The 101,704-nt window shown below is 49.7% G+C and overlaps 1 protein-coding gene across 1 annotated transcript; it reads right to left on the reverse strand.

The window, feature by feature from the left end:
• Positions 1 to 833: 833 nt before the first annotated feature.
• Positions 834 to 66,063, reverse strand: LOC8030312 (tyrosine-protein phosphatase Lar). Its single transcript, XM_042289500.1, has 8 exons — positions 65,988 to 66,063; positions 34,556 to 34,613; positions 26,746 to 27,012; positions 19,635 to 19,919; positions 8,302 to 8,484; positions 5,357 to 5,467; positions 3,289 to 3,561; positions 834 to 1,043 (listed from the first exon to the last, which is right to left on the reverse strand). The coding sequence occupies exons 2-8, from the start codon at positions 34,608 to 34,610 to the stop codon at positions 1,027 to 1,029; spliced, it is 1,191 nt and encodes a 396-aa protein (XP_042145434.1). The 5' UTR covers positions 34,611 to 34,613; positions 65,988 to 66,063; the 3' UTR covers positions 834 to 1,026.
• Between the last annotated feature and the right edge of the window lie 35,641 nt (positions 66,064 to 101,704).

Below are 101,704 nucleotides of genomic sequence, written 5' to 3' on the forward strand. Positions count from 1 at the left end.
TAAAGGCCCGTTCACACATGCAGCGGAGCGCTACAAGCATAGCGCTAACCTCGCGCTAAGCGCGTGCTGAGGGCAGCGTTCACCATCTTTGTATCGCACCGTCAAAACTGTTGCTCATGGCAGAGGATAAGTAGCCGACGACACGTGAGGAGCGCTACATGAGCGCTTCGCTGCATGTGAGAACCGGCCTTTAGTCACAGTGGTCTCGACAATCCAGGGCGAAGATTTGGGGTCTTCTTCTGACGAAAGTCACGCGGAGGGGGACTTGAGTGCTCCAGGGTGTGCGACGCGTCGAAGATGTCGGACACGGTGTATGGATTTTCTCGCGAATCTAGTGTCACACCCACGCCAAAACCAGAATGAATATGACTTGCTTCTGTTCGAACATAAATATCTCTTTCTCAAGGTTTAGTCCTTCTCAACCTGTTTTTCAAGAACTGTTTTGTTATTGCGTTACCCTTTTTTAATCCTCATCATGCTCTTATCAATTACTTTAGCTATCCTCATTTGCAGAGGCCTAACCTAAGCATCAAAACAAGCCGAAGTCATTGATATGGCCCGTAAAAACGACATTGACATCCTTCTTCTACAAGAAGCATTTGTTCGCAAACTGCGGGAGATCAGGCTCTTTGGTGCTAATCATGGTGCCAAATCTTACTGGAGCTACGGCCGAACAGGATCCTGCGGTGTGGCAGTGGTAATTGCCTCTCTTCCAGGACTCTGTTCACCGCTACTCTAGCCACAATGGTGGCCGCCTGCTCGTTGTGGATCTAGACGTTGGCATTAAAATCATATATGTGTACGCGCCAAACAGGGATCGTGATCAGAACGAGTTTTCTGAGGATCTAGAACATCATTTTATTGAGGCCTCTAATATTTTTATTGGCGGGAACTTTAACTGTGGGCTTGATCCACTTGACCGACGTCCACAGCAGGCAGGGGGGGTACCAAGGTCCTGGTGCAGTTGCTCTGAGACAGGTAGTGGGCGGCATGGGACTGATCGATGCCTGGCTAGCACACCGTCTTTTACAGCTGGGCATGACCTGAGCGGGACAGGTATCGCAAAGCAGGATAGATAGCTTTTATGTGTCTACGGCTGTCTCGGGGCAGCTTCACTCTACTCGGACTATAGACCGCGCACGAAGTGACCACAAGATGTTGGTGCTACGTGCGGTTGACACCGGATGGGTACCTAAGGGGAAGGGTGTATGACGCTTAAAACCACGGTTCCTTAGCGATGCGAGGGTTGTAAAAGATGTGCAAAAAATGATGAAACCACTCATTTCTCCCTTCATACGGCTAAGCGATTTGGATATCCTTAAGGGATCCTTGCGCAGCTTCCTGATGGACTGGGGAAAGAGGAAGGCAAAGGAGGACTGTGAACGAATTATAACGTTTTAGGGGCAATTATCCTTCTTGCAAAACGGAGGTCAACTGGTCCGGGCATTGCACCAGTCTTGACAGCGCTTCGGAGGGAGTTGAGGCGGGCACTGAAAGTTCGGTGGGACAACCTTAGGGCACAGGCAGGGGCAGAACAATAGAAAAGGGGGACCTGGTTTTCAAAACATTTGCTCCGACGCCATCTTGACGTCGGGGCCAATGTGTAGCGTAGGGCCCCAGGAGTTTTCTCCAGAAGAAATTGCTGAACAAGTGTAGCACGATGAAACTGACGGAAGTCGCTAACATGATACTTCTCGGATATCCCAATTCCAGAATGCCGTATCCGACACGTGCGCAGCAGTTGCAGCTGGTATTATGGCGGCAAATAAGCAATGTGCCTAACTGCAGAGTAGTGGTGTTCTACATAGTAAAATTTTGGGTGAATGAGAGAGTTAAGCCAGCTGAAACAAGATTGAAAGCAGAGTATGGGGAACAAACGACGTTTCTGACAAGCGTGTACGAATGGTTTTTCGACGGTTTGGTGAAGGACAATGGCCAAACGTTTGTCCAACTGCACTCGCACGGTCCAGCTCCTGACAAAAGAATGCAGCGGTATGTGGAGGCCCATGACTAATGCTTTGAAAAGCGGATAGTTGGATTTTTTTCAGATTATACATTTTTTCTTTTGCAATAAAAGTCTCGGCCAACCTTGAACGACCCTTGTATGTGCCTCTTCCACCATAAAGTTACGTGGTTGCTAAACATGCCGTATTTGAAACTGTGTGGGTGATTCTAAACGAAGCCCTCAATGATCTGTGAATGTGTTTGTGGCCGTCAGAGTGTGTACAAAAGCCGAAGAAAACAGGGACGACATTTGCCCCATCTTTCAGCTTGCAAGGATGTTCTAGTTGCTGTCAGGTGAAAGAAGACCAGATACTGTCACTTGTCTCGTTTTCTCAATTTTCGTGACGCATCTTGAAAACTCTTCATGTGGTAGAAGCCTAAAAGAAACAATTCCAAAAAACTTTCAGCCTTCCCCCTCTGGTGAAGCAGGAAGACCAGCGAAGCTGCACTATGATGGGATGACCTCAAGCACGACTTCTTGGACGACCTCAAGGACGACCTCCGGGACAACGTCTAGGACGACCACAAGACGACGCCTAGGGCGACCTCAGGGACGAAGTCTACGACGACCTCGAGGACGATTCAGGACGACCACGAGGACAGCGTTTACGACGGCCTCAAGGACGGCCTCAAGGATGACTTCTAGGACAACCTCAGGGACAACGTCTAGGACGACCTCGATGACGACTTCTACGACGACCTCGAGGACGACATCTAGGACGACGTCTAGAGAAATTCAGCCATTCCACTCTGGTTTCCACCAGAGCGGAAGGGCTGGAAAGGTTGCCGCCATCTATGAGCGAGCCGGTTGTCTTGTTGCCGCCGTCGCTCATAGATGGTGGTAGCTGTCCAGAGTTTCGTGTCGACATTTCTTCGCGGGGAACACGATCCTCGGGAAACCAGCCCTTAAAAACTCCGCTATAAAAGATCAAGATAACTGTGTTATGCCAGTCTACATTTAGCAACGAGACTCAACCAAGCTACTCAGCAAGGCTGACGACGAGAATGAGTTTTTGAAGATTCGTATTTTGTGAGTCACAACTCGGAACGCGTTGCCAAAATCACACGACGGGGTAGTTAACAAAACATTCCCAAACGTAAATAGCGCAAAATTTCCGTGTTTTCGGTTATTTTTACATTGTAAAGCGGCAGGGGGGGGGGGGGGGGGGGGGGGGGCTGCCCCAAACATAAACGCCGCAAAATACGCGTGTTTTGTAAAGCAGCAAAGCAGCCTTTCGTTTCGCCACCGCGACGGCGGCACGAAACGGCCAGCTCGGGACGCACCTTGCACGAGCACTTGAGAGACGTGCTCGATGCTCCCGAGAGAGGAGAACGCCACGCAGGTGTAGTTTGCCGACTCCTTGATGTTCTCCAGCACGAGGTTGTTGCGTCCCACGGGCACGTCGCTTTCCGGTATAAGGTCCACATGACCCCGGCGCCACTTGACGTACGGCATCGGGGAACCCACCGCCACGCAGGTCAGGTTAAGGTTTGCCCCGGGGGTGACCTCGTACGAAAACTCGGGGGGCACAGTGAAGTATGGCGAAACACGGCGCACTGGACACCCGAGATAAGAGGGGAAAGACCCTTGGTTACATCGTAAAAAGAGTGCTGGTTGGCTGGTTATGCAAGACATCTTAGAGTAGTGCTTCCGAAAGTATCGTACCCTGCAATGCATCAAAATATGAAATATGCCACGACGAACTCCCCGTCTCCTCCCTCCCCGACGGCTTTAAAGGGATACTTCAACGAAATTTGAAATATTCCCGTCGTGTTCAAAAATAGGTTGAATACGATCCACAATATCCGTAAATGACAATCGCAAGTTTGTATTTTGAGCCTGGTGGTTGTATTTTTCGTTATAAACGGCCCACTCTGGCAAGCGCTCGGAAAAGGCCCACCGGAGACCATGTGACACCGAACTCAATCGTGACGTAGGCCGTCTTGGGACGAGCAAAGCTATGGCGAGGCTGACGTCGAAAGGATGGCCTAGTCGTTCCAGCCACCGAAGCGGCTGCTTTTGTACGAACTTTGAGTGACGGATTAATCTTCTATAATCTTCTAGGGGAACAATAGCGACTTCTGCGACACACAAAAGGCATTCTCGGGAAGAGGAGAGTTCCTCCTGCCCCTCTTCTCTCGTCGTGGCCGGAGGCAAGACAACCTCCGTCACTAGCTGCCAAGGTTCCTAGACGGGCATTACAAGCGAGGCGTTAGCGACATCCACCAGGTGCTCTTTGCTAATCGTTTAATTCGTTTTAAAATTCCTTTTCGTGACTTTTTTAACAAGATATTGGTATGTTCGATGTGATACTGCTCCTTTGAACACATATAGACCGAAATTTCGTTGTAGTATCCCTTTAAACGATGCCCGAGCTTTTCTATTTCACCTACGAATAGTAATGCCAAAAAGTGAAGCGGAAATTTTCTTTGAGAGCTAAAATAGTCCAAGGTGCGTCAGCTGGGCTAGAAGCCCTCACAAAAGTGAAAAATACCAAGCGCCAAGAGGAGTAACCCGTTCTAATGACAAAAGAGGACTTATTTGTTAGAACACAGTTTCTCCAAACGAGGGCCGAGTTTGGACGACACCAGAACTTTCATTTCTGGCTCGATGTTGAGCTGCGACCTGTACTTTGTCTTCGTCTACGCCAGTAGGATAAACCAGTAGGATAAATAGTATTTTGGCATTTCGATGTAAATTACACGTTACATAAAGCTACGCCATTTTTCTTTAGAAACAAGAAAAACATCATATCCATTCCAGAAGGTTATAGAATGCTTCGTGCAATCGCCTGGAAAGCGCAATATAGACCTTTTATTCATAAAAGCGTCGAAAGGAGGCGTTGTTGCATTTTACAACCCCACTAACTTTCCGTCAAATGAAGGACAAGCAATCCTCGCCATAGCACGGCTTCTTGAAACGCTCATGAATTAATTGATGTCCAGTTTTCTAGGTGGCTAGCCAATGGACCGGTTAGCAAGAAATTGGCCGGAGATTTTTCAATACTCCCGTAACACTACCGATTCAATCCTTTACGTCGAATAGCGCGGCAGAGAGACTTCGCTAAATCCAAAACCTCTTGGTTTCTGTAGGGCTTCGTCATCCCAGGAATGTTAACATCAACGGGCTCGAAAGATACGCTGAAACGGAGCGAACGGAAGTCTTTTGGGAGGCAAGAGATGGCCTGTGTTTGTAAACATAAAAACGGTATATTGAAATCAATGCTACAAGCACTGGTTGTATTTACGACGTAAGATGACAAGAAGCGCCTGAAATAAAGCAGTGCCCTTGCTCACTTTCTGAGAATCCTTAGCTTGTTTGAAATAAGTGGATGTCAGTTCGTCTCCTTACCGCGGACATAGAGTCTCGCTATGGGCGAGATGGCAGTGCCCACGCTGTTTTCGGCGATGCACTCGTAGTTCCCTTGGTCTTCCTCCTGTGCATCGGAGATCTGCAGGGAACCTGGGGAGAGGAAAACAGAACGGAACAATTTGTTAACTTAAGACAACGCCTCGGTAACGTTGTGGCACTCTGAGCACGTCTCCGACCAAGCGTTTGGCATCCTACAGCGCCCGTGCTCCTGGATCGGTACCAGAGTGGCAACGAAGTATGTCGCAGAAGCAGAAGGTCCATCCCTTGGGGTATTGCCACCCTGACGGTTGGTTGTACACGTCCCGACGAAGAAGGCAAGCGGGAGCAACCTCCGCTGTTGTGCCATTGCTAGAATCGAGGCCAGCAACAGCACGAGGCACTGACGAAGAAACGGGTCAGAAATCGAGGGACCAAAAATAAAACTCTGTAAACGTGGTAGTTAGAGATGCGTTCTAGGCACCGCAACGAAGGCCTGTTTATAGACTTGCCACTTCTTAAGACCGAGTGCCTTGGAACTTGCTAAAATTTCTTAGAACGAGAGGACACGCTAGCGCCATCTATTGGGTAACACTGGAAACTTGGCGGTCCCGCATGTTTTCTATTTCTCTCGCGTATCATAGTTTCTTTCTTGGCTCAAAAAACTTCTGTCGACGTTATGAACGAAACAAAAACTAAGGCACCCAGTCAAAAATCGTTTACTGATCTTTATTGTACAACACCCCCCCGCGACTAGGAAAGGAGTGGTGAGGGGCTTTCCGTGATCCCTTTGCAATATGAAGCGGCAGTTCTCGAGTAATTGGAGCTCTTGACCCGCAATGGATCTCTTGGCTCGTGTTTGCCGAGTGAAAAGATCCAACGCGTCAGAAGATCCATTACTGGACCTTCTGACTCGTTGAACCTCTTGACGCGCCATGGATCTTTTGACTCGTTGGATCTCTTGACTCGTTGGACCTCTTGAGTGTCTTGACTCACATTGGATCTTTTGGCTCGTGTCTGGCGAGTCAAAAGATCAATTATTGAACCTCTTGACTCGTTGGATCATTTGACTCGTTGGATCTCTTGACCAGAAGCGGGCGTTAAGGGGGAGCGGAAAATTCCCGCTCCTTACGTGTTCTACGTTCTGCTTTCAACCATGTAACCATGTCGCGCCGCAGAGGAGCGGGGTGCGCTGCCCGCTGTCCTCACCCGCGGAGGAGCGGGCGCGCTGCCCGCTGTCCTCCGTGCTGCGGACAGCGGGGCGCGCTGCTTGTAGGAATGCGCTGCGTGTAGGAATGCTTTCGCACTCCTACACACCAGCAGTCTTACATGTACTCCTGTCATTTTTTTTTGCGTGTTTAAGACTACACTGTGCATCGTTTTAGATAACAAACAAATTAACGACCTTTGGGTTATCAGGGCTGTACAACACTAGAGCGCACGACAGTAGAGTGCCGACAGTAGAGCGCCGACAGTAGAGCGCCGCGACGTTAGAGCGCCGCGACGTTAGAGCCCGCGACTCGAGAGCGCGACGACGTTAGCGCGCGCGACTCAAGAGCGCTGCGACGTTAGCGCGCGTGCCTCTAGTGCGCAGCGACATTAGGAAGTTTTCGTAGACCGCGTTGCCCCCTCCGCTAAACGTTCCGCAACGAAGAAGTTGCTACTGCGCCTGCGCGCCGATAGCCTTGACTGTGGAGTTCCCGCTATATTGCGGAGGGCCTTGCGGGACGGCGAAAACGATCTACGAAAACTCCCTATTAGGGAGCTTTAGTAGACCGTGTTTCCACCTCCGCTACGAAGAAACCGCCACTGCGCCTGCATGCCGATGGCTTTCGCTGTAGAGTTCCGGGTAGCGGAGGAGCTTAGCGGAGGGGAGCGTCCGTCACGAGAGCGCACAGCCAGTCCAGCGTGAATGGCCCGACCGGACCGGCCACTTGTTCGGGCATCGAGTGTTTTATGTAAAATTGGCATGGATTTATGCCGCGGAATTCAGCAATGACACCTGCAAAATGAGTCGACGAAATTTTGGCGTTTGACAAACCAAGAAGTGTTACAAAAAGCTGAGAGCAGAAAAAAAAAAGCATATTTGTAGCGTGCATTTTCGCAGAAAAAAACAATGCAGCTGACCTAGCTTCATTTGTTCTTTGAGTTTGTATATCACAGATTTGCAGGGGAGGTTTTCATGTATCCGTCAAAAGACTGGAAAGATCTGCATCCGATAACATTGCGATCAGCTTTCCTTTGACGTGTGTTTTACTGATACATTTTTAGCGGTGAGCTTTCTTCTTTACGGACATGGACGTCAGAATACCCTTTAAACTTATGCAAGGGACGTCTAAATGGCCACCAAATAGATCGGAGCCCAAATGTCTGTCAAGAATAGACTAAATATAGCAAAAAGTAAACTATTTATAGTATATCCGAGAGGCGCACCGCAGCACTGTGAAGAAATCTTAGACTCGCTGCTCTCCTCAACTGCAAACTTTGTCGGTACCTATATGCCCCAGCCCACTCCCCTGCCCCCTTTTCTCTCCGAACTCAGTAAACAATTGGTTCGAAATTTCTGAGTCATACCCGTTTTATTTTTATTTTTTTTATTAAAATAAAAATTCAATCAATCAAAAATCACCAACGCTTCAATCCGATGAGTCGCACAATTTTGTTTTGTCTGTGGAGCCGCGGGTACATCACACATTTTGCGGTGTTCGCTCAACTGGGGTGCGCTCTCGCGTCGCGCGCTCAACTGGACGTGCGCTCTCATGACGTGCGCTCTAGTGTCAAGCGCGCTACTGTCGCAGCGCCCTCGTGTCGCGCGCTCTAACGTCGGCGCTCTAAAGACGCTCTCCCCGTTATCAGTGTCCCTTAAAAACCGAAGGTGTCCAGAGTGGCGATGCGTCCAGACAGCTCTTGAGAGTGAGAGAAAGGACGGGAGAGGAGTGGGTGCTCACCGCCGGACACCAGCGAGTATCTGGGGTTGGACATGTTGACGGGCACCTCGTTGTGGAGCCAGGAGATCCAGGGCTCGGGATCCCCCTCCGCCTGGCAGGGCAGCAGGGCGCTCCGGTTACGCTCCACCGCTTGCATGTGGGGCAGCAGCTGGAACTGCGGGAACCCCGGCGGGATCTCGTTCTCTGCATGCGAAAACGGCGGCCGCTTGGTTCATTTGCGTCTAAAGGCTTGACTCGCGGACAACTTACTCTGGCTACAGAGACAAGGCTATGCGTGCACGTGAATTCGCACGCCTTGAGCGCGATCAAGGCTGTGCACGTGCAGTTTCCACTTCTTTCGAAATGCGAATGAAAGGTGACCCCGAGTGCACTGATGCGTTACATGAGGGGTAAAAACAAACAACAAAGTGGGCGAAATTGGGACATATGTATCTCAAGACGTCTGAACCGACCCCAAAACTTTGCACACCTTCAGAGTTTTCCCGGTTGTCAGATGCCCCGGGCCTTTAGTGCCTCCGACACACAAACAAATTATTGTTTAAAAGGTTAAAAGGCGCGAACAAACAGGACGAAAAGAGAGACACGTACGACACGGACAGGCGCCATCCGTGTCGTACGTGTCTCTTTTTTCGTACTGTTTGTGCGCGCCTTTTTACCGATATGAACCAACTAGCCCCAACCAAAGTTTTATTGCAAATTATTGTTCCACGCGAAATGTCACGTGGGTTCCCGAAACGGGTGCGTAGGAGGACCCTCACAGGTTCCTCGAGCTGGGGATTTCCCGTGCTGCTATTTACTTAGAGCATAACACGTTGCACTGCCGCTTCAACCCCTCCACGGTCGAGATCATTGCCAAAAAAATGTGGTCGTTTTTTTTTTTTTTTTGCTTCCAAGGGAATGGTATAAAGAAGGGGTCAATGCGCAGGTTTCAACATGATAGCGTTTAGGAGCTCATGTCGCAGAAAATCTGTCGTCGGCAACGTTGGGACCATAACATTCCATAATGCAACGCGCGCAGCCATGTGTGACGTCACACGTGGCTGTGACGTCATGAACCTGCCAAACGTAGCGGAAAATTTTCCCGTCAAAAAGAGGGAAATGTTTCCGCTAAATATAGCGGAAAGGTTTTCCGCCAAATTTAGAGGAAATTCTCTGCAAAATTTAGCGGGTCTATAGTTTCATGACGTCGAAATCACGTGTGACGCCACGCGTGATGCGACATTACGTCACACGTGACGTCATGTAACATTACGTGACACGTGACGCTACCGACTAGACCAAGCACCCACGCTTGCACGGCTTACGCGCGGTTCAAACAGGCACGTAATACAAATACGGGCGCCGGAACCCGTAGCGACGTGAGCGCTCCCTCCGTACGGGTGGTGACGTAATTACGGTTTCCGGCGCCCGTAGTCAAGAGTTAAACAATTTTCCAGTTTCTACCTTCCGTGTCGTGACGTAGGTTTCCGTATTTTGTCCGCGATCAATCAGCGCGCCACGGGGGCCTGTGGTCGCGCGCCGTTCAAACCAAACCGTGAAGACTTGGATAAGTAACGGGGGCCGGAAGTGATTACGTAAGTACGGGTTCCGGCGCCCGGATTCCGTATTCCGAGTCTGTTTGAACCGCGCTTTAGGAACGAGCGCGGGTTTAATAAGGCTTTGCGAACAAGGCCCGATATCGCTACAGGGCTTCCCACTCTTAAGGCTGCGGTACCACGGCGGCCATCTTGAACAAATCATTAGTTGAACCACCAGGGCGGCGTTGGCTGTCCGTATGAGCTAGAGTAACTGTATAGGCTCTCCTTCCGCAAGCGGAGCATATAGACCTTTTCATTTCAGTAGTTGCCTGAGCGGCGGGTAGAGGGCGCTGGCGCACTCGGCGCCATTAGGTTGCTTCAATTTGGTCGGTTTCGGTTTCAACGTACACGCGATTGTGATGCTGTTTCATGCCACTTTCGATTAATTTTGCGATATGAATTTCTTTCTTGTAGCACACAGCGAATGAAACAATAGTATTGAGCCACTTGGCAAACCGCGAAGTGGTTTCGAGCCGAAATTGCGACCTTTTTTTACTAACACTATATGCGTCTGATTCCGTCCATCATTAATTTCGGCCAGGTTCAGCGGTGAAACAACTGCGCTGATGCACAGGGAAAAGTACCATTGTCCACGGCCGTACCTGCGGACACTAATTTCAAGAAGGAAAAAAGAAATAAAGAGCAGGACAAGCTCCTCCTGCAGCGTGCGCTCGTTGCCTGCCACCGTGCTTTGGCTGTGCGTGCACCGAGCGGTACGGAAGTAGATTGCTCGCGCTCAAGTCAGATATTGAACTGATCATCTTATATTGCAACAGACTATATTGCATGAGTGCTTAGTGAAAAATCAGGTCGACAACATGATTAACAATCTGCTGAATCACCAAGAACAGATGAACTGACGAGTTTACTGTTCGATGTTTGGTTTCCGTACACCAAACTTTTCTAACTTCGAGACTGGAAACGTCTTTTATAATGACTAGAAAAGTTTAATATAATCACGTAGATAATATAAAAAAGTGTTATTGTCTCGGCCTGTTTTATTTAAAGAAATTAACGCTCGAGAAATATTTTGATAGACCAGCCTAGGCTGATTAGAAAATTTCTTTAACTAAAGTACTCATTTACAGCATTTCAAAATATTGGCCTTATGAAATAAACTTTTTGTTATATGGACATTTGCTTACGACGTTCTCAAGGTATGAGAATGGCAAGATAAGTGAATTCCAGGCTTCAAATAAAGTCTGATAGTCATCTTTCGTAAAATTTGCCGAATAAAATTGAAGATCGCAAAAGAAATTATCTCCGATAAGTTTGGCTGAAGTCGAACGCCAGGCGCCACCCAATGGACCTTTGTAGAAAGCTGTTCACTGATTTGAAACGATGCGCTTTGCACATTTTGACGTCGCCATCTACTGAAAGTAACTCCGTATTCGAAGCCGACAACCGGCTACACTCGGGTGATTTTCGTGCAGAAGAATTCTTTTCGGCGTCACATTTTATGAATCATAGGCACTATCAAGTTGTCTGTGGCAGTTTCTTACGCGGGGAGTTCAAATATTTGTGTTGAAATAAATTAATTGAAACTGCATGGTTATATCAAAAAATGACTTAAGCAACTGAAAGACTATGGACATGGGACCAAGCAATATATACAATTCCGTAGAATTCATAAGTAAACCGATAAAGCGAATGCTTATATCACACACGCGATTAAGAACGTAAAACAGACATAGGTGTGATATTGCGAACAAACAAGTTGCCCAATGTTAAGGTACCATTATTTCTAGCATTAAAAATAATTCAAACTAAATGTTTGTTCCCGCGCCTTGTCCACTAGTTCCTTGGTGTAAGCAAAAGAAACTGTTTTCGATCTGTTGGAACTACAAAACACCATGTTTTCAGGGAAAACACGTGGCTAATTACGCTGAGTGTTTTTGTTTTCTTCCTTGACACCAATGCGCACTCATATATATATAATAACATTGGGCTTCCTATTGCAAATGGTCCGCCCTTATTAGTAGCCAAACCTCAGTTCTCATAAGTTATTGGTATTTGAACCCTCGAGGCTCTCTTCAAGTCATATATGTATTCAATGTGCGCAAGTGCTAACGCTGATTCCTGTTCCTATAAAACCTTTTCACACGTATCTCGCACGCCGACGGTAAACAATATTCAAAACGTGTTACAAAATCAACTACAGAAGTTGTGCGCATAATGATGTAATGCAATTGGATGGTAAGTATAAGTATCGGACGACACTTTACGGAGCAAAGCAAGAGACGCTGTGAAACGCGACGAAAAACACGAATTCAACGCATCCGCCAAGGTGCGGACGGGAGAGCGGAGCAACAAGTTGAAGCAACCTAATGGCGGCCGCATCACGTGATTCCAAGATGGCAGCGCCCATGCGGCGGAGGGTGAAAAGGTCTACTAGTATGAGCAAATGCTGAAAAACCTGCGCGCCAATTTCGAAACCCTTTTTCCCGTCGCTTGCCACCTTGAGTTTCCTTCTCCACTCTTACGCCCCTCCTTTCACGTGTTCACCCTCTGGCGCGTCGCGCCCACGTTCATTGTTGGGAGGACAATGTACCGGATAATCCCCAACTTGAGGCCACCTGCCCCAAATTGTCCGACTGCCAAGTGATTTGAGCGAGATAGGGGTTTTGACTTTTGAAGCAGTATGGAATAGTGTGACCGTCAGTTTTGAACTATGCCTTTTCGATACTGCATAAGTTGTGTACGGGGCTGGCCAAGGCACGGGCGCGAGGACGTAACTGTATACAATGCTTGGGTTGCAGGAGCACTCGCGCGCAGAAATGGTAGGACGCGCTTTCTGAAATCACACGCCTACATTCCGCAGCGTTGCAATCCTACGAGTAAAACAGAGTACATCTTCGGACAGTGCGTGAGTTGATGCCGGCCGTACGAAAGACACACCTCGCGCTTCCTGTCACTACTGCCGCTGCTTGCACGCGCTGCCGATTGGCGGTCCTTTCTTTATTTTGTTTCGTCGCTCTTTTGAAAATAATGAAACTAATATTTTCTCAGACCCTGCTCATCGTACCTCTGCACTACAGTTCTGTAAACACATGGTGATGTAATTTGAGATATGGGACGGAGTGTCTACATTCTTACTTCGTGTGTAATGCCGGTATAATATTCCTCTGCTGCCAGAGGGTCAAAATAATGGTAGGGTCGGCAGCAAAAACTATTTCAATGACCGAATTATGATCAAACACCAGTAAGAACATAAAAAACGAAATCACATGGGGACAATAAAAATATTGCTACAAGAGGATGGTGCGCGGGGCACAAACAATATTCGGAGTGACGTTGAGGGAACGCGACAAGCCAGATCTTTCCTGATGGCAGCCGTAAAAGTTGATCTGGTGCCTCGTTTTGATCGGCTTTGCACGGAAACTCGTCGACTAAAAAATTGGGTTGTGTGTGTGTTTATACAGCCTAGAACTTGGTCTGCTAAACAGGGGCGACGAGTCTCCCAGCTGTAGATGAGAGATTTAGCCAGTGCGGTACAGCCGCTAGCCTGGGGTCTTTAACGTGCATCACGCAGTAGTGATACACGACCGCACACCGGTACGATGCTCATCCAGATCGAAACGGGCAGGGGTGGGGCTCGAACCCAGGATCCCTGGGCTCTGCAGCGCGAGCTTTCGCTCCACGTGCTCCGAGCTGGTGTGCGCTAGACCACTCGGCCACCGATCCGCACCTTGTACCTTGTTTGTTCAATTTTTTTGTTATACTGCAGAAACACATTGCGCCCCGTGTTTTTGAAGGAACGGTAGACGGTGGTGACGGTGAGGTGACTGACCCCCATGTCAGCCGGCGTCTCGCTCGACCTCCTCGGAGGACAGGTCGTTTTTACTGGTGACTGGTGCATACGTGGAGCAACTCCGCGAGCATTGCGTTCTTCATCTCAGAGAACACAATACATGACTCAGCTCTATCTCGTCATCGCTCCAAAATGACAAGTGGAATTCGCAACTATAGTCGGTGACAGGTCAAGAACAAAGTGGAGCTCCTCCCACCCCTTTCCACTTCAGCGGAGCGAACTGTGGAGAGGAGGTCGCCCCCTCTCCAGCGTTCGCAAATGGCAAATTTTAGTTTATTAGGCCACTAACTGTCAATTTACGCTCGTTCCTTTACGTCCGCCGCAGCCGATAATGTTATCCCCGGGAATACCAAAAGTATAATTTCTTTCAGCAAAAAATAACAAAACAAAAAAAAAACATAATAATAAAACGCCCGGTATATCACAGCTTTGACAACGCTTCACGTGTGTGAGGTTCGATGACTGACAGAGAACCACCGCTGGCCGTGCTCCCGAAGCGGGGAAGTGCAATTTATGGAGACCGATCATATTATCAGAAAGGTGCAGACCAGTTGTACTTACACATGCATTATCGTCAAATTTGACGGAGTTCCTTCCAACACTAAAGAGTTGTCAAAAGTGAATATTATAAAGGAGAATATCAGCAGGAATCTATTGTCTGTTTACTGAAAACAAAACGAGCATCAGAAAAACGCATTTGGGCGGCCGGGGAGGCCAGAAGCACGGACAGCGCGCACCCAGCGAGGAACCAGCGAATGAGAGGGCACTCCTAGCAATCTGTTTTCAGAGCCACGGTATGCCGGCTGCCGGCCAAATGTCCACTTTAATTCTATTATGGCTTTCGAAACGTAAATACACGCTCGAGAATTTTCAACAATATCACGCGAGCGCCGACCGGCCTGTAGATCAGCGCATCGTCACGGCGCGAAGTAGCGATATCAATGACAGTACGCGCGTGCGCAGAAGAAACGCGCCGAAGTCGGCGTCGGCTGCTAAGCTGTTTCCCCAATCACGACCCACCCCTGGCGCGACGCCCACCGCTTGCTCCACCCCATAAGCAGCGGACCTAGTAATCAAAGCGACACACACGGTACGCAAACACGAACAGCAGCCAGTAGGAAGGACACCGACACGAGCTTAGTCAGCGAACGAAAAGACAGACACAAACTTCACTCTAGGCAAACAGAGCAGGGGTAGTTACAAGGATGAGAGGCGTGCGCAGACGGAGGTAAGCAGTGCACAATAAATACGCGAAAACTCGCAGCAACCGAAGAACCACGCAGTAAACACGTACGTGCACACGCACCAGAAGCACGTGCGTCACGCTGCGTATCTACGCGGAACTGGCGATTTTGGCATTTCGGTTTGAAACTTTGATATCGATTGCGTGAACATTTTATTCAGCAAACTGAACCGGTGGAGCCTCGCATAAAAAAAAAAATCGTTTGACAATATGAAAGCGACTGAAATTCTTCCTAAAAACTATATTAGCAGAAAGTACCGTGTTATAAAGGACCTCACGAGTTTCGACCAAGTTTTCCAGCACGTTATTTTCCAAAAAACGGAAGAAGCCAAGTGTACAACCAGTTTCCGAAGCTGGCAACCACAGCTGGAATCAGCGCCATCCTCGGCAGTTTCCTGAACCTCGCGTAGTCACATTTCAGCCACCGCCACATAGAGGGCGCAACCAGACATCCAATTTGTGTTTTCTGTATGTTTTATGATTTGTTTTAATAAATAGGCTCGATTAGTGAAAATGCGGGCTAATAATCAGGACCTGGAACAGTAATCTTCATTTAATACTAAAAATATCGGCCTAAATGTCTGCCAAAAAGGGTCAAAATACTCGGTTTTGACTATCAACAAATTCGTGATTTCGCCTATATTCAAACTTTTTTTATGGAGACTCAAAGGTGAAATTTAGAAAAAGGGCCTCTAATGACAAAGCAGAATATGTTTTTCTTTGCAGGTCTACAATTTTATTCAAATGTGCCAATCCCTAAGGGCTGTACCACTGTACTACCAAATGAAGTTTGCCAAAAAAAACTGTTTTTGTCACTTTTCACGTGAGCATTCCGAAAAAAGTTTAGGCCATATTACAATGAAATTTAGCGTAGCTCTTTCTACCATAGTTGCAAACACATGTAAAAGGTTCCAAATAAAATGACCGAGCAGGCGGCCAAAAATCCGCGACTGAATGTGCTTCCGCGAGGTACATTTTTTAAAGTAAATATCTGTCAAAGTAAAATGAAAAACGAAAAAAGGGCCTCTAATGACAATGAACGCACTCTTCTTCTATAACATTCTAAAATTTGAAATAAATTGCTCCAATTGTGCACCCTGTACCACTGTACTACGAAACCATGTTTTGCCAAAAAGGCCAATGTTCGCGGGTGCCCACTGAATTAGCGTTTTGTACTAGGAAAACAAATCCTACATCAGAGGAAAGATAATGTTGTACAGGACAAGATGATATATAACACATAATTTTAGAAAGCTTGAACACGCCACAATCGCATTTCGAAAACGTGCGGAAAGCGTCATATGTCATGGCCGCCGTGGGACCGCAGCCTTAAAGGAGAAGCTTAAGCGTCCCCAAAGTTGTTCTCTTAGTTACATCTAGCGGGAACACGTAGAGTGATTGCAAGCTGTTTGGGTTTAGAGGCATCAAATGGAAATTTCAAAGGCGAACAGAGGTCACCTTTCTTCCGTTCGGCTTCATTTTGGAATGTTCGCTTCTGCCACACGCCGGCGGTTTCAGATTCCTAACGGAAACAGAGCTTCTCTATCAAACAATAAGCTCTCATCATCTTAATTCAATTCTGAGACGCGCTACTAATCCGAATCGGAGGAGCCGGCGCTCCAATAGACCTATAGGGAGTATTCACTGGACGCCATATTTGTTAGTGCCGTTTCGAGCGCATGCTCAGACCGAGCTTACATTAATAGGTTGCTAAGACCGGCAATCTACGTGGTGTGGAATGCACGTGGCAAAAGAACTGTGGAAGCTGGCCGTTAGCACGCGATCAGCATTCGCGCACACGGCTATGGCCGCCAGTGAATACTCCCTATAGGGAGTATTCACTGGCGGCCATATCCGTGTGTGCGACTGCTGAGCGCGACCTGATGGCGAGCTTCCACTGTTCTTTTGAAACGTGCATACCAAACCATCAAGATTGACGATCTTAGCAACCTATTAATGTGAGCTCGTTCTGAGCATGCGCTCGAAACCACACCCACAAATATGGCGTCCAGTGAATACTCCCTACTGCTAAATTACCCGAGCATCAAGGAGAATGCAGAGAATGGTGTTCCACGCGCCGCACGCGCAAATAAATAACCAAAATAAAGCGTTGACGGACGCGTGTGCAACATGCCATTTGTTTTAGGCATTTTCTTTAGAAGAGTTACTGCTGCAGACGCCAGTACGTGCGATGCCTGGAACACCATTCCCTGCATTCTCCTTGATGCACGGGTAATTTAGCAAGAAGTCTTTAGGCCTATTGCTAAATTACCCAAGTATAAAAAAAAATGCAGGGAATGGTGTTCCAGGCACCGCACTGCACGCCTTCCCAGTATAAAAGGTTCGAAGTAAACAACCAAAATAAAGCGTTGACGAACGCGCGTGCAAGACGCCATTTGTGCAAGATGCCTTTTGCTATAGAACAGTTACTGCTGCAGACGCCAGCACGAGCGCCGCGTGAAACACCATTTGCTGTATTCTCCTTGAGGCTTGGGTAATTTAGCAATAGGTCTATTGCCACTCCCGCCAGTACAGACAACATGCGAAGGGGCCATCTGGCACGGATCAGGAGCGTAGAGCGTCTAGTTTTAGAGCGCAGTTCTTAGGCGCCCGTTTCCGGCTTGAGCGGCGTCGGCGTCGCCGTCGGCGTAACCAAGGTCACCCCAAGGTCACGTGACCCCTCTCAAGGTCATCCCAAGGTCACGTGACCCCGGAGGTCACGTGACCCCCCAAGGTAACGTGACCCCTCAGGTCATGTGACCCCCAAGGTCTCGTGATCCCTCCCAAGGTCACGTGACCGCCAAGGTCTCGCGACCCCCGAGATTACGTGGCCCCCCCTCCCCCCGAGGTCACGTGACCCCCTCCCCCCGAGGTCAGGTGACCCCCCCGGAGCATACTAAAGAATGATGGGAGGAGGAGGAGAAGGAGGAGGAGGAGGAGGGGTCTACCCTCCCCTCAGAACCTTTCCCTACTCCTCCTCAAGAGCTGCGCTCCAATTCGGCGTTACAGGGAGTTGTAAACGGCTTTCACTTTTTTAAACTATAAATACACCAGCAAAGCGGAACACAGTGCGAATATTGTCACGAATTAATGCGATGAGAAGGCGAACAGTGAACTGAAAATAAAGGTTTAATGGGCGAACTTGTGCCAACAAAAAATAAGTAACGAAAGAGCGTCGAGGCAGCAGAAAAGCAGGCGGCGATTCGGCGGCGAAACAAAGAGCGCGAGCGAGACTGATGGTGTATTCGGCTGGTCACTTTCGAGCGCTCCAATCATCCGAGTCGGAGCTACCAGATCCCGGAGCGCCTCCGCATCGGAGCGAGAGAATCGGCGCGCCCAGCCGAACGCTCCTCAACTTTTCGGAGCTGCAAGCCGAGCGGATAGAGGGTGGCCTGCGCCACTAGAGGATGGCGCGAGCCGCCCTCTAGCGGAACTTTTGCTTCTCGGATTCAATGGGTTCAGCAGTATTCAGTCATCCATCCATCCGTCAATCCTTGAAAAATGGTAGCCCTCAACGCGGACGCTGATAAGGTCATCGCAAGCCAGCCGTGCCAAGCGGAAGTTCCTGCGAAACTATAAAAAAAGACAGCATTACAGCTTGAAAACTCCCGTACTTTTGTTCTTACCGCTTTGTGCGAGTAAGTTCGCACTATAGAAACATAGGCCTTGACCTTGGGCACCGTACAAGGTGCGTCAAACAACTCGGCAAACTTCGCTTCGTAAACACGGCCCTCGTCGTCGTCGTCCGAGCTGCTGGTGTTGTCGCTGTCAGCTAGCTTCGCCAGCAGCACTGACGGTGCCCCCCCTAACATTAAACGTCTTCGTTTCAACAACATGTCACCTCAATTCGAGCAGCACAACACAACGGTGACGGCGTCGAGACCGACGGCTGTTTTTCGCACACCTTTTTCTGCGGAGTAGTTGCGTTCTCGCTGTCCGCTTCCGACACAAACGCAAAATGGCGGAATGGCTGGAGTCACGTGACCGGTCGGCAGCCAGATCTCTCGCGCGCTCTGACTTCCAAGTCAGAGCGCCTCAAACCGCTCCGATTCGGAGGACGGCGAGAGTCGGAGCTTCAAGAGCGCTCCGAAAGAACCTGCCGAATATACTTGGAGCGCCTGGCATCGACCAGGGACTCTAAACTCGTCATACACAAAGTTGGGAACGAAGTTGACGGAGCGCACCGATTGGTCTATTACGACGATGACTTCGCGGTTTTTTCGCCGAAGTCCAATCGGCGCGCTCCGTGAACTTTCGGCTCCAACTTTGTGTTTCACGAGTTTAGAGCCCCAGGCGAATGCGCACCGGCTTTTCAGAGCGCTCCAAGAGGCTGAAAAGCGACCACCCGAATATACCATGAGACTGACTCAACAAGGTCGCGGGCAGCTGCTTATCTACCGTGCGTCACTATCTCGAAAGTGCGGCAAAGAAGGTTTGAGCGTCGCGCGCTCGGGGCGAGGATGAACTGGCACTTACGAGAATAACAAAGCAGAGGGAAAGTTACGTCTGCTGCGAGAATGACCGGGAATCTTCTAGAAGACCGTGACCAAGCGTTGCCTTCTCGGCTCTGCGGGCGGCAATATAATGATATAACGGCAATATAACGTTTAGGTAGGAATTTTCAAACGAGTAATCACCGCCGTACACGGAGGGCGATGACCGTCGAAGGGATAAGAACGGGAGAGGCACACGGGCGACTCACCTTCGATCACAGTGAGCACGAACAGGGCCCGGGCAGGTTCGCCAACACCATTATCGGCGAGGCATTCGTAGGTGGCGTTGTCCCTCCCCGTGCGGGTGGGGTCAATGCGCAGCACCGAGCCCCCGGGCATCTCGACCACCATGTGGCGGACGGTGGATATCCGCTCGCCATTCTTACGCCACTCGATCTGCGGGCGCGGGTTGCCCGCCGCCGTGCACACAAACACCGCCACCTGCCCAGTCACCACCGTCTGGTCCCGGGGGAAGATGACGATGCTCGAAGCATCTGCGCCGGGGGAGAGAGAGGGGGGGAGGCGTCGGGAAAACGTGAGTCACTGTACTGCCGATGTCTTGCCGTTAGCAAGAAAGCGGCATGCTATATTTTGTTTCACCATAACTTGGGAACAAGGGGGGTCAAGACGGGAGCTTGTCAAGATGGAAGTACGTGCGAGTTGGCGATTCACAGCAGGAGCAGCGCAAATATACAAGGACAAGAACGTAGGAGACACATAGAAGGACAAACGACTACTTTGCGAAAGGGCCAATGTGAAGTGTATAGACTTTACGGGCGTTTTTTTTTTTCGTTTTATTTGTATCATGATATTGTCACGAATGACAATTGATGAAGCGAGTAAAACTGAAGCAAACTAAACGTTTAATGGGGCAAACTTGTGGCCAAAACAAAATTTAAAAACAAAACGGCTAGCGTCGGGCGTCCTGGCTCCCATCGTCACCTGGTTCGTGAGGCAGCATCGCGTCGAGCATGGTCGTTACTTTCCAGCCATGCAAAGCTGAAACTCCTGTGGTCTTTCGTACCGCCGTGTTGTAAGCAAACGTGACATAGGGTGACACCTCGTCCCACGTCTTGTGCTCGACGTGGACATACATGGAGATCATGTCGGCGATAGTTTTGTTTAGCCGTTCTGTTAGTCCATTTGTCTGCAGATGGTACGCAATGACTCGACGCTGGCTGGTGCTACTGAGACGAAGAATCTCTTGTGTCAGCTGGGTCATGAGTCGGGTGATCCACGGTCTGTAATGAGGACTCCGGAGGCGCCATGCCGGAGGATAATGGACTCGATGAAAAACTTGACAACCTTAACAGCCGTACCTGATAGAAGGGCTTTCGTCTTGGTGTACTGTTTGAGATAATCGGTCGCAACGATTATCAATCGGTTTTCTTGCGTCGATGGTGGAAACGATCTAAGTAAATCCATTCCGATTTGCTGGGATGAGGCATATGGCGGTGCAGTAGGCTGAAGAAGTCCTGCCGGTCTCGTCGGTTGTCTCTTCCGTCGTTGACGCTCGTGCAAGATCGGGTGTAGTGATGGACTGTCTTCGCAAGCTTGGGCCAGTAGTACTTCTCGCGTATCCTCGCAAGGGTCCTGCTGTAGCCAAGGTGTCCCACCGTCGGGTCATCGTGGCAAGCCTGAAATATCTCTTCTCGAAGACTGGAATAGATCACCAAGAGCCACGCCGTATGGTTGTCGCTGAAGTTCTCCTTGTAGAGCACACCTTGTCGGATGCAGAAGGTTGGCAGTGTTCGCATGAAAGCGCGGGCAACTGCATTTCCTTGTCCCGCTGGGGGATCAATGAGTCCTCGCAGTTCAGGGTCATCTCTTTGGAGCGCTGCCGTGTCACTGACATCTAGTGCGCCGAGGAAACACTTGCCGTCGTCGTCTTTCGTGCAGGCAGGACCGGGCTCGACGGGGACCCTTGACAGGCAATCGGCATCACTGTGCTTTCGGCCGGACTTGTACACCTTGGCCATGTCAAACTGCTGCAGCCGTAGACTCCACCGGGCGAGGCGTCCTGAGGGGTCCTTGAGGTTTGCGAGCCAGCAGAACGAGTGGTGGTTTGTAACTATTCCAAACGGACTTCTGCGCAAGCACGGGCGAAACTTTGTGATAGCCCAGACGACGGGCGTGTCATTTTTTTCTCCGTCATTGAGTAATTACCCCCTGCCTTAGACAGCGTAAGACTTGCATGGGTGAATATCCCCTCTGTTCCCATTTGTATTTGTACCAGCACCAAGCCCCGTGTTACTTGCGTCTGTGTGAATTTCTGGTTGTACATTCTGGTCGAAATGGCCAAGGACGGGAGGTGTTTGAAGTCTTCGTTTAAGCTCGTCGAACACCCGCTCGTGCTCTTCTGTCCACTTAAACTTTACGGTGCCTGTAGTCAGGTATGTCAGCGGCGCAGAAAGCTTCGCAAAATATCGAAGGAACCGCCTGTAGTGGACATAGAGGCGAAGGAATTTTCTTACGGCCTTTGTGTCCAACGGTGGGGAAAATGTGGCTACGGCGCGAGCCTTCTCAGGCTCAGGAGAAGCATCCTCGCTACTCACGACGTGGCCTAAAAACTTGAGCTCACCGTAAGCGAACCGACATTTCTTTGGCTTGAGAGTTAGTCTAGCGGCCTTGGTGGCTTGAAGTACGGCACGGAGTCGTCGAGGTGCTCGTTGAAGTTGCTGGGGAGAACACTACAACGTCGTCGAGGTAGACGAGACAGCTCTGCCATCTTAAGCTTGCTAGCACGGTGTCCATGACACGCTATAAGATCGCCGGCGCTGTGCATAGACCGAAGGGCATCACTTTAAACTCGCACAGTCCGTCGGGCGTGACGAAGGCAGTTTTCTCCCGTTCCGGTTCATCAACCTCGATCTGCCAGTAGCCACTCTTCAAATCTATCGACGAAAAGTATCGAGAATGACAAAGACGGTCTAGAGTATCGTCGATGCGGGGGAAAGGGTAGACGTTTTTCTTTGTCACAGCATTAAGTTGACGATAGTCAACACAGATTCTCAGTGTTCCCTCCTTCTTCTTTACGAGCAGAACAAGGTGAGACATATGGACTTCTTGACGGCTGAATGATGTCATCATCAAACATTTCCCGAACCTGTTCTTGTATGACTTACCGCTCTTTCAAAGAGACACGGTGCGGTGACTGGTGGACTGTGTGCACATCGCCGTCAGTAACAATGCGAAGTTTCGCTACTGGTGTTTGGCGAACTTTCGGCGACGTGGCAAAACTATAACTGAATTCAGCGAGGAGATCAACAAGTTATCGGCGCTTTGGAGCTGGGATTTCGGCGTTGATGTTGAGCTGCGGCGGCGACGTGCTCTTGCGCTGTGACGACGAGGCTTCCTCATAGAATCCGGTGACCACGGCTGATGCTTGAAGCTCCTCGATGTCACCCACGGTGGTACCCTTCGTTAGGTGCTGCAGCTCCTCTCGAACGTTTGTCACGAGAACAGCTGTACGTTCTCCTTGGAGATCTGATACGCCTAGCGCGACGCCAATTACTTTTTCAAGGAGGAGTTGGACGCTGCCTTCCAGAAGAGCCTCACCGCACGTGGCTGCGTCGGTCTTGACGGCTACTAAATCACTCGAACGCGGCGGCAGGTTCACATGGTCAGCAATAACTTGGATCGTGGTTGGTCTCCACCGGCAGCGAAACAGGCTTTCGCAGCGTCAACTGGTTTGCCCCGAGGTCGATGACGGCGCCATACTCGCAGAGAAAGTCCATTCCGAGGATAACGTCCCTCACACAGCTTCGCAAAACGACGAACTTCACAGGGCACGTCTCACCGTAGATCTCAACGCTAGCAGTGTACCTCTCGACTGGTGTGATAAGGTGCCTTCCGGCGGTTCGTATTTGAGGTCCATCCGACGGCGGTGTCACTTTTCGCAGACAGCAAGAGAGCCTCCAACTCAAGAGTGAGCAGTCTGCTCCGGTGTCCACGAATCCCGATGCGTCGTGGCCGTCGATGACTACGTTTAGGTTGTTGGGCACTGTTGCAGGAGCGTCGTTGCGATGCCTGGCGTCGGGACAGTGGGAGCGCTCCGGCGTTCTTGGAGGTTATTTACTTCGGTCGTCTTCGGCAACGCCACCTCCACGCGTTGCCGCACTTAGTTTTCCCGACGAGATAGGGGGACAGGTTGTCTCGCCGGGAGCGGCAGAAGGGCGAAAACGCACGTCGAGGCGAAGGCGAACGGGAACCTCGTGGTAGAGTCCGCACCGAGAAAAGGGGTCGTCGGAGGTACTCCTCGATGTCCCTTGGTCGCTGCCCAAGGCGGCGTCGCGAGTCGCTCGACGCAAAACCTCACAGGTTCATTTGTCGGTATGGGCACCTCCGGTAGATGTGGTCGACCTCGCTGCAGTGATAACACATCGGTCGTCGATCAGCCGTGTGCCACACATCCGTTTTCCTAGGCGCTGGTTGTTCGGTGCGGACGAGCTGGGGCTGCCCTTACTGAGGTCGGAAAGTCTGCGGTGCTTTTAGGCCACGTCGAGGTGGCGTTGAATACTGTCGGGCAGCTGGCGCCGTTCTCCGAGCTACTGCGGCGTAAGCCACAGAGGGCTCCTCGGGTGCTGCGCTCGTCGGAACCTCCAGTTGGAATGCCCGCTGAACTTCCTAGCGGACAACTTCGGCTATCGATAGCAAATCAGGCTGGTTGTCAGCAGGCAGGAGCTTATTGAGCTCTTCCTGCACGGCGTCACGAATGATCTCGCGGATGTCCGAACCGTTGCAGCTGGAAGTCGAGCGGGCAGCGACGCCGGGAAGTTGCTGGTAGTGGGAGACCCGTGCTCGAAGGGCACGTTCATTGTTTGTTGCCTCAGTGACAAATCCTTCGACGGTCGTTGGCGCTGTTCGCACAGGTTCTCCGAAGATTTTCCTTCACTCCCCGTATCAGGACCCGCAGCTTTTTTTCTTCGGAAGCGCTTGGATCAGCGTGGTTCATTAGGCGGAGAACGTCTTCGACGAAGCTTGAGACGCTCTCGTTAGGCCCTTGGCTTCTTGCTTGCAGACGTTCCTCGAACCGCTGTCGTCGCTGCTGGCAGGCAAAGGTGCATTGAAGCTCGGCCTGGAAGTCCTCCCACGACGAAATCGACGCTTCGTGGTTTTCGTACCAAGGGCGGGCCGTGCCTTCCAAAAAGCGAAGTAGACGTTCCGTTGGCTTTGCTCGGCCCGCCATTCGTTGAACCGGGCAACGCGCACGTACTGGCTCAACCATCCTCATCTTCGTGAAGGTCGCCATGAAAAGACGCCGGCGTCAGCGGCGGGGCCTGCACGTAGATGGTGGACGTCGGTGGCGTTCCGTCTTGCTGCGTCGTGGCGTTCATCGTCGGCGTCTTCTTCTTCCTCGGCTGCTCTGATAGTTGACTGAACTCCGGAGGCTAGAGTTGGTTGCGGCGACTGGCTCGAATCTCGGGTTCATCAACGGGGATTAGTTTTCCGGGACTTGAAAAAGATCGGGCCTGACAGATCTTTTGCGGGGCACGTTTCACGGTCGTGGAATGCGGTAAACCGCACCTCCACCAAAAATATCACAAATGACATTCGATGAGGCGACGAATACTAAAGCAAACAAAACGTTTGCTTTAGAGGGGAGAACTAATGCCCAAAACAAATTAAAAAACAGCTAGCGTCGAGGGCGTCGATGGCGGCGAAACAGCAAGATCGAACGCTGGGGCGAGACTGACTCCGGCCCGCAACGCGGAGCCCCTTATATACACGCGTTGGGTTTCGGAACAATCAGAGCAGAATGTTCTGAAGAAACGACAACAACGTTCTCGAATTCACCAGAATGCAAAATTCACAGAAATAACAAATAGGCGCGTCCCCTCCCATGGCATCGAACCTCCAGCCCTTTGCATACGAGCATAGCCTCATCTATACTCACAACGCCTGGTAGCTCGACGACGGAGCCATAGAGCGCCCGGTCGCAGATTTGGAGCGCGACGGTCTGGTAGCACAGAGAATTTCTCGGGGAACCTGGTCGTCAGTGTACAGCTTTTTCAGCGGCGAGGACCCGAAACATGGTTTTGCAACCCGACGAGATAAGAAGCGGTATCTCGAGGAACGCGAGGAGCACGAGCGGACATCCTGCTTCTGACGGACTCTAAACAGGTCGATTGTAATGTGAGAAGAAAAACAAACAGAACCTCGTGAAGAACTAAGAGTTTTATTTGTATCGACAACCCACTTTTTCATCACCTCCTCCAATGAAATGTTACCTTTCTGGAGGACGAATTTGATGATCTCTGGAGATGTGACAGGCTCTGGCAGCTCCCAAGGCTAATTTATCTTAAACTTGCTAGCGGTTGAAAATCCCATAGTTAAGGTTTCGATCTACAAAAACGTTGGACCCACGCGCTCTATATCCTGTCCGCTGCGCCAAATTATGTAACGTTAAAAAAAAGTAAAAACGCATTTGTCATTAGAGAGTTTTATCAAATCGTTCCCATGACTGCGATAACGATACCCTATATTCCGCCACCGCCTCCCTTGAGCATGCATAGTGTCGTTATCGGGGCTATCGGAGGTATCGGAACGATCTACTAAAACTCTCTATCATCTTAATTCCATTTTTAGATAATATTCTCTCTTTTTTCTTTACTATGTTTGGCGCTACTTCGTCTTCTTTCTCTTTTGGGCTTTGCTCACTTTGAGCGCTTTTTATGCGCCCCGGTTTTAACACTTCCAGCTCCTCACAAACTACCAACTGTATACAGTCGGTGACAGGTCATGAACAAAGTGGAAGCTCCTCTCATCTCGTTCCACTTTAGCAGAGCGAGTGCTGGAGAGGAGGCGATCTCCTCTCCAGCGTTCCCTCTGCTAAAGTGGAAAGAAATAGGAGGAGCTTCAACTTCGTTCTTGATTTTTGACCGCCCCCCTCCCCGCAAATCCATCTCGTAGTGAAACGTGCTCGGCGACGTAATCCTTTAAGCCGGAGTCACACTGGTCACACCATCATACGAAAGACAGTCTGCAAACAGGAGTTACCGCAATATCCGTGGTTCGAATGCCGCCTGCCAGGTTTTCTCGGACTCGCTGTCATGTGGCATTCGAAGCACGAACATCGCGGTAACTCGCGTTCTAATTTCTATGCTGACTGTCTTTTGTTTCGTGTATAACTCGCTGTCCCCAGCTTTTGGAGGCTCGAGAACTTTTCCACACGACCACTTGTCCAGGAACACATTAATTTATCCGGAAGCATACTCTTCGTAGCGGGCGAACTCGGTCACCACGAGCGTATGTGCGATCCTCCACCACCCATGCGGGCAGGCAGTTAACAAAATTAATCGGCACCAAAAATATGCTCACTCGCTTCAGAGTTGACACTGGGCTGCGGCAAGAGGACAGTGGAGGTCAGCAGCGTCTTGATCTCCTTGATGGACGTGATGATCTGGATGCAGGTGCCGTTGGACTGGTTGCAGCTGTGGCCCTCCGGGCAGCAGTGCCGGTGGTCACTGCAGCACACGGCCAACGGGTACGGGCAACAGCCGTAAAGTCCGCTGCTCTGCGGACAGCAGGTGCTGCCGTCCGGGCACGCACTTCCGTTGGGACAGCGCACGAAACACACCCGGACACCTGCACGACGTCCGAATTCAGATGCGTCTTGTGAACCTTAAATCCGCGGTCTTATACTGATAATACACCGTACTAAAGACTGTCTGCAGACTCTGTCTGATTCGTGTTACTTCCGTGTGTGATGGAAGTACTTCCGTGTACGACGGAAGTAACAGTTTTCATTTCGGTACTGTCGGAATAAAAACTGCAGGAGTTTCAGTCATCCCGCCTCCGGCCACCAACATCACCTTGAATATTCGATGCCTGTGCACTGAGATGTTTGACGTCATCACAGCGAGATCGAGCGAAAGGCACTGATTGGATACGATACGAGTGATGCGTCAGAGTTCGGCTTGGCCTCGTGTCCAATCAATGCGTCGAAGGGCATTCGGCGTCGGGCCCCATTGCTGAGTTGGCGCCATGCAAATGGGATGAGCGTATACGTGAAGGTTGTGTGAGAATTCTTGCCGATCTCTCTTTCCAGACAGCCGTGAGCACGATCGTGAGTAGGAACGCTCGGCCTGCTTTCAATGCGAGCTCCGACCTCTTAGTGAAGCGGGGGGGGGGGGGGGGGGGGGTCCTGTCTTGTAGGGCCGTCTCCTCACTCTCTCGAGGCAAGGACCTCCTTCCGCCCCTGGCAGGTAGGAAGCTTGCCTTACCTTGGGCCGGCGCAGGGGGAGGGGGGGGGGGGGGTAATTTTGGAAGGACACAAATTGGCCATTAAGAGAGTGCCATGAACGCTCTTAGGGTCTGTCCTTACTCTGGTATACGTGCGTCTTCTCCTCTCGAAGCGGGCGCATACGGCGTGATTCTCGCGAGACACTCGCTGCGCTACGCGCCTCACTTTTTTTTTTTTGTTTTTTGTTAAACTAGTGTACATATAGCCTACGGTACTACGGTGCCTCCGCTAGCCTCCGTAGCTCCGCTTTTCCTCCGCTAGCACTGCCTCGTAGGCAGTAGTGGGATCGCTCTAGGTGACGGCAACCAAACGCTAAAGTTGCTCTCACCGGCATTGAACACGTTCGCGGTAGTGGCGGCAACGGAACAGCCGCTGCCGCCGCGAACATGGAGAAGGATTTTTTCTCCCTTTTGCAAGCGCCACCAAGTGGCGCTGCATGTGAATCGATGAAATGAAGGAACGGGAGCAACTCCCTTCCTTCCGTTGGCGACAGGGAGGAACATTGTTTTTTCCTCCATTTCTCCTTTTTTTAGAGTGCAACATTGGCCTTTGTGAAGAGGCTTGTCAACACCCGTTTTAGTGGCTTGGCATGTCGGTAAGGCAAGAGAGAGTTAGCAATGGCGGTTGTAATCTGGCGCATGTCTAAATCGTCTATGTACTCAAGGCTCTATATCTCCCTAAGTACAAGCGAATCCGAAGGCACGAGCGCAGTGGTTTCAAGGCCTGCCCCTGTCGTCACACCAACTTCCATTCTGGAGGCCCTGGCCCTGTGGTTTTGCAACGTAAACTGTACTATCATTTTCGTTTTTGTTTTGTTTTGTTTTGCAAAAGGAAGCAGAGTGAACACCGGCGTGGTGCAAGGACGTTACGTGGGAGCCATGTGAAGCGATAACTCGGCCGAACTTTCGTATCCTTGCCTTTTGAGCCACGCGACGTCCTAGGATCAAAGAACTGAGTTGGATTACCACATTCAGGTATAGTCACGAATTCATCGTCAACACCCGCCATGGTTCACGCAGATACCAAATGTGAAAAACTTGGCATTTATAGACAGATAGTTGATGAAATGTAATATGGCCCGAGCCCTGACGTCAAAATACGCCACAGCGCTTTTTTTTTTTTTTTTGCTTTTGTTTTTACAAATAAAAGATGGGCCAAAAAATGTCTGAAATGTGAAGCGGCTGATAGAAGCCAGGGAAGCCAAGCCAGCACTGTGAGTTAAAGTCCCTGGATAAAAATCACGCTAGGCGTTCCTCAGAAGAACCGACAACCAGTGTTAGAGAATGCGAGAGTGGCGCACCACGAGACCGCGAGCGAGAGCCGCAACGCAGTTTCCTTTCAGGGGCCGCATATTCTAATACACTGTACCATAGTCGCACATTTCAGTGCTGCGTCACCATTTGCTTCCAAGCGTCGCACGAGGCACGAGATTGTGCATTGGCACATTTGATGATTTCATGACGCTTGCAAGACATACAAACAGATCAAGGGGCTTTACTGAGGGCGTGTGACCGGGTTACGTGGCACATTCTGTACCATATTCGCGCGGCGCAAAGACACAGCACGTTGGAATGAAATAATTTTGTTATACATAGGATGCCTCTCATTGGTCCTGTTCTTTTTTGTTTTTTGTGTTTTTTCTGTGTTCTGCAGCAGACAGATATCTCACACAGGCCATTCTCCTGCAAAACTGCAAAACTGCTCTCGGCGGTACCAAGCAGAGACTTGTGCCGCGAGTCGCCGTATGTGCGAGCTCGTGAAAACAGCAACAACAACAAATGCTCTGGCTTGGAACATTTGGTACTGGTTTCGCCATCTTGCTGAGCCTATTGAATCTGCAGGGTGATTCAAGGAGAGGCCAGGTTCTTTAAATCGATCGCAAAATTCGGTTTCTTAACCAATCGCGCTACGACTTTGTGCAGCGTTGCCCACAGGTGGTGCATATTTTTTTTTTTTTTTTGTAAAATTTGCAAAGGGCGAACTTACCTGAGGAAAAAGTAAAGAAAGAAAATGAATTAGCTCCTATGGAAACGCAGCGAAGCCACCGGTCTGCAAACAACACGGCGCCGTTTCGCACGGGAGACAAGAGATGGCGCAAGCGGTCGCGACGCCAACTGCCGCCAACGAACGAGCATACGACGTCAAGAGCCGGCGTCTTTAGCACACAAGGAACTGCAGTTCCTTGTTGTTACCGCGCCTGTTTTTGTTTCTGCGATTGTCGCCGCCTGCTGAACGCGCGCCACTTTTGGGTCGAAAAGATCGTCTGCTAAAGTCGCCGGCTCTCGGCGCCGTATGCTCGTTCGTTGGCGGCGTTCGTTGCGCCATCTCTTGTCTCCCGTGCGAAACGGCGCCGTGTTGTTGAAGACCGGTGGCGTCACTGCGTTTCCATAGGAGCTAAGCCTTTTTCTTTCTTTACTTTTTCCTCGGGTAAGTTCGCCTTTTTGCAAATTTTACGAAAAGAAATGCGCCATCTGTGGGCAACGCTGCACAAAGTTGTAGCGCGATAGGTTAAGAAACCGAAGTTTGCGGTCGATCTAAAGAGCCTGGCCTCTCCTTGAATCACCCTGTAAATCTAGCAAAAACGGCCCTGCCAAATTTATTCACACAAATACGCAAATACCAAAACATTTAGCCTTCCCGTAAAGCTCTTAAAATTAAGATAGAAGACATCTCTAGTACGTACTAACATACGTTTTGTCACTATTGTCATCTAAGTCATTTTCGTTTCAAAACTGCCTCAAAATGCGCTCAGAACAGACAAAATCGTAATACTTATGGATTTTATCAAGATCTCTAGCGCTCTAAGGGAAACATTCAAGGGTCGTACGACATTCATTACATCTTCATAATGAGCCCCGAAAACATTCAATACTCTGGTGCGTTCCTGAAACGCATGCGATTTGTGCAGCGAAATTTGCCGATTGAGTGTTAAAGCCGCATTCCCACGGCTCGTACAACGTACAAGCGACACGCGTTCGCTGCAGACATGATGCATGTTTCAGGCATGTTCTCTTTACATATATGTGGGCTTCGAATATGTGAGCAAGCAGTTTTTGTAGAACAAGTGTGACTGTGAACACGGTCATACAAGAAAAGAAAGCTCCTCGGGCAGTGTCTCAGGCTATCTTCTGTGTCATCTTAGTAGCGGTAGGGACGCGGCTGGTGAGTATATGATCAGAGCCGTATATGTAGAGAGTTTGGCCATTCTTTGGGAAGTATAGGAGACAAATGAGGAGGCGCCATTGGCCGAAAGCGGGCTGGGCGTGTTCCAGGGCGTCTTCAGAAATTTGAATGTGGCCAACCAGAAGCCGGAAATAATACCCCGGTGGTGGTCGCGAGAAACAAACCTTAAAAGTCCGTCGGAGTAACTCTTGGTGTCTGAAAATATGCTGCACGAGATGTTTCAATCACGGTCGTCCAGATTCATGGTGGACGAGTGCGACTAGCTGAACGATCGACGTAATCTGTACTCAAAGCGCCGAGAATCTGCCGTCCGAGCGGTCACACTCATTCCGAGCCCGAGTTGAGGGACACCATTCCTTTCTTACATCTTTCTTCATGATCATGATCGAAACATCACGTGCACCCTATTTTCAACCATGAAGGGTTACCACATTTAACTGTTACGCTCTTATTAAAACCATATACATATGATTAAAACTGTTTCTCGCTGCCACCGCTAGGGGATTCTTTTCGGCATCTGGTTGGTCAAGAGAGCATGTCAAGCCCTCTTTCAGCGTTTGGTGCACGCCCTGCATGGCTCTGCCCGCGCCTCCCATTGACCAAACTTTCTCTACACACGGCTTGCATAGCGCGCAGGTGTACGGCATCGCGTCAACGCAAAACTAAACCAGCTAAGTGGCTTCGAGCTATGGTTTTAATAGGCACGCCCTGGGAATACGAAACCGCGTAACGACCAGATTTCCGAGATTTCGACAGAAGGGAAGTTTAATGCAGCGTAATTAATATATTGCTTTTTATAAACGTTAGAATAGCTCAAAATTTAGTTTACAACGTTAAATTTCGCTGTTTATTTTGCTGAGTGTTTTCAGTCTTCGCGAACACTATTGCGACTGTCGTCCTTCAGCTAGCAACATTGGTTTCTTTCTCTCGTGTTCTGTCGCGCCCTTTCGCGATTTTTCATACTGGACTCCAGATGTCGGCGCACAGGATTCGCCGTTCCTCCTCTCACCCACCTTTACCCTCCTGGACACTATGGACGAAAGCGTGATCACGTGACGAAATATGGACGTTTGACTGGTCCAACGAGCTCGCAACTTCCGCCGCACTGTCAGCTTAGGGTCGAATAGAGTATACGTTCGTTTCGCACATGCTGTTTTGTTCCTTACGTAGCTTAAAGGGGCACTGACACCCCAAAGGTCGTATTTATTTTTATTGTCTAAAACGATGCAAGTTGTAGTCATAGACACGCAAAAAAAAACGCATCGCGAAAAAAAATTTTCCCGCGCGCGCGCGCGCCTTTTTATTTTTGGCGTTTGATTTTCCCGCCTCTCGCCTCCTCGCTCCTTTTGATCGGTGACGTCAAGAATCAGGAAATTTAGAAGCTTTGTAGGCGACATCTCTATAACATTTAATTACGGCAATCCTAAAACATGTTTTTTAACGCAATTGCGAACGCACTACGGCCCTTCTTTTTGAAATACCAAAAATCGGGAGTTCGTTGTGGTGCCGTCTCCTGGATTTGTATCCTCCAACGGAAAACAGGCGACACCGCTCAAAACCGGTCCGCCGGCGTTCGCTTGCGCTCGCTCCTTTCCTCCTCGCTTTGGGTCGCCATGGCAACATGGGCAACAGCAGGGAGTGGTGAAAGGAAGTGGACTCTCAGGTCTCCTCAATTTTTGACGTCAAGGCACCGGCGCCGATCGCGCGGGAACTTCGAATTCGGCATTTGGAAATTGTTTTTTTACTTCACGAATACTGAATTCCCAAATCTCAAATTTTGAGGGTAATGTCCCGGCATCGTTTTCAATCGTTTCGGATAATAAAAAAAAATATGATTTTGATGTGTCAGTGCCCCTTTAAAGGGACACTGACACCCCCCAAAAAATATTTTTCATTTTTTGCCAGGCGCTTCATCATGGTGTCGGAGGACTACCCAATTAATATTTTGCAACAGAGTAGAGTATTTTTTTAATAAAGCCAAAAGACGCAACTGCTCGAAACCGAAACCGAAACCCGACGGAGGTCGGAGAAGTGGAGAGAAGAGAGTGGAGTGGCGGAAGTCACGTGGCTACACCCGACCGTGTTTTTTTTTTTTTTTTTTTTGTCTCTCTTCTTGTAACAGACGACATGCGGCGTACGGGAACTGTTCGCTATGGGATTCTTTTGCAGTTATGTATGTTCCGCTCGTTGTTGTGTACTCCAAGATGAGTTGTTTTGTACATTGGGGAGTTGGAGATGAGTAGTGAGTGCCCGTGGTGAATTTTGATCGGCTCCGAAAAGAATACACCCACGATGTTGCGTGAAGAGCTGGCTCACATGTCCTGCGTCCGAAACAGAAGTGGCATTGTGCGACAGAGTTTCCGAAAGATCAACGGGATCGGGACCAATGGCTGGCTGCATTTCCTGTAGACCATTTACGGGCACCTCGGAAAGCGGACGCTACCTGATTTATATGCTCCTTGCATTTTGTGGAAAGTGATTACATTGAGTTCGCAGGTGTCAAAAAGGAAATCCCATACCATTTAATTCAGCGACGTGTCGTCCACAACATTTGTTTCTTATTATTTTTTTTTTGTTTCTTCAGTAATAATTGTAAAAAAAAAAAGAAAGAAATGTAAACATCAGAAAATATTATAAAAAAAGGTTTCACGGGGGATCGAACCCGGTCCTACCGCGTGTGAAGCGGACGTCTTACCCACTGAGCTACTGGGGCATGTCGATACTGGGGGATCTCTTTCCTTAGTAACAATTCAGCCGATAAACTGTAAGTTGGAAAGTTTGCTGCCGATTTTTCTCTAGCAAAAGCACTCCAGGGTCGAAGTCGGGATGCACCACGCATTGGCGACATTCTCACCTAGTAAAGAAATCGTACGCGTGCATATTCAACTCGAAGTAGACACGTCGCGCTTGACGTTTGCGCGAGCGATGTCTTCAGCCACAAGAAGGGAGTGACGGCTCGGAGACGTCTTCGTGCAAATCGGCTTGGTGGTCGGGCGTGTCGTACGGCATGAATACCAATTCTTTTGAACAGTCCCAAATTTCTCTTTTAAAGGCGGACAAAATTCGCCGGTACCGCGAACGACAGTTCTGAAATAGAGGTCCCACGCCCGTCGTCCGCTGCCATCGCCGTCCCCGCGAGTCCCACGATACGCGAAACGACGAACGCACAGAATGCTTCCGGTTGTCTGTGGAACTTTTTTTTCAATCAACGTATTTGCAGGTTTTTAGAAGCCACAAAAAATGGGTTTCGTATTTTTTTCTATTTTTAATATTGAGTGTGTCCCTTCAGTGACCCACGACTTTGATTAAATTTGGTGGTCGCATCGATACCTTAGAAAACGGCCCGTGACCGCGGAAAAGAGAGTGAGCGAGACTCGAACCGGCCAGTTCTTGATCGGCGGTTTTCGGGCGGAAAGAAACCGAATTTCGAGCCGCAAATTCTGTTCTGGGTAGTTGAGCTCTCATATGTCACGTACAACTAAAAACCTCGGCGAGCATAAATACCCTGTCAGTGTCCCTTTAAGCCTTCCCGGAAAATATTATATCTACATTGCCCGGTAATACATCACTAAACCTGTTAATGTGGCAGGTTCAGTGGCGCTGGAGTGGTCAAGGCCTAGCTTGATATACAGTAAATCATGTTTAAAAACGCGCTGCTTCACGTTTGACGAGGAAAAAGGCTATGCATGGTGAGGTACTTACCGTGAGTAAAGACCACCACAAGGGCCAGAACGACCATCACGCCGCTGGATGTCATGGTCTCTAAAACACGGAAGACCAATCAACTTGCGTCACGGGATAACAAATATGTCACAAAAGCTGTTACAGCACGTAAATGGTGTTGGAGCGAGTCACACGAGAAACGAAATGTGTCTACCTAAACTTGTATTTTTTTCCCACGCAAGATAAAGCCCATACCTCCGCTGCCCTTGGATACGTGCCGCCAGGCGTTGGGTTCTAACATGTATAAATATTAGCTACAAATGTCCGTCTTTTTTTTTTTTTTTTTTTTTTTTTTTTTTTGCAAAAGGGAACATAAGGTTTTAAAGAGTTCGGTTAATTCGTAGTCTTTCATGCGACCAACGGCGCAAATTATACCTGTGCCACACGGGCAACTCGAATGCCATTTACAACGAATGACATTTGTGTGATAGGCGAATCAGCTCGCAATCTGTCGTGCGTAAAATGCGCCGCGCCCGGAGTGTCCCGCGCTGATTGGCCGTCCGCTCAAATGTCATTCGTTGTAAATGGCATTCAAGTTGCCCGTGTGACGCGGGTATTAAACATAGATGGGAGCTGACAGTGACAGTACTTGGTCCTGACTACTATGCTCCTCCTTATAATTTAAATTGCTATAATTGTACCATAAAAACGACTTAGGAACTTCAGAAAGATCGCAACTCCAAGCTGCCGCTCGCCCCCTCGCGGACGAACGGAGAACCAGCGGGGGCGGTGGCAGGGAGTGTCGGCCTTCGTGCCTTGGTGCTGCTATTACCGCGTGCTTCTGCTCGGCATGTTCGTGCGTGAATCAGTTTTAACTAAAAAAAGTGAGCGCCCTGAAAGAGGAATTCTTCGTATATCGCATAAGCTCCGGATTTCTGGTTTTGTGTTCGTCAGCTCAATCTGTGTACAACGCGATGGCAAATACACCCGCTAGTAGTGTAGAGCTAAAGCGTATGGTCTACGAAAAGTTTATTCTCTGTTTTAAGAAGGAGAAAACTGATCGCGCAACATGTCAAGCAAATAGAGATCGAGAAGGTGTTCGCATTTTGCCGTTGCAAGGGAGATGTCTATTTGCTCCCAGCACTTTAAAAGGAAGGGATCTAAAGAGGTTCTTGGGAAAAACAAAAAAAAAAAACAGTTAGAGGTGAATACTAAAGTATTTTTATCCCATGAATCTGAATATCACGCTCGTTTTTCCCGGAGATGTAACTAAACGAGAGAAAACACGAAAACCCTCCGATTAGTCGTTACGTTAATACACGCAGATCTTCTCGCCGCCAAGCGCGTGTCGCTCTTTTGGACAGCACGTGCAATTCTAAGCTTGCTGCAGGTATATAGATGCTTTGCAGCAGCTGTGCATGGACGCCGCCATAACTGACCTTCAGTTTTTGTTTCCTCTTATTCCGTTTATTTCACTTCATCATTACCATAGCAGGACACGTTATTGCCATATTAGATTCAACTGTGTCATTTTCTAAAGCCTTTGTAGAGGACCGTCAACTACCGTTTCAGTTGCTCGGCATTTCGGTAAGACAAGAGAAGGTCAGCAATGGCGGCTGTAATTTGGCGCGTGTGTAAAGCGTCTATATTCCCTCGCACTGACACCAGTCGTGACGTATTTTTCTGGCTTTTTTTTAAAATAACAAGAGTGCGCGTGCCTATAGCTTTTATAGACGCTTTCAAGCAGCTGTGTATAGGCACCACCATAACCGGCTTCAGTTTTTTTTCCCTCTTATTCTGTTCGCTCCACTTCATCATTACCACTGCAGGACAGGTTTTTGCCATTTTAAGTGTTACTGTGTCCTTCTCCCCAGAATAGGCCTTTGTGAAGACTCGTCAACGCCCGCTTCAGTGTCTCGGCCTCTTGGTAATACAAGAGAAGGTCGGCTATGGAGGCTCAATCTGGCGCACGCTGAAAGCGTCGCGCTGAAGATGCTAGAGAGCGGCTGAGATTTCGAAAACTCTATGTATACGACGTCACGCTCCGTGAAGTAGGGGATTCAGCGGTACTTTAAAACAATTTTTCTGTAGCCTCCGTGCACCAAATTTAAAAATGATCTCAATATTTGTGATCCTGGAAGCCAAATGAAGACGATTGAAGTGTTTTCTTTTTCTCAAATACAAAACCACTTGAGTTTCCCGTTAAAAAGACAGAATACGCGTACTCGTCTTCAAGTAATCACAAAAACAACAAAACAACAAGAATGCTCGATGCATCTTAAGCACGTCTGTGTAGCTAGCCGTTTGCACGCCGTTCCAAAATTAGAACGGGCAGTTTTGGCGGGGCGAGTCGCAACGTTGACGGTCACCGTGTCCGACCCACTTTCTAGAGCACACCACAGTATCTTCATCGCCCTCAACAAAATGTTGCAACAAACAGTGACGTGGCCGCTGACCAAAACGCGCTCGCCTTCCACAAAGCTTCGCAAGTTGAGGTTTCCGAAACTTTTAAGTATCAACATGCTCGTTTTCCTAACGCACATCAACATCCCCTTCACCTGTAACATGCTCCTACCCTGACCGCTTTGTATTTGTAGACAAATAAAGTATTTTTAGCGCACTGACTAGCGTCACCGAGCAGGCGTGTGCCAGAGATCCATGGAGAATCTATCCCCGTCTCTCCCGCAATCTTGGAACTACCGCCGTGCCATCTATAGGGCGTTGGAGTTGCGAATACCTTACCACAAAACCTGACGTGACAGTTCTAACGTCAAGCCAGAATCGAAATGATCCTTAGGGCTCAACGATCCAACTACCCTTTCATCGCCACTCTGAGCTCCCCACCTACATCGAGAAGGTGTTGACAGCAATTCCCCAAACAAGCTATATATATATTTAAAAAAAAAACTATTACTCACGGCGATTTGACACCAGCGAGCAGTTGTTGTGAAACGGGATGAACACAGCTCGAGTCCAACCCACGACAAGCGCGTTCTTCTCTCTACTCGTTGACAGACAAGGCAGACGAGCGTATCTTCTACTTCTCTCTCCGCGTCTTTCATCTCCTCTCACGCCAATCTCCGCGCACTCTTCAGCGAGTCTCCAGGAGGGAATCCCGACCTCAGCTCTGCTGGGAGCTGACTCGTATCTGTATTAGTGTCGGGTTCCAATTGCCGGGTCAAGTCGAGCAAACCTTTTTTTGTTTTTAGGTTTTGGGTCGGGTGAGGAAAGTCGAGCAATCTAAAGTGTGCCGTACCCAGTGTCTGGACACTGCCAGTTTTTTTTACCATCCGTGATTCTATTGGAGACGCAGATCTCATCTAGATCAGGACTCGAACCAAACATATTAACGGTTCGGTTATGGTTACAGTTATCGTTATATTTATATATTAGATTTTGTTTGGTATTGTTGTTACGGTTCCGGTTTTTTTTTATATACATATATATTTCGGTTACCAGTTAAGCGTAACTCAAAACCACCTTCTTTTAGTTCCAAAAAAAAAAAAAGAAGAAAATCAAGAAGGAAAAGCTGGAAAGTGAATGGTTGCTGGGTGCTACTCCCTAACTTTAAACCATCTTCCTCCTCAGAAATTTGTCTCGATGCTCGATACTTGATCCCTAATAAACATCATCAAATAACCCTTTAATCACACAATGTGTCGGCGAAACTCACTGTTACGAGTATACGAAAAGGTGGTCGTCTCCCCTGATCCATCGCGTTATCTCAAATCCTTTCTTGTACACACACACACACGCACACGCACGCACGCACGCACGCACGCACGCGCACGCACGCACGCATACACACAAATGATTTCAGTTCGATTTAATAATTAAACAAAACTGTGTCTAATATATTTGCTAGGACTATACAAGTTTGACGGGTCGAATGCAAGAAATAATTGGCAAACACTCCCGGGGGCCCCAGGCCGGCCGCAGGCTCGCACTCATGACACACGTCTCCCGTCTCGCTGGTGAAACATCCGAGTACCTCTCGCGCGTTGGGACGGGGAGGGATCGCATGGTCTCGTATGGGGACATACTGAATCACTACAGATCGGAACGGGCCAAGTATCCCCCTGTTCACAAGACCCTGAGCAAGTGGCGGTCGGTAGCCTGGCCCCTCCTGCAAATTTCAAATAGGTTCCCTAATCCGGTCATGTGCAGTCACTATAGTCGGTTACAAGTTAAGAAGGTAGGAGAAGCTCCTCCCACAAGCGTGATGCGCCCGTTTCAAATCTCTCCGCAGTCGAAAGAAGAGTTTATTGGAAACGCTCCTTGTTCCGCTTCAATGGATTCCAACTTGTCTCCGATCCCACTTTTTAAAGGACCCATGAAACGAATTTGGGGCTGGAGTAAATCAATTTATATTGGGACTTTACTAATAGCACATCGTTCAGTGGGCCAAAAGAACAAAGGTAGAAAGTCAGAAGCCTGACTTTCGCTACGAAAATTTGCAAAACATAGCGGACTATTTCGTACCTCCTTCCCTTCGTAAACTCTCCGCCTTTTGACTGTGATACATCCGCGGACCCCGCAGCGCGTCACCGGGCTACTATAGTCGGTTACAAGTCAAGAAGGTAGGAGAAGCTCCTCCCACAAGTGTGATGCGCCCGTTTCAAATCTCTCCGCAGACGAAAGAAGAGTTCACTGGAAACGCTCCTTGTTCCGCTTCAATGGATCCCCACTTGTCTCCGATCCCACTTTTTAAGAAAGTGACCTTTGTATTCATCGGAGAGGGAACCGAGCCCCTGAAAGCAGCCTTTGTATCCATCGGGGGGGAAGCTGATCCCCGAAAGCCGTATTTGTTTCCGTCGGTGGGGGAGAACTCTAATCTCCCTGTCGTGGCTTCCACAATGCTAAGTCAAAGTCGAAAGATAAAGCAAATATGTACAGAAAGGCAAGACCCTCCTCGCGCGTTGTCCGCGACGTCAGGGAAACGGTGGGACGCTATTGGATGCAAAGGTGGCGGAGGGATATATGATTCCCTTTGAGGGGCATTTGCCGCTACCTTCTTAACCTGTAACTGACTATAGCCACCATAACCGGGCCCCCGCAGCGCGTCACCAGGACGCAAGCGCACGTCACACAACACCGGACCTCACTTAATCCCTTTACCCCTAAGCTGACATTGCGGTGGAAGCTACGCGCTTGCCGGACCAATCAGCCGCCTCCCTTTCATCACCTGACCTCATTCTCTGCGGGTCGGTATGCGCGAGAGAGCGTGATCACGTGGAAAATGTGTGGCTGGCCCAACGAGCACGTAGCCTCCACAGCACTGTCAGCTTCGAGGTGAACGGGGTGGGGAAAGTAACTAGTCGGAATTTTGAGCGACGGGCTAATCTTCTAGGGGGACAATTCGCGACTCCAGCAAAACGGACGCCACCAAGCGGGAAAACCGGGAACCAGCCGGTCCAGGTCGCTCCGCACCCCTCCGCGTCTCTGGTGGCTTTCGCGGACACGTGTTGTCGGCGCGATGGTGAACGATGTAATTTGACGAAGGTCCGGGAATTTCTTAAGTTTGCCTGAGTGTTCATTAGTGCGACGAAGCCTCAGTAGATTGTTTCCTTCCATCACGTGTTTTCGATGTCTTGGATGGGAAGGAATCGCGGAAAAAACGTTTTGATTTCTTGTTTGTCTCGAATCACATTCAAAATGACGACTACTTGGTAACTGATAAGGGGTTTCTTTATGAGGATGTAGAACAGTTGGAGGACGAGAGACGAGGCATTTCACTGGAGGGAACACCAATGCTGCAGTCAAGTGAATGGGAAGGTTCGATGGCTGTTTTTCTTGAGTTTGGTTGTGTTCGATTAGCTTCAAGTTTGAGCCACCCACGCCGGTCGGTGCGTTGGCTATTCATCTTGACTGCTTTTCGCCGAAAAATCCTCTGGACCACTTTGAAGCAGTTGGGCTGATTTCGCAATTACTTGATTCAGTAAACCCTGCTCGCTGCAAATGATGAATGAGGGAAATTATGTTTTCAAAAGGTGGGGGACGCGTCTCGCAACGTTAGAAGCTGTCACGGCATTATGATCTATCGCGCCTCCAATATTTATATTATACCCCCGTCGAATTAAGCCAGCGGCAATATACGTCTACATTGCTCAGGTTGACCGAGCACAAAAATACTCATTTTTTCGGTTCAGGATTCGAAGTCAAGTTCAATGCAGAGAGGTTCTGCGTGAATCTCCAATGAAGACTGTCTTCAGTTTGTCCGCATTCGTCTCCGTGCTACCGGCTAGAACCATTTGGTTAAGTTTAACTTAGTATCTCTCTGTCTGTCAAATATATTTTTATTCAGCAGTTCACCTAATAGCTAGTTAACTAAGCTCATATTTCAAACCGAAGAATATACTCATATCGCTTTAGTGGGACATAGTACGTAATATAATACATAACCCGCTCGTCAAAATGACTTTTCGATTGCTACTAAAACCTGAATTGAAATACGAGTTTCAGCTGCTTAGTGGGGTGCCGGCGGGTTAACATGCCCCTTGGGTCAAGAAGCGCTTGCTTAATTTTCGTAATTTTCCTGCAGCCGGTGTTGTTGACCGAGCATACGACTGAAGCTGTTTCCTAAACGCGGATACGCACAAAAGCTCGATTTCGTGGACAGATAAGTCACATGGTCGAGGCATGCGTGTTGGCTGAAAATTACTGTCGGTGGGAGAATTCTGCATTCATTGCCGCTTTCCTTGGATGATCAAAACTGATTAGTACATTACCGTCTCTCTAGCCCATAGTTTCGGTTTCGAACGAAATCTCCGAAACGAAAGTTTGACATGAAAAGAACAAAAAGCGCAATTGGAAAACAAAACTATGCTCTGCAAGTTTATGTGCACCGGCTACACTTAACCGTCTCAGTTAAAATACGTATAAAATTGGGCATTAAACAAAAGAAAATGTTAAATTGAACGCGCCACCTGTTCAGGCGGCCCGGCCGAGCCGACGCGACCTGGACTCAGCCGCCATGTTTGTTTGGTGGTGGCGCCCCCTATAGGTCGCTGGAGTCGCGAATAGCTGTGTCCGGCTACAAAAGCGAGATTCCGAGCAAGAGGGGACTCCCCCCTTTCCGACTGCTTGAACTGTTTGGTACAATGCGCGATTTATGAGTTGAGGAGGAAAGCTAAGCAGAAAAAAGTTGAAAAAGCGTTTCATGACTCCTTTAAGAAAGCGGCCTTTTTATTCATCGGAGAGGGAACCGAGCCCCTGAAAGCAGCCTTTGTATCAATCGGAGGGGGAACTTAATCCCCGAAAGTCGTATTTGTTTCCATCGGAGGGGGAAATCTCCAATCTCCCTCGCGTGGCTTCCACAATGCTAAGTCAAAGTCGAAAGATAAAGAAAATATGTACAGAAAGGCAAGACCCTCCTCGCGCGTTGGCCGCGACGTCACGGAAACGATGGGACGCTATTGGATGTGGAGGTGGCGGAGGGATATATGATTCCCTTTGAGGGGCGTTTGCCGCTACCTTCTTAACCTGTAACCGACTATAGTACCCAGGGCTCTATACGGGCGAATGTAGGTTATGTGCGGGCAGGACAGACCTACGCCATATCATTTGGACGTGCCCCTTGAGAAAGAGGAGATCCCTAGACGATTATTTGGTAATCACGACTGAGGAGCAGTGGGAGACCACTCTGTTCACCAATGACCCGGACGTTCAGACCTGAGTCGTCCGAATGGCCAAACACGCCGCCGGGGTCCAGTGTGCTCCTGGCCGCCGCCTGAGGAGGGTGTGGGGACCCCGTCCCCATCCCCGAAAACCATTCTGGGCAAAATAAAGTGTGGACGAATCGTGCTGGTGTTTCCTAACCGCGATGGGGTTGTGTAGTGTACGAAATTGCTGTAATCGGTCCGAGCGGTCGAAGAAGTCGCCCACTGGTGTTTCATTTCATCGGTGAGTGCGTTCGCCCTTTGCTGATGAAACGCTTCATTGGCAAAGACATCTTTAGTTCACTAATTGACCACATGCTTGAGAATGAATCTATGGAGAACCACGCTTATGTGCGGTCTGTTGCACAGAAGTACCTGGATCAGACAGCGAAGCATAAGCACGGTGTCCACAGATGAACTACACCAACAGAAAGTAAGGCGCAGGCACACCGAACTCGCACAGTTCAAAGGCCAGTAGTATATATATAAGCCAGATTACCATGTCTTCTGTCAACCTTGTAATTATTTTGTACGTCTGAAAGGGATACCGTAACTATTTTATAAGTCAATGTTGTGTTGCAATTATCTATTGCTATACGGTAAATAAGTGTTGTATATTTTGCTTTAATTTTCGAAGTGATTCAAATGTAAATAAAATACGTGAATGAAGACACTTCGAGACAAGTGGAGCTAGGCTTTACTCGCGGTGACAAAAGGAAGCTGCCTCAGCAAGGTAAGTTGATGTCCCACGAGCACAGCAGGAGGGGTATAGAGTTCCCCATGATTCGTTCTCATTCCTGTGTTGGATCTTTCGGGTGGACGCCTTGCATCGCTAAATCCTTTCTCGTTGCCGAAGACATCGCGATGACAACATCTGCTCTTGCGCGTTTTCGCAAAAAAAAAGAAAAAAAAAAGTTCTATTTTTTTGTTTTGAGCAGCTTGGAAGAGAATGCTAAAGCGCACGGAAGGACCGCTGCCAAGGACCGGCTTGCTCGAATGCAGCGTCTCAGCTGAGACGGACTTAAAAAAAGCACTGTCAAGGTTGGAGCGCGCGAGCGACGAGTGCGTAAGAAGTACGCGATTTAAGACTGAGCGCTACCTTTGACAGCGTTTTCTTGAGACCGTCTCTGTTGAGACGCTGTTTCGAGCGAGCCGCTCGACTTACATTACGAAGCCTCTTAGAGATTCACCAACGACGCAGGTGCACCGCGAAGAAGTGCTTTAGTTCTGAAATTCCACAGTTCATGCTATATTCGTAGCGGTCGAGAATTACAAGGCAAAAGAACAAGCAGACGCTACAAATCCGACACTCAGCGCTCACAGCCTACTCCGTAAACACAAGGCAAAAGAACGGCAAGCAGACGCTATACAAATCCGACACCCACCGCCTCCGCGCTCACTGCCTACTCCGTAAATACAAGGCAAAAGAAAGACAAGCAGACGCTACAAATCCGCGCTCACTGCTGCTCCGTAAATTGAACATCTCACCATAATAGCGCCTCTACTAGAACCTACCAGAAAAAGTCACGTGGCGGGGCCGACTCGTCCCGAGATGCATACTGTTTCCGTAAAAAAATGTGAGGAGGGTAGCGGGAGAGGCGGCTTCAGAAGAAGTTGCCTTGCGGAGGCTAGGCTCGTGACGTCATGCCATCCCCCTGGTCCCAATAGACCTTTTTCTAAATTACCCAAGCATCGAGGAGAACGCTGGAAGTGTAATTCTACGGTCCGCGCGTGCTAGGCGAAATTTCTCTTACAAAAGATTCAAAGTAAATAATCATAATAAGGCTTTGACGAACGCGCGTGCAAGGCAAAATTTGTTTTGGACTCTTTTGCTTTAGAACAATGGACCTTCTCCGAGAAGTGTTCTGCGCACGCGCGAACGCCCGATGCCAAGCGGCGGAAGTCGGTACGAAAAATCGAGGAAATTCGGAAGGCGGCTGTTGATCAGCGAGGACAACACGTAATTGCAGCACATATATAATTGTGTTTCGCAAAAAAAAAGTGGACGGAAAGAAAAACACGACGTTTGGGTCGCGTTTTCCTTTCCCCTCTTTGAAGTCACGTTGGGCACGCGTTGCAGCTCAGAGAGCGAAGAAACTGGTAGCGCAACTCCCATTATCGATTGGTAGCGCAGGTAGGTAATTTTTTGTTCGTGCAGCCACCGCCTGGTGCCGTCGGTATGTGGAAAAGGTCCATTACTACTGCAAACACCAGCACGTGCAACGCGTGTGAGTACACACGTAGTATACACCTCGGTGCTTGGGAATTCTAGAAAAAGGTCTATTGGGACGCTGCCTGCTTCTGTGTGCTATCAAACCCCGGCCGATGGAGTCAAGGCAATCCGCTTTCCAAAGATGTTGCCATGCCGACAATTGTCGCGTACATTTAGGCTTAGGAATGGCCAGAATCGAAAGACTATCTAAAAAATGCGGCGAGGTCATTCCTTATGCTTTACGATTTAAGTGAGGTAGGGCAAAGCGAAAGCCTCCTGCACCATTCGTTGCTCACTAACGCGCCCGATATTGCAGCTACGACATATTAGTTCCAAAACGAGCGGCGCTCACTCACCGGGGCACCGCCATGTTTCCCCGCATCCCTACCGAGCCAGTCACGTGATTTGAAAATCCCTCTCCTAGGTACTGCGGCTAACTTTAGCCGCGGTTAGTGCTTCGAGCAAACGGACCCTGGTTGGTCAAGAGAGCATGCCAAGCCCTCTTCCCGAGTCTGCCGCACGCCCTGGCTCTGCCGGCGCCTCCCATTGACCAAACTCTGTACGTATACGGCTCTGCGCAAGGTGCGTCAATCCACGAGGCACGTGCCACGTGCAGCCCTTGGGAAGATCATGGCGGCACAGTGCTACAGTGTAAAAAAAAATTGGGTTGTGTGGTATGTTTATACAGCCTAGAACTTGGTCTGCCTCACAGGGGCGACGAGTCTCCCAGCTGTAGATGAGCAATTTAGCCAGTGCAGTACACAACCGCTAGCCTGGGGTCTTTAACGTGCACCACGCAGTAGTGATACACGACCGCACGCCGGTACGATGCTCATCCAGATCGAAACGGGCAGGGGTGGGGGTCGAGCCCAGGATCCCTGGGTTCTGCAGCGCGAGCTTTCGCTCCACGTGCTCCGAGCTGGTGTGCGCTAGAGCCACTGTATATGGCAGCGTAGCTGCCAGAGTAGCGACACGACGCAAAATTATCTAGATGCACGACGTCAGAAGCGCTGATAGTGATCTCCATTTTGGGCCTGAGAGGTGTCCATAGTAACCGTGCTTCTACGTGCTTCTAGCGCTTCTAGCGACGCCGGGCGGCAACTTTTTTAGTCTAGTTGATATCTCCATTCGTTCATTGAAAAGTGGTATAAGACGCGTGGCATCGCGGTACGGCAAGAACCTCTGGAGGAACGGTGCCTGTTTTTTCTAAAAAGCGAGACGATTTGCAGCCTGGGGACTGTAGGGCGACGAGAGCTGCTATGGTATCGTACGTGCACGGACAAGGCGAGTGGTTTTCGGCGCCGCCGAAATGGCGGCCGCTTCGTGGTACGAACGTGCCGTCCTAGTGCTTTCGGGCTTCGCTCCGATGAAACAAAATCCGATTACGCCGGCCGCGAGAGGACGATTGGCTCGGGACATGACTGCTGCTCGACTGCCCCATAGTGAGCGAGTATATGTTTAGCATCATACTTCTTGAAGACCCGATCATCCCTTCAAGATGAGATTTTCTCACCGACTGGTGAGGAGCGACGTCGACGGGGTTCAACCAAGAAGGACGGCATGGTGGTCTTCAGAGAATTGTTAACGCCATCAAAAGGGACGGACGCCGGATATGAGGTGTTCTTGCCGATAGGCCAAATGGTCGTTCGGAAGTTTACCGGCATTCAAAAAGTCAATATTTTTATCTGGTGTAGCACAGATATCCGTGTTAAAGGGGCCATGAAATTATTTTTAAACCTTCTTCTTCCTTACCTGTAATCCTCAACTCAAAAGCGAACTGTGAAATCAGGCAGTTGTGACATGCAAGGGCACCGGTGCGATGACCCCAAGCTTTCACCGTGCTTTTTAAGCACACCGTAGAACTTGGCATTCGCAAGTGATGATAAGTTCTGTCAGGGCACTCATTGGCCAGGAACGCGAATTCAAATACTCATGGACGAATTGATTGCTGACGAGCGCATACATCCGAGCGACGCAGTTTTCGTGTCCAATGCGTGAGTTGGGGTCGGCTGACGTCATTTTGGCCTTTGTAGGCATTGTAAAGGGGATATTTAGAACCATACGCACATGATGATAACGTCGTAGCACACTGACATTAAGGAGCACAAAACGGGCCCAGCTACAGAAAATAAATATTACACTCGTAAGAAATAAATGTCTGTAACTCGTTAATTACAGAAGACGAACACACCTCTGAGCATCTAAGTTTAATAGTATATGTTGATGCATTGTTATATAGGAGAACATTTCATATACGTCACATGAGCAAACGCCAGTTTTTCACTTGAAGATCAAACCAAAAACACGGCGATCAAATGCAAGCTATTGCAACGAAAGCAAGTTATATCAAACTCTTCAGAACTGCCAATTCGTAAAATTGGCGATTAGTAAAAAAGGTGAAAGATCGCAAGAGCTTCCTCGCTAAAAAATGCTGTGATTATTCGGTGACCCAGGGCTGAAACAATTTCCCCTAGGCCTTACACGCGCCGTATACGTTTCGTTATGATTCTCAGAAATTCAGACTTTCAAAGAAAGCTAGAAAAATGCAAAAATTTTATCCTAAAAGCTATGTGGAGCGCAAGTTCGTCTGCTTCTTTTTGCAGGGGTTGTGGTGACGTCAGAACGCCGAGATCTGAGTGGCTCCGATTGAAGGATAGTGGGTAGACCTAAAAGCAAGCTGCCTTGAGGTCTATCCACTATTCTTTATTCAGAACCAATCAGAGCTCGACATTCTGACGTCACCACAACCCCTACTAAAAGAAGCACACGAACTTGCGCTGCGCATATCGTAAAATCGTTGATTAGTATACTTGGGAGTTGTGTGCATATTTATACAGCGTGTCGTTGGTGAGCCGTTTCAAAGTTGCGACGAGTCACTCGCTGTGGATGAGCAATTTAGCCAATGCAGTATAACCGCTAGCCTGGGGTCTTTAGGTCTTTAACGTGCACCACGCAGTAGTGATACAGAACCGCAGGCCGGTACGATGCTCATCCAGATCGAAACGCGCAGGGATGGGGACTAAGCCCAGGTTTCCTGGTTGATTAGTACAAAACGTAAACATCGCAGGAGCTTCCTCGCTAAAAGTTTGTGATCATGTGGTTACCTGGGGCAAAAACAAATTCCCCAAGGCCCAACATGCGACGCATAGATTTCGCATCGATTCTCAGACACTCCAACGTTCAAATAAAGCTAAGAGAATGCAAAACTTGCATGCTAAATGTCTTATCGATCCTCAAACACATCCGGGAACCCGAGCACCGTTAAGGCGATATTACTGATGCTGTCGCACAGGTGCTAATATCCACAGCAATCTTGCACAGAAAGGGTATAAAATATTATTCTTTCAGATATTCACGTTATACCTACGTCAGAAAGCACGAAGAGCCCTAAATCGTCGGCAAGCTGCGGCACATCACGACTCCGCGCACCGAACAAACTCGCATCCACCAGCTCTGGGCGCTGCCATCTTACCGATGACATCACGGCTCTTGAGAGGTCACGTGACGATTCGTCACTCGGTTGCTACGGAAACCGAGCCAGCTCAGCTCGTTGCTATGGTACCGCGTGTGACCAATCGCGGTGAGAGGCGGCACAGGGAAAAGCGTGGCGCTACTCTGGCAGCTACGCTGCCATATCGAGTGGCTCTAGTGTGCGCTAGCCCTTTCGGCCACCGATCCCCCCTGCTACAGTGTACTAGAATACTTGGGTAGTGTTGGGGACCGGAGCGGCTCGGCAACGGGAGCTCGTGAGGGCGCGTGTATTGACAGTTCGTGGCGGCGCTGTAGTCGAGTTATCCGAAAAAAATCGCGCAGCCCGCCTTTTTTTTCACTTTGAGCAATGCACGTGTCGGTACCACGATTTTATACACTCCGTTTCACCTTCTCTTGTACCGCAGCGAAAGCTAGAGGCGCGAGCTCATAGCGTTGGCAGCTGCCCTTTTTGCACGAGAGCTTGTGCCGCCGAGGTGTGCCCTGGAGCAAGGAGCTCGCGCTTGTAGCCTTTCCTACGGTACAACACAAGGTGAAACAGAGTATAGGGAGTATTCACTGGCGGCCATATCCGTGTGCGCTGCTGCGGAGCGTGTGCTGACGGCGAGCTTCCGCAGTCCTTTTGGAGCGTGCATTTAGCACCATCAAGATTGCCGGTCTTAGCAGGCTATAAATGTGAGCTCGTTCTGAGCATGCGCTCTAAACAGCACGCACAAATATGGCGTCCAGTGAATACCTCCTTAGGGCGCATAAAAAAAAATTGGTTTTTCAAATTTTTTTTTGTTTAAATTTTTGCGGCAGGCAAAGGGTTAATTCTTGTCGATTTACACTTGTTTTATTGGGAAGCTTTTGTAGAAATATTTTGTTCACTGAACGATAACCTATATCAATACGTTGCAAGCCCAAGGGTGCCAACGGAATATCAGATTTTGTTATCTGAGTTTTAAAACAACCAACTTAAAAGCTTCTTACTCTCATAATCGAGAAGAAATGGCTACGTCCCAGGCATGTCCAATGTCGTGAGTCGTGAGTTCATGCTTATGTAGGAGATTTATTTATTCTTAACAGAACTTTACAGAATTAATTAAAAGGAGGTAGTAGATACGTGCATGGCGTCTGCACTGTACATCCGTTGGTCTCGGCGGACCCTATAGATGATTGAATAACCGTTGCAATATTTTGATTACTTAGCTGATTATGGTAATTAACTTTTTAATGAACGGTTTAATGGGCCATGTTGCAATTGCAGCTTTAAAGGGAGCCATTATTAAAGGCCAACAAAATTTAGAAAGTTCACGGGCAAACAACGAACTTTGAGATATTCATCGCTGAAATTGTTCTTTTCTTCGCTTAATGAAAAAACCGCGCGCTGAAAGCGCGAATGAGGTTGTGCTGATATTGATGCGTAGAAGAATGACACAGTTGTTTCTGTACCTTTGTCACTAACTCGACAGCGTGACTTCGGTGGACTCGCCGGCGCCACACATCAAGACGACTAAGTCACTATTCTACGTATTATTTTCATAACGTGGTTTCTGAATCAAGCGAAAAAAGGCAAACATTTACAATAAATTTCGCGAACCTCGTTGCCTTTTCGCGAATTGTCAAAATTGTGTTTGCCTTTAAGAATGACTCCTTTTAAAACTGCAATTGCACCATGGCCAATTAAGCCGTTAATAAACAAGTTAACTAACAGATTTTGGTTAATTATGAAACATTGCAACGGTTATTCACCCATTTATTGTCCACTGAGCCCTACAGATATAACGAAAGAGGGCATCCACATATCTTCCACATCCTTCTTTTTTTTTTGTTGTAAAATATGTAAAATTTTGTAAAGAATAAAAGAAAAACTTCCTCTATGTGTGCGTGAACCAGATATGCCCCCTGTGGAACCATGGATCTTTCCCTTCGAATACCCTGCTCAGGCGAGACTTACCTGGTTGTCAGAAAGCAGATGTCGGTTAAATGTATTGTTATGAGCGTGTGGGTTTCAGATGGTTTACCCTCAAGAGGATAATGCGCTGCATATTGTAACCATGTATGCGCTGCACATTGTAACCATTATTTCAATGCCGTGATGTAATCTATTACAACTTTTTCCTTGCCTGATCTAGGTGTGTTCATATTTTATGCTCAAAAGGATGTGAAATAGTTGCTTGTTTTCCTTGAATCAATATAAAGCATTACTTGTTCAGCCCACGTTGTCTCAGTTTTCGGACTTAAGTTGAATGTTAAAACGCGTGATAAAAATTGTCACGGCTTATAAGCCATTTCTTACAAGTGAACGTCCGGTGGTAATCGGATGGTCGTGGCAGCCATGAAGAAATAAAAGATTATCACCCCTTTGCGAGCGTTGCTTGGGGGATTCGTCGCATAAATGAGCCCAAGAATGAGTGACAAGTGAGGCGAGCTGATTAAGGTCACGAAAAAGAAGACGGGGAGAAAAGAAGACAGAGAAGTTAACCTGGAGTATTAAAAACATACTAAAACAATCTCGGAGTTTAGTATGTGCCGTTTCGTTCCATTATAAAATAAGAAAGGAAAAACAAAAGAAAACTGCTTCCGAGTTTGAGATATCCCTTTCAAATATCTAATGTTCGGCCTTTGCGACCGAGGAAATGGGCATTTCATTTAAAATGCTCACCATCCGACAAACCGAAAGTCGCAGCTAATTCTACGCTGAAACGATTTGCAATCCGCTTCTTTCAAGTCGCAATTGTTTTTATGTAAAGGATGGGTAATGTAGCTTGTACCGTACAATACATTGAAGTATCATGTTGCTAACGATCGTGCCGCAGCGTAATTGATGCCGCGGTACGACCGCTGGAAATCGGTAGCTGTATCAGAAATCCTATGTGCACTCCACCAAAGCGGCACCAAAGATTCGTATTTTCGCGCGTGCAGCCGCGCATGCGCACACCTTCTGGATAACGCGCCGGTGTCGACACCTGTCGCGATCAATACCACGCCCTTCAGGCGAGCCCCTCCGGTCCCCAACACTACCCAAGTATTCTAGTACACTAACAGCGCAGCACTCAGCTAGATTTCAGACGCCATGTTATTCCCAGAATTGGCGCGCGGCACGTGTCTCGAGCATTTCCACAACAATCAATGGCACCACTTTTTGGAGAATAGAGGGGCTTTATGAGGCGGGGGCGGGGGGGGGGGGGGGGGGGGAGGAGAGGGGTTAACGTGCACACCAGTGATACACGCGCGAAGAAATGTCCCTACAGCGTGAAATTCACGTAACGAGTGTACAGTTTTTCATGGACGCACGTTTCATGGACACACGTTTCGTCGACACGATAGTTTCATCGACACTTGTTACGCGAATTGCAAGCTGTAGGGGCACTTCGTAACGCGTGTATCACTGGGATGCGTATTAACCCACCCCTCCCCTTCCCTCCGCCTCCGTTCACGCTGCTTCGCGGCTACAGTATGCGGCCGCTCATTACAAATACGTTAGCCCACCTGACCAACCCGTATACACGCTGCTTCGCGGCGAGTTTCGTGCAGCTTATTACAGAAAAAAAATAATCTGAGCTGTGGATGAAACGATCCGTCGATGAAACGTCGTTCGATGAACTGATTGCTGCTGAGGCTGGGTTCACTGCAAAACTTGAGAGCTAATTGCCTTTCGAATCGAAATGACGGGAACATACCTGGAATAACTTGATGCGAGCCGAACGCCCGATTACTTCTAGATAAAGCGGCTCGCAAATTCTTACCTCTGTGTATCTTCTTGGTATTAAAAGCATGGTTGCAATCATAACGTTCGCAAAATTAACAGATCAACAGGGCCACTGTTACTGAGACCAGTACCTTTATTCAGCATCAACACGCTCAAAATAACAAACCAAACCAGATCAAACCAACATGGGTAAAGTGGGACGCTAGTTTTAGGTCAGGTCCACTATACCGCCCGCTACGAACCTAAACACCCGCACAGCGCCAACAGCGCTTCTGTTGTTGTTGTTGTTGAGTGTTGTTACACACGGGAAGAGGGGATGCCTGCACGTAATGTTAGCCTCCTTGGGCAGGGGCAAGACTCGCACAGGCGGGGAAAGAGGGTGAGAAAAGAAGAGAAGAGGGGTTGGGGGGTGATTTGGTCACCAATCTCTGGATGGGTAGGGTCGAATCAGGAGGCTATTTTCTTGAGGGAGGGGGGACACTGCAGAACTGTCTTCTGGTATGGAGATCACAGATTAGTCGATGGCAGTTAAGACGAGAAGGCGTGGCTGGTCTAGGTGGCGGGCCGGTGGGCTAGAGGCGCGTTGCAAGTCCAGTGGCTTTGAGGTACTCAAGAAGAGATTTATAAACAAGTTCTCTTCTTCGTCGACCTCCGGTAGGAAAAAGGATATCGTTCTTTTGAGTCACAGTTGTGCTGGCACTTAGGATGGTGGTAAAAAAGGACCGTCGAGCTTGATCGTAGTGAGAACAATTTAGGAGGACGTGGTCAAGGTCCTCTGGGACATTGCATTTGGCACAGTTGGGTGTACTAGACCTGGAGATCTTGTGAAGTGTCGTTGATGTGTAGGCGCAGTTTGCACGAAGGCGATGGAGCAGCGTGGAATCTGATCTGGTTAGTTTTGACTCAGGGAGCGATGGAGGAGGATTTCCGCTTGCAACTTCTGTATGGGGGTGACGCATTGTGGTAATTAATTTGCACAGTCTGCGCGCTTCGCAATAACGTGGGATGAAAAGACTGGGTTCTTCTTCCTTGTGTGCCTTTGAAGCAAGGGCATCGGCGCGTTCGTTGCCGGGGATACCCATATGTGACGGAATCCATTGAAAAGCCAACTGCCACCCTCGCATGCAAAGTTTTCGGGCCTTGTCGGCCACACATTGGGCCAGAAAATGAGCTTGGTCTGAAGCTTCCAAATTGGATAACGCACTTCGAGAGTCGGAGAGAATAACAGTCTTGCAAGGATTGAGGTTGTGAAGCGCATCTAATGCCGCTGCTAGTGCAGCCAGCTCCGCTGTCGTTGACGTGGTTGCGAAGTTGAGGCGGTGTGATGCTTCGATTCCGGCATCGGGAATGACGAATGCCGCTGTAGATGTTGCAGTTGTGGGATTCGTTGACCCGTCAGTAAAAACTTGGAGCCAACCATTGTACGTGCTTGTCAGTTGGTCAGCTGCAAGCGACCTTCCGACAGTGGCCGAGATAGAATTCTTCTTCGGGAAATAAGGAAGCGTTTCTTCTACAATGTACGGTGGTTGGGTTATGAAAGGTGCCGGAGGAAAGTGATGGCAATTAGGAGGTCCAATTTGTAAGTTAAATTCTTGTACAGATCGACCTATCTGCGAATCAAAACGCTCTTCAATGTTGGACAGCAGTGATGTCGCAGATCGTGCTCCATACATACGAGTGATATGATTCATTGCTCTTATTCTGATGTGCATAGCTACTGTTTGATCCTTGGCCTCTACGAGTGTCGCCGTATTGCCCGCGAAGCGTGGCAGTCCAAGGCACTGACGGAGGGCAATACGGTGAAAACGTTCGAGTGTGGTCATTTGATGAGCCCTGATTGTGATGAGAGGTAGGCTGTATAACATTCTTGAGAGGATAAGACCACGATAGAGAATCAGAAGTCCCTGAGGAGGCAGTCCAGATTTCTGGCGATGGAAGTGACGGAGCACAGTTAATAATTTAGTGCACTGCGTTACAAGTCGTTTTATCTCGGGTCTCCATGTAACGTGGTCATCTATTTCCATCCCCAAGTATCGGTACGTTGAGACTCTTTGGATCGGTATTCCTTTGATGGTTGGCGTATTTGCAACTTTGCGGTTTGGATGTCGACCAGGGCGGTAACAAAGGAAGGCTGTTTTGCTTGTAGATAAAGTAAGTCCTAGTTCTTCTAGAGTAGAAGTCGTGCTGTCAAGAACTTTCTGAAGCCTTTTGCCGATGGTCCTTGACAGACTGGATGGACCGACACACCAAATTGCCACATCATCGGCGTATATCGTCATGTGAACTGTTGTACTGGACGTTTCTGCGGAGTTTATGCATAGCGGAAGTTCTGCCATGGTAAGGTTAAACAGAAACGGGCTCAGTACACTTCCTTGGGGAACGCCTTGGGTCACCGACCGACGAGTGCTTAGACATTCGGCAGCTCTTACCCTTAGGCTGCGGCCAGTGAGGAACGCGGCGATATAGTCATATGTTCTTCCACCAATTCCGTACCGTGTAAGTTGACGCAGAATAGTATGGTGTGGCAAGGCATCGAAAGCTTTGCATATGTCCAAAAATATGCAGTAGACTGTTTGGTGAGTTGAACGGGCATTTTCAAGGCTCGAAACGAGATCAGCAATGGCGTCAAAGGTGCACCTCCTTCGTCGGAATCCGCAGAGTTGATCTGGCAGTGCTCCTTTGGATTCAAGCAGCCACGTAAGTCTTGAAAGTACTAGTCTTTCCATTAATTTCCCGATACAACTGGTGAGAGAAATTGGCCGGTAGGATTCAATCCGATCACCGGGTTTTCCTTGCTTTCTGATAGGAACCACTACAGAGGTGAGCTATGCTGCAGGGATTTTTGCCGTTCTCCATATGTTGTTGATAGACTCCAGTAAGGCCTCTCTATGCGGGAAAGAAAGATTTCTCAGTGCTTGAAACGTTACGCCGTCCGGTCCCGGAGCGGTTCGACGGCGCGAGCGTCGGAGGGCAACATCAAGTTCAGTGATGGTGAAGTCAGCGTCCATTTCTGAGCAAGGATTTGTTTTCAATGGAACTGGAGGCTTGTCCCTGTATCCCTGTGGTGGCGGAATTGGGGCAGCGAACGCATCAGCAAGAAGCTCCGCGGTTTCTTGAGTAGTACGGCCTAGGGCTAGCGCTAATCCTGCAACGGGATGCTCGGGTTGCTTTTTATCCTTCAAGACTCTGACGATCCTCCATGCTCTCGAAATACCCGATGGGGAACCAAACGACTCACATAGTTGGTTCCACTGTAGGCGTTGGAGGCGCTTAGTATATCGGCGAAATTTAGCATCGATCTTGCGATGTTCATTCCAATCATCCAGATCATCTGTTTTTCGGGCTCGTCGCTGTGCGCGGCGTCGAGCAGCCCTTAGGTTTAGGTACATGAGGTCGGGAACAGGCCGGGTGTATGGTACTCTAATGGTCTTTGTTGACAGCTGAATGGCTCGTGCAATCATGGCTGTTGTGTCTTCTGTCGTGCTGCCAGCTAGAGCAAAGTCCATGTGAGATCGGAATACATCCCAGTTGGTAACTCGAACCTCTCTGTAAGTTTTGTTTGTCTTTTTGGCAAACTTGCTGGTAATCATGATCGGTATATGATCACTGCCCCAGGAATCGGCTAGCGCATTCCAATCTGCCAATATATCCGGGGACAGGAACGTCAGGTCTAATACACTGCGGCCAACTCCAGGTCTGATGAACGTTTCCGCACCGTCATTAAGGGCCTCTAAATGAAGTGAAGATGTCATACTATCAAGATCAAATCCTCTTCTTGTATTTTTGCGGTCACCCCATATCTTGTTGTGGGCGTTGAAATCTCCACAGAGTATAAGATGGCCTCTGCTTCTCTGCTTTACATCGGAAAGCTCTCCGACATCCCATTTGCAATTTGGAGGGACATACACTGAAACGACTGTGAAGTCCACGTTTTTGTATCTAACAGATACAGCAGCATATTCAGCACTACTCTTCGAAACTGAAGATAGGTCTACTGGCGATTGAGGAAGGCCGGCGCGAACAAAGACTACAGATCGTGGCTTGCAGTCCTTCCTTTTTGTAGAACTGTAATAGGCTACGTACGGCGACAGGCGGCAGTTGGATGGATCGTTGTTAGGTTCCTGAATCGCCAGTACATCAATCCTAGTGGAGAGTAGATACCTCTGAAGATCTGGAAGGCGGGTATTTAGGCTGCAAGCGTTCCACTGTAGTATTCTTGGAATTTCGGGTTTATCGTTTGTACGTTTCTTGAAGTTGTGACTTTTAGCCGAGGCCATCCGCTCCTAGCGGTGGAAGGGTCCTACTTTCAAAAAGGATTCCATTGCAAGCAGGGCTTGCACTTCTGGTAGGTTGTCTGAATCAGGGATCGCTTTTATGATGGCCCTTAACGCAGCAAAAAGCATAGGAATAAGGACGCTACCAAGGTCACCAGCCTGCTCTTGTCGTTTGCGCCTTGGAGCTGATGATACCGACATAGGTTGTCGGATGGTCGTCTGAGTGGTAGGGGCTGATTTCAGTAATTGCATAGTTGATGTAATTCCTCTGGCTGTCTCAGGTGCGTCTTCATGTGGCCGACGTTCTCTGTGTTTTTCTTTCACTCCATTCGTCGTCTTCTTCAATGCGTCACTGTAAGTTGGCTTTTGGGCTCGCTTATCCGTTGGAACCGGGACAGGCAAGGGGACGCGCACAACTTCAGGGTTTAAGGTGGCCGCGAACCCACGATTTTCCTTGCCATTTAAGACGTCCTGTCTTCGGATAACCGAGGCAGCCTTTCTGCGTTGACACCCAGAGAAGGTAGCGGCATGCTGGTTACCGCAGTTTGCGCACTTGGGTTCTTGCCGATTGGTGCAAGTCTTGTGGTGGTGCGGACCTGCGCACACTTTGCAGCGCCGTGGTCCACGGCAGTATTGCGCAATGTGTCCGTACCTTTGGCAATGATAGCACTGCACTGGAGGACCAAAATACTCGTCAACAGTGTGACTTGTGAAGCCTAAGAGAACGCGTGTAGGCATTGGTTGGTCTGGGCGGAAGTGGAGGAGCACGCTTTCAGTCTTGCGGTGTTCCACGTTGCCGTCCTCTTGTCTTCTATACGAAATTTGCCGTTGAACAGAAATAACTCCAAGATTTTTAAAATAGTCTAGTAGTTCTTCGTCGGTATACTCGATCGGTACTCCTTTGATTTTTCCCAGATTCCGTGAGTAGGAGTGGGGTACACTTGTCGCCACTTCAATAGAGCAAAGGGTCGATATGGCTAGTAATCTGTTGGCTGCTTGCAGAGATGCAACATTCACGAAAAGGCTCCCGTCTTTGTTCATCCTATGTGAGAGTAGCTTCTCCTGTGCAACATCAATGATCTCTTTGGCCACTTCGTTAGGATTTACCCTCCACAAGGATGCATTGGAACTGTTGGGTTTGAAAACCACTGGAATGCCCGCAGGGCGGTTTTTCTTGTAGTGGACTGGGATAAAGGGCCGATTATCTTCATCGGCTTCCAGAACTTGCATGGGATCTTCTGGAGACTCGTCTTCATTGGAATGTAAAACAGCATCTTGAACGGAATAAGTAGAGGTCTTCTCATCATCATAGTCGTGATATGAGTCTGGGTCTGTACATCGTCTTTTAATGGGAGCTTTCTTGAGGTCACCGGGGATAAGGGTTGGCGGTGGTGGGGCGGTACATTGAGGTGGTGACTTGCCATGTGATGGTCCAGGATCCCCTCTTTCGGGTGTTTCAGCTGGTGGCGGTTGGTCCATTGCCCAGGTCGTCGGTCCGGTGTTTACAGGGAAAGGGCGACCATGCGCCGCGTCCGGGACCTCACCGCTTGACGTCAATAAGAAAATCTGACTGGATAATATCACGAAACTTTGAAAAATCCTATTTTTCCAAAAGAGCAAGAAGAATGGCGTTGATTGCCTGAAAACGTCGTCGTCTTCACCAACAGCGCTTCTGAAGGCTTGCGCTTGCGACAGTTCTTCGGTGCAAACTACAGGGTGTCTCAAATAGCGGCCAGGCTCTTTAAATCGACCGTGAAAATCGGTTTCTTAACCTATAGCGCTACGATTTGGTGGAGCGTTGCCCGCAGGTGGTGGTGCATTTTTGTTTCCATAAAATTTGCAAACAGCGAACTTACGCGAGGAAAACGTAAGAAAGAGAAAAAAAGGCTTAACTAACATGAAAATGCAGCGAAGACGCCGGTCTTCAAATAATAGGGTTCTGTTTGGCACGGGAGACGAGATGGCGCAAGCGGTCGATCGCGACGCCAACTGCCGCCATCGATCGAGCATACGGCGCCGAGAGCCAGCGTCAAATAGCAGACGATATTTTCGACTCAAAAGCGGCGCGAGCTTTTTCGATGTCAGTTGGAAATGCATGATTTTACCATCCTTAGTAATAAAACACATTGAATGGTCACATAACCGATTAAAAAGTGGTTTGTCAAGAATTTTTTTTATTTTTTTTTTTTTAAAGGGGGGGGGGGGGTATATTTATGTCATCTGCTGTGTAGTTCCTTGCTACTGCTCCTGTTTCTGGTTCTGCGACTCTCGCCGCCTGCGGAACGCGCTCCGCTCTTGAGTCGAAAAGATAGTCTGCTAATGACGCTGGCTTTCGGCGCCGTATGCTCGTTCGTTGGCGACAGTTGGCCTCGCGACCGCTTGCGCCATCTCTTGTATCCCGTGCCAAACGGCGCCCTATTGTTTGAAAACCGATGGCTTCTCTGCATTTTCATAGGGGTTAAGCCTTTTTCTTGTTTTACTTTTTCTCAGGTAAGTTCGCTCTTTGCAAATTTCATAGAAACAAGGGACCACCTGTGGGCAACGCTGCACAAAATCGTAGCGCGATAGCTTAAAGGCGTCATGAAACGATTTTCCTACTTCTTCCTCCTTAGCTTTAATCCTCAACTCAAATGCGAATTGTGAAATCACGTGGTCGTGACATTCCTTCGGCACCGGTGCGATGACTCCTAGCTTCCACCGTGCTTTTTATGCACACCGTAGAACTTGTCATTCCATAGTGACAATAAGTTCCGTCAGGGCACTCATTGGCCACGAACGCGAATCCGAATATTCGCCGACGGATTGATTGTTGACGTCCGAGTAACACAGTTCTCGTGTCCAATGCGTGAGCTGGGCTCTGCTGACGTCAGTTTGGCTCCGGTGACGCGCTTTTGGAACCGCGTATGTATCATAGTGAAAAGGCGGAGAGCTTTCGAAGGCAAGAAAGTACAAAATAGTCCGCTACATTTTCAAAAGTTCGTACCGAAAAGCTGGCTTTTGACTTTCTAGCCTCTTCCTTTTGGCCAACTAAACGATATGCGATTAGTAAAGTCCCAATTTAAAATCATTCATCCCAACCCAAAATTCGTTTCATGGCCCCTTTAAGAAACCGATTTTTGCGGTCGATTTGGAGAACCTGGCCGCTACTTGGAGACAGCCTGCAGATCGGTCGAAGAGATCTTCGTTTAAACGGCTGCGTGAACGTAGAACGACTCGCACCCACTGATCTCTATGACAATTGCTGGATCGCGCTTCCCCGCTTGTTCGCTGCAGCGCAAGTGAAGCCACCGGACTTCACTCGCTTGGGATACGATTTGCCGTTTTTGCTAGCCTTTGCTGCGGTTTTCCAGCGTGCTGTAGACACGTTTTCTACTCGTTCGTCGTCATTCGCCGAAGAAGTTTTTTGAAGACTCCGTGTATTGTTGAGACTTGCTGTTGTGAACACGTGGAAAATTTTACGAAAGTGCAGTGTCGCAGGAAAAAGGCACAGCGCGTCGAAAGGAAGGGCTGGCGGCGTGTTCAAAGCTTCCTTGGCACGCCGAAGTGCCGTGTCTCTGTGCCTTCGCACGCTTGGATACCGACCAAGAACCGACGCCGTGTGTATGTGTTTAGCGAGTGCAATGTGCGTGAAGCTGTTCGTGCCTCTGGATCAGCGTCTTTTCCCCTCGCGGTTTAGGAACGAGCTTAATCCAGCGTCCACTAGCGACGGAAGATGGGGGGAAGGTACGTCTTTTTTTCGTCCTTGGACGATTTACACAATACCGTGCACAACAGCTCCTCATCACTGATCAGTGCTGGCTTATTATCAACCTACTTAATTGCACTTGACGTTTGAGCGCGGCTCGCCTAATTGTAATTGGTCAACAGATTGCACACGACCATATCGGCCGCGCTTCAAAGATTTTCATTCTCGCCGTCTTGTACTTTTGCTTTCGAAAACCCCCCTGGCTCCACAACGTTGCCCTATTCGTGCTCCCTCGGAATCTATTAGAGTAGATTTGGGACATAGCCATGGTTAATATAGTACATAAGAACACGTACAGATCTCCCCCTTTTATTGATAGCAACTTACCGGAACAGCTGGACGATCCAGAACTCCGTGGCCGATATATATCAATGATCTAAAGGCATCTACGCGCGACACACGTTCAGAACTTTGGCGCGGCGTCAATTCTTGACCGGTATCCAAGCGAGCGAAGGCACAAAGATGCATCACTCGGCGTGCCAAGGAAGCTTTGATCACGCCGCGACACCGGCGACACGTTTTCGACGAGTTGTACCTTTTGATACGGCTTCACGCACATTGCACTCGCTAAACACATTCACACGGCGTCGGTTCTTGGTCGGTATCCAAGCGCGCGAAGGCACAGAGACACGGCACTTCGGCGTGCCAAGGAAGCTTTGAACACGCCGCCAGCCCTTCCTTTCGACGCGTTGTGCCTTTTTCCTGCGACACTGCACTTTCGTAAAATTTTCCACGTTTTCACAACGGCAAGTCTCAACAATACACAGAGTCTCAAAAAACTTCCTCGGCGAATGACGACGAACGAGGAGAAAACGTGTCTACAGCACGCTGGAAAACCGCAGCAAAAGGCTAGCAACACGGGAAATCGTATCCCAGCGGGGTTGCGTCCGGTGGCTTCACTTGCGGGAGCGGCAAGCGCGATCCAGCAATTGTCATTGAGATCAGTGCTCGCACCCATTAAAATAGACGAGCTCGACGAGCTGCTCTCGTTGACCCCTCCGCAGACGCTGGCGGCCATGTTTGTTATCGTTTGCAGCCGAAGCAGAAAGGCAATCACGAGATATTTTTGGAAACAATGATGACTCCGTCTAGAATATGTATTTCTCAAACATAAAAATGTTGTCGATTAAAATACTATTACGGCACGGAGAGCCAATTTTATAACCGACATTGCACACGTCAATCATCTATCCAGCCAAAGAGAGATGGAAGCAACTTGTAAGCACGGGGCGGGGCTTAGCGGGCTGCGACCTCCACATTCTGCATCGATATTGCGCGTAGCGGCGTAAATATTGCTAAAAAAATCCTTCTAGTGGAACAATCTGCAAGAAAAATATTAAACCCATTAAAAAAACTTTTTTTTTTTCACTTTAGTGTAGTGTAAGTTCGTCTGCTTCTTGCACAGGGGTTGCGATTATGTCTAAACGCCAAGGTGTTATTGGCCGACTGAGAAAAAAAAAAGGTGTTCGATGTCAAGGAATCTAGCGTTGATGTCTACCCACTATCCTCTCAATGAAAGCCACTCAGAACTCAGCGTATCTCGGACGTTACCGCAACTCCTGAGCGAGAAGCAAGACGACTTGCTCTCTGAATTTCCTCTTGAAATGTGTGTTTCTCATTATTAAGAACAAATCACACCTCGCCGGCCGTTTTATCCTTTTATCATCTTTTGTGTGTTGTCATTGTAAGGCGGCAATAAACTATCTTTGTAGAAGGGCAATGTTAATGCCCTTCTATAAGCGATCATTAACATTGCCTTATGGCAATGTGTATGATCGCTATTTTGCCTGAGGATTGGTTCAACAGGCCAGTCGTACCCAGCTGAACTATAGTGACCGAATAATGTCAAAACAATTTTGGTAATTCTCGTGACGTTATTGAATTTTTAGTTTTTATCCTTGCTCATCGCAGTTTCCAACAGCAGGGCTCTTTTAGCAACGCTGAAAACGTGACGACATATGTTTTATTTCGACAGTAGAGCTTTTTTTTTCTGAACGAGTTTGCAAGGCCTCTGATGGTCAGAAATAAATGTTCTGGAAGCTTACCGAAGGCAAGACTATATATACATGATTTGTTGTTGTTGTTTTTAGCCTGCCTGCTTGACATGAAACGTTTACAACTTGTGACGTCATGCAACCGGTAAGTGCAGGAAAATCTGAGCGTCGGTTTGGCATATTACCTTCAGCTTTATTAAGAGCCATTTTGAATTTAGATATTAGCATGCTGAGAAGACTAAAACACCGAACATTTTGAAACTTTAGTTAGTTTTGGTGGCCCGGAAAATCCTAAACGCAGACCATTCCAGGAGGACAACCGGACTTTCCGTCTGAGCAGCATGTTCCTTTGGTGTACGGACTGCACCTGTACGCTCCGTACTGGTTCACGCAGCAGCTGTTGCTGCCGCAAATCATCCAGGTGGGACAGGGAACGCTCGGCGCTGAAACGACATAAACGGGAAAAACCGACGTTTAGGCCCTGGAAAGATTCAGCATTAGCCGAGCTGTCTGACTGAGACAAAGATTCGACAAAACTTCGACAGGCGTCCATGCGCAACTTACGACGGCAACTTTAAATCCGGTAGCGCGTCTTGAAACCACCGAATCACCACATCAAAATGAGCATGCGCATGCGAGGAATAGTCAGGTAGACCATACAACGTTCTCCCCTTTTTATCGTGCGCATGCGCAGGTTTCGGAACGAGGCGCACAAAGGTTGCGCCGCAGTCTTCACAATGCCTCGCAAGAGGAAGGAGCGAACTTAGGGGGAGATGGCTGAATGAGCAGCGATGTTTTGGGTATGATCGTGGTTGGGGTGCCAAGGGGACGCCGGAGGGCGTTGGGTTAGGGATAAAGAAGCAACGCGGGCTCGGTTTTATTGAGGGTAACTTGCGTTAACTGGTCCATTATACAGGTGATGCCCAAAGGCTAAAAATACTACGTTGCGCTTTAGTTTTGGAGTTTTAACCATTGTTCTAATTGCCTTTTCAAAATAAAGTGACACCGTTTGGCAACCCTCCCTCTATGTTTCGGTTTCGGAACAGCTGCTATATTCGAGACTTTGGTGAGTTACTCGACAGAGGGGGCACTATACGTATTTTCACAAATGGTCTACAGGGTTGGTGCTCTTTAGTTGTATAAAAGGTCGTTGCCATTGGATGTCTAAGTCCGTTCTGCCTTTTATTATTGGAACAGCTAGTGTCACCCACCAGCCGACGAGAATGTTGAAGAAGTAGTATAAAACTTCATTGTCGGACAAATCAAGAAGCGAGAAGAAGGAACAAAACAAACCAAGCCCTGCATTTCTTAAATTGTTGGCAAATTAAATCTAAGACCCGTAGAAACTTCTTTCTCCGTCAGTTGAAACAGAGTTCTCGAGTAGATAAAAAACAGGAGCTGCTGAAAGATGTTTCGTTATGATCGAGCAGCCACCGAAACTGCCTTAGCCTTCGATCGTGGAAGTCTTAAAACAAAGAATATAATCAACACGTAGGAGAAGCGTCTGCTCCAACCGAAGTGTCATAGAGAGCGGCGTTGTCACCAACGAAATAAAGCTGAAACCAATCATTAAAAAAAAAAAAAAGATCTGTGTAAGGTCTGGCGTCATTGTTTATCGCTTTCTCAACATGCTCTTGGTGATATGTGTTACCGGGCGCCACCACCTTCGCATTCGTGACTAATGTATCCCGTAGAGAGATTGCCCTTTGCGGGAAGCTGGCCGGGGTGTCATGTTTCCTCTCCGTGCTACGATGGATGGACGAGCAGCATTGCATACCGGAGTGCCAAGGTTGTATGAGAGTTGCGCAAGACCTGACATCAGAACCGACGAATGAAGGCCTCTGAAGGAGTGATGTCAGTTTCGGCAAATAGCAAAGCCTCTGAAGAAATGATGTCAGTTTTGACGAATGGCGCTGGAGATAAGTGATGTCAGTGTTCGCAGCTTTTTTCTATGTTCTTCCATTTGGGGGGATTGTAAGCAGCGCGTATGCGCTGGTATTTAAGCGTGGTCCTGGCTGCAAAAGGGGTTCTTGTCTGAAGCTAGGTGGGCAGGCCTCACCTCGAGATAGCCGCGGAGAGGGTCCGCGGGGCGGCCAAAAATTTCCCTTCCTGCTTCGTAAAAGTTGCTGTATCGTGATTCCCTGTATATAAAGTATACCTACCCCATACCAAACCTCACCGAGCCTTCTCGCTGATGACATCGGGAGTCCGTGGCGCATCGAGAAGAACAAAGAACCATCTACTTGAGTTATTTGTTGTTGTTTTTTTTAGTACACATAGCAGACCACGGCGAACAACCGGGAAAAAAATGCGATGTGCAAATTACCGCGCTCATACAGTTTTTTTATAGTTTTATTTGGAGTTTCGATTGCCATTTGCTGGATTTTTCTCCGTGATTGGCTGCCTCCATGTTCCGCTAAAACTAACGCACAAACTTTTCTTTATACATAGTACAGTTTAATTAAGCCTTTCTCCTCTTTTTTTCACCATTGTTGCATACAACAACGGTGCCGATAGGGCAGTTGGGTTCGAGAAGGAATTTGACTGCATTCCGACGCAGCGATTACATCGAGTTCCAGCCTAACGCTGACGCGCCGCTCGTGTCCAAGCCGTAGAGGCGTTCGGTCGTGTATGACGGCATCGTACTTTGAGTGGATAGGTCTTATCACGCTGGGGGTGGTGCTGCCTAGGTTACCAGACGTTAAGCTGAACCACATGTAGCCCGCATCCCTATCTAGGCCTAGCTCAGGCAGGCCGTAAGTGCCGCCGGATCGGGGCGCGCTACCTGCATGGTTACGAGGAGAGGCTTGGGGGAGGCCGCATGTCTCTGTGGACGGCTCTTCTTCGCCCTTCTCGGGTGTTACGGGGGCCCCCCGTGACAAAGTGTTGTATGAGGGGGAGGGGAGAGAGGAGGCCCCAGCAAATTGGAAGATCCCGGGGGGGGGGGGGGGGGGGGGGCGGGCCTCATGGGCCTCCCCCCCGGCTAAGTGCCTGCCTCGGAGTCAAGTTAAAGTCATTGTAGGGGTTTCCAGTTTGGACCATATTTTTTGTTCTTCTTAGGGGAAGCAGGGGCAGTGTAACAGTGAAAGCTTTGGACCCGTGTATTTCAATAAAAGAGTGGACAATGCTTCTATGCTTCCCAGCGATACGTCCAGCAGCCTTTAGTTATTTCAAAGTAGCGACTATTATTGAGGTAACAGCTCCTCGGAACAATTGTCGTGTGATGGTGAGTATTACCAGTGTCAAGTGAGCAAGTGCCAGATGCAGCTGCAGAAATATAGTTGCAATACAGGTGCGGTCTGATCAATGTAGTGTTCGTTTGTGTCCGGAATTTATTTTATTTTTTAACTTTGATACGTTGTTAACGCCGTAAAATTAAGCTCAGATTATCAAAGAGTTAGGAATATATAAAAAATTAACTTCAATGCACCTCGAATTTCAGTAAAAAAAAAAATAATAAACTCCGAAAAGCACTGCCTCCGAACTTTTCGAGAAATAAACTCCACAAACACGGAGTCCTTGTAATACCGAAGTTTTAAAGCTTCAGCCGGAACCCTCTTGGCACAGCTTGTATCCCAACCCTCTATGCAAAAAGCACTTAGATGCTTTATTAACCTCGACACCTTCGTTCTGATCGCACCACGCTCTGTATAGGTGCATTATTGTGCGGTTTTTAAGAAATCATTTCGACTGAGAACCAAAACATCTGCTTAGAAATGCTCAGTGTTTTGATTCATCTCCGTTGCTAAAAAAACACCCTCCTTCGTTTTGCTTGCGTGTTCTAAACTCTAGTCAAAGGTTAAGGGAGTACACTTCCCGGCAGAGCACGCAGGTGAACAATGCCAGTATCCCACCGAATGGCCAAGCTCGGAATACGATAAGACAAAAATGAAAAGAATGCTACGTCTGCTGGGGCAATAGACCATTTTTAAAAGTCCATCACGCATGCAGCCGCTACTGTGTGCTTGGACTAGGTGGCGCAAGCTACCGTCCGTCACAAAGGGTATATCCATTAACATATATCCATCCATCCATGGACACGTATCGTGTGATTGGATCCGAGTACGTGATTAAGTACGTGATCAAGCAATGGCGGACAGACGCTGGCGCGGACTTTTGGAAAGGGTCTAATAGCACGACGTTTCATTTGCTCATTTTCCCTGCACACATCGTATTTTTTTAATGTCTAATCTTAATATAAGCTTCGTCATTCACTGTCATTTTTCATTTCTTCGCCGTGATGGGCTATCTCCGTGTTTGGCTGCCTCCATGTTCAGAAGGAAAGTGAACTCACAGACATTATAAGGTGTACTTCTTGTCAAAGTGTGTTTCATTCAGCGATCAAAGCGCGTTTTTTTTTTTTTTTAGATTCCTTCGTTATAATGAACTGCATACGTCAACTCACTGCTGTCGATGTTAGGCACGGGATTTCTGAAGCTTCGGTACTTGGCAGCCATTGGCTTGACAGTCCCGTCCTTGGTGCAGGTCTTCTCTACGTCGTTGCACTTGAAACCCCGAGGACAGCAACGCTCATTGTCGCAGCACTGGGCACGCTCGTAAGGGCAGCAGGCGTAGCGGCCGTCCTCATTCTGGCAGCAGCTGGAGCCGTAGTGACAGCTCGTTCCGTCCGGGCAGTTCTCGAACTTAACTGCACGTGAAGAAACGATGCGTGGTCTGTATTACTATGATATGGTGATTGGAACGCGTCCTCGACTGTTGTGTTTAGCGTCCCATACAGCTCACATATAGGGTGTGGTCCCAAAATAGCAGTAAATTGCGTCATAGGAGCCGCGGCGTGTCATTTTGTCGGATGTCACGATTCTGGCGGTTGGTCGGAGAAGTTCCAGCAGAGCGAATGCGCGAGTGTCGCCGGCGTCGCCGCATTCCAACTCATGGATGCGGAAGCTAAACCGTGGACTGTCAGGCTGCTGGAGAACTAACTGCAGTAGCACAGGCGGCTCCCACATCCACCTTCGCTCCTCTATACCACCCTTCAGGATCGAGCAGGAAGAAGCATGACACTCTGACGTCATCAGGCGGAAATTAGGGGATCACAGTTTAGGACGTGGCAAATACGCTAGTTGGAAACGCGATGGTTGAAAGTTGTGGCGCCATCTTTGGAATGACGTCGCGCGTGGACGACGGACTCTGTTGTCTGCTTGCTGCGCCTATCGCAAGATGGCACCACAGCTTACAATTCTCTATAGTTCGGTAGTCTGCGAACACGCCGCCGTTGACCCTGGCAAGTTTGTTGGTCTCATTTTCTTCCGAGGACAGAGCGCCTTAAGATGTCATAAGGTAAAAAAAAAAAAAAAATTAATGCGCAATTTATGAAAGTTTGAGCTTCCTCTGTGCAGTCGCCGATTATTCCTGTTTGTTTACAGCGCTTGAATCCATTGTGGCCGCCCTATTGGCGAGGAGACCAAACTATAGGGGGCGCTATGCCCAGCCAGCGTCAAAACACAAACCAATCATCTTTGTTGTTGATGTATCCATCGGTGTAGTTCTCAATTTAGCAACAAGGAACGCCGACGGTTTCATATCCTTCCCAGAAGATAGGGGTAGGAAAATATCCGGTATGCACTTCTTATGTTTTGTCTATTTTGAATAGAAATGTAAGCTCGTGACAATTTTTAAAATAGTTCTGATGAGCAATTAAACGACGTTCGCCCGGAATTCTTCGTACTTTTCTCTTACTGATGGGGGCTTCTTCTCTCCGATGTTATTTTCCATTTGTATTCCTACAGATCTTTCATGCCATTGCGTTGACAGATTATGTCGATTGCCATATTATGTCAATATTTTCGTAAGAGCAACGAATAATTGAAGTAATTTCTTACATTTCAATTAAAGTTAAAATTACCATTGAAAAAACTTCACGTAGCAATCACGCAGTGGCCTAAAAAACAATATCGACTTCAAGTAATGTGTTAAGTGTAACAAAATCCAGTCGAATTCCACGAGTCGAACCTTCGCAACGCCTCCTAGATAGCTTTCAAAACCTGCGTGTCACGTGACATGACGTCACGTGACGCGCAAGCTTGAAAGCTGTCTAGGAGATGTTGACATTTGCCCGGCAACCATTCACGCCCTAAGGCAACCGACATTTCCGGTCCGTACTCCATTCCCTCCCCTTCCCCCCCCCCCCCCCCCCCCCTTTTCATCAACCCCAGCCACTTGTTAGCTACCTCCAAGATAACAAAACCTTAGCGCTGAATTTTCAGCGTAACTGTCCAAGACTCCTTTCAGTTACGCCGGGACTCGTGTTTTCAGTGATTGGACACGAGTAATTTCGACCGACCGCTGATGGGGCACTCGCACTGGAACCCAGGTGGGCCTTCTTTAGGTGATGCCGAGAATTCAGGCACTAGTGATTTGCTATCTACGAGGTGCTGCCTCTACCGGCATCCGACAAACCCCGCGGATGCGTTTGGAGAAAAGGCGGATGTCAGTCCGATGCATTCCTCTTAAGAAAGCTGGAATGTCAACTTTTCCGCAAAATACTTGAAAGAACCAATCACTGCAATCTACGGAGGGAGCTTGCCCAAGGACAATGCCAAAAATATGTTTAAAGATGAAAAACAAAACACTGTCCGCAATGAAACGTTGTGCATGGTGATGTTTTTTTTTATGTTTTCTGGTTTTATCAAGTGCTTTGTTGGAACGTGGATTCTCCAGATTTCTGAAAGGCCGACGACCAGACTCGAGATTCTGCAAGGCGGAAGATCCTCCTCACCATAGGGGAGGAGGACACGGGCAATGGTGGACAAGGTAAAAGGGGAAAGGAGGAAGCGGGAGAAAAGTGGAAAGCGCGAACTGGTCGTTGGTCTTTAAGTCGAGGTCACACTGCTTGTACAACATACAAAAGACAGTCTGCATACAGAATCAAACGCGAGTCACCGCGGGATCTCCACGCTTCGAATGCCGCATCGCGACGAGTTCAAGGAGAAACTTGGCACGCGGCATTCGAACCACGGATGTTGTGGTGACTCTTGTTTGCAGACCCTCTTTTGTATGACGTATGTGCAGTGTAACTCCGGCTTTAGAGTTTAGAAGGGGCCATTACGCAGTCATGGACCAGAAAACAAGCAGGCTGCTCGCCCAGCATGATCACCGGACTAATCGGTGTTATGGCGAATTCCATAGGTCGTTTTGGAGCGCGCCGAGATCGACATTTTCTGGAACGCACCTATTTCACCTGATGATCGGGATCGAGACGGACGTGTTCCAATCATCGTTTTGGATCAGCTCCCACTCCAGATATCGATCCGGATCCGAGAAAAGTCGCTCCTCCGATTTCGGCGTATTCGACCGGAAGCCAGCCTGGCCAGAGCTCGGCGCGCACACGTGACTTCCTTTCTTGCCGGGCATCTCGTCTTTGAAGAATTCGCAATGAGCGCTCGCGAAGTGCCGCCCGATTTACTGCTGCTTCTGCTTGATTACTCATCGTCGTCAACTTGCTCGAGCAGCTCCTCCAGCATCAGCGACTCGAGTAACAGCGACGACGATCAAGATTGCTTGCATGTCCCGCATAAATTCGACTGCTTTTTCGTACCACTCCTCTGGGATCCGCCGATCCCAGAGGAGTGGTCATGTTCCAGTGGGTATCAGGAGGCGGAGCGACTCCGTTCGAATCGCGTGCTCTATCTCGGATCTGGTCTGCCGATCCTGGCGCGCTCCAAAACGACCATTGGAATTCACCATTAGTTTGTTTCGTACTTGTCTTTGCCCTGTTGGACTTGGCTGGCATCCCAAGGCTCTTCAGAATTGCCGGGTCCTTCTGGAGCTCGCTGAGGCCCCGAACGTGGGGGGTGTAAGAATCCTTGATCCTGCAGATGGTGTACTTGAAGTCGCAAATATAACCCGCGTCGCAGCAGAAGGTACCGCTTGAGCAACAAGTGCCGTTCGGGTACTCGCAGCAGTAGTAATATTCGGGAATTTCATTAGTTCTGCAGCATTTGGTGCCCCTCTCGCAGTACTGGTGATTATGGCACATTACTGTGCGGGCTGCAATGAAAAGAAGAAGTAAAAACGAACATAAATCCTCTCTCTCACTTTGAATATCTCTTTCTCTACCTCTCTTCGTTATTTGTCTTTTATGAAATATAACTTAGGGTTCCCCGGTGTATTAGAGAGCCTAGAATTAAGAGGGGGAGCAACTTGCACCATAGGGGAGAGCTTGCAATTTAAATTGCGGACACCTCGGTGCAAACTCAAGGTTCATGCGCATGCGTGTGTTGGCGTGTGGAGAGTATAATAACAGTCGAAGAAGCTGATCCAAGCCAGGAGACGCGACGCTTGCGGACGATTGACGCTTGCACCTACTCCACGCAGCTCGCATTACCAAGGCAGCCCACAAGCCACGTGATCCTGAGCGAGAAGTTGGAAGCGCTCCCATGTGAAGACGTCACGCAACATCGAGGGACGTGGTCACCTGACCTTAAGTCACCTCGCACGACGGTACGTGACGTGGGCACGTGACGTGTCGTCACTGTGTCAAGTCGTGATGCCAGATGACGTCGCTTCGGGTGTATACACCAATTCAATTTTCGCGCGCTCAATACTTCGCGACCTGAATTGGTGTATAATTGTACGCCCGCACATCTTTGGCACTAAGTTTAGCGGGGAAGCGCACGGACTAACGGACGGAAGCACAAATTTCTGGGAGTAGGGGCTCCGCTAAAAAGCGTTCCATGCTGCAAAAGTAACTTAATTCGAAGTTTTAGCCGTGAAGCACCCAAAATATTCTACTTTTTTTAAATCCGACACCGAAAGGCGCCATCGTAATCAGCGGAGCCGCAGATGCCCGTTTTAAACGGTACAAGAGTCCCCATTCCTTATTGTCCCGCGCCGATGCCTTCAATACAAGAAAGGCTCAATTCCAATAGCCCAGGTCTCCTCGCGCGGCAGTGCTCCCAGCGTTTCATGCGGGACTACCCATCCTCCGATCGGCGCCTCGTTGTGGTAACCTAATACCTTACCAGGGAATATACCTCACTCCGCGAAAATCCAATGGACGTGGCGCCATCAGGCCTTACGCAGTTAGAAGCGCGAGACGCGCTCAACCTCGGGTTTTCCTTTTTAAGTTCTGAGGGGTGGCTGCCTCTATCTATCTTCGTGTAAACCCCTCGAGTCAGCGGAGACAGCCGCCTCCGGTCTTGGCGAATATGGTGCCTCGGTGCACCGGCCACAACACTCTCCCTCAGCGCAGCCCGAAAGCGTGCCAACGTAGACATGACCGACACGAATGCGTTCTCTTTGGCACGGGGTGCCCATACCGCTGAAGAGGACTTGGTGTGTAGGTGCGCTGTCTAATGAAAATGAGCGGAGTAGAATGTATTCCCCCATAGCCACTGACAGAGTGAGAACGGCTGGGCGTGCCTTTTGAAAGCCCGGCCTCCAGCAGCACGCAATCTATGACTTGCACCGCGCTTTGGCTGCGCGCTTGCGCTCAAAGGTGGACGAGACGCAATCCTATTTAAGCGTTTACCTTTTTCGCGGTTCGTGAATCGGGCAACCCAGCGTGCACGGAGAGCATAACTAAATATCGGTGCGTCATATTTTAACCGGGCGACGCGGAAGCCTCCTCCACCTACGGGGGCGCCCCATGGTACCGAACGCGCGCGGCATGTGACGACATCGTGACGTTCTCGGTCCTGGTCAGCTCCTGCCTAACAACCAACGTTACTAGAACACTCAGTTGGGAAACTCGCCGTCGAAACCTGGACCGCTTCCGTCCACCGAGACCAAGCTAAATACGACAACAGCGCCGCTCTTTATCATTTGTCTGTACTGTGGTCCCCTTGAGCTTTTAGAAAGCATGTTTTTGCGTAAAAAACAAACGGAAAAGACTCTTTTAGTATGAAATTTATTAGAGTTTAGTACAAAATGAAGGGCGCGTGATGTTTTTATAATCTTTAGTTTGCAAGGTTTTGCGGAACAATTAATATTGTTTTTATACAACCATGCCTCAGCGGTGCTTTCAGGTAGCGCGTCCCGACCTAGGTGCATTTTAACTTCGGTAGTAATTTGTGGCGCGTCCGCCGGGGAGACGGGGGTTGGCTTGTCGTCGGGTTGCGGTCGCTCGTTCGTGTGAAGCGTCTCTAGTTTTGCACGCGCCCAGGGACCTCAATTTATTTGTGGTCCCCGGGGTTCGAAGCCTCCGCCATGTCGACGCCTACGAAGGCACAGTGTTTCTCTTTTAATGTTCCGGCGGACACTCCTGTAGATGCCATCATGGACAGCATTCAAGCCGTCGCCGGCGGGGATGGTCTGTCGTACCTGCAACACCACGGTGGAGCAAGGTTCATGGCAGCGGTCAGCACCATGGCCGCCGCACAACGACTTGTAGCGCAAGGTTTCTTGTCGCTGGGTAACGTGGAAGTCCCCCTGGAGCCAGTGGGAGCCCACGTTGTGTGTGTCTCGGTGTACCGCCTTCCCCCGTACGTGTCGGAGGAGGCACTGGTGCAAGTCCTCGCACAGTACGGCAAGGTGAAGGCGATCAACCACGTCACGTTTCGAGACCGCCCGGACGTCAGGACCGGCACCCGGGTGGTCAAGATGGAGATGTCGAAGCCGGTCCCCAACTTCGTCCACATCCAGGGACACCGGGTGATGGTGGACTACCGTGGTCTGCGACGCGTCTGCAGCCGGTGCGGGCTGGAAGGCCACATCGGACCCGCCTGCAAGACCCCACGTTGCGACAGATGTGGCGTTTTTGGGCATGCGACGGCAGGTTGCACGGCTCCTTGCCAGCGGTGCGGCCACGGCCACGCGACCACGGACTGCGTCCAGCGAAAGTCGTATGCCGCCGCCGCCAAGCAACCCAGGGAGGACCGTCCACGCACTTCGCAGCGAGTTGTCGACACCGTCTCCGACCCAGCCCCCCAGCTTTCCGGTGACGACTCGGACCCGTCCATCCGCCCGCGGACCCCACCACCTCCCCCTGTTGTCTCGGATTCCGACGCTTCGTCGAACGCCGGAGTTTCCGACAGCCAAGCTTCGGGCGCTCCATCGAACGCGGCCGCCCCTACCGACGGCCAAACTTCGGACATTCCGTGGAACGCGGACGCCAACCCCGGCAGCCAAGCGTCGCGCGTTTCATCGAACGCGGCCAGCAGCCAAGCCTCGCGCGTTCCATCGAACGTGGCCGCTAAACCCGACTGCCAAACCTCAGACGCTTCGTCGAATGCGGCCGCCATCCTCGCTCACAGCATTGATTCCGAAGATCTGAGCGACGATTCCGACCGCCTTTTCATCGCTGAGGAAGGCGACGTGACCCCAGGCCAGGGACATCCGCCACCCACGCCAGAGGTTTCGACGACAACGACGTCACGTGAGTCGTCCGCAGAGTCGGCGTCTCCCGACGCCGACATGCCGGACGACCGCTCCGATGCCAAACGCGTTTTCTCGCCTGCTAGCGGCGGCTCGGACGCGTCTCCCGCCTCGTCGGCTAAAAAGAAGCGGCTCGGCGCGGACAATTTTGACTACGCGGAATCGCTGGAATTCTAATCGACTGTCCGCCACGTTTTTCTTTTACTTTTTTTTTTTTTTATGGGCCTACACATTCTGACGTTAAATGTGCAGGGTTTTCGGAATCCGAACAAGCAGCGCGAGGTGATACACTTTGCCCAGTCTAATCACTGCGATCTGCTCTTTTTGCAGGAAACTAATTTTTTTTCTGCCCGGGATGTGGCAGAATTTAAGGCCCGTTTTTCGATTCCTTGTTATTTTTCTCTCGCACCTTCTTGCGCGCGTGGTGTTGGCGTTTTAATATTCCGCACTTCGTTTTTGCGAGGTGCTTTTTCACTGTGCGACCCGGACGGTCGCATCCTTGTGTACAGTTTTTTTATCGGTCATGCCAAGTTTCGGGCTATAAGCGTTTACGCTCCAGTTCGTGGCGGCCACACGCCGGCGAGGGATTTTTTTAGAAGCCTTCTGCGGTATGTGCCCGAGGACGGTTTTTTCTTCCTCTGCGGGGACTTCAACTGTGTAATAGACTCCTCTCGAGACGTTCGCGGGCCTGGTCGCGGGCGGAATACCTCTGACGCTCAGGAGCTGGTTCGGCTTCTCGGGCTGCACGACCTGCGCGATGCCTGGGTCGAACTACACGGCGCTGCGTACGACTCCACGTGGTCGCGGGGCACGTCGTCGAGCCGGCTGGACCGCGTCTATGTCCAGAAACATCTTGCATCGCGTCTCCTCAGCTGCGAGGTGCTTTCCTTTCCATCAGCTGCAGGCTATGTTTCAGATCATCGCCCGGTTTCAGCGGTTTTTGATGTGACGGGTTTTTTGTACCCACGCGGCGACACATGGCGCCTAGATATCTCGCTACTGCGGGACGAACCGTCCATCTCTAGCTTACGACAATCGATTCGGGCGTCACTGACGGCCGTTGCCTTGTCCCCCGCCCAGTGGGACGCGCTGAAGTCTGACTGCCGGTTTTTCGCGACGGCAGCTGGGAAGTCGCTTCGGCGCCGCACGACGGAGGCCCTCAATGAGGTTGTCCGTCGCATTCGCATTGTGCAGCGTGGTGGTGTGCACAATGCGAATGCCTTGATGTTTGAGTACCTCACGGTTCTTCGCGATCGCCATCAACGTCTGTTGAGCATGTCCTCTCGAAGTGCTGTGGCGCAGCGGCTGCGTGACCAGCCGGTGGAAGACCCGGAGGTGCTCCGGTGCCTCCGTGCCACACGCGCCGGTGGGGACGGGTACTCGTACGTTCCCAGTGTACATCTCGCGGACGGTAGCCTTTCGGAGGACCCCCGTGAAATTGGCGCGGTGTTCCGAAATTTCTTTTCGTCCCTATTTTGCTCGAACCCCGCCGTAAACATCTCGAATTTCGCCGAGCGGGTTCGCCTTTTTTGCGGAGATCTCCCGGCCTGCCCTGATGATCTCGGCTCCTCTCTGTTCCGTCCTACAACACGCGAGGAACTCTTTGACGTCCTCCGGGCTATGAAAGTCGGGTCTGCCCCAGGCCCCGACGGCTTACCAGCCGAATTTTACGTCACTTTTTGGGATGTCCTCGCGAATCCCCTAGTCCAGCTTGTGAACGGCTTTCTGGAGACAGGCGAAGTTCCACCATCCTTCAGAAGAGGTCGCGTCATCCTCCTCCCAAAGGAGGGTGGCTCTTCATCGGATCCTGCGGCTTGGCGACCTATCACTTTGTTAAACGCAGACTATAAGATAGTAGCGTCTCTACTCGTCTCGCGCCTCCGTACGGTCATGCCCCATGTGGTGAGCCCAGTTCAAACGTGTTCGGTGCCTGGGAGAAACATTTTTTCGTCCCTGTCACTCACACGAGACCTCTTTTCGTACGCGAATTTTACCCATCTGTCGGGGGCCTGTGTCTCCCTCGATCAAGCGAAAGCGTTTGATAGGGTTGAGCATAGTTATCTGTTCGAGGTCCTGAAAGCCTTTCGCTTCCCCGAGACTTTTATTTCGTTACTTCAGTCCCTATACAGCGGACTGACTGGCCATTTGCAAGTCAATGGGTGTCTTCTTCCGCCTTTTCCAGTAAGTAGGGGAGTACGACAGGGCTGCCCGCTGTCTCCCTTACTCTACGTTCTTAGTCTTGATCCGCTTCTCCGACGTCTTGCATCCTGCTCCCGGATTTGTGGCTTTCCGCTGCCCGGCCGGGACTCAGTCGTGGTTAGCGCCTACGCAGACGACGTCAGTTTGTTTGTCCGCAACTCTGACAGTTTTGAGGCTGCTGGACAGCTGTTCTTGGAGTATGGCGCACTCTCTGGGGCTTGTTTAAACACTACCAAGAGCCAGGCTTTGGAGTTTGGAGGCTCCCCTCCCGCTCTACCTGCGGATATCCAGATTGTGAACGAGCTCCGAGTTCTCGGCGTGTTTTTTGACTCTCGTGGAGTGGCACCCCGCACGTGGGAGGTTCTAGCATCCTCCGTTGAACGTCAGGTGGCTGTTGCAGGGACCTTTACGCTCTCCCTCCGCGACAGAGCTTACCTAGTAAGAGCTGTTTTTTGTGGGCAACTTTTCTATGTTGCCCACATTGCACTTCCCCCTTCTCGATTCGCTAGCCGCATCACCTCATGTCTCTTCCGGTTTTACTGGAGCAGGGGCACTGAGCTAGTGACAAGGTCGGTGCTCCGCCTTCCCACGTCACTGGGCGGAAGGGGCATGCCCTGCGTCAGCACGGTGTGCCGCCTGCTCTCCCTCCGCACTGTTCTAGGGGTGTTAGATGACACGGATCACCCGGCACGGTCTCTGGCTCTTTATTTTCTAGGGCCCTCGCGCCGAGTGCTTGTTCCTCGCGCGTTGGGCAACCTTTACCCGAGCGCAGAAGCAACGCCACCGTTTTACCAAGCGGTGGTGGCTTGCCAAGAAGAGTTGAGGCGGGCGTTACCAGACCTCGAAGTGCGCGAAGTGCCACCGGCTCGCGTCGTCGAAGAGCTCTGCGTGACCCGGATCACTCGTGAGCAGAGGGATCGGGCGAACGCCTTTCCGTGGACCTGGTTGGTTTCTCGCCGCCTTCCCGGACCTGTGGAGGATTTTGAGTGGCGTCGGGGCTGGGGTGTCCTTCCAACAAGACAACGACTCCACCGCTGGGGCATTGTTCCCGACCCTAAGTGCCCCAACTGTGGGCAGGTAGAAACAAACACTCATGTTTTCTTTGATTGTCCCGTTGCGCGCTCATTTTGGCGTTTGGTGCACCATGGCTTCCGGGGTATCGGTATCTGGAACTTTGTGTCAGGCGGTAGGTGCCCCCGCGGGGGCTTCGCCCTGCTCCTGTTGGCAGTCGGCCAACTGGTCCTCTGGCAGAATCGTTGTGCGGCGGTTGGCCAGCAACGACGATCTCGTGCAATGTGGCCAGTCCTCTCTCGACTGCGGGGTACCCTGCTCCGTCACCTAGACTCCGAGCTCTTTTGGTTGGGCGAGGAAGAGTTCCTCAGGCGGTGGTCTTGCCGCTACGTCCGGCTGGTCGGTGGTCGCATCCACTTGCTTTTCGCGCCTCTCGCACAGGTGTGAGAGGCGTGGGGTGGGGTGAAAAGGGGGGGGGGGGGGGGAGATGTGACGTCAGCCAGCCGAACGCTACGCCTGGCTTACACTGACATTTCTTAGGTAAAGGAGAGAACCCTCCTCGTGTGTGCTGATGAGATGTAAACAGCGGCCATATTTGGTTCGCTAAGTTATGTTTTTTCGTTACCTCCGTCCCTGGATCTTTGTAGTGTACATGTTCCTATTGTATACCGGTGTGATTTACGTGTTGCAGTTTACAGTGTCAATAAACTTTTCTTTAAACCCTGTAACCTCTTCCGCTGTATCTGTTTCGGCGCCAAAATGGCCGATCACAGCCAAAATAGAAGTAATGTGCAGTTTCTCGAGTTGCCGCTGCGGGAGAAATGGCGGCGTTGTGTTCGCCATTAGCTCGGTTCTGGTGGACAGATTGGGGCCACTTTTTCAGAGCAATCTCTATGGCAGTTTCCCAACTGAGTGGTTCTAGTAACGTTGCTTACAACTAATCATAGCCGCCAAAAAAAAAATTTTTTTGTAGTCGAAATTTAAAATATAAGTGGCGCGAACCGGTTCAATTATTTATGAAAGTAGTTATTGTTCAGTATTTTAGATTAGAAAAAAAACAAATGCAGTTCATAAAGTACGGAAACAAGAAATGACCCATCGACATACCCGCCCCCAAGCGGTGGAAAGGGCGGCGGATACTAGAAAGGGTTAGTGGGATCAGGCGCCGACGCGCGCCACGCATTGCGGTGAAGCGGTGAGCATAGAAAGGTCCCGGATGTACGCGGCGGCGCTCCGGTCATATGACCTGGAGGATCCGACCGGTTCCGAGCGTTCCGAAGGCCTTCGGCGAGCAGGTTCGGCTTCTGATTTGACCGTTTGGCGGTTTGGCAGCGCGAAGTGGCTCTCGTTCTGAACTGATATTTACCCCGTGTTTGCTGTCGCGTGTGACCAATGAAGTGTCATGCCTCATTAGTGTTTAATCGCGCAGCAAAAGCAATGCGAGCCGCTCTGGCTGCCCGCTTCATACAGCTCAGCAAGAACATGCTTTAGTGGCGCCCTCTCGAGCCGTCGACACGGGGTGCGGCAACCGTGACCGCTCGCTGAGCTCACTACCCCTACTCCAGTTGTCGGCCACCCAAGCCAGGGCCAAGGACCTTACGACGAAGTTATTTTTTGCTTGTTTTTGTAATTTTAATTTGCCTATAACTTTCTAAATAAAGCGAAATTCGAGGAAAAAAACGTTTCACAAAGTTACTACGTCCAGTGGGCTCAGGTTTGGTGCAAATTAAAAACCCGCCAAAAAGTCGTTGCAGGGCCCCTTTAAGGCGGGACAACTTAAACTCCCCTCCGCCGTTCTCACTTAGTAACTGTTTATAGTAAAGTATTTGGCTCAGTTGTGAAACTCGTGCAGAGCGGAATATGCCCCGACTCCCCTCAAGTCCGTCAACCGTTGTTTGAAGCGCCTGCGTTTGAAAACTGCGTTCTCCGGAGGCGCTGTAGTGAAGCGCCATCTCTGCTTCATTCACCTTCAAGTTGACGCTCCGGCCAAAGCTACAAGCGCGAGCTAACCCGTGCTCCTAGCTTTGAGACGTGCATTTCTAGAGCGAGTGCTCGCTTTGTGGAAGGACTTTGCAAAGCAGCGACCTCGATCGTGCTCTCGTGCTTGTAGCATTGGCTGCACTCTCGGCATAATGGTGACCGAAGTATAGACGCTGTGCTTCGGAACCTCTCTGTTCCATTCAGTACACTCTAGTTACCATAATAGCCGTCCCTGAATGACGGGAGGCAGATCTTTGGTGGAGGGGGTACTGCAGCGGCTATGGACAGTTACTTAATGAGGTGCTGAAGCGAAATTTAGAGCTCACAAAACAAGGCTGGAGCGATAGGCGGGACGCTGGAAAACCTAAAAACATCCCTCGTACAGCGATCTCTCTAGCGGATGTCCGTATTTTTTTTTAACAAAAGTGCGCGATTCAACACGGCTGACGAGGCTAACGAGTTGTGTGACGTCGTGATTCTCATTCCCTCCTCTTCGTCTCGTCCACACGAGCAGGTGAACGGAAGCGAGGAGGAGAGAAGCCAGGCCGCTTCCCCTCATTCTCAACAACTTGAAGAGAATCGTGACGTCACATTCCTCGCTTGATGGCGCCCTTCTTCCAAACATACGGCCACCCGTTTGGTATATCGATGTATAAGTCACGTTTAGGAGTTCATATGGTCCCGTTCAAAGCTTCTGCTGCCTTATTTTGGGAAATCCAAATTTCGGATAAAAGATACTAAAGTGGTTCTCTATTTGAGAAAAAAAAAAGTTTTAAATCATTTTTATTTGATCTCCGCGATCACGATTATAAAATTTAGAGTTCAGGTTGATCCTCCAGACACAACAGCACTTCATAAAATAGTGCTGAAGCCCCTCCTTCATGGCGCGTTGGGTGAGAGGAGATGATTGTGACGTATTATAAGGAGATCTCAACCTTTCAGCGCCTTCCGCAAGCCTTACTTTAACAGACAAAAACCCTGCTAGCGTTCCCAAGCTCGCAAGCGGCAAGCTCAAGGAAGTTGAAACTCTAGGTATGACATCACGCCCAGCGATTTTCTTTTCTTTTTTTCGTTTTTTCTCGCGTCTATTGTAAGTTCGCGTCAAACGGTATTCAAATTCACAGGACAAATATACTCTAAAATTCACCTCTAACTCTTTTTTTTTTTTTTTCAAGAACCTTTTCAGTCTCTTTTAAACCGAGTTTATGTATACGTTGCACCCTGTCTACTACAAGAGCTTTCCTCCCAAAAACTGGCAGACACACTCGAGACCCCATTGCAAAGGAAAAAAAGGCTTAACTCCTCTGGAAACCCAGTGAAGCTACCGGTCTTCAATCAATAAAACGCCCTATTGTTTGAAGACCGGTGACTTCGCTGCGTTTCCATAGGAGTTAAGCCTTTTTTTTTTACCATTTCGTCAGGTAAGATCGCTCTTTGCAAATTATATAGAAAGCAAAGCACCATCTGTGGGTAACGCTGCACAAACTCGTAGCGCGATAGGTTAAGAAACTGAATTTCGCGGTCGATTTAAAGAGCCTGGCCGCTACTTGAGACAGCCGGTAAACTACGTTTCACCTTACGATGGCCCGCAGCAGACCCTATACGAGCCACCACAGCCTATCCAGCGCTGCGAATGTACCACAGCAACTCCAGCAAACGTATCACGTGACAACGTGCCCCGCACGTCGCTGTGTCTTTCCCGAAGGTCACGTGACACTATAGCAGGGCATCGGGTTGGCTTCGTTGGCTCGCAGCGTTCCCCAGCGGTCTATCGTAAGGTGAAGCGGGGGCGTATCATCTCGAACCGTTTGATCAGAAGTTATAGAACTGAAGATCTCGTACGTTCGCCACAATTTGCATTTCCGCTGGTTTCCTCGGTGGCATGTTGATACCTGACCATAGCCAAGGTCCCGAGATCTCCGACGCAGGTTCCGGTGGACAGGTGACACAGGTGTCCCTGGGGACAGCAGTGCAACTTGTCGCCGCAAGGGACCGCATTGCTGTAGGGACAGCAGGCGTAGCGGCCGTCGCCGACGTCGCCGCAAGTCTGACCCTCGGGGCAGATGCCGCCGTCCGGACACATTGAACCCTGGTCTGGATGTGCAATGAATTGAATTTCAACTTCAATCTAGTTTACTTCCAGAGTACAAAAAAGGAGAGTACGGGGATAAAGGAAAGAGCTACAAGAATGCGGCTTTGGCAGGTCCCATGCCCTCAACATTTGTTCACTTGGCGAGCACAACATGTGATAACACATTCATCAGGAATCAACGAGTTATATACAAGATACATAACGCACGGATAGAAAAAAGAAATTGGTACAGCGCCTTCCTGTTTGTAATCTTGACGTGAACACAGTTCAAGGGGATGGGTAGTGTGCACTGAAGCATCTTCTGACCGTAGTTTTTTTTTCTTGGAACTGGCATTTTCCAGGACCCGGCGTAATACTACAGTTAAATGATCACTTTGTTGTCACGAATATTTCTAAATTAAAAATATATCGCATACTTTGTAGTATGTGTAGAATTCTAATAATTTTTCGTCACCTTATATTTATGGAAGAGGGGTTGTCTACGACGCGAGTCACATTTTTTTGTCTAACAAACCAATTTATTTTTGTTTATACAAGTTGCATAGTTCCCCAGACTATGGGACGCCTTTTGCAGTCACGTCTGTTGCGCGGATCCTTTGGCATCTGGGAATAAAGTCGAGTCTCTAATTGCCTAACTTCTATGATTCAGGATATTAGTTTACTAATTTTAGTACCTTCAACCCCCAACACGTGAGTCGTCATTTAAGTGGCGCATGACGAATCGCTCATAGCAAATGTGCTTTACATTTGGCCAGGTCCTTTGTTTTTTCGTTATTCACTAAAAATAAGCGCATTTCCACTGTCAAATTGTAAAAGTCGGAACTCAACTAGAACATGAAGCCATCTCACGAAATAAGGAGGTGCATACCATACCATTCGCTTTCACAGCCAGTGCGAGGGCCGCGAGGTAGACCACCCAGACCAGGAGAACCTGTGAACGCATCGCGATAGCGTTTTTGTTCGTTTGTATTTTACTAAAATCTTTGACAGTCTAAAAAAACGCAGAACGTGGTGAGACCCTTGAACGTTGTTATCGTTTCGCAACCGACGCGTTTGCGGCATTGGGGAGTTTTAGGGAACCGTCTTGGCACATCCGATACGTTAGGATGGGCCCTCCGGTACGATCTGCGCATGCGCTACCGCAGAAGGCTCGCACAGGCGCAGTTTGTATCGAAGGGCCCATCGTATCGTATCGGATGTGCAAAAAGAGTTCCCGAAAACTCCATAGTAGAGAGTTTTAGGGAACCATTTTTGCACATCCGATACGGTACTATGGGCCCTCCGGTACGATCTGCGCATGCACTACCGCAGAAGACTCGCACATGCGCAGTTCGTATCGGAGGGCCCATCGTACCGTATCGGATGTGCAAAAAGAGTTCCCGAAAACTTCCTAGTAGAGAGTTTTAGGGAACCATTTTTGCACATCCGATACGGTACGATGGGCCCTCCGGTACGATCTGCGCATGCGCTACCGCAGAAGACTCGCACATGCGCAGTTCGTATCGGAGGGCCCATCGTACCGTATCGGATGTGCAAAAAGAGTTCCCGAAAACTCCCTAGTAGAGAGTTTTAGGGAACCATTTTTGCACATCCGATACGGTACGATGGGCCCTCCGGTACGATCTGCGCATGCGCTACCGCAGAAGACTCGCACATGCGCAGTTCGTATCGGAAGGCCCATCGTACAGTATCGGATGTGCAAAAAGAGTTCCCGAAAACTCCCTAGTAGAGAGTTTTAGGGAACCATTTTTGCACATCCGATACGGTACGATGGGCCCTCCGGTACGATCTGCGCATGCGCTACCGCAGAAGACTCGCACATGCGCAGTTCGTATCGGAGGGCCCATCGTACCGTATCGGATGTGCAAAAAGAGTTCCCGAAAACTCCCTAGTAGAGAGTTCTAGGGAACCATTTTTGCACATCCGATACGGTACGATGGGCCCTCCGGTACGATCTGCGCATGCGCTACCGCGAAGGCTCGCACAGGTGCAGTTCGTATCGGAGGGCCCATCGTACCGTATCGGATGTGCAAAAAGAGTTCCCGAAAAGTCCCTAGTAGAGAGTTTTAGGGAACCATTTTTGCACATCCGATACGGTACGATGGGCCCTCCGGTACGATCTGCGCATGCGCTACCGCAGAAGGCTCGCACAAGCGCAGTTCGTATCGGAGGGCCCATCGTACCGTATCGGATGTGCAAAAAGAGTTCCCGAAAACTCCCTAGTAGAGAGTTTTAGGGAACCATTTTTGCACATCCGATACGGTACGATGGGCCCTCCGGTACGATCTGCGCATGCGCTACCGCAGAAGACTCGCACAGGCGCAGTTCGTATCGGAAGGCCCATCGTACAGTATCGGATGTGCAAAAAGAGTTCCCGAAAACTCCCTAGTAGAGAGTTTTAGGGAACCATTTTTGCACATCCGATACGGTACGATGGGCCCTCCGGTACGATCTGCGCATGCGCTACCGCAGAAGACTCGTACATGTGCAGTTCGTATCGGAAGGCCCATCGTACCGTATCGGATGTGCAAAAAGAGTTCCCGAAAACTCCCTAGTAGAGAGTTTTAGGGAACCATTTTTGCACATCCGATACGGTACGATGGGCCCTCCGGTACGATCTGCGCATGCGCTACCGCAGAAGACTCGCACAGGCGCAGTTCGTATCGGAAGGCCCATCGTACAGTATCGGACGTGCAAAAAGAGTTCCCGAAAACTCCCTAGTAGAGAGTTTTAGGGAACCATTTTTGCACATCCGATACGGTACGATGGGCCCTCCGGTACGATCTGCGCATGCGCTACCGCAGAAGACTCGCACAGGCGCAGTTCGTATCGGAGGGCCCATCGTACCGTATCGGATGTGCAAAAAGAGTTCCCGAAAACTCCCTAGTAGAGAGTTTTAGGGAACCATTTTTGCACATCCGATACGGTACGATGGGCCCTCCGGTACGATCTGCGCATGCGCTACCGCAGAAGACTCGTACATGTGCAGTTCGTATCGGAAGGCCCATCGTACCGTATCGGATGTGCAAAAAGAGTTCCCAAAAACTCCCTAGTAGAGAGTTTTAGGGAACCATTTTTGCACATCCGATACGGTACGATGGGCCCTCCGGTACGATCTGCGCATGCGCTACCGCAGAAGACTCGCACAGGCGCAGTTCGTATCGGAAGGCCCATCGTACAGTAACGGATGTGCAAAAAGAGTTCCCGAAAACTCCCTAGTAGAGAGTTTTAGGGAACCATTTTTGCACATCCAATACGGTACGATGGGCCCTCCGGTACGATCTGCGCATGCGCTACCGCAGAAGACTCGTACATGTGCAGTTCGTATCGGAAGGCCCATCGTACCGTATCGGATGTGCAAAAAGAGTTCCGGAAAACTCCCTAGTAGAGAGTTTTAGGGAACCATTTTTGCACATCCGATACGGTACGATGGGCCCTCCGGTACGATCTGCGCATGCGCTACCGCAGAAGGCTCGCACAGGCGCAGTTTGTATCGAAGGGCCCATCGTATCGTATCGGATGTGCAAAAAGAGTTCCCGAAAACTCCATAGTAGAGAGTTTTAGGGAACCATTTTTGCACATCCGATACGGTACTATGGGCCCTCCGGTACGATCTGCGCATGCACTACCGCAGAAGACTCGCACATGCGCAGTTCGTATCGGAGGGCCCATCGTACCGTATCGGATGTGCAAAAAGAGTTCCCGAAAACTTCCTAGTAGAGAGTTTTAGGGAACCATTTTTGCACATCCGATACGGTACGATGGGCCCTCCGGTACGATCTGCGCATGCGCTACCGCAGAAGACTCGCACATGCGCAGTTCGTATCGGAGGGCCCATCGTACCGTATCGGATGTGCAAAAAGAGTTCCCGAAAACTCCCTAGTAGAGAGTTTTAGGGAACCATTTTTGCACATCCGATACGGTACGATGGGCCCTCCGGTACGATCTGCGCATGCGCTACCGCAGAAGACTCGCACATGCGCAGTTCGTATCGGAAGGCCCATCGTACAGTATCGGATGTGCAAAAAGAGTTCCCGAAAACTCCCTAGTAGAGAGTTTTAGGGAACCATTTTTGCACATCCGATACGGTACGATGGGCCCTCCGGTACGATCTGCGCATGCGCTACCGCAGAAGACTCGCACATGCGCAGTTCGTATCGGAGGGCCCATCGTACCGTATCGGATGTGCAAAAAGAGTTCCCGAAAACTCCCTAGTAGAGAGTTCTAGGGAACCATTTTTGCACATCCGATACGGTACGATGGGCCCTCCGGTACGATCTGCGCATGCGCTACCGCGAAGGCTCGCACAGGTGCAGTTCGTATCGGAGGGCCCATCGTACCGTATCGGATGTGCAAAAAGAGTTCCCGAAAAGTCCCTAGTAGAGAGTTTTAGGGAACCATTTTTGCACATCCGATACGGTACGATGGGCCCTCCGGTACGATCTGCGCATGCGCTACCGCAGAAGGCTCGCACAAGCGCAGTTCGTATCGGAGGGCCCATCGTACCGTATCGGATGTGCAAAAAGAGTTCCCGAAAACTCCCTAGTAGAGAGTTTTAGGGAACCATTTTTGCACATCCGATACGGTACGATGGGCCCTCCGGTACGATCTGCGCATGCGCTACCGCAGAAGACTCGCACAGGCGCAGTTCGTATCGGAAGGCCCATCGTACAGTATCGGATGTGCAAAAAGAGTTCCCGAAAACTCCCTAGTAGAGAGTTTTAGGGAACCATTTTTGCACATCCGATACGGTACGATGGGCCCTCCGGTACGATCTGCGCATGCGCTACCGCAGAAGACTCGTACATGTGCAGTTCGTATCGGAAGGCCCATCGTACCGTATCGGATGTGCAAAAAGAGTTCCCGAAAACTCCCTAGTAGAGAGTTTTAGGGAACCATTTTTGCACATCCGATACGGTACGATGGGCCCTCCGGTACGATCTGCGCATGCGCTACCGCAGAAGACTCGCACAGGCGCAGTTCGTATCGGAAGGCCCATCGTACAGTATCGGACGTGCAAAAAGAGTTCCCGAAAACTCCCTAGTAGAGAGTTTTAGGGAACCATTTTTGCACATCCGATACGGTACGATGGGCCCTCCGGTACGATCTGCGCATGCGCTACCGCAGAAGACTCGCACAGGCGCAGTTCGTATCGGAGGGCCCATCGTACCGTATCGGATGTGCAAAAAGAGTTCCCGAAAACTCCCTAGTAGAGAGTTTTAGGGAACCATTTTTGCACATCCGATACGGTACGATGGGCCCTCCGGTACGATCTGCGCATGCGCTACCGCAGAAGACTCGTACATGTGCAGTTCGTATCGGAAGGCCCATCGTACCGTATCGGATGTGCAAAAAGAGTTCCCAAAAACTCCCTAGTAGAGAGTTTTAGGGAACCATTTTTGCACATCCGATACGGTACGATGGGCCCTCCGGTACGATCTGCGCATGCGCTACCGCAGAAGACTCGCACAGGCGCAGTTCGTATCGGAAGGCCCATCGTACAGTAACGGATGTGCAAAAAGAGTTCCCGAAAACTCCCTAGTAGAGAGTTTTAGGGAACCATTTTTGCACATCCAATACGGTACGATGGGCCCTCCGGTACGATCTGCGCATGCGCTACCGCAGAAGACTCGTACATGTGCAGTTCGTATCGGAAGGCCCATCGTACCGTATCGGATGTGCAAAAAGAGTTCCGGAAAACTCCCTAGTAGAGAGTTTTAGGGAACCATTTTTGCACATCCGATACGGTACGATGGGCCCTCCGGTACGATCTGCGCATGCGCTACCGCAGAAGACTCGCACAGGCGCAGTTCGCATCGGAAGGCCCATCGTACAGTATCGGATGTGCAAAAAGAGTTCCCGAAAACTCCCTAGTAGAGAGTTTTAGGGAACCATTTTTGCACATCCGATACGGTACGATGGGCCCTCCGGTACGATCTGCGCATGCGCTACCGCAGAACACTCGTACATGTGCAGTTCGTATCGGAAGGCCCATCGTACCGTATCGGATGTGCAAAAAGAGTTCCCGAAAACTCCCTAGTAGAGAGTTTTAGGGAACCATTTTTGCACATCCGATACGGTACGATGGGCCCTTCGGTACGATCTGCGCATGCGCAACCGCAGAAGGCTCGCACAGGCGCAGTTCGTATCGGAGGGGCCCATCGTACCGTATCGGATGTGCAAAAAGAGTTCCCGAAAACTCCCTAGTAGAGAGTTTAAGGGAACCATTTTTGCACATCCGATACGGTACGATGGGCCCTCCGGTACGATCTGCGCATGCGCTACCGCAGAAGGCTCGCACAGGCGCAGTTCGTATCGGAGGGCCCATCGTACCGTATCGGATGTGCAAAAAGAGTTCCCGAAAACTCCCTAGTAGAGAGTTTTAGGGAACCATTTTTGCACATCCGATACGGTACGATGGGCCCTCCGGTACGATCTGCGCATGCGCTACCGCAGAAGACTCGCACAGGCGCAGTTCGTATCGGAAGGCCCATCGTACAGTATCGGATGTGCAAAAAGAGTTCCCGAAAACTCCCTAGTAGAGAGTTTTAGGGAACCATTTTTGCACATCCGATACGGTACGATGGGCCCTCCGGTACGATCTGCGCATGCGCTACCGCAGAAGACTCGTACATGTGCAGTTCGTATCGGAAGGCCCATCGTACCGTATCGGATGTGCAAAAAGAGTTCCCGAAAACTCCCTAGTAGAGAGTTTTAGGGAACCATTTTTTGCACATCCGATACGGTGCGATGGGCCCTCCGGTACGATCTGCGCATGCGCTACCGCAGAAGACTCGCACAGGCGCAGTTCGTATCGGAAGGCCCATCGTACAGTATCGGATGTGCAAAAAGAGTTCCCGAAAACTCCCTAGTAGAGAGTTTTAGGGAACCATTTTTGCACATCCGATACGGTACGAAGGGCCCTCCGGTACGATCTGCGCATGCGCTACCGCAGAAGGCTCGCACAGGCGCAGTTCGTATCGGAGGGCCCATCGTACCGTATCGGATGTGCAAAAAGAGTTCCCGAAAACTCCCTAGTAGAGAGTTTTAGGGAACCATTTTTGCACATCCCATACGGTACGATGGGCCCCTCCGGTACGATCTGCGCATGCGCTACCGCAGAAGACTCGCACAGGCGCAGTTCGTATCGGAGGGCCCATCGTACCGTATCGGATGTGCAAAAAGAGTTCCCGAAAACTCCCTAGTAGAGAGGTTTAGGGAACCATTTTTGCACATCCGATACGGTACGATGGGCCCTCCGGTACGATCTGCGCATGCGCTACCGCAGAAGACTCGCACATGCGCAGTTCGTATCGGAGGGCCCATCGTACCGTATCGGATGTGCAAAAAGAGTTCCCGAAAACTCCCTAGTAGAGAGTTTTAGGGAACCATTTTTGCACATCCGATACGGTACGATGGGCCCTCCGGTACGATCTGCGCATGCGCTACCGCAGAAGACTCGCACATGCGCAGTTCGTATCGGAAGGCCCATCGTACAGTATCGGATGTGCAAAAAGAGTTCCCGAAAACTCCCTAGTAGAGAGTTTTAGGGAACCATTTTTGCACATCCGATACGGTACGATGGGCCCTCCGGTACGATCTGCGCATGCGCTACCGCAGAAGACTCGCACATGCGCAGTTCGTATCGGAGGGCCCATCGTACCGTATCGGATGTGCAAAAAGAGTTCCCGAAAACTCCCTAGTAGAGAGTTCTAGGGAACCATTTTTGCACATCCGATACGGTACGATGGGCCCTCCGGTACGATCTGCGCATGCGCTACCGCGAAGGCTCGCACAGGCGCAGTTCGTATCGGAGGGCCCATCGTACCGTATCGGATGTGCAAAAAGAGTTCCCGAAAAGTCCCTAGTAGAGAGTTTTAGGGAACCATTTTTGCACATCCGATACGGTACGATGGGCCCTCCGGTACGATCTGCGCATGCGCTACCGCAGAAGGCTCGCACAAGCGCAGTTCGTATCGGAGGGCCCATCGTACCGTATCGGATGTGCAAAAAGAGTTCCCGAAAACTCCCTAGTAGAGAGTTTTAGGGAACCATTTTTGCACATCCGATACGGTACGATGGGCCCTCCGGTACGATCTGCGCATGCGCTACCGCAGAAGACTCGCACAGGCGCAGTTCGTATCGGAAGGCCCATCGTACAGTATCGGATGTGCAAAAAGAGTTCCCGAAAACTCCCTAGTAGAGAGTTTTAGGGAACCATTTTTGCACATCCGATACGGTACGATGGGCCCTCCGGTACGATCTGCGCATGCGCTACCGCAGAAGACTCGTACATGTGCAGTTCGTATCGGAAGGCCCATCGTACCGTATCGGATGTGCAAAAAGAGTTCCCGAAAACTCCCTAGTAGAGAGTTTTAGGGAACCATTTTTGCACATCCGATACGGTACGATGGGCCCTCCGGTACGATCTGCGCATGCGCTACCGCAGAAGACTCGCACAGGCGCAGTTCGTATCGGAAGGCCCATCGTACAGTATCGGACGTGCAAAAAGAGTTCCCGAAAACTCCCTAGTAGAGAGTTTTAGGGAACCATTTTTGCACATCCGATACGGTACGATGGGCCCTCCGGTACGATCTGCGCATGCGCTACCGCAGAAGACTCGCACAGGCGCAGTTCGTATCGGAGGGCCCATCGTACCGTATCGGATGTGCAAAAAGAGTTCCCGAAAACTCCCTAGTAGAGAGTTTTAGGGAACCATTTTTGCACATCCGATACGGTACGATGGGCCCTCCGGTACGATCTGCGCATGCGCTACCGCAGAAGACTCGTACATGTGCAGTTCGTATCGGAAGGCCCATCGTACCGTATCGGATGTGCAAAAAGAGTTCCCAAAAACTCCCTAGTAGAGAGTTTTAGGGAACCATTTTTGCACATCCGATACGGTACGATGGGCCCTCCGGTACGATCTGCGCATGCGCTACCGCAGAAGACTCGCACAGGCGCAGTTCGTATCGGAAGGCCCATCGTACAGTAACGGATGTGCAAAAAGAGTTCCCGAAAACTCCCTAGTAGAGAGTTTTAGGGAACCATTTTTGCACATCCAATACGGTACGATGGGCCCTCCGGTACGATCTGCGCATGCGCTACCGCAGAAGACTCGTACATGTGCAGTTCGTATCGGAAGGCCCATCGTACCGTATCGGATGTGCAAAAAGAGTTCCGGAAAACTCCCTAGTAGAGAGTTTTAGGGAACCATTTTTGCACATCCGATACGGTACGATGGGCCCTCCGGTACGATCTGCGCATGCGCTACCGCAGAAGACTCGCACAGGCGCAGTTCGCATCGGAAGGCCCATCGTACAGTATCGGATGTGCAAAAAGAGTTCCCGAAAACTCCCTAGCAGAGAGTTTTAGGGAACCATTTTTGCACATCCGATACGGTACGATGGGCCCTCCGGTACGATCTGCGCATGCGCTACCGCAGAAGACTCGTACATGTGCAGTTCGTATCGGAAGGCCCATCGTACCGTATCGGATGTGCAAAAAGAGTTCCCGAAAACTCCCTAGTAGAGAGTTTTAGGGAACCATTTTTGCACATCCGATACGGTACGATGGGCCCTCCGGTACGATCTGCGCATGCGCTACCGCAGAAGACTCGCACAGGCGCAGTTCGTATCGGAAGGCCCATCGTACAGTATCGGATGTGCAAAAAGAGTTCCCGAAAACTCCCTAGTAGAGAGTTTTAGGGAACCATTTTTGCACATCCGATACGGTACGATGGGCCCTCCGGTACGATCTGCGCATGCGCTACCGCAGAAGACTCGCACATGCGCAGTTCGTATCGGAAGGCCCATCGTACCGTATCGGATGTGCAAAAAGAGTTCCCGAAAACTCCCTAGTAGAGAGTTTTAGGGAACCATTTTTGCACATCCGATACGGTACGATGGGCACTCCGGTACCATCTGCGCATGCGCTACCGCAGAAGATTCGCACATGCGCGGTTCGTATCGGAGGGCCCATCGTACCGTATCGGATGTGCAAAAAGAGTTCCCGAAAACTTCCTAGTAGAGAGTTTTAGGGAACCATTTTTGCACATCCGATACGGTACGATGGGCCCTCCGGTACGATCTGCGCATGCGCTACCGCAGAAGACTCGCACATGCGCAGTTCGTATCGGAGGGCCCATCGTGCCGTATCGGATGTGCAAAAAGAGTTCCCGAAAACTCCCTAGTAGAGAGTTTTAGGGAACCATTTTTGCACATCCGATACGGTACGATGGGCCCTCCGGTACGATCTGCGCATGCGCTACCGCAGAAGACTCGCACATGCGCAGTTCGTATCGGAAGGCCCATCGTACAGTATCGGATGTGCAAAAAGAGTTCCCGAAAACTCCCTAGTAGAGAGTTTTAGGGAACCATTTTTGCACATCCGATACGGTACGATGGGCCCTCCGGTACGATCTGCGCATGCGCTACCGCAGAAGACTCGCACATGCGCAGTTCGTATCGGAGGGCCCATCGTACCGTATCGGATGTGCAAAAAGAGTTCCCGAAAACTCCCTAGTAGAGAGTTCTAGGGAACCATTTTTGCACATCCGATACGGTACGATGGGCCCTCCGGTACGATCTGCGCATGCGCTACCGCGAAGGCTCGCACAGGCGCAGTTCGTATCGGAGGGCCCATCGTACCGTATCGGATGTGCAAAAAGAGTTCCCGAAAAGTCCCTAGTAGAGAGTTTTAGGGAACCATTTTTGCACATCCGATACGGTACGATGGGCCCTCCGGTACGATCTGCGCATGCGCTACCGCAGAAGGCTCGCACAAGCGCAGTTCGTATCGGAGGGCCCATCGTACCGTATCGGATGTGCAAAAAGAGTTCCCGAAAACTCCCTAGTAGAGAGTTTTAGGGAACCATTTTTGCACATCCGATACGGTACGATGGACCCTCCGGTACGATCTGCGCATGCGCTACCGCAGAAGACTCGCACAGGCGCAGTTCGTATCGGAAGGCCCATCGTACAGTATCGGATGTGCAAAAAGAGTTCCCGAAAACTCCCTAGTAGAGAGTTTTAGGGAACCATTTTTGCACATCCGATACGGTACGATGGGCCCTCCGGTACGATCTGCGCATGCGCTACCGCAGAAGACTCGTACATGTGCAGTTCGTATCGGAAGGCCCATCGTACCGTATCGGATGTGCAAAAAGAGTTCCCGAAAACTCCCTAGTAGAGAGTTTTAGGGAACCATTTTTGCACATCCGATACGGTACGATGGGCCCTCCGGTACGATCTGCGCATGCGCTACCGCAGAAGACTCGCACAGGCGCAGTTCGTATCGGAAGGCCCATCGTACAGTATCGGACGTGCAAAAAGAGTTCCCGAAAACTCCCTAGTAGAGAGTTTTAGGGAACCATTTTTGCACATCCGATACGGTACGATGGGCCCTCCGGTACGATCTGCGCATGCGCTACCGCAGAAGACTCGCACAGGCGCAGTTCGTATCGGAGGGCCCATCGTACCGTATCGGATGTGCAAAAAGAGTTCCCGAAAACTCCCTAGTAGAGAGTTTTAGGGAACCATTTTTGCACATCCGATACGGTACGATGGGCCCTCCGGTACGATCTGCGCATGCGCTACCGCAGAAGACTCGTACATGTGCAGTTCGTATCGGAAGGCCCATCGTACCGTATCGGATGTGCAAAAAGAGTTCCCAAAAACTCCCTAGTAGAGAGTTTTAGGGAACCATTTTTGCACATCCGATACGGTACGATGGGCCCTCCGGTACGATCTGCGCATGCGCTACCGCAGAAGACTCGCACAGGCGCAGTTCGTATCGGAAGGCCCATCGTACAGTAACGGATGTGCAAAAAGAGTTCCCGAAAACTCCCTAGTAGAGAGTTTTAGGGAACCATTTTTGCACATCCAATACGGTACGATGGGCCCTCCGGTACGATCTGCGCATGCGCTACCGCAGAAGACTCGTACATGTGCAGTTCGTATCGGAAGGCCCATCGTACCGTATCGGATGTGCAAAAAGAGTTCCGGAAAACTCCCTAGTAGAGAGTTTTAGGGAACCATTTTTGCACATCCGATACGGTACGATGGGCCCTCCGGTACGATCTGCGCATGCGCTACCGCAGAAGACTCGCACAGGCGCAGTTCGCATCGGAAGGCCCATCGTACAGTATCGGATGTGCAAAAAGAGTTCCCGAAAACTCCCTAGTAGAGAGTTTTAGGGAACCATTTTTGCACATCCGATACGGTACGATGGGCCCTCCGGTACGATCTGCGCATGCGCTACCGCAGAAGACTCGTACATGTGCAGTTCGTATCGGAAGGCCCATCGTACCGTATCGGATGTGCAAAAAGAGTTCCCGAAAACTCCCTAGTAGAGAGTTTTAGGGAACCATTTTTGCACATCCGATACGGTACGATGGGCCCTCCGGTACGATCTGCGCATGCGCTACCGCAGAAGACTCGCACAGGCGCAGTTCGTATCGGAAGGCCCATCGTACAGTATCGGATGTGCAAAAAGAGTTCCCGAAAACTCCCTAGTAGAGAGTTTTAGGGAACCATTTTTGCACATCCGATACGGTACGATGGGCCCTCCGGTACGATCTGCGCATGCGCTACCGCAGAAGACTCGCACATGCGCAGTTCGTATCGGAAGGCCCATCGTACCGTATCGGATGTGCAAAAAGAGTTCCCGAAAACTCCCTAGTAGAGAGTTTTAGGGAACCATTTTTGCACATCCGATACGGTACGATGGGCACTCCGGTACCATCTGCGCATGCGCTACCGCAGAAGATTCGCACATGCGCGGTTCGTATCGGAGGGCCCATCGTACCGTATCGGATGTGCAAAAAGAGTTCCCGAAAACTTCCTAGTAGAGAGTTTTAGGGAACCATTTTTGCACATCCGATACGGTACGATGGGCCCTCCGGTACGATCTGCGCATGCGCTACCGCAGAAGACTCGCACATGCGCAGTTCGTATCGGAGGGCCCATCGTGCCGTATCGGATGTGCAAAAAGAGTTCCCGAAAACTCCCTAGTAGAGAGTTTTAGGGAACCATTTTTGCACATCCGATACGGTACGATGGGCCCTCCGGTACGATCTGCGCATGCGCTACCGCAGAAGACTCGCACATGCGCAGTTCGTATCGGAAGGCCCGTCGTACAGTATCGGATGTGCAAAAAGAGTTCCCGAAAACTCCCTAGTAGAGAGTTTTAGGGAACCATTTTTGCACATCCGGTACGGTACGATGGGCCCTCCGGTACGATCTGCGCATGCGCTACCGCAGAAGACTCGCACATGCGCAGTTCGTATCGGAGGGCCCATCGTACCGTATCGGATGTGCAAAAAGAGTTCCCGAAACCTCCCTAGTAGAGAGTTTTAGGGAACCATTTTTGCACATCCGATACGGTACGATGGGCCCTCCGGTACGATCTGCGCATGCGCTACCGCAGAAGGCTCGCACAGGCGCAGTTCGTATCGGAGGGCCCATCGTACCGTATCGGATGTGCAAAAAGAGTTCCCGAAAACTCCCTAGTGGAGAGTTTTAGGGAACCATTTTTGCACATCCGATACGGTACGATGGGCCCTCCGGTACGATCTGCTCATGCGCTACCGCAGAAGACTCGTACATGCGCAGTTCGTATCGGAGGGCCCATCGTACCGTATCGGATGTGCAAAAAGAGTTCCCGAAAACTCCCTAGTAGAGAGTTTTAAGGAACCATTTTTGCACATCCGATACGGTACGATGGGCCCTCCGATACGAACTGCGCATGTGCGAGTCTTCTGCGGTAGCGCATGCGCAGATCGTACCGGAGGGCCCATCGTACAGTATCGGATGTGCAAAAAGAGTTCCCGAAAACTTCCTAGTAGAGAGTTTTAGGGAACCATTTTTGCACATCCGATACGGTACGATGGGCCCTCCGGTACGATCTGCGCATGCGCTACCGCAGAAGACTCGTACATGCGCAGTTCGTATCGGAGGGCCCATCGTACCATATCGGATGTGCAAAAAGAGTTCCCGAACACTCCCTAGTAGAGAGTTTTAAGGAACCATTTTTGCACATCCGATACGGTACGATGGGTCCTCCGGTACGATCTGCGCATGCGCTACCGCAGAAGGCTCGCACAGGCGCAGTTCGTATCGGAGGGCCCATCGTACCGTATCGGATGTGCAAAAAGAGTTCCCGAAAACTCCCTAGTAGAGAGTTTTAGGGAACCATTTTTGCACATCCGATACGGTACGATGGGCCCTCCGGTACGATCTGCGCATGCGCTACCGCAGAAGACTCGCACATGCGCAGTTCGTATCGGAAGGCCCATCGTACCGTATCGGATGTGCAAAAAGAGTTCCCGAAAACTCCCTAGTAGAGAGTTTTAGGGAACCATTTTTGCACATCCGATACGGTATGATGGGCCCTCCGGTACGATCTGCGCATGCGCTACCGCAGAAGACTCGCACATGCGCAGTTCGTATCGGAAGGCCCATCGTACCGTATCGGATGTGCAAAAAGAGTTCCCGAAAACTCCCTAGTCGAGAGTTTTAGGGAACCATTTTTGCACTTCCGATACGGTACGATGGGCCCTCCGGTACGATCTGCGCATGCGCAACCGCAGAAGACTCGCACATGCGCAGTTCGTATCGGAAGGCCCATCGTACCGTATCGGATGTGCAAAAAGAGTTCCCGAAAACTCCCTAGTAGAGAGTTTTAGGGAACCATTTTTGCACATCCGATACGGTACGATGGGCCCTCCGGTACGATCTGCGCATGCGCTACCGCTGAAGACTCGCACATGCGCAGTTCGTATCGGAAGGCCCATCGTACCGTATCGGATGTGCAAAAAGAGTTCCCGAAAACTCCCTAGTAGAGAGTTTTAGGGAACCATTTTTGCACATCCGATACGGTACGATGGGCCCTCCGGTACGATCTGCGCATGCGCTACCGCAGAAGACTCGCACATGCGCAGTTCGTATCGGAGGGCTCATCGTACCGTATCGGATATGCAAAAACTGTTTCCTAATACTCCCTATTAACTAAGAAGAACACCGCAAATCGTATAATCAGGAAAACGTATAATCGGGAAGCAAGAAGTGTGAGCATAATTCGCCCCGTCTTGCGTTTCCTATGTCAGTAGCGAGTTTTAGTAGACCGTGTTTCCCCCTCCGCTAAGCCTCTCCGCTACTCGGAACTCTACAGCCAAGGCCATCGGCACGCAGGCGCAGTAGCGGTGTCTTCTTAGCGGAGGGCTAGCGGAGGGGGAAACACGGTCTACTAAAACTCTCTAGTGACTAAACCTTTACCCAACACGCTCCCTTTACTATTTTAAGGGTTTAGTAGAACGCGGCGCAGTGAGCCCGACACGGTTAAGGAGCCAAACTCCACCGATTGTATCGTTTCGTTTCTTGGCCTATCTGCTATACACCTTTCCGAAAAACGCTATAGGCCGCCGCCATGTTGCTGATGCTGATGCGGCTGGTGCGACTCTCTCGCCCCCTTATCAGCTAGAAATTTTCTGCTTGGACTGTGGAAACCCGCTCAGCGGGATTCTCTACCCATATTTTGCGGTTTGGCATTCGACGTTTTCTGGCCCCTCTTGAAAGTTTCCACTTCATTTTTCTGATGCATGTTGCGTACCCTTTCTGTGTTATTTTCCACTGTGAGAAATAGGGCTAGTAAGTGCCTTCCATTCATGTGTTTCTGCTCGACATTCACGGGAAACGAGAGAGGGGAGGGACGTTGAACGGCCCTCGACGCGATTTTGCGAAAAATAACAACTGTTCTCCCTCCTCCCAGAGATAATCCGCCTAGTGTCCTACTCTGTCAGCAAAAAATAGTTCTTCGGGTTGGAATCAGTCGCGCCCGTTCCTTTGCCTTGGTTCTAGTGTGAAAAATGTAAGCTCTCCCCAAAACGTGCCCCAAAATAAAGTCATCTTGGATTCCGTCCGGTCGTCAAGATGTAAATGTCTTCGACTGTGATTCTGTTATCTGAGATATTTCTCAAATTATTTTAACATAACGCTGGATCGTTTTGTACGTATAATATATCGTTCGAATGTTAACACTTGATAAATTCTATGTCCGTGTCCTGTCCATCGCTAAACACGTTATTTGTGATCGTGAAAAATGCATGCCTTTTGGCTATCTTCTGTTGTAAATTATTTTTGACAGCTAAGTGCTTTGTCCTTTGACACGCGGCTAATCGGGCGGCGCCATCAAAACTTATCGTAAAAAAAACAAAAAAACATTGGCAACATTTTAGCCGCATTCGTTCTGTCGCGCGCGTACCCAACAAAGATAGTCTAGTTGTTGTTTTGTTTTTTTTTTCGTTTGTTTTTTTGTTTTTTAATGTAATACAATGGCTTTATCAATGTCCTCAGGAAGATACATACACCATGAAGCACAATATACTGCGAGAAAAGACGAGAATTTAGCCGCCAGCGGTGTTTGAAACGGCACCTACGAATTCTGCGGCTACCGAAATCACAGTCCACTCAGTTAAGGTTAGAAGGGACGCCGGTGAGAGCTTGCCTCAAACCCAATGGCTAGGCTCAAAAACGGTTTGTTGCCCCTGGGCCGGTTTGCTCATCTTGCGGCTGCGGCTGCGGCCGCGGCCAAGAGGGATTTTTACGTCACGTGACCAGCTCCATGGGGACAAGGAAGTACCTAGCGTCCCTGCCTTATGGCGGAGAGATCCGCATCGCTTCAAGCACAAAAGCCTAATGTCGCTCGCAGGAACTGATTGCAGGGACTTTCAACTGGAGTTCAATTGACCGCCCCGTTATACTGTAGGAGCGGCAGGTAAAGTTACGGCCAGGGAGGGTAAATAGGAGCCAAAATAAAGAAAAAACCACACGAAATCAAAGCGGTAGTAGCATATTTATCTACCTCCGCCGGCGGCGGCGCCTTGCGCGTTCTGCTACGGTCGAGAGGTTAAACCGCCGGTACTTGTCGCGTCGAGAAAGTTCCGGGTTCAAATCGCACTAGGGACTTTTTTTTTCTTTTTTTTTGTATTTTGCGCGTGTCTTCTTAACTGTGATCCTTTTTAGGAAATCATCCACTTGCACTACTGCGCCTTACACGGTTTTTACTGTTAGTCCCACCTGTTCAATCGAAACACCGGGAAGAAAAAAAAAAAAGGATCAACGCGAATTAACGCGCTAATACAATCAGTTCATAATGTTCATTACAAGGAAACCAAGATAACAGCATCGCTATGGCTTTCACACTAACGGAGCCGAAACAAGCATCCTTTTCCCCAGCAACTAGTTTTATTTGTTTTTAAATATACAACGCTCTTTCTACGATTCCTTTCAATAACAAGAGACGCCTATTTAGGACTAATAAAAACTGCAGTTGTGACAATTAAAAAAAAAAAAACCAAGCAAAAAGAAAGAAAAAAAAAGACTAGCAACTGTGGCTGCACTGATTGAGCGAAATCCTACAGGCAAGGCAGCAAGTCAAACGTCTGAGAAAGTAGTAAAACCGAAATAAAAGCGATCATACTTTTACTTGCATGGAATGTGATAAAAAGTATATTTACATTTTGTTGTGGCAATCGTTTTGTAATATTACCACATTACTTGTTGAATTTTAGTTAGATTAGCGGACGATCCCGGCCGAATGCAAAAATGAATCATTCGTCGACATTGCAAACCCTCTCTCTAATGCAAACACCTAAAATGACTTTGGAACAACAAATGGAATTCATTATAATTAATTCCATTTATGATCCAGAGTCATTTTAGGTCCCTCACTCTAATGCAAACTCCTAAAATGACTTTGGATCAACAAATGGAATGAAATGATTGTATTAGCGCGTTAACTTGCGTTCATCTTTTTTTTTTTTTTCTTCCCATGTTTCGATTGAACAGGTGGGACTAACAGAAAAAAAACCGTGTAAGGCGCAGTAGTGCTAGTGGATGATTTCCTAAAAAGGATTACAGCTAAAAAGTGAGACGCTCACAAAATACAAAAAAAAAAAGTAAAAAAATAAAAAGTCCCTAGCGCGATTTGAACCCGGAACTTTCACGCCGCGACGACAAGTACCGGCGCTTAAACCTCTCGACCATAGCAGCAGGGGCGAGGTGCCGGCGCCGGCGGAGGTAGATAAATATACTGCTACCGCTTTTATCTCCTGTGCTTTCTTTATTTTGGCTCCTATTTAAGGGCGGTTCAAACCGACCCGGAATACGGAACCCGGGAGCCGGAACCCGTACTGACGTAATCACTTAGCTGAAGTCACGGTTTGATTAAAACGGCGCGCCCGGCGCGCGGCACGGGCCCCCGTATATAGACGCTTTCAGCGCGCGCCAAATCGAGCCGCCATAGCCGACCTTCTCTTGTCTTACCGAGATGCCGAGCCACTGAAGCGGGCGTTGACGAGTCTCCACAAGGGCCTAGGCTGGCGAAAAGGACACAGTAACACTTAAAATTACAATAACCTGTCCTGCTGTGGTAATGATGAAGGGGAGCGAACGGAATAAGAGGGAAGAAAAACTGAAGGTCGGTTATGGCGGCGCCCATGCACAGCTGCCTGAAAGCGTCTATACGGGAGCTGACGTCACGGCGGCTCCCCAGGCAACCAATCAGCGGCTGTCGTCAAGCCGGGTCGTCGTCGGGGCCACAGTGGCAGTGTTGCCAACCGTAGGGTAATTACCCTACTTGTAGGGTATTTTAGGCATTTATGGTATATTGTAGGGCTGTAGGGCCGTCCGGCCATTTCCCCGCCAAAAGTAGGGTATTTTCAGACGTTGCTTCTTCAACGGCGAGCATAACAAAAAAAAAAAAAAAGTTGCCGCGCAAGTTTTGCATAGCTTTACAACCAGTGTGCTGCCACACCACACCATCATGCAAAACGAAAGAATCCAAGTTGCAAGACGTGCTAACTGAGAGCACCACACACCAAGTTGGAGTATGTAGGCTCCCTAAGTTAAAGAGTATTGGAGAGCTGGAGCACGTGGGAGAGGTGGGAGAAGGTGGAGTTACGCTTAGGAAGTTTGGAGCCAGAAGAGGTATCTTCCCAGTGGAAATCGTCCCGCCAATTTTTTTCTCTGATGACTGGTCCATCCGGCGGTCCTTGTTACACCTGCGAAACACGTGGCACCGCAGGCGGAACCATCCCGAGCCCACCAGGATGGGTCCATATCGCTTGAGCGAATGATGTTTTAGCGAACAGCGACATTTGAGCGAATCGACGTTGTAGCGAATAACGGGGGCCGCGCTGCGCTTACGCCGTTTCGCGGTGACAGTCTGCGGCGGCTCATTCAAAAATGTGAACCCATTTGGCCCAGCCGAAAACGCCGCTTCGCGGCGTCCGACTATTCGCTAAAGTGTCATTCGGTGAAGCGTGGGCGTTCGCTAAAACGTCATTTGATCAGTGAGTGCCTCCCAGGGGCTGGAGGCGTTCACTTGAGCGAACGGCGTTTTAGCGAACGAAGCCGAAACAATGACGTTTCATCGAATGACATTTTAGCGAATACGGAGGAGCCGCCGGTTTCCTATCGACCCCTGTGTAAAAGCCTAGTTTGTCGAAATAGTATCTTAGTTTGACGAATCTCTAGGGCGGTACACCCAAAGAAGCTAATATCCCGCTCGGATTAGCTTCCTTTTCTAATGAGCCGCCTTGTCTGACGCCGCGAGTGCTGGTTCCGCGTAGCCCAGTTTTTAATTTCACGACAAATCGACTAAACATGTCGGTTGGGGATGTCTGTGCGCTCGCTACATCACTGTTGTGCTGATGCTACACAGCGCACATGCAAGATGCAAGCATGATGTTCTAGAATAACGCAGGTATGCGGGTCCATGCGTGCCCTGTCGCTTTGTACCGTATTAATATTACCCTGTATCATCATAATCCATACAACAGTATTATTTGAACAAAGATTTGCCTCGTAGGGTAAAACATAGGGTAATAAGAAATATTCGTAGGGTAATGTAGGGTTTTCTCGACGCTGCCGTGGGGTATTTTTGAAAAATAGGTTGGCAACACTGCACAGTGGCCCGGGCAGCCCCCGGCGCGGCCAGTGTTGCCAGGTCTACTGATTTATCAGTAGATCTACTGATTTCGTTCCGGGTCTACTGATTCACTGAAAAACAAGAAAATCTACTGACTTTTTTTTAGTAAACATATTAAAAATTTATTATTTGGCCCCTTCAGTTCCCAGTGTCGGTCATCAAAGGAAACTCACATTGTCCCAGAATTAAAAACGAAGCACTGGCTACATGGCCCAGAAGCCCGTCCTATTCGAGTGACGTAGCCGTATATTCATCTATCTATTTACCCAGAGTAGGTTCGGAAGATTCGGCAGATTCGACGGTGACATCCGGGCCAGAGCCATATATGGAGAGAGTTTGTCCAGTCTATGATCTCGCCGTAACGTCCCTCTCCCGAGTGAGCCAATCAGCCCGCGGCGCAGAGCGAGAGGCGTGAGCGCATGCGCCTGAACTCTCGGCTGCTCCGAGTTGAGCGGAGAGGGCCGCGATTTTCATTAATTCGCCCGGCGGAATGCATGGGATCGACATCCAAACTTCACTTATTTACTTTTATTTGGCAGGTTGTGGCAAGAAAATTATATAATCTTATTCCTCGGTGGCTTAAAAAGCTAACGAATGAAGTTCTCCACGTTTGAACGCAAACTTTGGGTCAGGCGCAAAAGAAATAAGCCCGTAGCAGACGACGCGTAGCCTCACTAGTGCTCCGCGCCGACAGCGTTGCTTCAAAAACCTTCCACAGCCCAGTAAGGAAAGATGGCAGCTTGCAGAGGACTTCCATTGGACATGTACGCGCGCACTTGACGAAACGTCTTGTTTTGGTTTCGTTTCAATAATAGCGACAGGTGGATGTCGCACTGTCGCCCTCATCTGTTGATGCCAAAAGTGGCTCAGTCTTGATTTCATAGAATAATCCTCGAAATAGTCAATAATGATTAATAAAAAAAGAAACATTTATGGCGCCATTTTAATTTGTCCTTCACAAACAATTACTCCAGAACTGGTCTTGTTTTTTTTTTTTCATCTTTATTTGTGTTTATTAGTATGTTCTATGTTACTCTATACTATTTCTTCGAAGTGTGTATTAATGGAAATAGCAAAACATGGCAAAACACATATTTCGTAGAATCTACTGATTTTTGCGCAAATCTACTGACTTTTTGGGGATCAATCTGCTGACTTTTTTTTTCTCCATCTGGCAACACTGGGCGCGGCACTCGCTTTGTTTCGTGATGGCGTCGTCTCGGCAGGATCCCGGCTACGAAGCTAGAATTGCCTCACTTATGAACCTTTGTGTAGTGAGGTGCGTCACAAATGCAAGAACTATCACCTGGCGTCGGCTGCCTACTTTCGCGGCTGCGTGTGAGCAGTACCTACGGAGCGTGAAGAAAAAGAAGAAGCGAAAGGCCGTCCGCGAGCTCCTGAAGCCTCGAAAAACGCTCGTATGCCACCATCGTGAGACAGATGTTCGAAGACCCCGACGGCCGGGAATCCTTCGAGTGCTTCCGAATGTCACGAGCCAGGTAGGGAAATAACAAGCA

The sequence above is a fragment of the Ixodes scapularis genome, unplaced genomic scaffold, assembly GCF_016920785.2.
Source record: "Ixodes scapularis isolate PalLabHiFi unplaced genomic scaffold, ASM1692078v2 PGA_scaffold12__126_contigs__length_90152505, whole genome shotgun sequence".
Lineage (NCBI taxonomy): Eukaryota > Metazoa > Arthropoda > Arachnida > Ixodida > Ixodidae > Ixodes > Ixodes scapularis.

Excerpts from the sequence above, each read along its gene's own strand:
- LOC8030312 (XM_042289500.1), bottom strand. The coding sequence starts at position 34,610 with ATGACATCCAGCGGCGTGATGGTCGTTCTGGCCCTTGTGGTGGTCTTT. Across the intron at positions 19,920-26,745 it reads CAGTGTCAACTCTGAAGCGA|ATGCTTCGAGCATCGTCATC; the intron begins GTGAGCATATTT and ends CCCCCGGCGCAG. Across the intron at positions 8,485-19,634 it reads CGTGCTCACTGTGATCGAAG|AGAACGAGATCCCGCCGGGG; the intron begins GTGAGTCGCCCG and ends TTTCGCATGCAG.